This window comes from Ambystoma mexicanum, chromosome 6q, assembly GCF_040938575.1.
Source record: "Ambystoma mexicanum isolate Mex_15411 chromosome 6q, UKY_AmexF1_1, whole genome shotgun sequence".
Classification (NCBI taxonomy): Eukaryota; Metazoa; Chordata; class Amphibia; order Caudata; family Ambystomatidae; genus Ambystoma; species Ambystoma mexicanum.
In genome coordinates this window covers 590,902,562-591,046,740 of record NC_090937.1, presented here as the reverse complement: position 1 = coordinate 591,046,740, position 144,179 = coordinate 590,902,562, and positions in this window count along the sequence as shown.

Below are 144,179 nucleotides of genomic sequence, written 5' to 3'. Positions count from 1 at the left end.
GGGTGCGCGGGAAGTTTCACACGCGATTTCAGCTGGGTACGTGTATTACTGGGGTGCGCGGGAAGTTCCACACGCAATTTCAGCAGGGTACGTGTATTACTGGGGTGCGCGGGAAGTTTCACACGCGATTGGCCCTGTGCGAGCGGAGTACGTGTATTACTGGGGTGCGCGGGAAGTTTCACATGCGATTTCAGAAGGGTACGTGTATTACTGGGGTGCGCGGGAAGTTTCACACACGATTTCAGCAGGGTATGTGTATTTTGAGGGTGCCGGGGAGTCCCACACGTGATTTGGCAGTGTGGGTCCTCCCAGGTGTTCCCTGTACACCCTCCATGGCCCCTGCAGGCAGCCCACACCACAGGGGACTACCCTGCATCCCTGGTCATGTCCCGCAGGCAGCCCACCCAACATGGCCATGCCCCCCAGCAAAGGCACATGTCTCCTTGCACTACTGATCACCAACTCATGTCCCCTTGCACCCCCACCCCCCAGCATTGCGAGGCACCTGCCAGCAGGCCCCCACTCATGTCCCACTCATGTCCCCTTGAACCCCCACCCACCAGCATTGCGAGGCACCTGCCAGCAGGCCCCCACTCATGTCCCACTCATGTCCCCCTGCACCCCCACCCCTCAGCATTGCGAGGCACCTGCCAGCAGGCCCCCATTCATGTCCCACTCATGTCCCCCTGCACCACCACCCCCCAGCATTGCGGGGAACCTGCCAGCAGGCCCCCATTCATGTCCCACTCATGTCCCCCTGCACCCCCACCCCCCAGCATTGCGAGGCACCTGCCAGCAGGCCCCCATTCATGTCCCACTCATCTCCCCCTGCACCCCCACCCCCCAGCATTGCGGGGCACCTGCCAGCAGGCCCCCATTCATGTCCCACTCATGTCCCCCTGCACCCCCACCCTCCAGCATTGCGAGGCACCTGCCAGCAGGCCCCCACTCATGTCCCACTCATGTCCCCCTGCACCCCCACCCCCAGCATTGCGAGGCACCTGCCAGCAGGCCCCCACTCATGTCCCACTCATGTCCCCCTGCACCCCCACCCCCCAGCATTGCGAGGCACCTGCCAGCAGGCCCCCATTCATGTCCCACTCATGTCCCCCTGCACCCCCACCCCCCAGCAATGTGAGGCACCTGCCAGCAGGCCCTGACACATGTCCCCCAGCCAACACATCATCACAATCTAGATCCCTGGCCCTTATGGGCAGCCTCCACATGCCAAACACCCACCCAAGTATTGCATCCACCCACTCAGAAATGCCAATTACATGATACAACCCCAATATTAAGTATGTAAATGAACACATGTCCCTCACATATACACAATGGGTGTAAGTGAATGTCAAAACTCATATCATGATATTCATGAAACCAATGAGATGATACTACACATTGAAGTTTGATGAAAAAAATGTATTAAAAGCAACATAAATGGGTGTAAAAATAAACATACGACAATGGGAATTAAAAACAAAAAGCAGCATGTCTGTAAAATAATGAAAAACCACAAATCATAATCCAAAGGAAAGGTGTCCAAAGTCACAGTTCAAAAAAGTACATCCAAGGGAAAAACAAAACCGAAAACCATTGCTCCATGTGTAAATCCAAAAACCCAAAAAAAACCATAATCCAACAGTCAACCATATACAGAAAAACAATCCAGGGTCCATTATCCCAACTGAAGAAATGAAACCTATCTAAAAATAGTACCCAATAAAAAAACTATACACAAAAATGTGGTCCATTGTCCAAAAGGTCCAAAATCAATAAAAAAGCAAAGGAAACCTAATACTAACTACATAACTATTTACAAGGGCAGCGGGCTAGTCCAACGGCTCACTGGATGTTGTCATGGGCCAGGGCATCATCAAACTCCTGTTCAATGGCTTGGAGGCGGGCATGTTCCCTGGCCCCAAGGTCTTGCAGGGATAATGCAGTGTCCAGCTCCAACTCCCTGCGAATACCCTCGAGGCACTCAGCCCGCCTCAGCGCCCTCCGCATGGAGTTCTCCGCCCTGACCATTGTGAGCCGTTCCTCCTCTGCCCACTGCCGCTCCGCACCTATCTGCTGGCCCAACCGCTCCCACACAGAAGCCACTCCCATTCCAGGGTTCTCCTGCCCTCCAGCCGATGCCTGCACCCCTGATGTTGATGGCCCTGAGCCATGATGCCTCCCACGTCGAGCCTGCCGCTGCCTCCGACGCAACTGCCTGTGCCAGCACGACAGCATCCAGGCTGATGGAATCCACCGACGCCGTCGTGCACGTGCCCTGCCCGATGATGCCGTCACATCCTCCATCTGCTGGGGTCCAGTTGCTGGTGTGTTCACCCCTGCTGGACCTCCGACTCCCGACTGTGGCAGGGATGGGATCCCCACCGAGTTGGCTGCATTGGTCGGGGCAGGTCCACAGGGGGCCCTGGTGGAATCTGGGCTGGAAGACAGCATGGAGAACGACTGGCGCATAGCCTCCACAGAGGAGGAGAGGGTCGCCAGAGTGCCCAAACACATGTACGAAACCCCCGACCACGACCGCTCCCAACTGGGCCACGTTGGCACGGTGCTCTTCGTGATGACGTGCGTGCTCCCCCCGGGAAGCACGCACCTCATCACGAATGACACCCGTGCGCAACGCGACACCAATCAGGACCTTCTCCATACGGCCAGGGGTCCCCTCGTCCGCAGGTGGAGGGGAGTCAGATGACATGGACATCCCCCCTACCTGCGTACGGGCCTGGGATGGGGCATCCCTGCTGGTGCATGGTGGTGCAGTCACAGTGTCAGGGACATTGACATGCACAGGCACCTCCACGGTGACCTGTACTGCCTCCTGCCCCTGCCCCTGGACTGCACCACTTGCACCAGCAGGGATGCCCCCACCAGGCCCCATGTGCGGCTCAGTAGCGGCCTCCTCCTCCTCTGTGGAAACCACCAACCTGGATGGCTCCACCCCATCTTCCGCCGTTGCTAGCCCCTGTGGGGGCTCACCCACCCCTTCCACTGCAGCCGTGGGGGCATCCCCGCCGCTTTGCTCCACAGCGCCGTCTCCAGCCTCTTCTTTACTTTGCGCTGTGTAGAGGGAGACATAGAACACAAGCATCAGGGTTCTGTACAATGGTCCCCTAGACAGGAAGCAATAGCAGATGAGTGCCACTGTCAAAGATCACTTCCATCATGTCCCTCCACAACACATGTGTCAGTGCAGGCAAGACACATGCAGTAACAGGCATGGCGCATGCTATGGACATAAGCAAACATGTCCAAGGGACTCTTGAAACATACAATGTTATTTTTGAACTCACATGCATCATGGGTCATGCCTATCACATTCACACACTTCACCGTACTTTCATCCATCTGGACTCGTACACCCCAGACACAGTGGATGCAAGGATAGCTAGGCTGCATCAGTGAATCTGAACATTGACACAGACATGTGTCATGCATCCATGGCATTCACAAGTCACAGACACGCAGGTCAGACACACAGACATGGACACCATACATGTACATGGCATCATCACCCATCCCTCACCCCCACCCATGTCCAGGAAAAGAGACTGGCATGCTCTCATGTGTCCATTCCGCATAGGGCTCCCCATGTAGCATTTAAACACATACACCAACCGTGTGCTTCACACATTACTGGTCTCACATGCATGACCATGATGTCCCTGCACACACACATGCGTACATGGCCTATGTCACACATACAGGCAAGTATCAGACAACCAGCACACTGCAACATGCCCTGTCTCACACAGCAATGCTTGGCCACTTACCGCTCGACTCCAGACGGGGCTGCCTCTCAAGGACCTGGATGTGGAGCACTGGGGATATGCGTTCTAGGACCCTCATCTGATCTTCCGACAAGTGGCCCCGGCACCTCTTAGCATCCGCTGCCTTCAAGAGGCACCGGGCCTTGTTGAGTATCCTGGACCTGAAGTCCTCCCAGCGCTTCTTGACATGATGGAATAGTCTGACTGCGACCACCTCCATGTTGATGGCAGTCACGATGTCCGTCCAGATCCTGTCCCGTCCTTCCTTGTCGGCACGTGATGATCCGAAGAGGGCATCATAATGCCCCAGGACATGCTCCACCAGGACACCAACTTCCTTCTGACTGAAGCTGGTGGCCCTCTGCCCCTCTGGCTGAGGGTCGCCAGTGGTCTCGGATGGTGTTTGCCCCGACATGGTGACCCCCGAGGCAGGCGTGGGTGGGCAACTGGGTCCTGGGGCTGGGCTGTGGAGCGATGGTATCCCAGTCGGGAGTCTTCTGTTCCAGCAGGGGTGGACACAGCAACTGGACCCCTGCAGATGGCTGATGTGCAGAAACCAAATGGCAGGGCATGGTGGCAGCAGGCAGGCAGGCAGCAGCAGATGGCTCGTGTGAGGCTGCTCGGGGCTCTGGGGGGCAGTAATTTGGCCTTTTGGGCAGGTGCGTGGTATTCCGTGTGCTTACGCGTGGCCAGCTTGATACGGAGTGATTTGGCACTTGAAAATTCTGCACGTCAGCGTGTAATTGGAGGAAAAGCACTTAGCGCGTAAGCGCGTCTGCACGCATACGCGATTTCATTGGACCGAAGGCCCTTCAAGCGCAAGCGCCTCTGTGAAGTGACGCGCGCGGGCATGCAGGGGCGTTTCAGTGCACGTGAAAAACTGCACGTCCGCGTGGGAATGCGTGTAATCCGAGGAAAGGGCCCATGCACGTAAGTGACGTGACGAGCACGGGCGTTTCCCTCAGCACGGGTTAAAGGTGAGCGGGGGCAGCAGTTCACTGTACGTGCCTTTCGTGGAGACCGACGTGTGTTGCTGCTTCTTGTTGTTTCGCGGGCCATCACAACTTCACAGCTATCAAGGACGTATCTCTTCTTTTGGCGGGGTATTGGGTACGTGTGTTTTTCTGCATCACGCTAGTCAGACGGTGAGTCGCACGCGCTATTTTTCCCACTGCGGGCCCCCCTGTGTATCGCACCCATTTTCGAGGTCATAGTAGCCTGCGTGTCCCACGTGTACGCATTATTCGTGTTACTGGGTGCCACCGCGTACTGCGGGAGGTTGATTCCACGCACGTAGGCTGCAGGGTTGCGTGTACGGTTTTACTGCAGTTTTGGGGTGCCTGAGCGTTGCGTGACCTGTCACTACATCACCGGGGTCACATACAGCCTTGCAGGTGCAGGGGGGCTGTTAACATCTTGCTTCCCATCCCCTTCACCCCAATTGCCCAGGTCAATTGTGGTGTACACCTCCCATTGGCACTACTCCATCTGTGCCGGCACTACTACATCTGTGCCATGGTTGGGAGGACACCAAAGGTGAGGGGCGCCTCAGCTGGGCGTACTCCTCGTGGCGGGTGTGGTCGGGGATGTGGCTGTGGTGACATGGGAGTAGGGGGACTCCAGGGTGTCCAGGGCGGCCACAGAGGGGGAAGAGGCAGGGGTGCGCCACTTGAGCACAATGTTGTGCCATGTTTCGGTGCAGTCATGCCACCACCCCCTGTGGTTCCGGGGGATGGAGCTTCTGCATCTGGCACTGGCGCCCGTGTGACCCGGCAGTCCGTTCCATCGACTGCCACGGGCCCAAGGGTAGTGGTAGCTGCAGGTGCAGCTGTGGACACCGGCACCCAGGCTCAGGGTCTGCCAGCGCAGGCTGCGTTGGCACTTGAGGAGCCCTTGGTAGATTTCCAACAGGCCAGCAGGGAAACCACAGGGGCACGCAGGGCTGCTCTGACCAAGACACGTGTCCCTGGGGCAGTTATGTCATCTGCTGCCCCAAACAGCCGGGTGTTGGCAAGTGCAGGGGCAGATGCACCCAACAACACCCCGGTTGTGAGTCTGCCTACCAGGACGGTTGTGGTCAATGACCCTGCCACAGCGGATGTTGCTGCGCAGGGTCCATTAGAGGGCACCCAGATGCCACTGACACAAGTCAGGCCTTTGGTCGTCCCTCCACCTGCCAATCCCTTGGCTCAATTCACCGAACCCACTGGCCATACTGGTCAGGGCGGCAGTAGCCAGCCAGGGTCTGCACCACAATCCAAGAGGAGGAAGGTTGCACCTGCAGCACAGGCTGGGACCCCACACACAGCCACAAACTCCTGCACGTCGAGGAAGAAGCCTTTCTGCAAGCAGGAACTGCACTTCCTCGTGGACTACGTGCGGGGCCACAGCCGTGACATGGTAGTGGGTGCCAATAGTCAGAATACGGCTGCCCACCGTGACACCCACTGGAAGCATGTTGCGGAACATGTCAGTTCATTCGGCCATGAGGTGCGCACGGCACAAGAGTGCAAAAAGCGTTGGAATGACCTCAAATGCAGCCCTAAGGCTAAGCGTGCCTCTAATTACAACTTGACTCTGGTGACTGGCGGTGGGCCTGCACCAGAGGAGGAAGAGCTCACTCTGCATGAGGCACTCGTTGCAGAGTTCATACCACCTGAATTGGTCGAAGGAGTGGGAGAGATGCTGGACTTTGATGCCCAGTCCAGTGAGTGTTGATGCGTGTTTGTTGAGGACGTGTGTGTTTCACTTGTGGGATGTGTTGTGCATGATTGCCACTACATGTGACGTGTACATGGTTCTGATGTGTAAGTAATGCAATGCTTCCATGATGCATGTCTGCTCTGCTGGATGGTGGACATGTGGAGCAGACGGGGACTGTCCGCATCACCACTATTGCACCCTACTGACATGCTGGTTACAAGTATGCCAGAAGTATGCCACTGTACAGAGCCCGCCAAAAGTGGAACAAAGGGCTCGACCTTTGGTTTAGGAGTCACAGAGACGAACACAGACGCCATTTTACAAACTGAGTTCTAGCAGAAAATACCACTCGATAAACTTATTTAAGATAAGTAGATCGGTGGTACGTCAGAGATTAATGAGAAAAAGTATCAATCTTCAACAATGGGACGAATCCCATAGGGTTATGTTCGGGGACGAACATAACAAGTAGTTTCCACTGCCACCAGCCAAAACTCGACGAGGGGGGACGGGACAGTGCCCCCTCGAGTAACAGATCCAGGAGTAAACAAATTACCCCTACTAGTGCGTCCACAATAAGATGGTTTGTACTAGTTCTGTTAGTAAATTTAGTTCTAGTAAAGCCAATGGGGACTTTACATGCCCGGGGAGACAGTAGTCAGTCCCCGGGTATGGAGTCTATGGTGGGGGACCTGCTAGGGTGCCCCCGTGTTACGCCACGTAGGGTGCGGTGTAACACACATAGAAAAACATATGAGACCCTATGGAGTAAAAGACCCCATAGCCCATCGAACACATTGACATTTCAAAAAGGAATTACACACATACATGTCCAAGAGTGGGAGAAAAGAGTCTCACTCTTGGCAGGATGGAAAAAACAAACTCCAGAAATCCAGCAAAGCTGCTGGGGGACTCACTAGGTTAGGAAATTCAGCCTAAACAGAGAATTCTCCCTAACATCTACTTACCCTGTACTGCACTCCTGCACTCCCCCCCTCCCCTTCTGCTTGCACTTTTCCCTTCCCCCTACCCCTGCACTTGCGCAATCTAAATGACACCTGGCCTAGTAGTATCGTTGTTCCCCCCTCCCTGCCTCGTCGCACCTTGAAACACTTCTGTATAGGCACGTTACAAATGCCATATCATGTCATGTCATATGTCATATGTGTGCCTTTTGGTCACACAGGATAGCTTGTGTTTAAGTAGCTAGGGATGCAGACAATGTGGCACTTCCATGGCAACTATCTCAGGGTGGTAAGGTTGTGACAGTTGACTGTCTCTTTGTCATCATCGATTGTCACCTGGTATGTGCCAGGCCTGTGTGCACTCCGCAGGGGTGGGAGTTTAGATGAAAAATGTGGCCACAAGCTGGGTCCAGGCTTCCTCTCCACGTGCCCTGTCCCCTCCCATGGGCAGCACCTGTGCCTGTGGTTGGGGATGTGGGGGCACCATGTCCACCGGTACGCCCTGCCGTGTTGCAACATTGTGCAGGACACATGCTGCCACAAAGATCCTGCACACTACTGGGGGCGCATAGAGTAGCTGCCTGCCAGAGTGGTCAAGGGAGCGGAAACGTGACTTCAGCACTCCGAATGTGCGCTCCACTATGGCCCTGGTTGCAATATGGACGGCGTTGTATCTTACCTGAGGTGGTGTGGTGGGGTTCCGGATTGGTGTCATCATGTGGTTGCTCAGAGGGTAGGCACTGTCCCCTGGGGAGGTGTAAATGATTGTGATTATTGGGGTTTGTGTATTTGTGTGTGTGTGTGTGTGACATGAATGCATGTGCAAGGGCATTTGTACTCCCCTAGGAGCCAGGTGTTGCCATGCTGCCCAGCTTCCAGGGCCCGGCTCAGGGCGGACATTCTGTATATGAAATTGTCATGGGTGGAGCCAGGGTAGTTTGCATAGACAGAGGTGATGATTCCCTTTGCATCGCGTACCACCTGTACATTGATGGAATGCCAGTGCTTGCGGTTTCGGTAGATGTGCTCAGTGGCCCTAGGTGGACGTAGGGCCACATGGGTGCAATCTATGGCACCGAGCACTTTGGGGAAGTGTGCCACCCTGTAAAAATCCAGGACAATGGCCTGCCTTTCTGCGGGGGTTCTGGGCATGTATATGTGCCTGCAGACTGAGGGGCGCGCTGTCATGATTGCCAGTACCTGGTGTAGGCAGCGTGACTGCATGGCCTGAGAGACCCCCCCACTATGGCAGTAGTCGCTGAAATGACTCAGTGGCCAAGAAATGCAAGACATTGAGCACCTTCTCCAAGGGGCTCAATGCTTGGGAGCAAAGGGTGGGGGATGTAAGGTCATCTTTCCACTCCCTGACCAGGTCTAGGATGATATGGGGTGGAAACCTATACCTGACGTAGACCTGGTCGTCAGGCATCGCAAAAAGGCTTGTCCGTGGTGCGAAAATGCGTGCCCTGGATATTCTCCTCCTCCGGTGTCCCATGATCAGTGCTGCGACAAATGGGGCATTCATCGTAGCTGTATATACGTGTTTGTTGTTTGCGCGCACGTTTATACTGTGCGCGGGGACGCTTCCGCCTGCCTTCCTGTGGCGGACGCGTTGACGCCTGTGTGCGTCTTTTGCCGTGCGTGGGTTTCCCGTATTCGAATCCATGAATACAGGTTGTTGGCGTGCGTGTGGGTGTTCCGTGTTGTTCCCTGCAGTACTTCCCCAGTTACGCCTTCTTTTTCACACGTTATTCCCCATTCCGCGTGTTATGCCCACTGTTCCGCCCACTTTGGTTGTGTGCGCCGCGCTATGTGCGCTTTTGCTGTGTGCATAGCGCACGCCGTGTGTGCCCGCGTGCGCCATGGCAGGATTTCGTGCACGGACAGCGGGAAACACGCGCAGCGTCTTCCTTGAATCGCACGCGTGCGCGTGCGCTGGATTTCTCACGCTTGCGCCACCTTGCGCCTGCTTGCGCTGGGATTTTCGGCGCACGTTTGCTCCATGAATCGACCCCTAAATTCCTTAACTACTGGTCTCCCATTTAGCTGAAAGTCAAACCTGAGTGTATTTTTGCATTTAGCTGAAGTCAAACCTGAGTGTATTTTTGCATTTAGCTGAAAGTCAAACCTGAGTGTATTTTTGCATTTAGCTGAAGTCAAACCTGAGTGTATATTTGCATTTAGCTGAAAGTCAAACCTGAGTGTATTTATGCATTTAGCTGAAGTCAAACCTGAGTGTATTTATGCATTTAGCTGAAAGTCAAACCTGAATGTATTTTTTTGCATTTAACTACGGTGCATTTTTTGCATCTAATTTTGCCCATTGATTGTAACCTGCTAGCCCAGTGACTGTTCAATACTGCTTTACTTGTTTACTCTTCCCTCTGCCTCCACTCTTTTTCCCCTCATGGCACTCTCTGTCTCTCCCATCTATTCCAACTGCTTCTCTATCAACTGTCCTTCCCTCTCACTAAGTCTGGAAAAAATAAATTTTAAAAAGGATATCTTGGCCTCCAAACCTGGTCTTCCTATCCCTGATACCTATACCACCGCCTCTTCCAAACAGACGCTCACTGACATCATCTTTGTTGTCCCTTCGCCGGATCCATGGACCCCCCATATGATCTCTGTGCTTTGCCCTGACTCCTCCTCTCCCATTAATGGTGGCTCTCGCTGGGATGTCTGCATGGCTTCTTTCGACTCCTCCAGAGCCATCCTTAATGTCTACCCCAATGGCACTATCATGGTCCAAGGTCCTCAGGCCAATCTCCTCCTCTTCGGTAGGCGCTTCCCTCGCCTCATCAACACCCTCTCATCTCCAGCTGTCCCCTCTTCTCACTCCTTGGCTACCTTGCCTACTTTTTCCTCCTCCTCTGCCACTCTACAGGCTATCTCCACAACTCTGCAGGGTGTACCACTAATTTGTACCCCTCCCGGAAAGTCTTTAAGGCTGGCAACCTTCTTCATCTTGCCACTCTCAACTCTCGCTCTGTTGTCAAACACTCCTTTGACATCTGCCACCTCCATGAAGAACTGGACCTTGATGTCCTCGGTCTTACAGAGACATGGTTCATGGCCAGCTCTGTCAAAAGCTTTGACACTCTACTCCCTGAGGGCTACAAGATCCTCTCTGCATCCAGATCCACTCGACCTGGAGGGGGCATAGCCCTGATATTTCCTGAGTGGATTCCCGCCACTATCATCTGGATTCAGATTTACTCCTATTTTGAATGCTTTGTCTGCAGGCTCTCAATCTCTCCCAGCCACTCACTTAATTTTGCTACTCTATACTGGCCCCCCAGGAAAATCACCTCTTTTCTCTCTGAGTGGGCTGAACTCTCCTCCTCCCTCCTGGCCTCAACCACTCAACTCCTCCTCCTTGGTGACCTCAACATCCACCCCAATTCTCCCTGGCCCCTTATCTCTGCTCTTTCGAAACCTCTGCAATTCCCTCTCCCTCTCTATCCTCCCCTCTGGCCCGACGCTCTCTGCAGGACACACACTTGATGTCTTGATCTCCCCTGGCCTCCCCCTCTCTATCCCTCTGACCACTCCTCTCTCCTGGAGTGACCACTGCCTTCTCTCCTCTCATCTCACACTCTCTTCCCCCCAAGCCAACCCCACCCCAACACTGCCACTTACTTTCTCGGACATCCAACCTATGAACCGTGTGTCAGCTGAGGCTTTCGCTGCCATCTTTTCTCCCCCTCCTCCTCCTCTGGCTGACTCATACCCCTACACAACCCTGACCCGTCTCTGCTCTTCTATTTTTGATAGTCTTGATGCTCTTGCCCCTGTCATGAGGATCCGCTTGAAGCCCAAAGCCAAGTGCAATTCCCGGTATGAGTCCGACCAAGCTACACTTAAATGTAGGTGTAGGGGAGCTGTGAGGAAATGGATGGCTTCTTGTTCATCCTCTGTAAAACTGGCCTGTTGCCTGCTCCAAAGGCAATACCGACTCTCTGTCCGCACTAAGAAGAGAGCTCACATTCAAGCCTGTGTCTCTGTGGGATTCTGTCCACCCTCTCCTCCCCTGCCCCCCATTCCCTCTCAGTCTGTGCTTGCAGACCCCCCTTTAACCACCCCCCACAGTCCTTCTCTTCCTTTCCTATTTTCTCCCCTGATGCGGTCGCTAGACAAGTCCGATCTATCAAAGCCTCATCAAAACATGTTCATCCCTGTTCCTCTAAAACCACCAAGGACCATATTGACTACCTCGCTCCAGCCCTTGACAATTTTTGCAACAACTTCTTTGCCTCAGGATCTTTCCCCTCCTCCCTGAAGCACTCCCTTGTGCATCCTCTTCTCAAGAAACCCACAGCTGATCCTTCCTGTCTGGCTAACTATCGCCCAATTTCCATTACCCCCTTTCTGAGTAAACTTCTGGAAAATCTGGCCATCTCTCAGCTTAACCTTCATTCAGACTCTGTTGGCTGTCTCCACGACCACCACTCTGGCTTCAGAGCAGCCAGAAGCACGGAAACTGCTCTCCTGAATATCCGTGAAGATGTGCTCTCCAACCTGGACTCCAACATTCCCTCTATCCTCATCCTTCTTGATCTCTCTTTTGCCTTTGACATGGTCAACCACACCATCCTGCTCAACCATCTCTACGATAACCTGGGCATCACTGATCAGGCTCTGGCCTGGCTGACCTCTTTCCTCTCTGATCATCCTCCCAGGTCCAACTGGAGTCCTTCCTATCATCTATCTTCCTCTCTATCTGTGGGGTTCCCCAGGGATCTAATCTCTCACCCTGGCTTTTCAACCAATACCTGGCAACTCTCGCTCAATGCATTGCCATTTTCTGCTCAAATTTCCAGTGCTACGCTGATGACACTCAACTCATTTTCCGGCTGCCCTCGGCCACCTCCTCTCCCTTTCTCATCTCTAACTGCCTTACTGCCATCCAAGATTGGAGTGCCGCCAATGGTATTTGTCTGAATGCCAGCAAGACGGAGATCCTCCTCCTCAGCACGCCATCTCCATCCTTCTCCCTCACCCTCTCGCCGGCCTCCCTTGGCCCTCTTCCTACCCCTACCTGCGAGGCTAAGAACCTCTGGGTCATCTTTGACTCCACACTTTCCTTCTCCCCCCATATCTCTGAGGTCTCTAAAAAGTCAAACTTCCTACTGCACCTCCTCAGAGGTACTCTGCCTTTCCTCTCCTTCCCTCAGAAGCTTGCTGTCTCCCAAGCTCTGGTTCTCTCTATGGTGGACTATTTTAACAACCTCTTTCTAAATAAACCTGCCTCTACTCTCCGCCCTCTGCAACTTATCCAGAACAGGACTGCGAGACTTGTCCTTGGCCTCAAGATCTGGTATTGTATCTCTCCAGCCCTGAAATCTCTCCATTGGCTCCCAGTGGATGCAAGGATTAAATTCAAAACCCTCTGCATTGTTCACAAAGCTTGCTGGGGTCTGGGTCCAAAATACCTTCAGCTATCCCTCTGCAAATACCTCCCCTCTCGAGCTCTTCGCTCCTCTACCTCCTACTCCCTCCGGGTCAATCGTTTTTCAAAGAAAAAATCTGGGGTAGATCTTTATATTCGGCTGGGGCCTCCCTCTGGATCAGCTTCCCTGCCAATCTAAAATTTGAGGAAAACCATCTCTGGTTCCGGAAGAACCTCAAGAACTTCCTCTTTGCTTCCGCCTTTGCCCCCCCTCTCCCCTGCTGATCTGCTCTCTCTTGGCACTGTGCGCCTGGCCACCCTCTGTCCCATGGGCCCAGGTACCTACTCACCCTGCCACCCTCCTGCACTGCCTCCCGGCCACTCCTTGCACTGGGGACTGTATATGTACCCTTGCAGCCCCCCCCCCCATTTTTCTTCTTTTTCTGCACTTATCAGACTTGCCCAGTCTGCTGCCTTAAACACAGCACTTGCCACTTGCTGGCTGCACTACCACTGTTTGTGTCCTCCATTTTCTATTTTTATTTTTATTTATTATTATTTATCTGCTCTCCTCTGCTTCACACTTTCCACTCTCCCCCTTCCATGCACTATTTCCCTTTTTCCCATTCCCATGCACTTGTGCGTTCTTAATGTCAATGGGCCTATAAAGATCGTTGTTGTTGTTGTGTTGTGTTCTCACCTGTTCCCCTCCCTTGCGTAGTCGCGCTCTGAAAGACTTGTGTACGAGCATGATACAAATAAAATATCATATCATATCTCCAGGTCCAATCATATCTGGAGATCAATAACCTTCTATGCACCCGACAATCTGGTTTCAGACCTAGACATGGAACCGAGTCGGCCCTTATCGATCTCAAGAACCAATTGGACGACCAAAAAGACAAAGGTGAAATCTCCATTGTCTTGCGTTTAGACCTATCCGCCGCATTTGATTTGGTTGACCATAAAGTCTTATGTAACCACTTCAAATCGGCCACCAACTTCTCCAAAGAGGCCTCTACCTGGATAAAGTCCTTCTTAGAAAGCAGAACTATTAGAGTCTTCTCGCTCTCTTCATCAGCGGACCCAGTACCCATCACATGTGGTGTTCCATAGGGGTCATGTGTCTCCCCCTCTTTCTATAATATAATAGAAAGTTATTTTGATTAGTTTTATGCGACATTGGCCCTCATTACGACCCTGGCGGAAAGTGACTGACCGGACCGCCACAGCGTGAATAGCGTTTCCGCCATTGCACGATGGAGCAAAGTGCGGCCCATTCCGACCCATCGGGCACGAGCACCACGGCATGGCGGAAGTGCAAAGTCCGCGATGGCGGAAATGACCCCAAAACGGCCCACACCGCCGCCGTACGGCGCCCTAGGTGCAATACCGCCACCCATCATAGCGGACACCGCAGTGAGCGCCAACCGGAAAGTACGGTGACCGTAAATATACGGAAACGGAAGTAAAAACATGGGCCCGGAACGGGAAACAACACGCCGTACACCTATAAAACCACAAAATACACACAACCACTAAAAACACCACCCTGAGACACATCCCAACCCGTCATCCACCCTAGTGAAACCAAGAAAAATGGGAAAAGAAGCGAAGAAAGCGTGCGACCGCAAGCGGCAGGTCCACTTCTCCCGTGAGGAACTCACCGTGCTTACAGAGACCCTCCAGGAGAATGCCGCCGCCGTCTTCTCCACGCAAATGACCAGGACGGCACTTGCGAACAAGAAGGCCATATGGGCCCTGGTGGCACAGCGGGTAAGTGCGGTGGGGACCGCACCCCGCAACCCACAGCAATGCAGGAAGCGGTGGGACGACCTGCGGATACGCGTCCGTAGCATACTTTCTGCCAACCGCAACATTGCCACAGCCACCGGGGGAGGATCGGAATCACCCATCAAGTTGACCCCCTGGGAAGAAATCTGTGCCTCCACCATTGGAATGGAGAGCATAGAGGGAGTCGGAGGGATGGAGAAAGGAGTGCAGACATCCGGAGAATCAGGTAGGTGGCCCAAAGAAAACCATGCCAAATCCACAATGTCCAATAATGTGATCCACATGTGTCCACATAGCGCAACAGCAACACATGGCCAGGAGAACGTCCACACACATTGGCCTGATAGCGCACTTTAAAACTCACAATAAATACATAAATAAGTAAAAACCCCAAAAACACCCACTACACGTGCAGCAGGCACACCCTAACTGCAGGCTGCCAAACAACTGCACCCTCACTCCACACACAAATGAAAGCACCTCCAAGGCCCCGACCCAAATCACCCTCAGGTACCACCCCAATGCATGTGATACATTGCCATTCCAATTCCCACAGACCCATGAATAATGCTCGCCCTCCTTTACTCCACCACAGGGTCCGATCCAAACGACGAGCTCCAGGACACCCCTACCAGCACACCTGCAAAGAGGGCCAAGACCGACGGCCAAAGACCCTCCACCTCAGCTGCACGCATCAAGACACGGCAGCAGCACATATCAAGTGGCAGCACACAGGAGGGAACATCAACAGGCACCCCAGCAGCCAGCATGCCCACAACAGCACCACCACAGGTCCCCCCAATGGATGCCACAGAAGGTACTGCCTCTGGTGGCAGCAGCACCATAGGTGACACCCCATTAATGGCAGCATGCTCCGACACAGAAGACGGGGATGTCGAAGTCAGATCCAACCATGACCTGTCCCAATCCCACTGTCTGTTCCATCCCGTACACCATGAGGATACCACGCAGGGGCACCCACAAGACGACGACTGGCCATCCCCCACAAGCCCTGTGGCAGGGCAACATGAGGCGAACAGCCCCTCTGTGACACCACCGCAAATGGCCATGGCACAGCACAGGCAACAGTCCCTCGACCAGTTAATCGTGCAACAGCAGCAACTGGCCACGCTCCTCAAGGACCATGCCGATGGATATGGGGGCACTAAGGCAGACATAGAAACATCAACTGAGACACTTAGGGCACAAATGGAGAGTAGCACCGAGAGCCTGAGAGTCCAAATGGAGAGTAGCACCGAGAGCCTGAGAGTCCAAATGGAGAGAAGCACCGAGAGCCTCAGGGGGGAACTGCATGCGACGTCCAAAGACGTATGTGCCGAACTTTCCGCAGTGCGCCGTGTGCTCACTGAGCTCTCACAAACCCTTAGGGACATGCATGGACGTGAGCAGGCAGAGACATCATCCGTTGCAAGTTCCGTCCAGGGCAGCCCCCAACGTAGATCTGGGAGGAACCTGCGCTCCACAGGCAGGGGTGCCCCTGATACCCGCAGAGGGGGCTTGCAATAGCGACTGCCCACTGACAATGAGCATCTTTGGACACTGGTGTTCGGGGGGGAGGTAGGAGGGTGGAGGGGGTGTGTTGGGCTCACTTGGGTGGCGGGTCGATAGGGTGTTCAACATGATATCACATATGCCATAAACAATGCACGATCAACCAATGAGATGTGTGGACAATGATCTTTGTGTACTAGGCCATCATAGGCGTACAGTCCATATTGTGCATGTACCAGACACACACAGTGCCACGAGTCCCGTGTCCATGTATCAGCCACCAGGCGTGAGTGCTAGAAGCATGCATCTATGAGATGCTGACGAATTTCACAGCCCTCCTGTGCCTCGCAGACTCCTTGAGGTGCTGCCACATCCCCACCCTCATCATGACCATCTTCAGGTGCTTGCAGTTCTGCGTCAGGGGGCATGGGCACATTTCTACATACGCACATGTTGTGTAGCATGACACATGCCATCACCATCTTTGCAACCTTCTCATGGCGGTACAGGAGTGCCCCGCCAGACCTGCGGAGGCACCGGAAACGGGTCTTCAGTAGGCCGAATGCCTGTTCAATGACTACACGGGTACGTGAGTGGGCATGGTTGTAGTCCTCCTCATGCTGGTCCCGTGGGTTCCGGACTGGTGTGAGGAGCCATCTCTTCAGTGGATATCCGGCATCACCTGTATGTGGACGATAAACGAATTATGTGGAATGCCATTGCTAGGTACGCACCCCCCCCCCTTCCTGCCAGGTCATTGCCGCATCACATACCCCACATCATCATGCATGAAATGAGACTCACCGAGTAGCCAGGATCTGTTCCCTGCGTGTCGCTCCATGTAGCGTGGTATTGTTGAGTTCCTCAAGACCATAGAATCATGGGTTGATCCAGGGAATCGGGCACAACAATGTGTAATGATCCTGTTGGAGTCACACACCATTTGTACATTCAGAGAATGAAATTGTTTTCGGTTCCGGTACTGGGCCTCCATGGCATGTGGGACGACCAATTCCACATGGGTGCAGTCGATGGCACCAAGGCAACCCGGTATGCCGCCAAGTGCATGGAATCCCACTTTTGTGTTGGTAATTTCCTGCTCCGAGCGTGGTAGAGAGATGTAGTCGTCTGCGTGCTGCAGGAGGGCATCGAGCACTTGCAATAGTGTCCGTGAGAACAGTGGCTGAGAAATGCCATGCAACTGTCCGACTGTGTGCTGGTAGGTGCCTGTGGCCAGGAAGTGGAGTACAGACACCACCTTCAGTAGGGGTGGGATGGCGGTTGGGCTATCTATCATGCTGACAAGGTCAGCCTGTGTCATGTCCACAATGGCGGCTATGGTGTCCCGGTCCAAACGGTAGAGGGTGTGGATCTGCTCATCAGTGAGGTTGAACGGATGTGCTCGGAGGCGTGGGATTGCGGGCTGCCTGCGTGGTGGTAGTGGCTGTGCTGGCAGCCCTTGCTGGCCCTGCCTTGCCCTCCTCCTCCTCCTGCGTCTCCTCCGTGCGGCCGGTTGTAGTTGGTGTTCGTCTTCTTCTTGGAGTTGGAGTACTTTCAGTGCTATCAGGTCCCCCAGGGCCAACATCGCGAGTCCTGCCGGTAGCATTTCGGAGTGGGTGTGGTTGTGGGAGGAGACTGGGTGTGCAATTTATGTGTTTTCAGGCTGTATGGCCTCCACCTGTGGTGATTCATTCCACCTGTGCAAGCTGCTCTCCCCTTTGGGCGAGCATGTCCCGCACACAACGCTGCAATTCGAGGAATGGCATCTTGCTATTACAATCATGTATTAGTACCCGATGGCCGTGTAACATTGGTTGATATGTTCATTCGGCTATGGTCCCATTGTTTCACATGCATTCTTTGCAGTCGCGAACAGACTTGTGAAGGGTCAGTGGAACGTAGTACTCGAGTAACGGTGGACCCTCATGCATCACTGCACCGAGGTTCAACGACGGGCGGGGCGTCCCATTTGTGAGTGAAGGCAGTTGCCATTTTCACACACAGCCGCACTAGATGGATTAATTTGTGATTTCAAGCGGCCACAGATGCCTTTTCGACGTGATGTTGCAAATGAGGAATTCGAAGGGCGGCGCTTTCGGTCTTCAGCTAGCGGCGAGGAGATGCCCACAGGTCTGACTGCAAATATAACGTTCTATTGTTCAGTGTCCTTGGGACAGGGGCCATGGCGAGGATGCAATGATTGATATGAATAGTTTGGGATGCGCAATAGCGAAGTGGATGATGAGGCCGGACGTTCCCAAATACATGTTACTTCACAACACTGGAATTACGGGCTGGGGCACAGTGGATTTTGCAGGCTGCATAACGCACAGACTCAATGGAATTCTCACATGTTATGTGAGTATGGAAACAGGCGTTGTCATTACGGGATGAGGGAATGATGAATGGATGCATGGACAGATGATTTGATACAGTGTTTGCCATGTACAGGGCTTCTTGGAATCTGTCCGCCTCCCCTGCGCTATGTGATGCAGGGCTGCCATAGTGGGACCATCGTCTATCTGGCCTTGTTGAGCCCTCCCTGTCTCGACGCGCCTTCAGACACTTGTGTCCATGCACGTTACCAATCCCATCTGAAGGATTCTGTTTTCACAGACGCATGCACAGGTACACTCGTTTGTGATGGTGTTTTCACCTCGATATGGATAGTTATGAGTCGCAAGTGGTTTTGGGGTGGTGATGATCCTTTGGAGTGGGCTAGCATGCATATGGCTGTGGATTTAGTGTGATCATTGAAGTGAGTTGTTCGAATGTAGTTCTGATGGCCATTCTATTCTTTTTCTTTTCTTTTGGTTGACAGGTATCTCCTCCCCTTTTGCCACTGCCATCTGTATGCCACTCCTGCAGATGGGTTTTACTCCCGACACCTGCTGCTTCGTGTTAATCAGTGGAGCAGCATTACGATCTTATGGGACGATCGCCAATGGGCCACATGCCCTTACGCAGTACTAGTGGCTCGGAGCAACATTTCGGACTTTCAGCTGGACTAGTGCCTCCCTATTGGGACGGCCCTGCGGTTCTAGGCGCTTCCATGTTGCCTTTTCGTACGAGAATGTAGCCCCTGTGTACCATGAAGGAACAGGGCGTCACACAAGAAGTAGCTGGTCATTTATTGCGGATGCAGCCCACAATGGTGAAATGTGTTTTGGAGTTCATGGCCTAATGGCTGTATGGGCTTGGTGAATTTGTTGTGCATTAAATTTCTATTCTGATATGGGCCGTGTAGCGTTCTTCTTTGCAAGTGATGTGGCATATTCCTATTTGGGGAGCGATGTATTGTGAGGAGATCTGCATTGGGTTCCAGCTTCGGAGTATAGTTGCGTGGTACTGTGCTGGGCGCGTTTGCCTACGAAGCCCAGTGAGGTCAGGGGTGAGGGCTGCCAATATGACTGTTTGAATGATGTCATGCTCAGGGGCGGGGGATTAGGTTTTGTGTAACAGATGCCGGTCAGCCAGGTGGATTGGTGGAATGATGTGATTATCGGAATATTGCTGGTCACAGGTGCCTGTGTTTGCGTGCGTTTCTTGGTGGGAGACTGAGGTCATGTCCATTGGTATAGCTTCTGTATTCGTGCCATCTGTGCCCTGCAGCTCCCATTGGCCCCTCTTGTGATTCTTTTGTTAGTTGGCATGCATGGGTGACTTGTACATTTCACTGGTTGCATTGTGACTTCGTTGCACCTACGGGGAGTTGTACTATGTGGCCAGGGAGCGGTGTACAGGCACTCAGTGGGGCCGTTTACGGTTGATTCGCGATGCCGTACTTCTCACCATGGCGGTATGGTACTTTCCGCCGTGCTTGATGGCGTTAAGTACATGTCCGCTAGGGTCGGAATTCGCGTACCCTTGCGCCATGGTGCTAATTACGGTTTGGCATGGCGCACGCGCGCGTACTTGGTGCAGTTAGCGTTGGCGTTCACTACGGTGTCGCTAATGGCATCGTACTTTACGGTGACGGGTCATAATCGCACCGAGCGCTATTCGATGGCGGTATTGCATTTCCGCCATCGTTTTTCGATTTCCGCCAGGGTCGTAATGAGGGCCATTGTGACTAATGTGACTATTGAGATTAATGCTGTAAATATTTGAAAAGTTACTACATGTAACTAAACCAAATTAAAAAAAAAATATATATATTTACAAAGACTCTCTTTGACATACTTGACAATTTGGTTATCTCATGCACTAATTATGCAGACGACAACCAGATCCTCATCACTACTCAAGGAGACTATGACAAAGATGTATAACTCATCAATAAAATCTACCAAATCATACAAAATTGGATGGCCACCCACGGTCTATGTCTTAATGATGACAATACCGAACTCCTAATCATAGGCTCTCCTAATAGACTGCGTAAACTCCCACACCAATACAATTCCATCATTATCAATGGTATCAAGATTAATGTAGCCAAGGAACCTGGATTTGGCACTCAACAAGCAAGTAAATGCCACAGCCTCTGCAACCAGTTACACATGTAAACTGATCCATGCTTGTAAACCATTTCTGACCACAGACACATGTATTACAATTGCACAAGCACTAATCCTATCAATATTGGATTACTGCAACACACTCTACTTAGGCACTAGTAATCACAATACGAATAAACTCCAAACCCTCCAAATCAATGCTTTAAGAACTGTTTTAGGCATCCAGAGAGGGCAGCATATCTCCAATCATAGACGATCCACCAGCTGGCTACCCATTAAAGACAGAATTAAGCTTAAAACACTAAACCTGACATAGAAATGCCTAAACAACAAGACACCTGCCTATCTGACGGAAAGATACACCAAACACACATCTGAACGGCCCATTAGAAAGACTCTGTCCAACAGTGTTAGAATCCCCAACTTCAAACTTAAAAAAACAGGAGGGTCCAGCTTCCCAGTCCCAGCAGCACAACTCTGTAACTCAATACAAAACTCCTTAAGAGCCTCACCTTCTGTGCCTTCCTTCAAGACCAATGTTAAACAATGGTTGCACGCCAGTGACCACTGATGTCCTTACCTCAAATGTATAACTGTATATTGCTGCACCTGCTCTTCATGCACTTTTATATGCCTGTAATTGTTCTCTGTATATTGTTTATTTCTATTCCTTTATCTCTGATGTACCTGTAACCTAAATTCTTGCAAGTTCCCAGATGTTTGACGGCCCGGTGCGATCTATAAATAAGTAAACAATACAATACAATACAATTAAACGGTAAAGCACCAGAATGACAATTATAAAACACATAGCTGCCAACTGACTCTAGATTTGTGGGTCTGGCCTGCTTCTAAAGTGTGAAATATACAAGATGCAAAGTCTATCAAGAAACATGTGAGGCATTGTTTATAATTGATGACAGCAGCCCACATATAAAATGTTCTTACCCTCTCAAAGGATTGCGTTCAGTCAGGGCATCTTTAAAATAAAAAATGGAGAAAGGTCAGAGGAAGTCTTGAACTCCTGTGGACACACAATCTGGACAATGAAACATCAGCAGTGCAGGTGAAGCACTTGCACCTAAATGGTGATTCTTGGATGGATGAAGTGTTTGTACTGATAAGCATTTCTTATGAATTCCTCCCTTCCCAAACCCTGATTTGCTTGTGGATTTTATCTCAAAGAGGTACAAAGATTATTTGTGCTGTGAAAAATATATATGAGTGAGAAATTAATTTGTTATGGAACATGACACTTTATCTGTTGCTCTCCACATTCAAATCTAGATTCTCTACACCTGAACACATCATATTCAAATTCATATAGTTAATGCACATTTTAAGAAAAATGTAATTCTAAGCAAACAATGGTAATATGTCAATTTTGGAGGTTGACCCATGAAGCTGGAAGGGAGGAGTAGTGGGTTGGGTAACCATGTCACTATGCACATGACTTTTTGCAAGACCATATATGGAATAAAGGCACAATCACCATATACTAATGACACGCCAGTCGTGAGGTTCATTTTCCAAACAAGTCTTGTTTAGTTTCAGAGTATCTCAGTCGGCCGACTGGGTCTCAACACCTCCCAACGTCTGCTCACAAACACTGTGAGAGGAGAGGGAGCGAGCCGTCAATAAAGCAGTAATATATATACGTAACACATCATCATTGTACAACATTATTCGGTCCGCCCATAGACATGACATACAAGCTAGGGTTCAGTAATTGACAATCAGGCACGTAACCTCATTCAGTCTAGACATTCAGGCGGTAATTCATAGAATTCAGCGCACAAGTGGCGCACGCGGCTGGCGCACAGTGTGCGCGTGCGAATCCCTGCGCCAGCCGCGTGCGCTAAAATCCATTTCCGTGCACAGCGTATTCATGGATTCCAGCCACCAAAACCAGCCGTGGCGCACAGTGGCGCAGCGACCCTGTAGCAGCGCCAGTTACACCCCCAAGAACGCCTCTTGCGCAGGGAAAAGCCATCAAAATCCCCAATCCAGCGCAAAGGGCTGCGCTAACCCTGTACCAGCACGGCAAGCGGCTCAGTGCATCACTGGGGTGCGCGGGAAGTTCCACACGCGATTGGCCCCGTGCGAGCAGGATACGCGTATTTCAGGGGTGCGCGGGAAGCTACACACGCGATTTCCGCAGGGCACGTGTATTTCGGGGGTGCGCGGGAAGTTCCACACGCGATTTCAGCAGGGTACGTGTATTTCAGGGGTGCGCGGGAAGTTCCACACACGATTTCATCCGGGTACGTGTATTTCAGGGTGCGGGGGAAGTTTCACACGCAACATCAGCAGGGTACGTGTATTCCAGGGGTGCGCGGGAAGTTCCACACGCGATTTCCGCAGGGTACGTGTATTTCAGGGGTGTGCGGGAAGTTCCACACGCGATTTCAGCAGGGTACGTGTATTTCAGGGGTGCGCAGTAAGTTCCACACACGATTTCATCAGGGTACGTGTATTTCGGGGTGCGGGGGAAGTTCCGCACGCGATTTCCGCAGGGAACGTGTATTTCGGGTGTGCGCGGGAAGTTCCACATGCGATTTCAGCAGGGTACGTGTATTTCAGGGGTGCGCGGGAAGTTCCACACGCGATTTCATCAGGGTACGTGTATTTTGGGGTGCGGGGGAAGTTTCACACGCGACATCAGCAGGGTACGTGTATTTCAGGGGTGCGCGGGAAGTTCCACTCGCGATTTCAGCAGGGTACGTGTATTTCGGGGTGCGGGGGAAGTTTCACACGCGACATCAGGAGGGTACGTGTATTCCAGGGGTGTGCGGGAAGTTCCACACGCGATTAAATCAGGATACGTGTATTACAGGGGTGCGCAGGAAGTTCCACACGCGATTTCATCAGGGTACGTGTATTTCAGGGTACGGGGGAAGTTTCACACGCAACATCAGCAGGGTACGTGTATTCCAGGGGAGCGCGGGAAGTTCCACACGCGATTCCATCAGGGTACGTGTATTACAGGGGTGCGCGGGGAGCACCACACGTGAATTGCACGTGTGGGTCCTCCCAGGTGTTCCCTCTACACCCTCCACGGCCCCTGCAGGTTGCTCACACCACAGGGGCCTACCCTGCACATGTCCTGCAGGCACCCCATCCACCATGGCCATGCCCCCCAGCCAACCCAGATGTCAACTTGCACTACTGCCCACCAATGCATGTCCCCCTGCACCCCCAGCCACCAGGGGCACCCTCCACCAGGCCCCCACCCATGTCTCCCACCACCCCCACCTCCCAGCACTGTGGGGCACCTGCCAGCAGGCCCCCACCCATGTCCAACTCATGTTCCCCACCAACCCCACCCCCCAGCAGTGCAGGGTCACCCTCCACCAGGTCCCCACCCATGTCTCCCACCACCCCCACCCCCCAGCACTGTGGGGCACCTGCCAGCAGGCCCCCACCCATGTCTCCCACAACCCCCACCCCCCAGCAGTGCAGGGTCACCCTCCACCAGGCCCCCACCGATGTCTCCCACCACCCCCACCCCCCAGCAGTGCAGGGTCACCCTCCACCAGGCCCCCACCCATGTCTCCCACCACCCCCACCCCCCAGCACTGTGGGGCACCTGCCAGCAGGCCCCCACCCATGTCTCCCACCCCCCCACACCCCAGCACTGTGGGGTCACCCTCCACCAGGTCCCCACCCATGTCTCCTACCACCCCCACCCCCCAGCACTGTGGGGCACCTGCCAGCAGGCCCCCACCCATGTCCAACTCATGTTCCCCACCACCCCCACCCCCCAGCACTGTGGGGCACCTGCCAGCAGGCCCCCACCCATGTCTCCCACCCCCTCGCCCCCCAGCACAGTGGGGCACCTGCCAGCAGGCCCCCACCCATGTTCCCCACCACCCCCACCCCCCAGCACTGTGGGGTCACCCTCTACCAGGCCCCCACCCATGTCTCGCACCACCCCCACCCGCCAGCACTGTGGGGCACCTGCCAGCAGGCCCCCACCCATGTCCAACTCATGTTCCCCACCACACCCACCCCCCAGCACTGTGGGGCACCTGCCAGAAGGCCCACACCCATGTCTCCCACCACCCCACCCACCAGCACTGTGGGGCACCTGCCAGCAGGCCCCCACCTAGGTCTCCCGCCCCCTCACCCCCCAGCACTGTGGGGCACCTGCCAGCAGGCCCCCACCCATGTTCCCCACCACCCCCACCCCCCAGCACTGTGGGGTCACCCTCCACCAGGCCCCCACCCATGTCTCGCACCACCCCACCCCCCAGCACTGTGGGGCACCTGCCAGCAGGCCCCCACCCATGTCCAACTCATGTTCTCCACCACCCCCACCCCCCAGCAGTGCAGGGTCACCCTTCACCAGGCCCCCACCCATGTCTCCCACCACCCCCATCCCCCAGCACTGTGGGTCACCTGCCAGCAGGCCCCCACCCATGTCTCCCACCACCCCCACCCCCCAGCACTGTGGGGCACCTGCCAGCAGGCCCCCACCCATGTCCAACTCATGTTCCCCACCACCCCCACCCCCCAGCAGTGCAGGGTCACCCTCCACCAGGCCCCCACCCATGTCTCCAACCACCCCCACCCCCCAGCACTGTGGGTCACCTGCCAGCAGGCCCCCACCCATGTCTCCCACCACCCCCACCCCCCAGCAGTGCAGGGTCACCCTCCACCAGGCCCCCACCCATGTCTCCCACCACCCCCACCCCCAAGCAGTGCAGGGTCACCCTCCACCAGGCCCCCACCCATGTCTCCCACCACCCCCACCACCCAGCAGTACAGGGTCACCCTCCAGCAGGCCCCCACCCATGTCCAACTCATGTTCCCCACCACCCCCACCCCCCAGCACTGTGGGGCACCTGCCAGCAGGCCCCCACCCATGTCTCCCACCACCCCCACCCGCCAGCAGTGCAGGGTCACCCTCCACCAGGCCCCCACCCATGTCTCCCACCACCCCCACCCCCCAGCAGTGCAGGGTCACCCTCCACCAGGCCCCCACCCATGTCTCCCACCACCCCCACCCCCAGCAGTGCAGGGTCACCCTCCAGCAGGCCCCCTCCCATGTCCAACTCATGTTCCCCACCACCCCCACCCCCCAGCACTGTGGGGCACCTGCCAGCAGGCCCCCACCCATGTCTCCCACCACCCCCACCCCCCAGCAGTGCAGGGTCACCCTCCACCAGGCCCCTACCCATGTCTCCCACCACCCCAACCCCCCAGCAGTGCAGGCTCACCCTCCACCAGGCCCCCACCCATGTCTCCCACCACCCCCACCCCCAGCACTGTGGGGCAACTGCCAGCAGGCCCCCACCCATGTCTCCCACCACCCCCACCCCCCACCAGTGCAGGGTCACCCTCCACCAGGCCCCCACCCATGTCTCCCACCACCCCCACCCCCCAGCACTGTGGGGCACCTGCCAGCAGGCACCCACCCATGTCCAACTCATGTTCCCCACCACCCCCACCCCACAGCACTGTGGGGCACCTGCCAGCAGGCCCCCACCCATGCCTCCCACCACCCCCACCCCCCAGCACTGTGGGGCACCTGCCAGCAGGCCCCCACCCATGTCCAACTCATGTTCCCCACCACCCCCACCCCCCAGCAGTGCAGGGTCACCCTCCACCAGGCCCCTACCCATGTCTCCCACCACCCCCACCCCCCAGCAGTGCAGGGTCACCCTCCACCAGGCCCCCACCCATGTCTGACACCACCCCCACCCCACAGCACTGTGGGGCACCTGCCAGCAGGCCCCCACCCATGTCTCCAACCACCCCCACCCCCCAGCAGTGCAGGGTCACCCTCCACCAGGCCCCCACCCATGTCTCCCACCAACCCCACCCCCCAGCACTGTGGGGCACCTGCCAGCAGGCACCCACCCATGTCCAACTCATGTTCCCCAGCCAACATGTCATCACAATCTAGATCCCTGGTCCCTATGGTCAGCCTCCAAATGCAAAACACCCACCCGAGTATTGCATCCACCCACTCATAATTGGCAATTACATGACAGAACACCAATTGCAAGTTCCGAAACAAACACATTTCCCTCACATACACCCAATGGGTGTCAGTGAATCTCAAAACCCATATCATGATATGCATGAAACCAATGAGATACTACACATTGAAGTTCGATAAAAAAATATGTATTAAAGGAAACATAAATAGAATCAAAAATAAAGAAACAGAAATGGGAATGTACAAAAATGAAAAGAAGCATGTCCGTGAAAAAAAGCAAAACCAAAAATCATAATCCAAAGTAATGGTGTCCAAAGTCACTGTCCACAAAACAAAATCCAATGGGAAATAAAATTGAAAGCCATTGCTCCATGGTTAAAATGTGAAAGAAAAATACAATCCAACAGTGAACTATGTACATACGAACAAGCCAGGGTCCATTATCCCAACAAAAGAAATGAAACCTATCTAACTACCCTAACTAATAAAATAAACTATATACAAAAATGTGGCCAATGTCCAAAAGGTCCAAAATAAATCCCAAAAAAAAGGAAACCTAACACTACCTACATAACTATGTACAAGGGCAGCGGGCTAGTTTGACAGCTCACTTTTGGATGTCCCGGGCCAGGGCATCATCGAACTCCTGCTCAATGTCCCGGAGGCGGTCCTCCTCCATGGCCCCGAGGGTCCGCAGGGCCGTCAACGTGTCCACCTCCAAACCCCTGCGGATTGCCTCGAGGCACTCGGCCCGCCTCAGGGCCCTCCGCATGGAGTTCTCCGCCCTGACCATTGTGAGCCGTGCCTCTTCCGCCCGCTGCCGCTCCGCATCTATGGCATGGCCCAACCGCTGCCACACGGAAGACACTCTCTGTCCTGGGTCCTCCTGCCCTCCGGCCGATGCCTGCCCCTCCGATGTTGAAGGCCCCGAGCCTTCATGGCTCCCACCACGTTGCTGCTGCTGCTGTGCCTCTGCCCGTGCACTGCCTCCTGCTGCCTGCACATCCTCCGCCAGCTGGGGTGCAGTCGTTGATGTGGCCACCCCTGCTGGACGTCCGACTCCCGACTGTGGCAGGGATGCCTCCTCCACCAGCCTGGCCGCACCGTCAGAGGCAGCTCCACAGGGCACCCAGGTGACTGATGGGTGGGAAGATGGCACGGAGGATGACTGGCGCGTAGGGGGTTCAGTTGAGGAGGGGGTCGTAGCAAACCCCATCATAGGGAGGAATCCGGCCTGGGTGACCTGTCCCAGCAGGCTGACGTGGTCAACGAGCCATTCGAGATGACATGCAGTCTCCTCATGAAAAGACTGCAGGTCACCTCGCATGGCCCGTTGACGCAACGCCACACCAGTCAGGACAGGCTCAACCCGGACCCGGATAGCCAGGTCCGCAGGCAGAGGAAGGCCAGTTGTCGTTTGCTCATCCCCTGCCTGAAAACGGGTCTGGACGTAGGCATCCCTGCTGGTGCAAGATGATGCAGGGACAGGATTAGGGACAGGATTGCACACAGGCACCTCCGCGGCGGCATGTGCTGCCTCCTGTCCCTGGTCCTGCACTGCACCACTAGCACCAGTGGGATCCCCACCTCCAGACCCCGTCTCTGTTGCTTGCATGGCCTCCTCCTCCACCAAACCCCCCACCAACCTGGATGACTCTGTGCCATCTTCCCCCGTTGGGCCCTGTGGGGTCCCAGCTGCCCCTTCTGCTGCCGAGGAGTCCAACTCCAACCTCCGCCTCTTGGACCTCCCCCCGTCAGCTGCGGCCTGGGACGCGGCACCGGACTCCTCACTCCCCGACGAGATGACAACATGGGAGGGGAGCCGGGCCTTGCATCTCCGGCTGGCGGTGGGATCCCCGCTGCTGTGCTCCACAGCACCTTCTCTGCACTTTTCATCAGTTGACACTGCAGACAGGGAGAAATAAAACACAGGCATCAGGGCACTGTACAAAGGACACATACACACATGACAGATGTACATGAGTGGCATTGGCAAACCTCAGACATGCCATCACAATCCCCAACACACATGTCATTTCAACTCGCACACATGAGCCATACCACAGCCATATTGCAACTGCCAGCACCATACATACACATACAACAGCATGAGCAGGCAAAGGTGAGCCAGACATCACATGCAACACAGGAAGTGCACCACACATGTACACACACCACCACACTTGCATGCATGTGTACACCTCTGCCAAGTGTCGCAGTGTTCAGATGGGCATCCATGTCACATCTGCCAATCAGGCTTCCACATACCGCTGTCACATGCATCCATGTTGCATCACTGTTGCACCCTTGTCAAATACACACAGATTCTCATGTACACAGTGCTGATACATGCAGCTGAAAACAACATACATGCGTGACATCACGGACATGTCTACTTACATACACATTCATCCAAACATGTGTGCCCACACAACTGCATTTGGCATGCAAGCCTACACACACAAGCACCATCCATGTCTCACACATTCCAGCCCTTGCATGTGTTAGCCCCACGGCCCTGTACACCCCCACCCATACTCGACCCCATACAAACAGATGTGCAACCTGCACACTACTGAAAAATCACCACACGCACAGCTCACAATCAGGATGCATGTACACTTACTGCTCGACTCTAGACGGGTCTGCCTCTCAAGGACCTGGACGTGGGGCGCTGGGGATATGCGTTCCAGGACCCTCATCTGTTCTTCCGACAAGTGGCCCCGGCGCCCCTTGGCATCCGCTGCCTTCAAGAGGCACCGGGCCTTGTTCAGGGTCCTGGACCTGAAGTCCTCCCAGCGCTTCTTGACATGTTGGAATTCGCGGACTGCCACCCCCTCCGCGTTGATGGCAGTCACGATGTCAGTCCAGATCCGAGTCCGTTCTACCTTGTCGGCGCGTGAACTTCCGAAGAGGGCATCATACTGCCCCAGGACTTGCTCCACCAGGACACCAACTTCGGTGGCACTGAAGCTGGTGGCCCTCTGCCTCTCTGGCCGGGGGTTGTCAGTGGTCTCAGATGGTGTTTGCCCCGACATGACAACCCCAGAGGCAGGAGTGGGTGGGCAACTGGGTCCTGGAGCTGGGCTGTGGAGCGATGGAATCCCAGTCGGGAGTCTTCGGTTCCAGCAGGGGTGGTCACAGCAACAGCACCCCTGGCGATGTGCAGGCAGCAAATGGCAGGGCACGTGGGCAGCAGGCAGTCAGGCAGCAGCAGATGGCAGGTGGGAGAGTGCTTGGGGCTCTGGGGGGCAGTAGTTCGGCCTTCTGGGCAGGAGCGTGGTCTTCCGTGTGCTTACGCGTGGCCAGCTTGATACGGAGTGATTTGGCACGTGAATATTCAGCAAGTCAGCGTGTAATTCGAGGAAAGGCCCTTAGCTCGTAAGCGCGTCTGCACGCATACGCAATTTCATTGGACAGAAGGCCCTTGAAGCGCAAGCGCCCCTGTGACGTGATGCGCACAGGCGTGCATGGGCATTTCAGCGCACGTGAAAAACTGCACGTCTGCGTGGTAATGCGTGTAATCTGAGGAAAGGGCCCATGCGCGTAAGTGATGTGACGCGCGCATGCGTTTCCCTCAGCACGGGTTAAAGGTGAGCGGGCCCAGCAGTTCGCTGTACGTGCCTTTCGTGGAGACCGACGTGTGTTGCTGCTTCCTGTTGCTTCGCGCGCCATCACAACTTCACAGCTATCAAGGACGTATCTCTTCTTTTGGCGGGGGTATTGGCTACGCGTGTTTTTCTGCATCGCGCTAGTCAGACGGTGAGTCGCACACGCTCTTTTTCCCACTGCGGGTGCCCCTGTGTATCGCACCCATTTTCGATGTCATAGTAGCCTGCGTGTCCCACGCGTATGCGTTATTCGTGTTACTGGGTGGCACCGCGTACTGCGGGAGGTTGAATCCACGCACGTAGGCTGCAGGGTTGCGTGCATGGTTTTACTGCAGTTTTGGGGTGCCTGAGCGTTGCGTGACCCGTCACCACATCACCGGGCTCACATACAGCCTTGCAGGTGCAGGGGGCTGTTAACATCTTGCTTCCCACCCCCTTCACCCCAATTGCCCAGGTCAATTGTGGTGTACACCTCCCATTGGCACCACTCCATCTGTGCCAGCACTACTACATCAGTGCCATGGTTGGGAGGCCACCAAAGGTGAGGGGCGCCTCAGCTGGGTGTCCTCCTCGTGGCGGGCGTGGTCGGGGACGTGGCCGTGGTGACCAGGGAGTAGGGGGACTCCAGGGTGTCCAGGGCGGCCACAGAGGGGGAAAAGGCAGGGGTGCGCCACTTGAGCACAATGTTGTGCCATGTGTCGGTGCAGTCATGCCATCATCCCCTGTGGTTCCCGGGGATGCAGCTCCTGCATCTGGCACTGGCACCCGTTTGACCCGGCAGTCCGTTTCATCGACTGCCACAGGCCCAATGGTAGTGGTATCTGCAGGTGCAGCTGTGGACACCGCCACCCAGGCTCAGGGTCTGCCAGCGCAGGCTGCGTTGGCACTTGAAGAGCTCTTGGTAGATCTCCAACAGGCCAGGGGGGAAACCATAGGGGCAGGCTGGGCTGCTCGGACCAAGACACGTGTCCCTGGGGCAGTCATGTCATCTGCTGCCCCGAACAGCTGGTTGTTGGCAAGTGCAGGGGCAGATGCACCCAACAGCACCCCGGTTGTGAGTCTGCCAACCAGGACCATTGCGGTCAATGACCCTGCCACAGCTGATGTTGCTGCGCAGGGTCCATTAGTGGGCACCCAGCTGCCACTGACACAAGTCAGGCCTTTGGTCATCCCTCCACCTGCCACTCCCTTGGCTCAATCCACCGAACCCACTGGCCATACTGGTCAGGGCGGCATTAGCCAGCCAGGGTCTGCGCCACAGTCCAAGAGGAGGAAGGTTGCACCTGCAGCACAGGCTGGGACCCCACACACAGCCACGACCTCCTGCACGTCGAGGAAGAAGCCTTTCTGTAAGCAGGAACTGGACTTCCTCGTGGACTACGTGCGGGGCCACAGCCGTGACATGCTAGTGGGTGCCAATAGTCAGACTACGGCTGCCCAACGTGACACCCACTGGAAGCATGTTGCGGAACATGTCAGTTCATTCGGCCATGAGGTGCGCATGGCGCAAGAGTGCAAAAAGCGTTGGAATGACATCAAGCGCAGCACTAAGGCTCTAATTACAACTTGACTCTGGTGACTGGCGGTGGGCCTGCACCAGAGGAGGAAGAGCTCACTCCGCATGAAGCTCTCGTTGCGGAGTTCATACCAACTGAATTGGTCGAAGGAGTGGGAGAGATGCTGGACTTTGATGTGCAGTCCAGTGAGTGTTGATGCGTGTTTGTTGAGGACGTGTATGTTTCACTTGTGGGATGTGTTGTGACGTGTACATGGTTCTGATGTGTAAGTAATGCAATGCTTCCGTCATGCATGTCTCCTCTGCCTGCATGCGGGACTCCATGTAGGCATGCTCCCTTGCCCCTCCTCCGCCACTCTGCACCCCAGTTCCACCTTTGCACTGGTCTGCTTCAATCTTGCCAATGTGTACTTTCTTGTTCATGTGTCCTGTGTAGATGCTAACTTCCAGCTAGAATCTGCCAGACATATGCCGTTTCTCACTTGTACTGTGCATGGGTCAGATGTCCCGCAGGGACATGAGTGCCCATTCATGCTCCATGTGCATTGCACGCATGCCCCTATGTGTCCTTGACTGGATGATCACTGTAATACAAGTCCTTGGTTACATACATTGCCTGCCATCTCATCAGCCTTCCCATGTCAACTGTGGCTCAGTCCTGCGTTGCACACATGTTTAGGCTCTGACAATCTGTGTGGCTCACAGGCCTTAGCCTGTTCAATGGCAAATGACTCCGTCCAACTCTTGTTGTGTCTTCTTCACACGTGGGCGGCCTCCAGAGTTTTCATCATGTGTCCTGCCTACTGTCCCAGCATCATTTGCAGTGTTGCCACTTGAAACACATTAAGCTGTTGATGCCAGTCAACACTGCCTGTCAATACACAGGTGTATGGTCAGCCTTTTGATACCATGCTAGGCATCCCTGCTTTGGTACTGGGGTGGAGGGGTGCTTGGCTTCTAGATATGGTACACATTGAATGCACAATGCACGTGATGTCTGAATTTGACATTGCACTGCCTTCACATTTCCTGGCACACACCATCGAGTCATTGTACATGTAGGTAGTGAGTGGCGTACACATTTTCTGCACTGCATAGACCCACTTCCATGGAAACTGCCACCTTTCAACAGGTCTGATCACAGAAGCTATTCAAAGTTGACCCAACATGCATGCCATGTTATATGTTGTGTGTCACATGTCTGCCGGATGTGTTTGCTGTCGGTGTGTGTGTGTGTTGTGTGCTTCTGACATGTGTAGTGACCTTTTTTCTCTCTATTTTTCAGGTGATGACGCAATGGAGGCGGAGGATGGTGTTGTCATGCCAGACACAGGGTTGGTACCACCACATCAACCCGGCACTAGTTGGGGTCGTGGGGTGGTAGGCCACGAAAACCCCCAAGTGCTGCAGTCCATCTTGTCTCTGGCTGCCTATGAGTCCAGCCTTGATGACGACTCTGACGTCCATGTTCAGTTGGATGAGCATCAATTCCATGTGTCAGGGGTGAGTGATTCTGATGTGGAAACTCCTCTGTCTGCGACCCCTGCACTGAGGGATCAGACAGTCTTGTTTCCTCCGCCCGTGGTGGATCGGGACGCAGGGTCACCCTCCACACCAGTCACTGATGTGCCTGGGACATCACGTCGACGGGGACATGTAGTCGTGCAGCCGCGGGCGGTGCCAACACAGCGAGGACCCCCGGTCCTTGGGTCCCGCAGGGGTCCAGCCCGGCAACGCGGTCGCCGCGCGCAACCGCAGTATACTGAGTGGGAGCAAGACATGACTGCCAATTCCTAAACGGCAGGGGGCAGCAATGGAGAACATCGCTGAGAGCCTGGAGCGTGTGGCCCGATCTGTGCTCCCCCCTGCTAGGCAGGTGCTTCTCCAGCAGCAGGCGGCACGGTCCATGGCCCGCTCGCTCAGGCTGGGCATGGCGGCCTCAGACAGGGCACGCCAGGCTGAAATGTCGTCTCTGTGTCAAGCAATTGCTGCTCACGCAGAGGCGCACATGGATGCCCTGAGGGAGGAGTATGCTTCCCTCAGATCCACTCTGGGTGTCCTTATGATGCCCCAGAGGCAGCAGGCAGAGGAGAGGTTTGCACAGCTTGAGCGTACTATCTCGGCTGAGCTACAGGCTTGCCGGGAGGTGCAGCGGTTGTCCAGCCAGGCCTTGCAGGAGGAACTCTGTGTTACACGTGCTACCTTGCAAGAGGAAGCACGTGTATCACGTGAGGTTCTGCATGCAGACCTACGTCACATCGCCACACAGAACCAGGCTCACCCGTCCGGCAGACTTGCTGCCGACGAGGGGCAAGCTGCGGCTAGGCGTGGCCAGGCTACTGTGCCACGTCCTCCTTTACAGGATGAGCCAGACTCGGACGACCATCTATCTCCCACATAGGTCGGGCTGTGCAGGCGTTGAGCCCATGGAGGTTTTTTTTTTTGGCTCAGGATCATCGCATGTGGATGTTGAGCAGCACCCTGTACCTCCCCCCTCCTGGGTGCCTCCCCTCCCCCCCGGGTCGTATGTTGCCATTTTTGATTTTTCTTTTAGTTTAGTTAGTTAAGTTTCTGTTTGATAGTTAGTTTAATTAGGTAATGTAGGTTTTCCATTGTTAGTGTAATTAGTTAATAGTTGATTTAGTTTAAAATTGCTAGTCTATTGTGCTTTCATGTGACGGTGCGGTGCTTTGTGGCTTTTGAAGGCATCCACTGTCTGTTCCAGCTGAGCCCTTCAGGATTGTCTTGTGTATGTGTTTGCTGCTTGGTTTCCTTGACTCACATATGTCACTCCTGCCTCCCTTATCCATGGGCTCGCAAGGATGGTTCGGTGTTACAGAATTTTACACAAGGGCTTTGGACTGTCATATCTGTGGCATGTCTGGTGCTGTGTGACTTGTGTTGACACCCCTAGTGGGGATGATTTTGGTGTTATTGTCCACTGTTCAGCTTTTGCTAGATGGGGTGTGTCATGATTAATGTGTACATTAATTGCTATGCATTGTGTAGTATGTTTCATATCTTTACTGTACACGTGCTTGTTGCAATTCATGCTGTAGATAGTGTTCCACACTTTGGATGTGAAAGATGGACTGATGGTGTGATTTGTGATGTGACTCTCTGACATGGTCAAGTAATGAGATGCCTGATGAGACACACACAGATGACTTTGAAGCATTAATCATGTGTTTCATGCCCTTTCTGCAGGGGGATGAGCCTCCAGAGCACCTTTGCCAGCAGACATGGCCCATTGGACGACGGAATTCTGGATACGTTTGTTGGTGCCCACATGCACATGTGTGCACAAGCAGAGGCACAGGGATTGCAGACCCACATCCTAGAACTGCTGACATGTTCCAAGGAACTCCAGGCAAGGTGAGCAGCACAGGGGGGCCACGACACAGCAAAGCTTGCACCAGGTGAGTTGCACATGCAGGCTTAGTCACAGCACTGAGGGTGAGCTTAGACGAATATTGGTGTTGAAGCACACAATGCAGCTCAGATGTGTTGGTGGACTGATGGCTGTTGATTGTAAGGTTGTCTGGGACACATGCAGGGGCAGTGGCACATACCCTCCGGTACACCAAGGTCCATTGAGGCACTTGTATCAACCATGTAGCCTTCCGAGACATGGAAAGGGGCAGCTCACAGGGACATACAGCAAGGGACATACTTGGGTGCAGTGCATATCTTTTCCATGTACTTTATGATAAATGCACTGCCAATTTTGTTTCGGTCATGGTGGTACGCAACTTGCTCAGAAGTCATGGCTTGCTATATGGGTCTGTCTACTTACCCAGGGAACATTGCATGTTGTGTGAATTGAGACACATTGGTGTTCCATTTGCCACGCACCCACCGGCGGCTAACTTACTGCATTGACTGTGTATGACCCGTCACAGGGGTGATGTTATATATGGGTACGAAGCATCTACACCAGATTGTCTGTTTGTAGAGTAGTTTGTTGCTATGGGGCATGTTTGGTGATGTGTTTTTGTGTAATTGGCACGTACAGGTTGTTGACTGTGGCTCTCTTTGCAGCATTGCAGTGCTCCTGTAACCGGACCTAAGAGTGCGCAGGCAGAAGGCCAGCACTCAAAACCAGAGCTAAGTGTCTTGTTGTTTTTCTTTCAAACTGTTCTGCATAGGCTTGCTGGGGAGTGTACTAATGCATGGATGTATGTGTGGTTCAATTTGGTATGTTTTTTCCCCCTAATCACCCATAATCCTATGCAATTTTGAACCCTGTACCCTCTACCCGGTGTTCCTGCTTCCCGTACCTATCCAAGCAACGTTCCCTGACCCTCTTTCCCCGCTGGGGTTGCGGATGCCTGTGTAAGCCCCGAACTTGCAGGCGCCAAAACCCTAGAGGGGGTGGTTGGTTCGTACCACTCCTGAGCCTGGACTACAGAAGGCCATGACAATGATGTCCAAGTTTGTTTGGATTGTGTATGTGTTCATGCAGGTAGTACATGTTCGTGCATTCCCTAGTTTCATGTGTCATTCCTCCTCCCCTCTCCTGCCACTCATTCCAGTCATCCAGTGTGTCAACACCTGTACTGACTGCATATCCCTGAACCTCCTTCCCCACCAGGGTCTCAGGGGCCTGTGTGAGTTTGACCTTGCAGGCACACGGGACATGGTGGGGTGGTTGTTTCGTGACACTCCCGCGCCTGTACAGGGGACCTGTGACAGTACACATCCGTTCATGGTGCATCATCCTATGTCATGTACCACACATGTTTCACATCCTGTTGTGACATTGTTTTACTGTGCTACCTTGGTTGTTGCATCATTGTGGTAGTACTTGGCCTTTGTGAGGTACTGCTACGTCAAGTCATCTACTGGAGGGTGTTCTGGTTCGTTTTTCTGGATTGGATTTTGTGATTTTGGATATGAGTGTGGATTATGAGGGTGCAGGCACCTTTTTACACACAAGGTGGGAGATGGTGACGAAGGGTAAAGGTGATCCTGTGGCCAGGTGGAATTGAGGTTTGAAGGCTCCATGACCCAGGTGCAGTTGTTCAGTGGGTCATGGTCATTTGTGAGGGAGGAGGGGGTTGTTGTTGATAGTTGCCTTGCCCTGCAGTGTGATGGGAACTCTGACATTGTAATGTTGGTTTCCCATGTACATGCTGTGTTCTGCTGATCAATGCCTGTTCATGTGTTGTGTTTACCTTTCAGGTGCGAGGGGATAGTTGTGGTTTGACATGCTGGAGTGTACACATGGTGAATGTTCACATGTGATGTGTAGAGAACACTAATGGTCACTTGAGTGCACATGCATATGTGGAGTGCATGTCCTTGCAGAACCACACACTTGCACTCTGATGCACTACATGCACTCCCACCCTTGCATATCCACGTGTACACTGTTTGCCTTCTGGTGCCCACTGTGTCCCTGCAGCACATGTTCTGTGACCGACTATGGATCCTGTACATGCCTAATTTGCTGTTTGATGTGGTCTGTCACTTAGATGTGATGCTCAGGGTGTGCATCACACACAATGGCTGTTCACTGTGCTGTGCGCTGAGCAGTGTGTTGCAGGAGTAGGACACAGCACACATGAGCTGCAGTGTTGATTTTGTAATGCACAATGAGCATGTAGACAAGCATTCATTGTTATGTTACGTCTACAACTCTTGTAATGCATTTGGAAATGACTTATTTTGGGTGGGAGATTTTGTTTTTCTGTCATTTCATCTGATTCCGGGTCAGGCATCATTGTCTGATGCCACTGTAGATCTAGGACATGGCAATGTGTACCTTATTGTTACTGTGTTGGTGTATGGGTATTGCTTGCCATGTCATGTTGTGGTTTGGGGGGGTTTGAGTGACATGACAGTGATGGCCATGGCCTGTTTTGCAGGTGTGTGTGATGCACACCTTGCATGTCAGGGTCATCCGCTTCTCAGAGCAACTAGCTGGGGGTAGATCTCTCTCCGCGGCAGGGCCCTCCCTCTGGAACAGCCTTCCTGCCTCACTTGAACTTGAGGGGAACCATCTCCAGTTCTGGAAGCACCTCAAGACCTTCCTCTTTGCTTCTGCTTTCTCTCTGCCTCTCCCTTGCGGAATTCTTCAATGGAACTGCACTGGAGCTGCAACTGGGCCACTCTCACCGACTTCGGTCCCTGGCCCAGCCACTCTCCACTTGCACTGCCTCCCTGGCAACCCCTGCACTGCGGTACTGTCTCTCTATCCCAACAGCCCACCCTTCCCAGCACTTGTCTGCACTTACCTTTGCAGTTGCCACCAGCCGACCTATGTATTTGTTTTTTGGTCTACTTCCCCTGTACTGCACTCCCCCCCTTCCCCTTGCACTTTTCCCTTCCCCCTACCCCTGCACAATCTAAATGACACCTGGCCTAGTAGTACCGTAGTCTGTCTTCCTTTGTTCCCCCCTCCCTGCCTCATCACACCTTGAAATACTTGTGTATAGGCCATATCATGTCATATGTCATATGTGTGCCTTTTGGTCACACGGGATAGCTTGTGTTTAAGTAGCTACGGATGCAGACGATGTGGCACTTCCATGGCAACTATCTCAGGGTGGTAGGGTTGTGACAGTTGACTGTCTCTTTGTCATCATCGATTGTCACCTGGTATGTGCCAGGCCTGTGTGCACTCCGCAGGGGTGGGAGTTTAGGTGAAAAATGTGGCCACAAGCTGGGTCCGGGCTTCGTCGCCACGTGCCCTGTCCCCTCCCATGGGCAGCGCCTGTGCCTGTGGTTGGGGATGTGGGGGCACCACCATGTCCACCGGGACGCCCTGCCGTGTTGCAACATTGTGCAGGACACATGCTTCCACAATGATCCTGCATACTACTGGTGGTGCATAGAGTAGTTGCCCGCCAGAGCGGTCAAGGGAGCGGAAACATGACTTGAGCACTCCGAATGTGCGCTCCACTATGGCCCTGGTTGCAATATGGGCGGCGTTGTATCTTACCTGGGGTGGTGTGGTGGGGTTCCGGATTGGCGTCATCATGTGGTTGCTCAGAGGGTAGGCACTGTCCCCTGGGGAGGTGATAATAGTTGAGATTATTAGGGTTTGGGTATTTGTCTGTGTGTGACTTGCATGCATGTGCAAGGGCATTTTTACTGACCTAGGAGCCATGTGTCGCCATGCTGCCCAGCTTCCAGGGCCCGGCTCAGGGCGGACATTCTGTATATGAAACTGTCATGGGTGGAGCCAGGGTAGTTTGCATAGACAGAGGTGATGATTCCCTTTGCATCGCATACCACCTGTACATTGATGGAATGCCAGTGCTTGCGGTTTCGGTAAATGTGCTCAGTGGCCCTAGGTGGACGTAGGGCCACATGGGTGCAATCTATGGCACCGATCACTTTGGGGAAGTGTGCCACCCTGAAAAAATCCAGGACAACGGCCTGCCTTTCTGCGGGTGTTCTGGGCATGTATATGTGCCTGCGGACTGAGGGGCGCGCTGTCATGATTGCCAGTACCTGTTGTAGGCAGCGTGACTGCGTGGCCTGTGAGACCCCCCCCACTATGGCAGTAGTCCGCTGAAATGACCCAGTGGCCAAAAAATGCAGGACATTGAGCAGCTTCTCCAAGGGGCTCAATGCTTGGGAGCAAAGGGTGGGGGATGTAAGGTCATCTTCCCACTCACTGACCAGGTCTAGGATGATATGGGGTGGAAACCTATACCTGCCATAGACCTGGTCGTCAGGCATCCCAAAAAGGCTTGTCCGTGGTGCGAAAATGCGTGCCCTTGCTCTTCTCCTCCTCCTGCGGTGTCCCACGATCAGTGCTGCGACAAATGGGGCATTCATCGTAGCTGTATATACGCGTTTGTTGTTTGCGCGCACTTTTATACTGTGCGCGGGGACGCTTCCGCCTGCCTTCGTGTGGCGGACGCGTTGACGCCTGTGCGCGTCTTTTGCCGTGCACGGGTTTCCCGTATTCGGATCCATGAATATGGGTTGTTCGCGTGCGTGTGGGCGTTCCGTGTAGTTCCCTGCAGTACTTCCCCAGTTACGCCTTCTTTTTCATGCATTGTTCCCCATTCCGCGTGTTACGCCCACTGTTCCGCCCACTTTGGTTGTGTGTGCCGCGCTATGTGCGCTTTTGCTGTGCGCGTAGCGCACACCGTGTATGCCTGCGTGCGCCATGGCTGGATTGGGCGCACGGACAGCGGGAAACACGCGCAGCGTCTTCCTTGAATCGCACACGTGCGAGTGCGCTGCGTTTCTCACGCTTGCGCTCCCTTGCGCCTGCTTGCGCATGGATTTTCGGCGCACGTTTGTTCCATGAATCGGCCCCTCAGTATTTCTATCCGAGGTTTTCAGAGACAGCTTACTGTTTTGGGGAACACGGGGCACTGACATGGGGAAGGATATTGTGTTATGGCAGGGAGCCATTCCAGCAATGTTATCTGGTTGCTGCGCTCATGGGCTAAGGGTCAGACAGTTCTGAAGCAGAGAAAATACCATCATTCATGAAGGAGCACCCATAGTCGCATATTATTCTTATTTAATTGCTCTCTACAATAGCGTTTGCAAGACAGGCTGGCACCTGGGTTATTAGCCACTGCATATATACAGCTTCATGGTTTCACAGACTAAGAAAAACAATGTATTTCTACAGGGTTTTACATTCCTGCCTACGTTTAGCATTCAAATTCAAGTTGTGGCCTCGTACCGTGTGTAGACCTGAAGCACAGAATATATTTGCAAAAGCGTTCAGAAAAAGAAAATAGCGGGCAATCACAAAATGGACTCCAAATGGTCACATTCAAGTTATCATGGTTTGCATAGTTTGTCACATGATGCTATTTGCTTATGGCCAACATACAAAACATACCAGTCGGGCTGTGCGATTGCATTACCGTTTCACACCTTGAGCACCTTTTCAAAAGTTGGCATCTATGAAAGCAACAAATAGCTGATTTACAAAAACAAGGTGGATGTTCATTTAAAAGATGGCCTAAACTGCTACACTTTCTAGCACTTACATTGGGTATTCTCTGCCCTGATTCCCGTGTATAGCCAGGAGATTAACAACATCTCATTATTCAAACATCTGCTGCTCTGGTTAGTTCCGTCAGCTGTGTTATGATGTATTTATGCCCATTTTGAAGACAGTTTGCCAAGCATTTCAAATAAGAAGCTCTGTGACTTCATGTAGATGTTTTACTTCTTTATACATCTTTTCAGCTGTCAATTCCAATGACCTACAAGGACCGTTTCCCAGCTGGGTAAGTCCACATTGCCCTCTGAATATAAATATAAAACAGCTGTTTGCCTTTTTTTCTGCCATCTACTGTTGATGGATACGTGTTTGTTTCTCTTTGATGTGACTCGATATCGTGGATTTGTAATGTGAATAGACCAAGATGCAACAACGGTGTGTTGTACAACTCTTTCAAGACAGTGCAACACTTCTCATGTCACCATCTAATCTTAATCTTGGTGTGTTACTTTGAATGCTTTCAAGCAGTTCATTTATTTTTCATTTCAAATGTATAATAGTTTAAAGCTACTCAAGAATCTATCCACGTCCACGTTCATATACAGCCGCGCACATTGTGTGTCTAGCAGGGCAAAGCTAGCAAAATAAAATAAGCAAAAAGAAAGAGTAGTCTATTCAGGTTCTTCCGCTGCTTTGCATTACCACTTGAAAACCTCATTCAGTACAAATTCCATTCATGACTGCAGGTTCACTAAGGCACACAGTAATAGCCAAGACAGCATTTGTCTTTGACACCAAGCACAAACGATAAGCAATTTATTGTCTTGGTTCTGGAAGGGTAAAACATGCTTTGTGTACCAATATTTGTCTTCATCCTTCCCCGTTATAAAATCAAAAATTTACAAACAGAATACGTTTAACAGCGGCCTGCAGAGGCCATGCATTGTGAATTGTGTTAATGATCAATGGAACAGTCAAATTGTGCATACTAAATTTGTTTCAGAATATATGTCTTATTTTACATTGCAGACTTCTCTTAGAAAATGCTGTCTTGCGTCATCATGTCTTGCCCTAACACTGCAGATAACAAGAAGTGAGGCACCACACTCAACGTTTTCCCCAGATATATTTCACTTATCTCACCATGGCTACTCAGCTGTGCCATTCAACCAGATGAGATGGGTAGACATACTAATGAAATCGTATTCGATAAAAGGGGAAATCGTTATCATGTATCCAACCATCACTTTAGCCGGGAGTTGTACTAGTCTGCAGAGATCACAAAAAAGCATGTGCCAGAATGACGATGAGATTACCAGCTAATGCTGTACCAATGCTCTTCCCACATGAGAATTGAGAAATATGTGTTAAATGGGTCATTGCCATGAAGTCATAAGTGTGCTGCCGCTGGATATATGCTTTGTAAGTCAAAACAGTCTCCTTTCCTTTTTACCAAGGGATTTATTCTGGTTACCAGACATTTCGTCGAAAAAAAATGGTCGACAGGACATTTGGTCGAAACCATTTGGTCGAAAACCAAATGGTCGAAATTTTTATTTTTTTATTTTTCTAAAAAAAACCTTTTTTTCCCTAAACTAAAACGTAAAAAATATATATATATCAATAAAAAAAAAATTCGACCATTTGGTTTTCGACCAAATTCCGTCGACCAAATGTCTTTCGTCGAAATGTCTTTCGCCGAAATGTCCGGACACCATTTATTCTGTGTGCTGTTAGTGCCATTGGGTGTTTTACAGCCAAAACAGAGATCACTGGCATTGTGGTTTCTATGCATAATTGAGTTGTTCTCTTTTGTTTTTAAAGTAGGGTCAGGCAGGTGAGTAATATATGCCTGTATTGGCCCGTTCCATTGTACCACTCTGTGCAATAGTAAGATGTGACAACTGTGCCTTTTGCTCTTGACCCTTCAATTTGTTTTCTGTAGGAGGTGAGACTGGGGGGTGACAGTGTAAGGTCAGTGCCCTCAGGTGTTTCACAGAAAATGCAGGAATGCCTGACATGGTTGTGCAGTTAAATAGCCAAGATGTTTAAAACATTTTTTTTTTAATTGCTAATATCTGAGATGTGATAACCACATTTTTCCCTTCATTCATGTATTTATTTTCCACAGAAGGAGACAGGTCAAGGCATTGGCCTGTCAGTGCTTTCTGATGCCTCCAAGTCAATGTTAGTGTGCCTAGCATAGGTGTGTAGTCGAATAGCTGAGATGTTATTTAGCGCTTGATCTGTGTCTGACATGTCTTTTGTTCAGTATGTTAAATTGTCTTACCAAATTAGGGAATGGCCTCCCAAGCTGAAAACATTAATGTCTCTCTACTGTCATTAGCTACACAAATAATCGTACATGCCATACTCAAATTCAATGCAAATAATGTTCATTTTTGGGGATTCCAATTCTAGCCTGAGAATGGAAGAGGCAGAAAGCCTGGTGTACAAACACCTCATCTGAGTAAATCAAGGGTAAACACTAAGGGACTGTGCTTTCAGTATTAGCATCACTTGTCATGCAAATTATGTTCACGTTACCATTTTTCACCATCACACACTATTATACTTAAAATAATAATTATTTTAGCTCTTTCAAGATTGTTTACAATCAGACACAAGATAATTAAAGTGTTAGGGGGTTTTACCAAAGTGCACCTGTGGTAGGACTCCAGAAGACTCACACTTAGGGGTGCAGAACTCCATCTCCTAGTATAGACCTGAACCAAACAAATATGTTGGTAGCAATGTCTGAGCAGCCAGTCTCATCTTAGGAGGGAGAAGGGATGTAATTGAGTGCAAAGACCTCTGAGCACACTTTTAGTTAAGTAAACACTTACACACAGTAGTTACATAAAAATATCTATATGTATTATATATACTCTGCAATGTTAAATATAAAACAATTCAGATAAGTAAAAACAGTTCACACAGGTAGATATTTACAGTAGATATTTGCTTTAGCAATACTCATTTCAAACAGTAGACCTTTAGATGAAGAGTAGTTTTAGGTTAGCAAATCATACATCAACCAACACTTACTGAACTAGCAAAAGTGGTGATTTAACAACTCTAGGAAAGCGTTATCTTTAAAAGTCCAACCCTATCTGGGGAAAGAGAGGCTCAATAAATTAGATGGCGGCACTGGGAAACAAAGGAAGGCAGACAATGTCAAAGTTGTCAAATGCACAGATTAAGTAAGCAACATCTTTTGATTCAAAGTGTTCAGGGGGCTAAATAGGCCACCTGACAAACTTTAGGCACTAGGATGGGGGTCCTTGGGCACGGGATAACATGGTTGGGTTGTCCACCTCAATGTGACGGAAGGAGCTCAGAGAGAGCAAACAGCAGCACAAAATCTGCCCATGTAAATACCAAGGAGTTAGACAGTACCTTCTATGGTGAAGAGCAATGTCACTGGCGGGTCCCCAAGGTAAGATGACAGCAGCTCTGGTGTTGGGGGGTCTGGCCTTGGTGACTGGATAAAGAACTTTTGGTTGGAGCAGATGGTCACAATCGGTCACAGGGATGCCCAGCAGATAATCTTCATGGCACTTGGTTATGGATGCGTGACATATGCTTTGGAGCAGCAACAGCTGTTGACTGGCAGCCTTTCTTCCTTCTCTCGTTACTCAACTCTTGTAAGTGGATTTCTCAGATTAGGATGGAGTCTATGTAGGCTCAGGAAGACGTCCACAAGTTTTAAGCTGAAACTGCACTCAATGAGACGATGCACCACAACAGTTCCTGAGGTCCCATGGTATTTGGGTTCTACAGGCCTGGAAGGTCACAGCATGTTGTGGGATGGCTCAAACTGCAGATGGTCTTGAAGAATGGCTAGGCCCACCAGTCCAAGGGAGCATGTTTTCTGTTATGGATCTTCCCTGTCACTTAGAAGAACCGTCTGGAGCTGCAGTGGACACTGAGTGGACTTGGCAGTTGCTGGAGGTGGCTGCCAACATACTTCTTTTTCTTTCTTTTTCAGAAAATTTCTTTCAGTGGTTGACTCTGGCTTCAGCATCAAGACCCTCGCCTTTTATGCAGGAATGCAGCCAATCAGCATGCATGCAACCTTCAGACTTTGGGTGGTGGCTGTCCCACTCAACTGGGAGCCCGTCAAAGACAAAGTAGCAAGGCTTCCCGAATCCATGTTAGCAGAGGAAGGCTCAAGAAAGGGCAGGCCATTGTGGGTTGGCAAAAAGAGAAGACAGGCACCATTTTATGTCAATGGCGACCCCTGTGTCCTTTACCACAGCTGCAACATCAGCCTGCATGTAAAATTCACGCAAAGTTGCTAGAAAATATCCACTGCCACCAGAAACTCAGATCGACTTGCCACTGTAACAAGAATGTTACAGGAGAAGTGTGAGAAGGAATACTGTGTATCCTTTTAGCCCGCACATAAACTGGGGCAGGATGATTTCACAAAAGAAAAGCATAGGTAGGATAAATAGTATCCCTCTATCCTGGTAAGATTAAGTTAGCACAGGAAAATAAAATAAAACCTAAGAGAAGCTCAAAGATCTCAAACCAACACTGCACAGAAGTTGCTGTTTTCTGCAATAGTAAAATGCAGATGCTAACGCCAAGTATGGTGGAAAGCAGACTCCATCAAAGTTAACCAAAAAGGGTTTGCAGACTCACAGAAAAAAGAATGAGTGAGTGAGTGAGGCAAAAGATTCCCACTCATTCAGGAGTGTCTGAAGAAAGAAAGAGTGCAGCAAAAGTTCTAGGGGACTATTTAAGTGTGGAAAATGACACACAAGATGGGCATTCTACCTAACAGAAAGTAAGAGGCTCAGACTCACATTGTAATTCACATTGTATAACTTTTCAGAGTGGCTTCAGAAACAGAAGGAAATACAAATACAAGGAACACTACAAATAAGGGATTGAGGTTGTAAAATAACATTTACTTTGCGGAGATTTGATAATTTAATGCAAACAACCATCTGTTAGACTAGTGATGATGCAATGCAATGACCAGCATTTGAATTATGTAAAACAAAAGAGGTGATGGCAGGAAGTTTGGAATTAATCCTAACATCTGGCATTGCTGTGGGCGAGCCTTCAGACTATCATTCTTCAGACTGCCAAGCCATTACAGAAGGGGAACGACCATGTGCAAATCAGGCTTGGTCCCACTCCAACAACTGCCACATTAAACATCACCATGAGGTCACTTAAACCAATAAGTTGTCAGTGAATTGCAAGGGTTTTGTTGCTATGAGTAATTTATTTTAACTATTTTGCAACTAAAGTGTATCAATGACATGTATGTATTTATAAATGAATTAGTTATTAGGAGATCAGGACCTGCTGAATAGCTTACTGCGCTACCAACAATTATGTGACTATGCATTACACGTGCCAAGCAATGTTCTATAGGCCTGCTTTGTAAGTAGCTGTTCAAAATGTGAAATCTATCGAAATGCTATCACATAAATAATATTATCAATTCGTTTTGGTTGCTCAAAACAAGTAGCATCTCAGTTAAACTCTCAACTCTCAATTGAGGAATTTCACCAGCAAATGGATATAAAACATGTTCAGTGCTGGTTTCCGATCTGCCACAGCTGTTGGAGTAAGTATCCTTGTTTTAACCATACAATAGGACACTGCTCGTTAGCAGCTATAAACAGCATTGCTGTCCAAAAAACTAATCAAGATCTTGGCTTAGAGTCTCTTGCAGACAGTCTTATGTTTTGAGTCCAAATTGAACTTTTGGACAGTATAACTAACGGGAACATCACTAAAGGCATGTTGTATATTTGAAATGGAGACCAACATCAGTCTTGCACAGCAGCTGTAATTACCTTATAGTTTGCTGTATAGGCTTGAAGGACATCCATCTCACACACACTAAAGCCACGAATGTCTTCAATAACATGATCATTACATTTTACACACTTCCTAGCATTAGTGTAGTCATCATCACCAACAATATTGTTCATGCCTACAAAGCAATCTGTCAATACTGCCCTCTGTCTCACCTGCTCCTTCCCCTTCATTACGATAACTATTCTAAACAGCTAATCAACTGATCAATGTGTGCTAGTGTCGTCTTAGACTGAAAATGAAGCACATCTTACTGTGGTTCCAGTCTTATTCTACTTCTTTCACAGTATTTAATCTATTTTTAATCCAATCTAATTTCACCTATCATGTGGTGCACAATAAACCTAGATTAAAGAAGGGACGGCTCTGGCTCATTCCTCAGAGGAGAATCAAGAAAACAAAATCCAACATGGCTTGAGGTGGACCACTATAGCAACACCCTCATGCTGATTTCAGTCTAAAGTACACAAATTCGGCTCAACTAAAAGTCCCATCTCCTTTGCGGGCATATTGTTCACTAAGGAGAGGGAATGAAATGTGCTGGATCTGTACTAATGCAATAATACCACATACATGGAGTACCTGGCCACATTTACCAAATGCAAAGGGTAATTGATGCCACATATATGAGGAAATTGGCTACTCACAAGAGCATGTGTGGTAAGGAATGAACTAGCACAGCTTCCATAGCATAAAGGGTAATGTTCTCGTGTTAACACGTCAATTTAATTATGTATATGCAGTTCTAAACAGGAAATACGACACACAGAAGGTAATGTCCTTATATTTTTAATTGAAACTATTTGCTAAACGTGTTATATAAGAACCCCAAATCCTTTTATAGGTAAGAATGCACTTCTTAAATAGGACCATTAATGACGGTATAGCAAAACATCATAGCAATTAAGAATGACACTACATTTGCGTGTTTGGGAACCTCAGCGATTGGGATGCATTTAGACGATTTTTTCGAGAAAACATATGCGTTGGCTTTATTACATACATTATTTGGCAGAGTTAGAGATCCGGGGCAGAGGTGGTTTGGATGATTTTGAAAATACATGGTGCCATCTCTACAGTTATCCTGTCACAGATAAGTAAAATATTGTGATTCTTTTTAATGCCTGGAAAAAGTAATTTATAGTCACTATTAATCGGGAGTATTGCACATTTAACAAATATACAAGTTATATTTTAGGGCACTTTTTAAGTAACTAGGAATGCACTGTTACAATCAGTATAGCTATGCAGATAGCACACGAGTATGTTGCGTTCACTGTATTATGCTCCAGTAAACTTATTTGTGTAAGACTAAACTGGTAAAAAAGCAAAATGTTTGAATACTAGTAGTTTTGATGGAATTAAGCTTTTCGAATTATAGCATACATCGAACATGTGTGCTTCCATGTTGGGATCGATTTTGTTAAGCAGAGGAAGAGGCTCAAACCTGTGAGAGCAGCTGAGGGAAACAGCTGTAGTCGAGGGTTAGACAATTAAAGAAGGCGTTAGCTGAGCAACAGATTGAAACTGAAAACAGAACTCAGTTGAGGTAGAGATAGACAATTAAGGTAGGCTTTAGTTGCGTAAGAGGAATAGAACTTGTGTTCAACATTTGAAATATCAGCCGACACTCAATGCACCATGCCCCGGTACAGGGTCCTCATTCTCCAAAAGAATCTATGTTTATAGTTTTTTTTTTCTCAATGGTGATCGGCCTAAAGAGAAGCAATCATCACCTTTCCACACTCTCCACTGTATGGATATAGACACCAAATGTGCTGCTAATTCGAAAGATTTTGTACTGGTGATAAAGCTCTCTGTGCCCAAGCTTATGTACACTTGCATATTCTCTTTGACAATGGTGTTGGTAGGTATTTGGCTTTCACTTTTGGCTCTGAATAAGGAACAGTCATTGGAGTGAGTGGGGTTAGTATACCATCTCCTCCAAACCTTTGATGAATTGGTCACTGTTTTTACTTGTTTTATCCACTTTCAAACAGTGAACGGCGAGTTGCAGCAATTAGCCCCACTTCTTGGTGGCTTAGGGAATTTGCTGCAGCTAGAGAAAATGATGACTGTAGGCAAAATGATGACTGACAATTGGAAATAAACCCTCCATGTTGCAAAGTGCACATGTTGAGAAATATTGAGGCTCTGCGTCTTCTTCTTAGCTCCTTCTCCCTAAGCAGTGGCCCATTTTGCATAAAAAAAGTTTTTTATTGAAATATCGATAAAAAAAAATGGGTTATGTTTTGGGTTATGGTAACTCTGTTACAACTTGCATTGAAAATCACACTTCTGAATATTCTAACAAAGCCATATATAATAAAGTATGGCGTTGCGTAGTATGTACGCATGTAGCAGCAATCATTGCTTGCTTGCCAGAACAGTTACAGTATCAGAGTTGCTAATAATTTAGCCTATTCATCTCTCAAGCATAACATTTTTTCCTCTGCCTTCAACTTCCTTCACTTCAATTTGACTGTGCACTAGGTATGAATCATCTGTGAATGCACTGGTCTTAGAGGAAATGACAGTGCATCAGTCTTGACACATCTAAATCCCTGCATTGTGTGCGATAATGGCAGCCATACCCACCTTTACCGACTTAGGTTTGTCAATAATGTGATGCCCTAGAGATCCTGTTTGGAATGCATAACAACCAGACATCATGCCTGAGGAACAAAGATAAAGATAAAGCGACAGCACAGAGAAAAAAACAAGGGGTAAAAAGAAGAGTGGCTCTTTTAACAAGCCGCTCTTGTAGTCCTGATGAAGGCCACAGAGAAAAACAACATTGAGGGAAACATGGGACAATGTGCACCCCAAGATGCAAGGCCGAAACATGAATATCAGTTAATAAACCCGTTTTAGATGACATCCGCTGTCGTGGAGATTATCACCTTTGCTACAGTTAATTGAAAATGTACCTGTGGCACAACATTCACACAAACTGAAATTGCCTAGTTAGTTTTCACTATCCATCCAATGCTGTCAAAGTCAGCAAATACATCATTGTCTTAAAAAGGGCCTTTTATCACATAATACATTGTACATTTGGAATATAATGTTACAATGTTGTTTGGCATATGCACATTTGTACTAACCTCCAGGCACTTACTTATAACAGAGGCCATACATTTTTAAATTGCATAACATCTTTTGATTGTTGTAATAAAATCATTGAGATGTGAAATACTAAAGTTATACATTTTGTGATATTTTAATAAATAAGATATTGGGCCTCATTACGAGTAGCCCGGTAAAAGCGGGTTTATTACCGGCATGCCGGAATGAGTGGGTCCGTGCTTGTATGAACCCGCTAATAGCGGGTGATTACGAGTGCGCGAGCATGCGCGTTCCCCATGCCGGAAATGGCAATACCGCCATGTCGCAAAAGGCCCTCCAACCCCCCTATACCGGCATCGTGGGACCTGCCGATAGCGGTACCGCCACACACCAACCCCTAAATACCGGCACGGTAATACCAACATGGTAATACTGTGTTTGCAAAAAATGCACCCGGAAATTATGTCATCGCACAGGAATGGGAAATGGGCCGGCAGCCATCTTTAAAAACACAATCCATTGCCATCCTCCCAAACCACCAGTCGATACTCGTAGAGAACAGTGGAAATCCAAAGAAAATGTCAAAGGCTACCAGGAAGACCACCCCCTGGCTGCGTAAACAGCGTTACTCAGATGCAGAGCTCACCATGTTAGCGGACACTCTTGCTGCACATGCAGACACAATACAATCCCACGACAAGAAGCGGGAGGTGCAGCAACAAAAGAGGCAAATCTGGCAGGAGGTAGCCCACAAGGTATCAGCCTTAGGTACCACCCCACACAGTGTGAGGGACTGCAGGAAGTGGTGGGATGACCTCCGGTTTAAGGTATGCAATATCATGGCCAGCAATCGGAGGGAGGCCATGGCCACAGGCGGGAGTGCCCACCCCCTGCCAAATTGATGTCCTGGGAGGAGACGGCCAGCAGATTAATCAGTCCTGAGTCCATCGAGGGATTATGCGAGATGGAGGCGGGTGCGGCATCAACCGCGGAAGGAGGTGAGTGACCCTGCAGATCCCTGTAGGGGAGACCATGACGTAGTACAAGTGAAGTGGTAGAGAGTCTAGGCAAGGCAATGCATGTCCCAACACTCACATGACCATATCCAAATTCAGATGGTGGGCCAAACGCTACCACACTGAAATTCATGCTGAGTGCCAATTCCCATAACCAACACACAGCCAACACACCTGGAGCTTGCCCATGTGATACATCACACAAACCCAAAATCAACGGCATGCCACCTGCCATGCAGTGAATGCTAACATGCCCCCTCTGAATACCCTGCGTGACACACCTGTAAGACATGAAAGCATGATCAAATGAATAATGAACAGCACCATCTCATGCCTCTGCCATGTCACACCATCACTGATGCCCTGCATCTCTTCTACCCCCCAGGCACTGATGAGGAAGAAGCAACCCAGGAGACAACTGCAAGGGCATCCACCTCACACCCTAAGAAGAGGGCAACCACCACCACCAACTCCGCTGGAGGCAAGCAGGCCACACCCACACCTGTCCAAGGAGAGTCCCTGCACCTGCAGTCACCCACCTGCAGTGAAGCTGATCCCTGCCTCCGTGACTGTGACCTACCCACCTCTGAGGAGTACAGTCCCGAAAATGCCATCCACGTGACTGCACAACCCACCACTCCAGCCCCCTCCAGAACCCTGGAGACACGATTGTCGATGGTGGAGGCCCAACAGGAGGCAATGTTAGACCTACTCTGCCAGTACATAGTGGACGGGGAGGAAACCAGACGGGGTATTGCTACAGCAATTGTGGGGACCAAAGCGGCCATCGAAGCCAACACAGCTGCTGTCAATGCATCAGCTCGGCTAATGGGGGACTGCCTGGGGGCGGTGACAGAGGTGCTGACCTCAATGCTGCTTCATATGCAGCGGCCATGGCTTGCAGGAGGTGTGGAACCTGCAAGTGAATCACCTACTACCTCCACACCAGCTTCATCTGTCCCCACCAGCCCAGTGCGCCACACACGTAGGAGTGCAAGGCATACTGAAATGCCGCCTCTGGACAGGAAGAAGTCCCGGAAGTAGTGTGGGGGGACAATGGTAGTGGGAAACAAGGTTGGGGGTGAAGGGGTGCATCTTGTGGAGTCTATTTGGGGTGTTGGTGTTTGTTGGGGGATGTGGGAGTTTGTTGGGGGGTCTGGGAGTTTGTTGGGGGTCTGGGAGTTTGTTCGGGGGGGTCTGGGAGTTTTTTGGGGGGGTCTAGGAGGGGGAGTGGGCACATTTTTGCTGTTGTAAATAATACACACGTTGTGATTAGAGAAATCTATGGCTGGACATTGTTATGTTTGTGTGCATCCATTTAATGTGTTACGGTGTTCAGTGCCCAACTCCCAACATTCCCTGTGTGCATGTCCACACTAGCCCAGTGTCTGACTGACACATGTCTTTCACAGTCCCTGTGTTTCAGAAGTATTCGTGAATTAGTGCTTGGCGTACAGCATGGCCATCCCGTGCATCACGTACTGGCAGAAGGGGCTACTTCACCTCCGTGTCCATCCTCATCATCCTCACCCGGGCCATGCATGTCAATGTCAGGTGGCAGTGGAACATTTCTCTGGATGCACATGTTGTGCAGCATGACACAGGCCATGGTGATCTTTGCCACCTTCTCGTGCCTATATAGGAGTGCCCCACCAGACCTGCTGAGGCAACAGAACGGCGCCTTCAAAAGGCCAAAGATCTGCTCAATCACAACACGGGTATGGGTGTGCACACGATTGTACTCCTCCACATGGCTGTTCTGCGGGTTCCGCACAGGGGTGATTAGCCATGGCCTCAAGGGATATCCTCCATCACCTGCAAGCAGATACAAATAGGTGTGTGTCACTCTGAACTGCCACCTTCAGGGTGCACAGTCATGGCGGCAGCTATTTGGTGTGGGCATGTACATGTCCCTGTACGCATGCAAAAATGTTACCTAGATGCAATCTATACTATCATGAGGTGTGGTAGTCTGGATGGCGTTCAATAGATGATGCAGGGTGTAATCATGCATGCTGAGGCAGATATGCAGTGCTATTGCAACAATGTTTAACCCCCAATGCATGCTGTTTATTCTCCACTATGCATGGTCACACTGACCACATTGCCACATTTGCCATCCTGTTCATTCATGCATTGCTTGCCATCACCATGGTGGCCTGGTTGTGCCTCTTATGATCATCGATATGCATTATTTGTGATATGTGGCGCAGTGATATGTCATGTTCCGTTTGAATGGTTGAGGTCAGGAGTGTTTAGCTCTGCATGCATTCTCCAATCACCGGCTATTGCCACCCAGGTGCAGTAATCCCCCCCTTTCCCACCCAGGTGCAGTATCCCCCCCTTTCTCACCTAGGTGCAGTATTCCCCCATTTCCCACCAAGGTGCAGTATTCCTGCCCTTTCCCACCCAGGTGCAGTATTCCACCCCTTATGCATCCCCACACATCAGTGCCCCGAAGCACTGCCATGGGACGGTTGTGAAACTCACCAAGCAGCCAGGCACGTGGTCCAGCATGTCGCTCCATGTGATGGGGTAGCGTGGAGTTACGCAGTACCATGGCATCATGTGTTGATCCAGGAAATCGGGCACAGCAATGTGTGATGATCTTGCTGGAGTCACATACCATTTGCACATTGATGGAGTGATATTGCTTGCGATTGCGGTACACCACCTCTATGGCATGGTGGACTACCAATTCCACATGGGTGCAGTCGAGTGCACCGACACAATTGGGCATGCCTGCCAGTGCATGGAAGACTACTTTGGTGTATGCTATCTCCTGGGCAGTCCGTGGTAGGGATATGTGGCTGCTTGCATGCTTCAGGAGGGCATCCAGCACTTGGTTCAACATGCGTGAAAATAGTGGCTGTGAAATGCCATGCAGCTGCCCCACTGTGTGTTGGTGGGTGCCTGTGGCCAGGAAGTGTAGCACAGACACCACCTTTACTAGCGGGGGGATTGCAGTGCGTATTTCAATGAGGCTGGCAATGTTGTTTTGTATCATGTCCACTATGGTGGTGATGGTGTCACGGTCCAACCGGTACAAGGTGTGGATCTGCACAGGGGTTAGGTTGAAAGGGATGGGTCTTGTGCGAGGGATTGGTGGTTGCCTACGAGGCACTGCTGTCTGCGCTGGTGGGAATTGCTGGGCCTGTCTCACCCTCCTTCTCCTCCTGCATCTCCTCTGTGCTGCCTGTTGTTGCTGCTGTAGTTGTTGTTTTTGTTGTTGCTGTTGTTGCTGTAGTTGTAGCAGTATGGGCATGTCCTCCAGCGCCATGATTGCAACAGCTAGTGGTAGCATTTTGGTGTTGGAAGGGATGTGGTGTGTGGGTGTGCTCATTTTATACTGGCCCAGCCTCCATTGACTCCACCTGTGGGGATGGTGTGCACCTGTGGCAGTTGCCTTGTATCCAGATTGCTGTTTGCGGGTGGTCTGCGATGCCTGTATGACCGGCATTGTGCAGCCCGTGATTACCGGCTTCGCGATGCCGGTATTTGCATGTCTGCGTGGGTTGGGATTTCCCCCTATTACCGGCATGCCGGTATTTGCCCATTGAAGGGGCGCGTGTATGGGCCTATGCCGCTATTAGCAGCACCGTTATTTAGGGTGCCGCTAATACCGGGTTTGCGGGTCGGAATACAACAGAGAGAATTCAGAGTTTGTTGTTTGTCATCTATCTGTACAGGTTTTGAGTTATAAAGACATTGCATTGGGGGGAAACCTGAATTTGAGGGAAACCTGGCCCACTAAAAGATAGTAACAATACACAATAATTGGACCACTGGGATAGGGAATAGCCAAATAAACACATTTATCTTTTTACATATACCAATACATGCCACATATTAGATTCCAAAATATTTTATTATCATATCAAAATATAAAATTCAATTACTTAAAACAAATAAACACAAAATAATTATTTTAATATTCATCTCATACTGATTCACTCCTACCAGTCATTCACTCTTAATATCCAAAACAAACAAATCTTTCTGACCCAATTGGTCAGCAAAAAAACAATCTTCTTGCACTTATAAAAAATATTGGCCTCCACCTAATGGTCTGATGGTACTGTCTGTGTACTCCTAGTCACACAGATCCACTAAATGATAGAAAATGGAAACAAATGAGTGGGGGCACACAGTCTCGTAGGAAACTCAATGGAGGTTGTGCAATAATCTATCTTGTCCTTAATATGTTGAGTGCAATCCCCTGTAAAACACACATTCTCAAATATCAGTATGGAGGACCTCAGATTAAATTTACCTTGTGGTCAGACTGAATTTGACTGATACTAACATTCCTGTTAATGTTGAAATGAGAATAAATATGTGAACAGTATGCGTACCATCTCAAATCTGATCACCTGAATTTGCTCATGATTACCTGCTTCTTCAGGGGTAATGGTTCTCAGTAGGTAGTGTGACAAGGGAGCAACTGTGCCCTCCTCCTTTGGAGCTCTAGGGAAGGGGACACATGCTACCATAGAGAGAAACCACGGAAAGTGGATGCAAGCAGGAATGTGAGCTAGTGGGATGCCAACGTACAGTAGACACATTTCCAGTACTGTGGGTTAAAATGCCAAGTGTGCTGCAATCTTTTGGGTAGACATAATGAGAAGTCTAGTGTAGCCACTCTCCTTACAAGATGCATATTGTTCCTTAAAGGTGCAAATGTCTGTTTACGTTTTTTTGCAGTCCCCGGAAAGTCCTTCACTATATGACTGCTATTCATGGGCTAGCTGAACATCAGCTTCGTCATCATGATCCACTCCTTGCACCTCTCCTCTCCACCCTTCCCAGACACAATGGAGTTGTCTGCTGGCTTCTAATGCACTCCTAGCACATCCAATCCAGTGCAGAGATTATAAGCATGTTCGGACTCTTTTTTTTCCCCACCTCCATGCAGTCATTTAACAGCACGTTTTCCAACTCCATTTCATTCACAATCTATATTCATAAATGTGAAAATGGTGGGTTTGTTTGTGGAAGGCGAAGCATTGTTCCTTAAACAATTCCACACTGTTTCACAAATATGCACCAGATTTGCAGTTACTTGTTAGGACCCTCTGGACATTACTTGCTTCATGACATTTGGACACCCCACCTCTCTCCCTGGATAACTTAATTTGTTTGTGGGTTTGTGGCTTGGCAAAGCGTTGCTCCTTCTACAATTCCACTCTGTTTCACTAATCTGCACCAGATTTTGCATAGTTACCTGTTAGGCCCCTCCGGACATTATTGGCTACATACCATTTGAACACCCCACCCTCTTCACTGGATCCAAGCAAAATTCTACATTTCTGGGTTTGTGGTTTAGCGAAGCGTTGTTCCTTATACAATTCCACACTGTTTCACCAATCAGCACATAATTGTACATAGTTACATGTTAGGACTGTACAGAGCTGACTGGCTACATAACATTTGAATACCCCTACCCTTTCCCCGGATCCAGCACTTTCACACATGAGACGGTTGTCTGAAATCGGCGAGACATCAATGTGGTCATAGAAGGAACAATCCTCAACCCTAGAATGCACGGTTTCTGGGACATTTGCACCACAATGCACTGCAATGAACTGCAGCACGACAGGGGGAGGCAACAGGTGGCGAGAGAGCATAGGAGGTCCCAGTATGCAGTAGTCCACAAACTCTCACCTCCCCCCAACGTCTGCTCTGGGGTATGTCAGCCAGCCACACATGCCCATTCTCAGTGCAAGGCACATCAAGCGATAAGCGGATCGAAACAGCAACCTACATGATCATTCATTTTCAACAATTGACGTGAGTGTTGTCAAGTCTGTCCACAGAACCTGTTTGGAGAGTGGGTACATTTTGCTAGTAATATACAGGTTAGTCTGGGCAAATAACCTTCAGAATAGAGGTGTTGTCACTAAAGAAAATAAACATGCATCATCATAATAACATTGGCCTTCACAAATGTGGAAAATGGAGGGGCAGTTGGGAAGCTTTTAGACTGACTTACTAGTTCCAGTATTGATGAACCATGAGACAGATTGCCCTCTTATCACACACTGCACAAATGGACCATCTTGATCATCGGGTATCAGAAGACTTCGATGAGGTTCTGATGAGCTTATCATCTATCCAGCTGTCCTAATGATGGCTATAATTTGGTGCACTGGGTTTCATGAGGCCTGGCATAGAAGGTGGTAGCACCCGTGTTCAGGAAAAGTGATGTATCTAGGAGTGAATGCTGGAAAGTTTGTTGGGGTCTATGGGACATTTGTTTTCCAATGACGCTCCTGTTTGCATCAACTACATGTGGTGACATTTTCCTTGAAATGTCGGTGTTGAGCCCATGCCTCTCTTTCTACCCCCTCTTCGCCATACTTCCTACTGGAAACCCTACCCACTCTTTAGGTCATATTCACTGTGGGATTCTGCAACTGCCATGGAACCTTTTTTTGTGTTGTCTTTCTTCTGCGTCTGCTTGTGACATGCCAGATTGGGATCCATAAACCCAAACAATTCTAAAAAAATGCTTTGTTTGGCACAGTGTACACATTATGTTTAGCTAAGTAGTCAGTTTTGGTAATAACCTCTGAATTAAAGTGTGTTGTCTTCCATATATATGAATGTTTTGTTATTACTACTTCAGACCTGCCCAGATGGACCACGGCACACTTCCCTTTGTTCTACTTGCCGTTAGCTATCTTTCCACTGTGCATTTACTAGAGGGATAACTCTGTAACAGTTGGAAATTAAGTATCTCTTGGCCATTTCATGTCTGAGCGGAGTCTATCCCAGGGTCAGCTGTTAGTCAGCTGTGTTATTGCAGTTCGGGGAGCCACTGTCCAACTTTAGTAATATCACATGCATGAGTTGGTACCATCATCAGCCCATGAGGGGTCATTACACTTAACTACTGATTGAGTTTCCTCTTTATGTTTTTGTTTTTTCTGTAATATTTGCAAAATCTTTTACTAGGTTTCATGATTACACTTGTACGCAATTTTGGAATTCTGATGTCATGTTTCCAGTGCCTCGATCAAAGAGTGTGTGCTGTGCTATACTCACACGATGTGAGTTGAAACATGATAGTTACCTGTTTTTGTCGCATCCCATTTCTTTGCAGCAACCCCCACACGCAGAGATGCATAATTACTTCTATGCATATGCTCATTTTTTGCTAATAGGTATGCTGGTTCATAGGGATCAGAGCATGGCTGACAGGAACCATCTAGTGGAGACCCTCTAATAAGCCCCTTTATGTCTGGTGGACATTTCCTGCCATTTTAAAATGTGTGTCAATGAGCAAATCAGGCTTGTCAAAAAATCCATCCTGACACACTGTCCTGGGAAGTCCAGATCCTTATGCATGCAGCCGTCAACCAAACCACAATACGTAGGCTGCACACCACTGCTAACCATTGCTATTCAGCATCTGGACAACACACATTGGTGCACGCATGCAGAAACGTGTCCCATACAGTCAACATGGCATTCCAAGAAGCAAAAAGAATGCACATGCACTTAGACATATTCAGTACAAATTACTGATGTGTTTACACTAATAGTGATTAGGAGACCAAGGAAGGGACAGGTGCACATAAGAATAATAGCCATAAATAGACATGCGTGACTCAGAGAATGTCTCAGTCAGGAAACTCATGTGTTTACTCCCAACTAGAAAACTGTGGACAGTGACCAGAGAATAATTGAGACATTGATGAAATCACTGCCATAGACTGATGCCTGACCTTGGCCCTGCTCATCCACCCATCCGTGGAAGCTGTACTTATTTCCACGAGTCAGAATATTTCTTTGCACATAGCTGGCAATTCTTCATGAGTGGCCAGCATATTCTTCCATCATCAGCCCATAGGCCCATGACTGAGAGGCCTCAAATGCAATCCCACATAAACGATTCCTTCTGGCACATGGCCACTTGCCATTGCAGAAATTCCTTCTCAAAGGTGGAGGCATGATGTACAAACGTGCCCGTAAATACATTATACACGTGGTGTCAATATCAGTGAGTTGGCCTGTTGATTAGCTGGCAAAGGTGTATGGTTATTGGCTCCCCCAGGACAATCAGTGCCATTTGATCATAATCTAGGGTGCCTGACTCCATGCCCTTATGAGACACGAGATTAGACTCATTCCTGGGTTACGTCGCCTCAAAGGGGTCCAAACACAGACCACAGTGGAGTATATGACACGATTTCCTGCACAACATCCTCATCTTCGGTGTCATGTTGTTCAAGTGTAATATTTGTTTTTTTTTATAACGCACCTAATACCGTACCTGAGTTTGGTTTCTAAGCGAGGATCCAGGATTCGAACCGCTGTTGCTCTGCGTCATTCCGCTTCCAAGACCAGCACCTTGCCCATATGTGCTTCTATTTTCCTTCTGCCAACAAAGAAGCTGGAAATACACTGTTGTACCATTGAGAAGGTTAGCATAGCAAAGTCTATGCACAAGTATTTCTTTAACTGAAGACTCACACATAATATCTGTGTACTCGGGTTACGCACACTAGTGACACTTTTGAATACTAGAGAGTATGAACAGTTAATTCACACATTTCTAGAGTGACAATGTCATCGTCCTGAATTCAGATCACACCTCACTTGTAAGCTATCAGTAGCATTACTGCTAAAGAACGCACATTAGCCAGCAAACGTCACGACGATGGGTGGAGCAAGACAACAGAAAAAAAAAGAAAAACACTTGACATCCACCAACATAGATGCATAAAACATTGAATCAGAAACGTAATCGCCATTCATATCCAATCACAAACTAACCCACCATTCACATACAAACCAATCACTTATCATTTACAAAAAAATAGACACACAGCTAGAAACGCACATGTTGAATTAGGTTCAAGAAAAGTATGTATTCATGCTTCAAATAACCTCTAAGCAATTATACATATTTGTGTTGGCAAACAACGTGTTAAGAATAATGTATCAACATAAAAATGCAGTACCCACCATTTTAGAGGTATACATGGCTTTAGATGGCAATACTGAAATAAAGTGCATAAGGGAGAGGATTGTGTGTGGCGATGGGAGGCAATGGGTGTACATTGATACAAGGTTCGCAAAGAGATGGGCATGCACTGGGCAAACACATAAGCAAACAACACGAGCAGGATGTGTGTCCATCTTCATGGGAAGTCTCCTCTCTTAACTCTTAATCTCATGCCAGTACGTTATGGTGCCACCTAACAGCCAACACTAAACATATTCCCAGTGGAAAGCTCTGCTTATGGGGAACACATTAAGTTGTTAAAAAATCAAAAACACTCATAAATATAAGGATGTTTTAGGATATTCAGGATTACTGCAACATGGTTGCTGAGTAGGGGTGGCTCCATGTGACCCTCATCCCACCAAAGAGGAAGTTACAGAACTAGGGCCATGCAACACATCTTCAGCTGCCAAGGATAGGGAAGACCCTAATGCCGGGTCAGACCTGGCTGCTAGCTATTGAAAATGGCCAACACTGACACTCACACAGACAGCTGGGCCTTGTATGTGCATGCACACAAACATGTGCATCTGCCGCAAGCCAACAGTACTGCATTAACCTAAGTAAGACATTCACAGTGGAACACTTTCATGTTCCTGACAATTTTGCATGGTACCAATTGCCTGAAATTCGTCTTATTTCAGAATATAACTTTAATTAATAAAGCAATAGAACCCGAGGAGGGGAGCTTTACCAGTTGGGGAATGCCCCAAGTTAATGCCCCCCTCCGAGGGTTCTATTTGTATTACTACAACGGCACATTGTATCAAAGCACTAATAGTGTTTTTTCTCGAGTTATGAAATGGTGTGAAATGGAGTTTCTCGATTTGAGATAAAAAAAATGGCCACCATGGATCGGGGCAAATGGACTATATGTAGTCCCTCTCTATGGCATCCTGCCCCTTTCCACGGCAGCCTAGCAAAGAAAGAGCTGGAACTCCAACGGACACGAGCAGCAAACGTTGGTAGGTGAGTCTTTGTAGCGCTTGTAGGGACCCGGCGAGAGCCAATCAGATTGTTTGTAACAATCTGATTGTCCCTCGCTGGGTACTAATATGATATATTTTGGTCACCCACACTTTTACTATAAAAAGGAAAGCAGGGGGAGTATGTTTTAATGTAAAGCTGTTCATCTGTAACTACAAACTACAGGCGTTCGGACACCCTCCAGCTAACAGGAACAGACTCACAGAACGCCTAGTCTACCCAAAGGTTGCAGAGCATAGTCTGTTATTTTTGCCATATGATATGATATGGCATTTATAACGCGCCAATACACACGTGTTTGAAGGCCAGAGAAGGCAAGATATTCTTATAAACTGCCTTTCAAGATCTCCCTGCTTGTAGTCTTTTTTCTCTTTCTGTGAAATTAGTTTTTGTATTCACATCTTAACTACATATTTAAAATACTAAGATGATTTCTCTGTACAGATCCTTCAGCCTCGAATTTCGAGATCATACTTCCGTTATTCAATTGCCACCACTATGTATACATTTGCTTAATGATGAAATCTAAAACTGATCTTCGAAATCGACCCTTCCTTTCTTCCTGTTACTAGACGACACATCCGTTTTTTCCACTTCTTAGCATCTTCAAACCTGAGCTACCCTGTATACAGTTGTATAAAGCATGACCTACCACCAAGAGAAGTATAATGTTACTAGCTTCTTACGTGCTTCTTTCCATTAAAAAATAGCACTAAGGGGTTTGGTCTCTCTTGGTTATAAATAAAAGCTCAGGAATGAATGCCAAAAAGCAGACTTAAGATAAAAAAATGAAGAAAAGGATTAGGTAACAGTGGAAATAACATGTGATACATTGAATGGTGTAGGAATGTGAACGTAGGTTTTTATTGTGAACATGTAAGGGATGCTCTAAATCTTTTTTGATATAATTAGCAGCAATATTAGGAACGTTATCTAAATGTGTGTAATTGTTAAATATTACATTGCTTTTCTACTAATCAAATTGAATAAAGTAATTATATTTGTGTAAATTGTAGTCTGAAAGGTGTCTTTTTTTCTGTTGCGCTATCACAATAGCAGAAGAGTACAATCTTGTTGTTTTTCAATGGGCTGAAAAATATGCTCTGCTGACCCACACTACCAGGAAGTACAAGCTAAACCTGGTTTCATATGTCCTTCCATGATTGCCAAAATAGCGACATACCCACAGGGCTATCAACAAGAATCTGCAGTTATTGCACAAGTGCTGGGAATGGGAACAATGTACTACTAGTACATGGCGCCACAGGAGAGGTATATAGGACGAGAAAAGCAGCTTCAGTTTACTGCGGAGGTGGGGAAACAGCCTATCACATCTGCTTGATGCTCTCCATGCATTTCCATCATCTAGTCGACAGATCCAATGGTGGGTAAATCATTGCCCACCAACTAATCTAGTTTGATTAGTAACTATAATGCCCTTTTCCTTCATTACTCTGAGAATGGATGTTCCATCCATTCCAAGGGTCGAAACTCCTTTGCGGGACTTCTGAAAGATCATCTACAAGACAGGGCTCTTCCAGGACAGCAGGAGATGTTGGTTGCCAGGCCTTCTTCCAATGGGTTCACGGTCTCCTTACATGTTTGGCAGCTGGACAGGATATATGGCTCATTCAGGTTTCTTCCAGTATCTCTCTGCAACATGTGAAGGGGTCCTCTTTTTATCCAAAAACCAGCCAGGAGCAGAAACTCACACTAGCCAATGAAAGAGTTGGCCCACAAAGCAAAAACACCAGCAGTGGTCCAATGAGGACCACTGGTGGCACAGCTCATGTATACCATTCAGACGCACTGAAACCATTTTGTGGAGTGGGACCAGACAGTACCCAACCACTTTCTGGCAGCAAACGCATATTGGCCTGCAGTAGCCCACAAGAAACCTCAGCTTTGCGGGGCACTGGAAGTGCCTATAAGGGCTGTCCTGTCCTCGTAGGCCAAGAAGAAGTGTTAGTGACAAGATGGCCAAGGGACAAATGACAGATCTCATGGCATGGCCACGTCTGGACACTGGCCACAGTAGGTAGCCACACGCTGTAAACGCAGTAAGGATAAGACCAATTATACTTAAAATAGCAAAAAGTTACTGCTGCCACCAACCTGTCCCTTAAGCACCCATACAGTAACCACACATCCTCTGGGTGTTAGTCTAGGGTAAAACAAAACATGTACCCCATTGTGCTGCATTTTAAGATGCATTGTACAATGACAAAATGTTATCAAAAGTGTCAACAATGTAACAAAACTGAGACAAACATTGTTTACCGGTACTGACAGCCTGAAGGACATGTCAATTTTCCCTTGACAAATTTGCAAAAGTCAGTGTAGTAAAGCTAAGGGCTTCACTGCACTGTACAATGTTCAGGTCAGATTCAAAATTAAAAAGCCAAAAGTTTGGGGATCCATGAAAATGGAGGGAAAGCTGCTGTAAAGAGAAATGTTTTCTAACACTTAGCACCAACTACTCCAAAGTCAATGGCACATAAATATAAAGCGCTTTGGATTAAGGTGCTATATAAATAAGACATTATTATCATTATCATTAAGAAATGTGAAGACCGGCACACGTACGGATCGAGAAGAGATTAGTTAGCAAATGTTTCACTTAGAAGATCTGTGAAGGTTAGATGGATTGAGGGTGAGCTATGTGCTGCACCTAAATAGATTTAGGAGTGGACATTTTGGTGACACCTTATTTATTAACTATATTTTATTGTGCATTTATTAGGCGTTTATACAACAAGTACATTGTATTTCAAAGTACCCACATGGCAGCAGGGAGGGAACATGGAATTGAAAACTAAATATACACTGGAGGATAAAGACAAACCTACTAGGCCTTGTGAGTATTCAGAATGTTCAAGTGTAGATAGAGAACAGCGAAAGATGGAGTGGGGGAGATAAGTGCTGAAGTGTCTGTGCTTGTGGGTGAGCAGTAGATGTAAGTGACAAGTATAGTAAACGCTATGGAGCATTGAGCCGCAATAAGTGGGTAAGTGCAGGCCTACAGCGGCGTAGGCCAGTGGGTACTGAGGCAAGTGCTGTGTGTAGGCAGTAGTTGAGGCGATTGGGTGTGAGTGGCCAGGGCTCCGAGGACACACAAGGGCCCTGATCACCAATCAGAGTGACCGTGAAGTTAGCAGAGGAGGGAAGAAGGGAAGAAGGAGGTGAAAAGGAAACTCTTGATGAGCTTCTGGAATTTGAGGTGGTCCGGCTCAAAACGAAGAGGAAGAGGGAGGCTGTTCCACAAGAGGGAGCCAGCTGAGGGAAGAGATCAGGCTGCGGCCCTCAGTTTAGCAAAACGCTTCACACACAGAGAGTTGGTACCTGAGGAACGTAGAGGTCTAGAGGCAAAACATTTAGTGATAGCAAATTACTGATAGCAGGGTCCCCGGTCCCAGACAGCCTTGAGGTTGATGCAGAGGGTCTTTAATTTAATGTATGCAGCAACCAGTAGCCAGTGCAGAATGTTTAGGGCAGGAGAGATGCGGTCCGATGCTTGAGGCCAAGAATAAATCTTGCTGCCCTATTCTGGATTAGCTGGAGGGGTCGTAGTGAGGAAGAGGGTAGATTCAGGAGTAGGCTATTGCAGTAGTCAAGAATAAAAATAACCAGAGCTCTGGTAACATTGAGCTTCTGGGTGAAAGTGAGAAAAGGAGAATTATTTTGAGAATGAACAGTTGAAAGTTAGACTTCTTGGCAAAGTCCTGCATGTGAGAGAGGAAAGAGAGAGAGGAGTCGAAGATGACTCTAAGGTTTCTGGCATCGGATGAAGGAGAAGGGGGAGAGCCCATAAGGGATGACCAGAGTGAGGGAAAGAAAGAGGGAGCAGGGGTCACAATAGGAAGTATCCCAGTTGTGCTGGCATGTAGGCAGGGATCATTGGAAGTGCACCAAGACTAGATGGCAGATAGGCAGTCCAGGATGATGGAAGAAGCAAGAAGGTCAGCAGGAAGTTTGAAGAAGAGTTGAGTGTCATCTGTGTAGCACTGGAAGTTGGGGAGAAGGAGGAAATTATGCTTTCTAGCAGAGCAAGGTAAGTGTTAAAGAGCCAGGGGGAGAGGTTGGATCCCTGGGTGACACCACAGGTGTAGAAGGAGGTAGATGAGGAGAAGGTGCCCAGAAAAATCTGGGATGGACAGTCAGTTAGGAAAGAGGTCAACCAGTCCAGTGCCCACTCTGAGATACCATTTTTTGAGGATGGAGGGGTTGACCATGTCAAAGGCAGAGGAGAGATCAAATAGAATGAGGAGGGCTGGAGAGTTAGAATCTGGTGATGCGAGCAGTTCTTCATGGGTGTTCAGAAGAGCAGTTTCCATGCCTCTTTATGCTCGGATTTGATATTGATGGTCGTGGAGACCATAAACAAGTTCAGTGTGTGGGGTAAGTTGGGGGAAGGCCAGTTTCTCCAGAAGTTTCCCAAGGAAGGGGGTGATAGAAATAGGGCAGTAGTTGCAGGGCAAGTGGGTTCTGCTGAAGGTTTTTTCCGAAGGAGGCACACAATGGAGTGCTTGAGGGAGGAGGGTAAAGATCCAGTAGCAAAAAAGTGGTTGCAGAAATCAGCAAGAGCGGGGCTAAGATTGTCCAATGTTGTCCTTGATGGTTCTGGAGGAGCAAGGGGAAACTTTTTTGGAGGAGACCGTCATAGAGTAGACAACTCTGGGTACCTAATCAGATGTGATAGGGGAGAAGGAGAAGAGAGAGGAAGAAGGATGGTGGGAGGCCATAAGAGGCAAGGGTGTGGGGGAGGCATTGGGGGAGAGGGTAGCAAGCATGTTCAGGATGTCCACAGTTTTACTGGTAAGTGTGTGGCCAGTGCATTGCAGAGGGCCTGGGGAGGAAAAGGGGAGGAGGAGACTGCAGAAGGTTTGGCTTGTTCCCTTCATATTTTAAAGAGTTAATCTGTGCTGATAGCACCATGGTTTACCGCATTCCGTGTAATGAGGCCCAAAGTGTCTCCTTCCCAGTGCGGTATGAAAAGACTGAAGGTGGGTTATCTGTACTCCATATGGCAGAGTAGAAGCACTGAGCACCCCAGCCAATATTCTCTATTGTTGATAGCAATGGACGAACAATCAAGGCTTAGCTCTCAGGAGGTGATGCAGGCTGGTTCTTAAGTACAGTGTAGTCCTCATGCCCCCAAAAGGAATGTCCACACACTGGGCCTCATTACGACCCTAGCACTAATGGGCTAACGGCGCTGTAAAAGGCTGCAGCGCCGTTAACCCATTAGCACCTGATTACGAGGTCCCTTTGCGGGACCCAACCTTAACGGCTGGTCTACACCAGCCGTTAAAGTAGGGACCCGCAAAGGGACTTTGGTGCTAAGTACGGTACCGCAATTTGCAGTACCGTACTTAGCGCCTTCACCATTCCCATTGAGCCCTATGGGGCAAAAATGGGAATGGGGAAGGGCCATGGAGGAAGGGGGAATTACCGCCCCGCCAACCTTGTAATGGGGTGGTAATTCCCCCTTTCTCCATGGCAGAGTCGGTAAGTTAGTGGCATGGACCATGGTGCTATTAGCACCATGGTTTTCCGCCTGGGTCGTAATGAGGCCCACTATGTTAGTGATAACACAGTTCTTTATATAAATAAGGTTCAATTTATATACACACACAATAACACACTTTGTGCTCAGGAAATACTAAAATGATAAATATGTACTATGTGGTGCCACAGTTGACTCTTGACTCCTTTAAAATGTACCAACTGCTGACAGTTGTAAATGACATACAAGTCTAATAACAATGTGAACCAACACTAGACATAGGAGGAAAAACAAGTTGGGGTAAACAATTGGCAGAATACTTTGTCCCGCTACCAAGGCACAGTTCTGTGTGAGGATCCGCCTACCTGGGCAACCTGTAAATAAAGTGCATCAAGAAGCCCACTCCATATAGTGTTTAAGATAGTCTTGGTTCCTTGTAAAAAGGTTCTACTACCCCAATGTACCTGGTGTAGGAGAGTTCTTCGATGGGTCGTCGACGGATCATTCTTGAGTGAACTCCCTTTAAGGCAGGAGCCACAGATCGTTGATATTCCTTGAGGAAGAGGTGAACACTGTCATCAAGGGTGCAGCTTCAACCTTTGCGGTGCTCGTCGTCGGTCAGTCGTGGACTTCCTGTGATGATGATGTGTGTGGTGCACCCTGATGACAAGAATTTGCTGCAGCAAAGCAGATATATGAAGAATGTAGCAAGGGAGCTGGGCCTTCAGCGTTTGGCATTAGTGATCGGGTCAACCACAGCTGGCTTTTGGAGCTTCGCCAGCTTCTTTGTGGACTTCGGGTGGCGGGAAACCCACCAGCTTAGCTTATTCTCCTCAGTTTGTCGGCGACCTTAACTTTCTCGGGCGGGAAAAAGAGGTTGACGATGATGAGCAAGAGAGTCCTTGATTTCAAAGTGTCTTAGGCAATGGAGCGTTGCGACTCCCGTCGACGATGATACAACGGTCCTCCGAATCTCGGTCGACGGTGGTAGTCGTCGATGGCCTTGATGTCCTGGTGCTTCACTTCAGGTTCCTCTGCGGTCCCCGTCTCCAGTCATCAGCCTTTCGAGGACTGACTTCCAGGGAGCCTTGTTGAAGATTAGCTGGTGCACAATGTTCCCTCATGGCTCAGGAAGGGCTATACTAGCCAGGTCCTCTCTTGGATCAGTCTTGAAGACACAACAGCTTTCAGATTGCACCGAAGGAAAGCAGCAGCAGAGCCTTCCTCTCCCAGCTGGGCTTCAAGGTTAAGCATTAAGTTTCAACTTCAGCTTCTGAACAATTCCAGTGAGAGGCCCCAGATATACTGTTCTGTCTCTCATTCACACTGCTGAGCCAAGCTCAAGTAGCCAATCATTCAGAAGGGCATTCAGCAGGCAGTCAGTCAGGCTCACAGTGCATTCAGGCCATTTTTCTCCATCGAGACACTCACAACAAGGAATGTGGATTGGGACAAGCAGCCAGCCATTCTGCACTCCACAATGCATTCATACCAGTTTTGGGTGTGGCTGTCTCATTCATTGTGTCACCCACTAGAAACCAGACACCCATAACATGAAATGTATATTGGTCACACACTCCATTCACCCAGGTCCCACCCCAAGGGTGTACCCATAACATATAGTCATTGGGAAGGCTCCAGCCAGTCTGGCCTGGACTTCCCCACAATACCATATATGGTACTTCCACCCAACAGCAAGTCAGGGGAAGGGACAGAGTGAGGTCTTCACAGGACTTTGGGAAAACAAGGTAACAGAAAGCAAGAGGCCACGGGGCTATCGTGTCTCCCATCAGGAATCAACTGATTCCAAAGGCAAGGCCTGGGTATCCCAAAATGGAGGATGCTCAGACCACCTGTCAAATTCAGCATGGATCTGCCACCAGCCCATACCCAGTTCTGTGGGCCACACACAGGTGCCCAAAAACCTACATTAGGAGTACAGGGTTGTACCCCCACCCATGGGCGCCATAAGGGTATCACAATAGTCTGTTCACCATGACCAAAAAGAGGAAGAGCTGCACTACCAGGAGTTCCACATGGACTCCTGTGCAGAAAATAAAAGAGAACACATGATAAAAGGAGTACAGGACAAGGACGTTGAGGCCCTGTCCCTCGAATGCATTTCCAGCATCACAGGGTGGACGAGACAGGAGCATGGAGAGGGAGGGTGAGGTGAAGAGGTCAAGGAAGAGGGTGGATGCTGTGATAGAAGAGTCTAAATGGATGTTGAAGTTGCCCAAGAGAAGGAGTTTGGAGGTGGTAATGAGGAGAGATGAGCAGAAGTCAGCCCATTCTGAGAGGGACAGGTTGGTTGTGCTGAGGGGCCTTTAGATAGTGGCAAAGGTCAGGAAGAAGGAGGGAGAGATGAACAACTTGCAGACCAGGCTCTCATAGGAAGGATAAGGCTGAGTGGGTGTGATGGCGAAAGAAACCCACTCAGGGAAGATTACGGCAACCACGCCACCAGGACGGTTAGGTCGTGGCTTGGAAATGATCCCGTCCATTGCGCTAGATGGTATATAAAGGTAATCTATCCTTTGCAATTAGAAAATCTATAAGTAAGCCACTGTAACTCATAATGATATATGCAGGTAGCCTTGATACTGCACTAGGAGAGGCCCAATGTTAGCATATTATGGAACTTAGAAGATGTAGAATAGGACTATAAGTGTTGCCTGTCTATTGCACCAGAAAATCCTTGGACTCTAGATCCGATGGCAGCCTGGCTTCCATGCTTCGAAGATGATATGAGATAGCCGGTCTATTTGCACTTAGGGTAGCATGTCCATAGTGCCTTGAATTTACATATGTGAGTAGCTTGTCTTCATCACACAGACAACTGGATCACACAGCGAGATCAAAGGTAAGCTCCACATGAGCTTAAGGTATGTATAAATGCATCACTTTGGTGGACATCTGCCGCAGGCATGGCTATCCATCCACACACTTTAGAATGCAGCTATGAAAACAACAAATTTGGTCTAGCTGGACATGTAACGGTTTTGCCCTTACACCAGACTTGCCTCAACACCTCTGTAATTAGAATACAGCGACAACCTATGACAATTTTCTGTCTAGATGGGGACATATCGATATTCCTGCACTAGCGCTCTGTTGTGAGCTCCATCAGCACACGTCCACATGCCTTACCTCTCAGGTTGTTTACTGGAGCCTAGCCAGCCCACCTAATTCCTAATCCTGGCCAAAGGCACACACACACTTTAAAGGTTTTATTGAGAATGTTCACATACCTGGACTTTCGTCCCTGAGGGTGTTCCTACCACAAAGCACGTTGAGGACATCCAAATGGGAATAAGTTGCTATATAAATGACAACTACAATATAATACAATACATTAATTCATGTAATGTCTGCCAGACCTTCCCAGTCGCATCCAAGTACAATAACATAACTAAAAGCAGCATTGGACCTGCTTCTTCCACCTGCCTTCCCCACCTCCCTCTTTAGCACCTTTTCCTTTGGCAGTAGAAAACCCTCTATTTTCATCAGTTCTGGTTCCACCACCATTGCTTCCTGATGTGGCAGTGGAAATCTCCCATCATCAGCCCCGCTTCCTCTAGACTTCATGAGTTATGCCCCAATATCTAACACAACAGGCAACATATGTGCTGGCTGTGGGTATCTGTGACACACATGGACGATAACCACTCATAAGTGGGATAGGTTCTCTTCATCATCCCCCGGGAGGACTCAGAGGGCAATGTCTTCAGTCAAGGCAGCGAGGGGCCCCAGAGTGACAGCCTGTCTCCGTTTTTAGGTCTTGGCATTGGAGAATAACACTCCAATCCGTATCCACGTAGGTTGGACCGGTATCACTGCAGCTTGAGGCGCAGATCTACTGTTGAGTTCAAGTGCTTCAGGAATTCAGGCACTGTAAGTTCCCCTCGCGGGAAATAGTTCTAGCTACTTTCTGAGCTTATCAAAATTATATCCCAGATATGGAGCCACACTTAGCACTTTTTGTTTATCTTTATAAACTACCAACACAGGAGAGTTTGTATGAGCCCAGATTGCAATTCCTTGTCCTGATGAAGGCTGTCTTACTGACAGCCATCAGAATAGGCTGAAACACATTGTGTCGACTTTTTATCCTGCACAGTGTCTGTTACATGCACCAGGCACTAATTCCTTGTTGTTTAAATCAATACCAATACAATTCTCTCTCAATTATAATGGGATGTACTGATGAGATGCTTTATACTCCAAATGTGTACTAAGTGTCACTATGACTATCCATGTTTATGTTATGTTTATTGTTTGGAATGTTTTGGGTTCACTTACCTGTGATAATCACTGACATGTATTAAATGTAACATGTGTTGTTAATGTTATAATTATAATTAAATCCTATTTGAATCCTTTTGCTTAACCAGACTCGACCTGATCATTTGTTATTAAGAAAAAGCCGATAACCACAAGAGGCACACCATTCTCTTCCAAGATCTCCACCTAGCCATTAACATCCTTATCCGACGGGAAGTCAATTTCTCTACTTCCTCCTCCAGTTCCTGCCCAGTTTCATAATTTAAATTCCGTTTTACAAAGGACTAACATTACACAGTAACAAAAAAAGACAAGTGCCCAACTTGCTCAGATATATGAATTCACACAGAATTCTTAAACACTCAAACAAAGGTGACTGAAATAGGAAGTATTTAGTTACATAAAAATGGAAAGGATTTTTTTTTGTTTCACAAAAGAGCGAGAATAACAAAGAAAATCATGTTTTTTTTGTATGACTAAAGGTCAATGCAAGGGGATATAATGAAACAATTTGCAAAAACCCTATTAGGACAAACACACATTCAAATGGAATTATGTCATACAAAACAGCCAAACAATCTGAAAAGAGCAAAAAATACCTTCAATCTTCAATCCACGACAGAAGCCCCTCCGTCGCTGCGCCTCGCTGGCCAGGTTCTGAGAAAAAACCAGACACCTCAAGCGGAAAACAGAAAGTTGGCTTTGAAATTAAGTGTACCTACTGCTTTGCCAAAATCGCCAATCCAAGTCTGCCACTTTGTCAGAAGTCCCTCAGAAGTCTCACAGACACACTCTCCAGTCACAGTCGAAGACTTTCTACGAGATGAAGCGTCGATGAGCATCACTATCCATTCATCCCCTGAAAGTGGCTGTCCATCTCACACTGAAAAAGGCAACGGGGAAAGATCGCCTACAAACAAAACCTATGTAACATCCCCTAAATCCAAAAAACGCAGGACGAACAGTGAGCAAAAGAACGTTGATTTCAGTCCAAACCAAAGATATCATAGAGGCCCGGACGCCACAAGAACAAATCCATTAAAAAGAAATTACGCAGAACTAAATTCACCAAAAAACACGGACAACAGTCGGAAAGATGGTCTCAATTGGCACAAAAAACCAAGAGAACCCATTGAACAGAAAGGAGAAAGCCACTCAAGAGATAGCAGCCGGAATCAACAAACAGCAAAACAACAAAGGCTCGCTCTTGCGACAGTTCTCAAACTAGAACAGATCCCGGAAAACTTTGAAAAGACAACTTTAAATAGGGGCACAATTTTGAAAATCTTGAAACATATCAAAAATCTCGAAGATTTAAAGAGCACCGACCTGATATTAGTAGAGCCTTACCACAAAGACAAAAAAGCGAAGGCGTATCTACATGTAAGTGCAGAAGCCAAAGGCAGATGGTCTAAAGAAGGAGAAGTAGATCTCCTGAGAAAAGGGTATTTTATCACAGAGATAAAAAGAGGGTCGACTAGAAGGAACTTTGAATTTAAAGAACACTCTCTCCCATCTGAGAAAATTCATTATAGATCAAGATCAGAGCTCAAAGTGCAAAACCGGCCTCTATCCCCAAGGAGAAATTCACCCCAACGACTGGACAAAACAGACAAAACAAAAAATCGATTCTCCCCGAGCAGAAAACCTACAGAAAGAAACTTATACAGAGCAAGAGAAAGGCAAGAAGGAAGATCACCTACCAAGAAAAGAGCTCTGTCTTATTCAGAAAAAAAAAATCCGAACAAAAACTGTCTAACATAAGTCAAAAAACGTCAAGAAATCGGGAATCTCCAGAAGCCAAAACCAATCTGTCAACACTCGCACCGATTACACAGCTCCTAGCATGGCTTCCGAAAACTTCCTCAAGTCAAACAAAGAAATAGCAACAAATACCATCTAGTGCCAAGGCGGATTCCATCAAAGACGGAGCGAGCCTCACAGAGCAAAGACCGAAACAAGATCTTCAACTTCGAACACTAAAAATGATGTCCTGGAACACCAGGGGCTTTGCTCACCTTACAAAACCTGGAGCAGTAAACCTCGGAGAATTCAACATTATTACCCTCCAAGAAACATGGCTCGTCACCCCTCCGACAATTGACGGCTTCGCAGTTGCAGTCTCTCTGGCCAAGAAAGGTCGCTTGGGCCGTCCATCAGCCGGTCTTCTCGTGGCAGTCCGATCCGGCTCAGGCCTCTCAATTCAAAAGAAGCTGGCGGCAACTCAAACCCACTTAGCAGTACTAATAAAGTGGGAACAATTGGACAGGAAGAGCCTTTCTACGACCTTCTCTATGATAACTGTAATTACAACTTACTGGAACCCCCAAGTCATCTCAGACAGACTCTTCCTCGCAACCATCGAAAGCGAGATTGACAACATTATGTCCACCCAAAACAACCCACTAATAATCCTAAGCAGAGATTTATATGCTAAATGCCTGATCAGACCATCAAGAAGTATTCCATTGCGTCCAATAAGTCAGGTGGAATCTCGTGGAAAAAAATGGCAACTACTTATGGACTCTAGAAATCTTCGTAATATTGACCACTCTCTCCCTCAGGCGTTCTATGTCCCGACCTGGGAAAGAGGAGCCCAGAATGGGACCATAGACTACATATACGTTTCAGAAGCTATGTTGACCCTAATTACAGCCTTTGAGGTCATAATGGTAGAGGCAAGTGACCACAATATCCTGAAAATTGCATGTCCAAGTGAAGGTGAGGACAAAATGAAACTGCCAGAAAAAGTGTAACGAAACACCCAAGGAAATCGCCTAAGGCTCACTGCCAAACGAATCGAGGAACTGTCCAGAAACTACAAAACGCATTGCCTGCGGGAAAACAGGGAGTCATTAAAATCTACTGATTATCAGCCCTTGCTGATCCCCTTCATGCTACCCAGGAAACTAAACCAAAAGTCTATTCAGCAACCATTACACACTTATGATAAAGAACTGGTAATGAAACGCTGCATCCTGAGGAAGCTAAAGAAATTGGCAGTATCTTCAGATTCAGAAGGACCGAGACAACTCTATCTGAAGGAACAAAAGCAGTACAAATCGTGGCTACGCTTCCGAAGAATCTTTCTCTACCAGCAGGACTCAGAAGAAATGCTTAGAAAACTGGCAGATAAAACCTCAGGTGCCTTTTGGCAACTAATAAGGAACACTGAAGCAGGGGCGATCACAAATGGTCTAAACAACGTCCCGGAAGAAGCCTGGAAACAACACTTTGCCAAGATTGTTCAACTTCCCAGGCAAATCACAGAAATTCCCAATCCTGAGGCAAGATCTATTACCTGGGAAGATTTTTCAAATGAAGAAGACATTGTACTGGCCATCGAGCATCTGAAATCCTCCAGAGCTCTGGGACCGGATGGAATCACTAATATAGACTTGAAAAACCATCCAGAGGAGTGGGCGAATTTCATTGGGCAGGTATTTGAAAAATGCTGCACCACAAGATCGATTCCAAACTCCTGGCGCACTGCAGTGATCGCCCCAATATACAAAAAAGGAGATAGAACTGACACAAGAAACTACCGTCCAATTGCGCTCTTGGACACAATTGGCAAACTCTACGGATCATTCCTCCTAAAAAGTTTTCAATCTTGGGCAAAAACAGCCCCGTGCCGAGACCCATTCCAAACAGGGTTTATGAAAAATTTGAGTACCACAGCCAACATCATAATGTTAAGTGTCATAAAGGCCATACTTACGTCAAGACCGGGGAAAGTATATGTGGCTTTCATAGATCTCAGCCAAGCTTTTGACCGAATAGATAGAACTTTACTATGGTGAAAACTAGACAAATGGAAGTGACCAAACAACATTCTTGACCCAATAAAGGCCTTTCATGACAAGACATCAATCAGGGTCAAGTTGGACCAGGCAGGCAAGCTCTCTGAAGAAATCTCGACCCTCAGAGGGGTGAAACAGGGCTGTGCCCTGGCCCGGTTCTATTCATCTCCTTCCTTTGCGACCTTAAAGAAAACAGCGAATCGATAACAACTTTTCCTCCGAAAATCGGAGACACACTTGTGACTCGCCTATTATATGCCGACGACATCATTCTCCTCGATCAAACTGAAATTGGACTTCAAAGGCAGCTTGAGAATTTGGCAAAATACATAGCAAACAACAACTTAGAAATAAACAAGGAGAAAACAAAAATATTGATACTCGGTCAGCCGCCAAGAAAGAACTCAAAAATTTACAGATGGCACATCGAAAACTCGTCCATAGAAGTGGTAAAACTCTTCAAATACTTGGGGGTGATTTTGGACAACTCAGAATCTTCGATGCAACAACATCTATGGGACAAGACCCGAAAACTCACCACGCAGGCAAGAATAATCGACAGAAAATATGGCCGTTTTTCGATTCTCCCAGCAATAAAATTCTATAAAGGCAAAGTCATACCGAGCTTGACTTATGGATGTGAGGCAATGCCAGTGATCCTGCCCGCAATTTGGCCAAAGCTGGAAGCATATTTTTGGTGCAAAGACCTTCAGCTTCCAAGTTCCACCGCCATCTCGATCATCAGAAGAGAATTGGGAACTCTGTCCTTGAAAGCAACAATCGAAGCAGGGGAAATGGCGCTTTTCAGGAAAATATTAATGCAGGACTCACCACTGTTATACAATATAATCAAATCTGAAATAGCTGAAGGAAGGAGCAAGCCTCTTACCATCTGGGCTGCCAAGCAGCGAGCAGTCCTGGCCAACAGTGGATGCAGCGAAGATGAATTAATCCAAAACCCCACGAAAATCAAACGCAAAATGGACCAACTGGACTGGATAGAGACTCTTACATTAGCAGGAAAGAACAAACTCCTCACTCACTTGAACTTTCAACCAAAAAAATTACATTCGCCGAATGAAGTCCTAAAAAGATTCCCGGACAAGGTTTTAAGATCTACCTTCCTGCAATCTCGCTTAAATCAAAAACAAATCTCTGTCGCCTATGCAAAATGGAACATGAACCTGAAACAATAAAGCACCTCCTGTTACATTGTCCCAAAACGATAAAATGGAGAAAAGCGTACCTGAGACCGCTGATCGATCCCAATTTCCAGTACGAAGAAGAAGTTTGGTGGAATTGATTGATGTGCGGATCTAGGACAACTTGGGCATTAGCAACTGCCAAAATATTAAGGAATGCCCTAGAGGCTTGCTCCCTTAAATCTGATGAGCACCCAGGCAACAACCATTTAAAGGTCTAACTGAATTGGAAACCTGAATCCAAAACTCAGAGTGCAAGATGGGAAACTTCAATCTTAAAGCTGTTTCAGGCTTGGAAAAAAAAAGAAAAAGAAACACTGACACAATTGCTCTTAGTCTTTGCAAAATCATTGAATTGATAGAAGCAAATAATAAAAAATAAAAAAAAAGAAAGGGATATTTTGTAAAAAAATGTGTGGCATGACATAATGGAGAAAAGGAAGAGGAGAAAGAACAGGGAACATCATTTGGGGTACAGTCTATAAGGGAAATAAACATGTAGACCAATCGGGGAAAATAGGGACTGAAACCACACACAACGTATGCTTTCAGGAAAGACCACTAAACATCTCCATAGCCACCAAATCTACTCTAAAACAAATGCTGTAGCCATGACTGATGCACTCCTGCCTTAAAACCTAATAAGAGCAACAAAGACACCTCAGAGTGACCTTGTCCTTTTATTTTCCAACCGAATGTTCCAGACACCATCAATTGTTTTGGTAGATTCAGTGGGATTTGTTTGGAAGTCATTATTGGCTGCTGGTGAGCCCTGCCAAATCCTGTGACAACAACAAACAGCAAGGAACATCTTCAGAGCATATTTTAATTAATCGCTAGCAAAGACAATGCATAAACTAACCCTGCCCCAGTCTTCACACAAGTTGTAAAGTGCAATGAGGCAAAGATACAGGGTCACGGCAAAGGTGGATTGGATTTACCTCTGACAATGTTGTGCAGGTCCAGTAGCTTTCAGCTAAAATTGGTGTTTCTATTGTTATTTCTGCTCCGATTAGCCTGACAATATCATGAATAGGAAATAGGCAAAGGTATTTATTCAGAAATCAAAGTAACATATTGTATACAATATAAGATTAAAACATTATTCTTCGTGATTGGAAATAATCAATACATGAGGCAATGGGCCTCATTACACGTAGTGTGGTAAGGGTTTACCGGTACCGGTAACGGCACCGGTACCGTTAATCCCTTACCGCCTTACTACGAGGTCCCTTTGCGGGTTGGTACTTTAACGCCTGCTTTTTAGTATTATGTATGTATTATGTTGAACAAACACCTCCTGTCAATACATATTGCAGTTAGGCAATTTTGCCACATCTTTATCAAGCCTCTTATTAATGTTCTGATTCGCTAAGCCTCTTGTTTGTGCAGTCTCCTTCTTGTAACCCAACAAAAAATTGTTGACATCAACTACACTTTGCAATAGCCCAATAATATTAGTGTACTTTAGTGAAGATAGCTATTATTCTCAGAGTGAAATCCTGTGCTTTTGTTTGTTGGAGCCATTCCATAAAGCACTCATCTAAATGGGGAGTCCAATTTGCTCTTATTGGTTCACAATGTCATTGGATACCGTATCTGCTTTTTTTTAATGTATTGTTTTTAAATTTCAAAATATTCTCTCCTTTTAAGGGATAATGCATTGCGATCACTTTCAATTCTGCTACAGATTTCAAACATTTGCTCAGTGTACCACTCTTCTAGACTGACTAGGTTATAAAGAGCTACAACATTTTTGCCTCTGGTGCTGTTTGTGGGATTTGCCAGAGGCTTGGGGAGATACAAACTTTAATGTTATGTAGTATTTGCACATTGTAACCATCGTAGCAGCGAATCAATGGCTCAGAACACAAATGTCACAAGCTAACCTCCTCTCTCATATGTTATCATGCATGTCTTGCCATTCTCCATTCTTGCATTGAGATCTCACATACAATAACTCATAGTTTTGCATTCTCTTAACGTTGAGCTCTGACTGCTATTCTTGCCAGCTGTTGGAGATTGTGCAGTGTGCCTGAGTTCTGCCGCATGGCATTAATATGTATCATTCTCAACATACTGCCATTTAGACGGAAAGCAACCACAGCCATTAGTTCATTTGAAGAAATGAATAATCCCTGTGCCTCTCTACACATTTCTACCCTACAAGAAATATGCAGGACCTGAGAGTATCTATACATAACACCAGGCCGGGAGGCGCTGTTAACCTTCAGGTGGCTTCCTATTTCTCAGGTGGCCATGATCTATGTTTCCTATAAATCTTAATAATTCACATTTAATAGTTAGGAACACAACACGGTCTGGGTTTAGCATCTTTTGATGCATTGTCTCATGTTTGTGTGTGTGTGACTAGCATATTCAAATAGACTCTGCATCATTAGAAGCAAGCTGCATGACAAGCAGCTGGCTTTGGTACTTGTCGAGCTCTAAGGATCTAATAGTATTTTACCTCTTCCTACAATAGCATACCTGCTCAGAGAATACTCATTTCTGGAGTGATTTATATGTTTGCTGATTTTGTTTTATCTGAGATACGTGATGATGAATTTTCTGTGTTAGCATGCAATGATTACTGGGTTTAAAAACAGATCCCTTCAACTATTGAAAGTATACCATTAAATCAAATAAAGTATAGATGGATTCATTGTGGAAATGTTATCATAAATCGCATCTGTCACCAGCAACATTCTGCAAAATATGTGATCCATTATCAACTTTGGAATTGCAGAGTTTCTAAAAGTTGCCTCTGCCTGTGTGTGGCTCATTGCTCATTGCACCTGTTTTGTTGCAAAAAGAAAATACCAAGCACATTGCTTCTGTTTGATAGCACGTCGTTCTAAACAGTTCACTGAATGTAATGTGTGCAGGCTTCTAGAACTATTAATCGCATATGACAGGTCAGCTGTTTCCAAACATTCTCCTGAATTATCTTGGGAAGTTGACATTTGTGTTGTTCTTCTTCATTTAAAGTTTAAAGATCATATATGTAATCTCCACATGCAATGCTGAGTGGTTTCAATGTATAAATAGCTATCCATGTAGGGTCTCTTCTATCTGTGAGGAACAGAGTCATTCAGAGTAGTGGTGTGTGTCAGAAGCTGAGCATATCACTGAAACAGTGGCAGAAATCGAGATCCACTTCTCATCTAAGTGTAGTGCGCACAGCATCACGGTATATAAAAAACAATCACAACAACTAAAAATACCTTCCTACGATTTCGGTTCAACTCACCTATCAACAAGCCTGCCAAGCTTTCTCAATTGTTAATACATTTCTCAATCCTCCGAGGTCCTCTGAAAAACGGTTTCCATCGGCTTTGCTTGCTAATGATTTCAATAATAGTTTGCAAAAAAGATCCATCCTCCCCTTACATTTTCCTGAACTTTCTCAGGATTCAGTCTCTTCATTAATAAGCACACATTTTAACATTCCCATGTTCCCATTCTACCACAAGCCGTGATTGTCATTTTTCTGTGGTGGGCTCTCACCTTTGCAATAATCTCCCATCCCACCTCTAATACTCCAATTCTCTCATAATCGTCCACAGTTATTTGAAAATGTTCCTCTTTATCTAAATCCTTTTTCTTTATCTCTGCACAATGCTCCGCTTGTGTTAAATATGCGACTAGCTGCAGTGAATTCTTGCTCATTGATTCACACGTTACAAACCTCAAAATCAAATCAAATTAAGAACAAAAGCAGAGCTGACATGATGTCGGTTTTAGTATATAAGCCACCCGTATAGTTTGGAATATGATTTACGCTCCTCTCATAAGTTTGAAGACTACTTGGGCATGGTCCCGGATTTTCAAAGACTCCACATGATCAAAGATTAGGCTACATATGCAGGCCTTGAGAATTTTAGACAGATGCACTATTTCAGAAATGGGGTGGTTTGTAGGGCCTTATGGATTTTTGTTGATTTTTTTGAGTGGTGTGATTTGTCAAGGGCAGCTTTGAAGTCTCAGAGTATAACTCCATGAGCCTATGTTTAGATCAAAAGTGTATGGTAGAGGGTAGGCCTTATTTCTTTGGTGACACTGTCCTTAAAAATGCTTGTAGTTCAGGGTCTATTAGCAAGCCTGCTTTCTTGCCTTCACTAAGTGTGTGAATTCCCGGTCTGTGACGGTTTAATATTACTGAAAAAGGGTGGGGCTGCTGTAGGTGTATTGCTTTCAGCCATTGGTTTACATTTGCGGTCTGTTCAATCCTTCAATGGTCTGTTTGATCATCTCCACTTTTTAAATGACTTGCAATGTTGTTGCGCAGCTCCTGTGATGGTGTTTTGGTGGGGGTGTATTCACATATCTTTGTGTTTTTCAATTCATTTATGACTTTCAATGTCTCTGCGCATGTGTTGCCCATCTGACAACTCTGTGAAGTGCAGCTACTTTGCCTTTAGTATAGCTATTTCTTTTGTGTTGTATCTTTCATTGATATGATGCCAAACCTTGTTTATTGAACATTTTCTTGAAGACTTGTTCCAGTTTCCTGTTGATGTTCTCGAGTGTTCACAGAGCAGGGGTGAACTATCTATTCAATTTTTTTTTTTTTGTCTGAAGCAGCAAACTGTTTCAGGGGAGCTAATGTACCCATTGCTTCTGTGATCAATTAAGGTAGAAACTCATTTCATCATCGTGCTCCTGACTCTTTTGCTATCTCCCTACTCACTACCAACGTGAACATATCCATTCATCAAGCAGTAACTGGCACACTGCACCTCTCTATTTATTTGTGTGCATGCTCTGTGGCCTTCGAACAAGCAAAAACATTATTCAAAATGAAACACTTGTGTACGAGCGCGATGCAAATACAATATCATATCATATCATATCATGTGAAGACACTCTAATTATCAATCACTAAAACTGCTTTCATGTTACTTTAAACTGCCCTTTTCTCCCTGTGGACACCAGCCCGCATAGTTAGAATCCTTGCTCTCAACATTTTCATGTCCCAAACCCGTCACATTTCAGGGAGGAAAAGCTCTAATTGTGTATTCCTTGGCGATCAATATTCGACCCTAACTATTAAGCCATACCCACATTGACAGGTGGTGAGTCATTCCAACTAGCAGAATCCAGCACTGAAATTGCTACATTCAGACTCACTCATCAAAATAGAGCTGCAGGGTAGCTGACCAATCTTCACTGCCCATGTTTACTTTGGGCCCTTCTTTTCCGTTGAACTGGAGAGCACCAAATCCCACTCTTTGGGCCTGATTTACAAGCCCTTTTCAATGGGATTGTGCCACTGTAAAACACTTGTGAAATCAGGCCATATGTCTCTGCAGACACAGCTCCTTTGACTCTTCTTACTTCCGCACTCAAAGACAACACTTTTGCAAATTAGCACCTGTCCCCAAAAATAGCATCCCACTTACAGGTGTCCTAATTGGTTATGGATTGAGCTGTGAGAAGTATTGTGACTTCTGTTCACACACTTCTTGAAGTTTGCCACAAAACTTTGCAACTTCTAGAAGACGTAACCATTTTTCCAGGATCCATCAAATGGCCACCAATGGAGTTTTTTCAGGCGTTTCAGTATGCATACGTGGTTATGCCGGTAAGGTAGTTTAGTGGGTTGAGCACTCACTTCTATGATCTGTGTGTGATCAGTATGCATACGTGGTTATGCCGGTAAGGTAGTTTAGTGGGTTGAGCACTCACTTCTATGATCTGTGTGTGATCTGCAGGTCAGAGGTTCTAATTCCAGCCTTTCATCCTTCCACGGTTGATAAATGAATACCTACTTCAGTTGGGTTATAATATTTGCATGTAAAATGTTCTGTGTAAAACACTTTATTCAAAGTACAATATAAATAACAAATTATGCATATCACTATACATTGTGCTTTTATTTACCATTGCAAACAAGTGTAACCGGCAATCAATTTCCGGTAACCTTTAACTGATGGAAGTGGCTGCAGAGAAACACTGTTTGCTGAAATTATTTTGCGCAAATCACTTACAGTTTTAGAAATAGATCATAGAATTGAGCATGCCCTGCCCTGCAGACAGCTGGGCGCAGAGTATATCACTTCCAATTGCGGTTTTCTCTCATGACTTCCCTGGGAATGATGTTTGACAGTATCCTCATGACCGGAAGGATCTGGATGCATCCTGTGGTCTGCTATGTGATAATCACATTTGTATCATACTAAAACACATGTAATTAATATTTGGCGAAGTTTTTTAAAGTATATTTTGGAAGGAATCTAAATGTGAAAATGGGATTCAAATTGCGTTATGTGGGCTTTTTTTCCCCCTAAATGTACTTTAGCTTGTAATAAACTTCACACATGGAGCTATGCTTCTCTGAACGACTGCATATGTTTGTGAAGTTCATGAACATTAACTAAATGCATATGTGTTTGTGTAATTATTGTGTTGCACAACGAAAACTGTCTGGAAATGTGATCTGTGAAATGGAAGGTGCAATCAAAAAACGTGACTTGATACGTGTTCAGAATTTCACATAGTTATGTTGGTGGGGAAATAAATCAGACACACCTACTACTAACAAGTCTCACAGTAATCTTAAGCAGCAACCATCGATTATTGAACAATACTAGCTTAACTATGGGTTAATTCATTCTCCCCAAGTCATTTCAACCTGATCATAATTTATCATGGGTTTCATTTAAAGCATAATATGCCTTCCACAAAACCAATGACATCTACAATAGAGTACTACATCTTTGCATCTGCTAGCCAACACAGAAAAAGACATATTTGTAAGCCCTATTGTTATTAAATGTGCTTTGCTCTTGACAGTGGGCTGCATTTAATTTCGATTGGGCACCTGCCGCTTCATCTCCCACCATGCTAGCTCAAGGGAGACCTTGAAATTCCCCCGAGCTGGTGTGGCGAGGGGCTATTGGCGCCCCGGACGGTCGCCCGGCTGGCCCAGCCCTAATGCCGGCCCTAACTGCAGATGTAAATGTATATGCACATGTACGTTCACAGTTGTGAGGCACACCAGCTGCAGGCCTCTTTCCTCTTCAATATGTCGCCCCTTTCGGAAATGGAGCTTGAACATTTCTTTATTGTTTTACCTATTCTACCTGTGAAATGTTCAAATAGTATTTGCTGTGACGTGTTCTTTAAAGCCCATCTCTGAAATATCCTACAAAGGAACGTGGTAGACTCCAGACCCCCATCCACGTGGGATCAGTCAGCCAATGCACATCTAGGGGTTTGGCCGGCACTGTGGTATAGGCGGGAGGGCAGGCTGTAGCGCACTTGCACATGCAACACGTCCTTCTCAGTCCTCTCATGCTTCTTCTGTAAATCAGATGCCTGCAAGGAGAGTCCTATGGGAACCAGTGACCATTTCATTGGCCTGCTGTTCTGCTCAAACTTTGAATTCATGAACGGGGCCTTTGGAGAGAAAAGTGTTCATATCCAAATTCTATTTCATGGATTGCTCGAGACACAATGGGCCTGATTTGCAAATCATGTTTCACTGGGATTGTGCCATTATAAAACGTTTTAGTAAATCAGGCCCACTATGTGACGACTGTTTTGTTTTACACACGTTCACCTTGGAAAATGATTTTTCAAATGTGCACATCGACACCATGTACTGACAAAATCTCTCCATAACGGCAACTCATTGCAAATAACTGCATTCAAATGTCCTTTGATATAGTTCAAGGACTTCAAAGACAAAAACCTTTAAATACACTTATCTAAAGAATACAATATTGCTCGTGACTGTTTCTCCAGGCATGTGATACTATCCGCTTTCGACATTGATCACCTAAGTAAACAGGAAACTCAGCACTGAAGCCCTGAAATCAATTTTGTGTAATAGTGTCCATCTTGAAATGCACCTCCTGGCATATGGCAGGCACAGGGGATGAGCACTACAGTTCAGGAAGAATTGGATGTCTTATGAATACGATGATTTGTGGTTTCTGAATCATTTAGGATACCTTGCCGGCTCAGCAAAATAAATATTAAATGCGAATTCATCAGATTTAATAATTGGTAGCTGCACGCAATAGATTTATTCTAACAATGGTAAATGCTGCACATTATCTCAAGGGATTCCAAGGTCCAGAAGTATGACCTCCTATTAAGAAATGAATAATTCATTCTGGTAATGACAATGCTTGCTCATCTGTCTTATGACGATCACCGACTTCTCGAACAGAAGACAGCTCGAAATATCATATGTCACATTTTTCATCAGGCCATGGTACAGGAAGAGTCAAACTGTGTGCATTTAAAATGAACGCTTTACAAAGAAGCTAGATGATATGAAACGTGCGAGTGTTATGTTGAATTTGAAGTGCCAAATCATTCTGTACATATAGTTCAAATATACTGTTCTTTGAAATCCAATGTCCTAAGTGTTTTACAATGTTGTCATACCAATGTATCAATTGCTCACACAGTTGTATATTGTTGTTACAAATTATGTTTTGCATTAGACTGTTGTTCTTGTACATATAGCATAGAGAAATAAAGCATTTGCTGTGTTTTTTTACGGACATTTGTTTGTCACGGTTTATTTAGCATTACTGCATAACCTCTAGCATATTTTGTAATGAGTATTGATAACAATAGTGTTAGTTATGAGACGGTTCTTTGTAAACGTTTTGTATATAGGGCTTCATGCAATCCTCCTCTTGTCTGTAAAAGTAGCAAAGTTGATGTTACTATTGCACAATCACATTTCTTTTTTTTTGTTTTATTTGGTTTAGCTGAAAATCCACCTTTCAAATGTAATAAAAGTTCAAAAAATAATATAACAAAATACATCTATTTCCATTCGTTCTCTTCAATTCCTATTTACAACAGCTCCTATTATATCAATGCAACAGCATCACATATTCACATCATATCATTCATGGTCTTTAGCATGTTGGTTCTACCATATTAGGGCAAAAGAAAAAGAATCAATACATACAGAGGGTAAAAAGTCATAGAGCTTAATTAATTTATACTCCAAAACGTACTCCTTATCAAAAAAGGGTTAAAATATGTTTTCATTACTTGAAACTATTGCTTGTGCAAATTATTATCGATCAACTAGCTTTGTTTTTTTTTTACATCTAATGTTATTCCAGAGTGTAAATAGAATATAACATCAGAGGTCATTTCCATACAGGACATACAGGTAAAATGAATCAATTGCGCTGCTCCAACAAATTAAGAGATTGGACGAAATTTATCATGGCTACACTCACTGTAAAGTTGGAGCTATTATATAGTAATTTCCAGAGCATATCTGCGTCCAGCATTCCATATTCTGGTAGTATATATTTAAAAAATGTCACTCTCATTGACAATAATACCGGACATTCAGCAATCGGGTGCTCCAGGGTTTCTATTTTTGTGACCTCAGAGCAGAAACGACAATAATTGCCATCACTCATATTTCTAAAACACAGGATCTCTCTAGTATGCCACAAATTAAATCTTAATCTCATATACAGTGTTCTTAATATAGGGTCTGGGAATTTGAACGCATATTGCTCGGCATCATTTAATTGTTTCACAGCAAAAGGCTGCACCTTGAATAATTTGAGAAGCTGACATCTCTCCCTTGTCCTAATCCAATCCTGTAACCAAAGTTTGCTCTTAACCTTATTTGGGTTGGCACTAAAAGTGTTTACAGACATCCCTAATTGGTCTAAGATCTTCCTGGCACTCTCTATCCATGCCACCATTTTAACATAATGTGTAGCTAGCACATATTTAGCCAAGGCGGGTAAGGTTGTAGGTGAATGTGTGGCCATTAAGTACTTCCTAGAAAGGGTAACCACATTCCAGCAATATGCTGCATACAGAGAAGTCATGCCCATTTCATGTTGAATTGAACAAATAGAAACTCTCTGCGGCAAACCCAGGATAGCCCTCCAAAAACAAGCTTCTAACTTCTGCCAGGAGGATTTGGTTAGGCAATCTCCTGTCTCAGAACAATAGGTAAGAATTGACGTTACCTTTTGTTTAAAAAAGGTAATCGCAGGCACAAGTGAAAATTTGCCATACCGGCCCTGGATAACATGAGCTTGAGCAATACCTGTCTTCAATTTTCAGTCCAGGTCATGGTAAGGGAGATCCCTAGGGTGGCTACTCATGATTATTCCCAGATATTTGGATTCCCGAACCACTTCTAAATTGTTGTTTTGCAAGAGCAAAGAGAAAGCCTTCCGTGCCCCTCTACGATTTACATCTCAGATCATGGCTTTACACTTAGACTGATTTATTGTCAATAGGTTGTTTTCAACATAAATTCCCAATTGTGTAAGAAGGGCATTCAGCCCCCTGGGAGACTTCGCCAGCAACACCAGTTCATTGTCGTAAAACAACCAGGGGACCGAAACCCCCGCAATGTCGGGGAATCAGAAACAAGTCCTATAAATTCCTGAGGCCTATCGAAAACAAAGAAGTTAAACAAGGTGCATGCCAACAGGCAACCCTGTTTTAATCCTCTACAAGTTAGCATAGGTTCCGATAGATTGCCATCTAATGAAAGCCTAATCTGGAATGAGGTCTGGGAGTGTAGCTCTCTGATCCAATAAAGAAGATAGTCTGGATAGGCCACCTTATGCAGTTTGTTAAACAATTAGACTGTACATACTGAGTCAAACGCGGTCTGAAAATCAATAAAGGCCAAATAGACCAGCTGCTTTTTATTCAATTCATTACCTTTTATCGCCTGTAAAGTATGCAAATGTATTGCTGTACTCACAGCAGGCAAGAAGCCGGTCTTGTTGGGATCCCATCGTTGAGAGCTACACAGCCATAAATTTAGATCTTGCAAAATAATTGTCGCAAAGAGCTTGCCCGGAGTGTCCAGAAGAGTAATTGATCTATAGTTCGAAGGGCTAGCTCTATTTCCTCTTGTAGATCAGTATGAAAATTGACTTTCTCCAAGAGGGGGGTAGCATGCCAGTCCTGACTGTTTGGATAAAGATGGTCAACAATATATGGGCCAAAGCCATAAGATTTTGCTTGATCATATAATTGGATAGCTCATCGGGGCCCTGGGCTTTAGAAGATGACAACTTAGAAATGAAAAAAAGAAGGTAATCTAGGTCAAAACATAATTGGTCACACTGCAAGGTATAATGCATAACAGAGGCATTATCCAACGTGGTCATGGCATACATTGTTTTAGAAAAAACTGGCCCATGTTTCTTCTGGGACCATATTTACTTGTGCATCCATCTGCAAACCAACATAGGCGGTATACAAAAGTGTCCAGATTCTAGCCGACTTCTTATTAGCGAAAGCCTCTAACATTAATTCTGCATCGTGCTGAAAGAGTAGAGCTTTCCCAGCCTTCAACCAGTTCTTGTACTGAGATTTGAGAGTTCTTAATCATGATATCCTACTCGGACCAGAGAGTAGGCTTGCAGCTCTTTTATTAGCTCTATAAAGAGATTTACGGGCTGCCAGTTCCGATTCATACACATGGAAATGTGTTTTCCCTGATTTAATAGATAGCTTTCTCTCTATTGCGAATGTTTGCATAATATCTACATATAGGGAGCAGCCTACCCCACCCATGGATGGGTTAGCCTGTATTGCCAGTTTACCGCTAACATTTTGCAGGGAAGCAGGAGTCCAACGAAGCTTATTATTTAACTTCATCCCTGTGGCTAATGACAGATTTGTTACCCTTGGCGGATTAAACCACAACAAACTAACCTCCAGAATATCATGATCGCTAAAGGTTTGTTTGACAACATGCAACTCGCGTACACAGTTAAACAGACTACTACCCATAAAAATATGTCAATTAGGGCCACCTGCTTCCCTCTACACCAGGTATAAATAGCAGGGATGTCCCCCTTTACACATCCATTGAGCCTATCCATATGCCGCCCCTGCATTAGTGAAATGCTATCATGGTTCCAGCAGGAATTGATTACCGCAGTTACAGAATCCTAACCATTTGAAGAAAACTATTCAGGGAAGCCCATGGTTCAAGTGTTAAATTGGAGGAGGATTTAACCACCACCATTAGTCCAGCCATAGGGCGACCTCGAATTGGGGGTATGGCAGGTATTAGGGCAACTGTGTGAGAATCCCAAAGAGGTAGCTTATAAAGCCAAATCTCTTGGGTGGCTACAATATCCTATTCCTCCAAGAGGTTATTCGCAATATTAGTTACAAGTTTAAAACTTCTAGTGTTCCAAGAGGCCAGCACATTTTGTCTCCAGGTTAGGGAGGTAACGTTGCTTCTGTTTAACATCCAGGATTTTCACATATAGTCGGGTAATAGCTATAGATAAGGGGGGGGGGAGGTATTTTATCCCACCCTGTGACTCACTGCTGCTCTAAAGTAGGGGGATTAAGCAGCAGGAAACCCAGATGATAAAGTTCATGACAGGCCTGCCATAAGGTGTTTCTCACCAGGGCTGATCTATAGCTCAACAACAGTAAGGTCATAATCATGCAGAAATTCAATTTGGTCAATATCACTCGAGACCACATCTTCTAGGGCCGGAATTTCCACCAAGATATTCATTACCGACTGTCGATTAAGATCATAATTTGGATAAGGCTGCTGCCGGCTTACAGAATTAACTGTGTCATCATATGTTTAGGATGCCTGGTTCATGCCTTATGATAAAAGACGCTGCAAGGTTTTATCAATTTCCTCCCTCCAGGTCTCCAGCTTTGCTCTGGTATTGTCTCGCTTCAAGAGCAAGCCTTTAGGCTCCAAAGATCCATTATTGTCACATGTGTGGGAAACCAATACACAATTGTGCATGGCTACACTGGGCACATAGACTACATCGGGCTGCTGTATTTCAGTACTGAATTTAATAGCAGTCTCCACCTTTCTCTCCATCACCATTTTAATGAGAGAGTCCAATGGTTCATAAGCTAGATCTGTAGTTTGAGTTTGGGGTTTCAATGGTTGGACTAATCTCTGAGATGCTTTATGTCGGTATTTATTAGCTATGGCTGCACGCGCCACAGAAGCCCCAATTTTAGGTAAGGTTAATTTGACAATGAATCTTTGGACACCCGTAGGCTTGTTCACTGCACTAGATTTAATATTTTTGGTCTTAATTTTTAATGCCTCGGGGCCACCTTAACCTTTTTAGCATCAAAAATTGTACAATTTTGGGCAGCAGTATTTTCATTTCTCAACTTTTCCTGGAAAGACCCATCATCAGTTTCCGCCAAGATGATACTGAGGGTACTACTATCTACACATGCAATAGTCCTAACTTTAGCCTTTCTTTTTCTTTTGGCAAGGCTGCCCTACTTGGCAAAGTGTACCATCCTGATTGCTTGAAGTACAAGCAATGGAGGCCTTTGTTAAATCATTCGTACAGGTTGTTAGATTAGGCAGTTCCAGAGGCTTGGGGTGGGATCTTTCTCTTGGGTTTGCAGCAGTTGAAATTGCTGACAATGGGAGCAATCAATAAGTAAAACATCTTGTGCATAAGCAGGCCGCTACAACTGTGACACCGGTTCAGCCACTAGATATTTAGTCTACACCGGATGGGCTTTGCAGTGCATACAATGGGCTTGTATCTGCCCCTGGCAACTATTAAGTTGAGCCAGTAAAAAGTGATGGGCATTCAATTTTGTGTCCAGGGACTCGTACAGTTTAGTTAACAAAAATAAGGCCGCATTCATTGATTGCAAGGTAATTTCTAAACCCACGGAAAAAGTGCCATTGGCAGGTCTACAGGGGGCCCCTGGAGTAGCAGACATCCGTCTAGGGGTCAGCTGGAGGAAAGACAAAGACAAAACTGATGACTCGAGGCTGTTGGTGAAAACATCATAGGAGATTGAGAAAGATCACAATTTGCAGGCATCTTCGGGGAGGGAGACTGCAACTTGCTGTGTCTTTCGAAGGTGGCTCAATAATTGTAATTCGTTTTGCAATAGGTGTAGTTATGATATTATCATTAGTATCTGCCTGGCATTCAGGTGGTTCACTTGTTATTAGTTTCGTCGGACCTTGATCTTGCAGTATATCCGACTTATTAGATGCCGGGGGAGGGTGTAGGGTAGACAAATATGGGACCATGTCCGCTTGTAGTGCCGGAAGCATCAGGGCACCCGCACTTACAAGGGAGTCGGTTGGTGTACTCACACAAGCCGGCTGGTCGCTTCTCATTCCAACCACCTCCACGATGGCACTGACAATTTCAACCGATGGAATATGTATGTCAACTGGGGGTAATTGCACCGGCATAAGAGTTTCCAAAACCCCGGGGCACAAAAGGATCTGATGTCAGCCAAAGAGGAGCAGGAATGAAGGTCTTTAAGAGACCTCTTTATCCCCAATAATTGAATACTCCAAGTCGATGACTTAGGAGTAACCAAAGCTGGGGCCAAAGGGTTAGCTATATAATTTCTATCCAGCATACCAGGGACTAATGTATAGTGCATGTATTTGATACAGCAATCCCCAATGAGCAGAGTCCAGCCGCAAATCGAGATCTAAGATATGTCAGATAAAGGAAGGACTAGTTCAATATAACTAAAAACAAAACAAATCAAGATATAATTACAGGAATATTAAAATGCCCACTCCCCTTTTCCATTATGAATACTACAGTGAGGAGAAAGGTTCTTAGTTCGCCAATTACTTCTCGAAACGTTACTGGACTACAAAGAATTCTTACCATAAGTAGCGTAATGCTATATCTCAGTATATTAAGTAGCAAAAGCCAAAAGCTAACAGCTAACAGCAAACAGCACACTTGTAAGCACTTTCAGGTGCGCATGCGGGTGCGCGTGCACCTGGGGTTTTCAAGGCTTGCTGAGAGCAGGGGGCGGGCTAAACACGTCACACACAGCTCTGCACAGAGAAAAAAAAATAAGCACAAAACCGTGCATGAGCACAAAGGAGCAGGGAAGTGTCCAAAGCACAAAGTCCAGATAATAAAGTGACTCGATAAGAATCTCGCTATTAAATTATACTTATAATTACTTGTCCCCAGCAGTCCAAAATACTCGCCGAGTTTTGCCATCTGCCACTCAAGCAAAGAGCACTTGCTCTTGCCGACTATGGATTCCAAACTGCAACGTAGAAAAGGCAATCCAACCGAGGTTCATACTCAGTCCTCCACAGCAAACAGCACACTTGTTACCACTTTGCACAATCAAATCACAAATATATGCATAACAGCATATTCTTATTTCTCAGTTATGGGAGCCTGAACATTCAAGAATGTTTATTAACATTTCCCCTTCAAATATAACATGATACTCTTTTCAGTATACTAATATTGAATTTAATCAGGTTCCATGTACTCTGTATAGCGTACACTGCATGACAGTCTCACAAATAACACGGATGACTCTATTGCAAAAGTTATCAGCAGAAGAATACGAAAATGCAATGGTAGCAAGCTACATCACAGATGAATGACATGTCTGCAGTTGAGACCACAGGGTGACCCTTAGATCCATCTTTTATATATTGAATACAATGGCCCAGAGGTGGCTAAATGTACACAACATGTTAAATGCTAACTGGATGATTCTGTTTTGAATGAAGATTAAGCCATTTTGTAACATTACTGTCGCCGCCCAGGTGTGTGAGGAGTTCATGCAATGTACAATGAGGGATTACTGTGAGAAAACCCTGAATCAGAGTGTCCTGCTTGGTTTACCACACCATTTCGGAAATGCGCAACCCTATTTGCAGGATATAAATGATCAAATGCCAATGCAATGTAGAGTCTTCATCCCTGTGGATGATTTGTTATTGTTTTTTTTACCACTAGAAAGCATTTGCAATGGCAGTCACAATGCCAGGCATTTGCACATGATAGCAATTGTTGTACTGAGAATGTCTAGTGGGTTTTGGAGCCATATAAAGCCCTGTAAGCCCTATAATGCCAGCGACACTGGCGTGGTAAAAGAACATGATCAACACAAACAGAATGTGAACGTATGAACCCAGCCGTTGCCGCAACTCACCCATAGACAGATCCCACAATGGTGGTGTCTCCAAATAAAGGCCTTTTCTACTTGCCTACCATGTTCCACTCTCCTCCTTCCTGATGCAGTCTCAACAGTTTGGTGATGAGGATGCCACAGAAGGGCACAAGAGGTGAGGGCAGTTAATATCACTATGTTCCTGTTGGTCTACTGCAGGACACAAGGAGCAGGGGTGCAGCAGAAAACAGGACCCTGCAACATGGCCATGCAAAGGCCTCTTCCTGGAGGGTGCCATTTTCATGTGCCCCATTCTATGGCCCTGGTGAAAACACAATTTGATGTCACAAAGGTCATGGAAATGACATTATATTAGCCTCTGAAATCACAAACATGTGACAACAACTCCACCGGAATACCCTTCCATCAAAGGGACTTATTATGACACAATATCCCATAGCTGAGCAAAGTACAAAGAATTTCCCAGTCAAACTAACATTTCTAAAGGTAACATGTGAATCCACATAACAAGACTTTACCACAGTGCATCGTTCAGCTGCCATCTCTGTAAAGATACCAACCCAATTATAAGCCTACAGGTGAACACAACCCACCATGTCTGTCCCCACACTGGTAGTAAACACAATCTCCTGGATGACTTTGCAATATTCCCTGAAACCTTGGATCCAACTTGGACTTAAGATAATGCAGAAGTCTCTGCCCCCGACCCCAGTCTTGTGAACCCCTGCCGACAAGCTAATCCCATGGGAGCGGGGATAGATAGATTCCAAGTGTACCAGTGAGCCACCAGGGGTTCCAAATTCAATGATGACCTGTAGTGAAGCAGCACTATTCAAGTGCATAGGTGCAGATGTGCTAAGACGATTCCAAAGCCTAGCTCACCAGAGGTCTCAGAAGAAGGAGGAGACACAGCTACAAATAGCAACAAGAGAAGATTTGACTCAGTTTGAAAAAAATAAAAATAGAAAAAACTCTTTGGGAATAAAACAAGCGTGGACCAAGAAAGGTATCATGACTTTCTGTGCTAGCAATGCAAAAGTGAATTGGTAGAGAGTACATTGCAGACTTATGAGGTTTGATCACCACCTAAAAGTTCACTAGCTATCTGGATTACTACATTAGAGAACAAATCATTATTCATACAGCAGATCCAACACTGAGCAAAAGCTGTGGCAAGCCAAGGGCCCCATTCTCAACCAAGCCATAGATATTGCTATTACCATGGTGCTTTTTTCCAAATGCATTAAAGCAAACAAAACAATTAAATATATACTATATAAATAAAAGCAATGCTACATCCCACCATTTTACTGGAAGAAGACATCACTGCGGTCACCGAAGGGGCACAAATACCCCAGACCAGAAACACAAATCCAAAAAAACATGTACTTGCACATGGACGGACTGAACAAGGAAATGCTCAGTCACCAGGATGTAAATGATGCAGAAGAAATACACACCTAAACGGGGACAAAGACTGTACTTCTGTGGTGGCATAATACATCAAATGTGGTACCATCTGCCACTATGATCGAGTATGTTGCAATTATAGAGAAAAAACAACAATGGTCACATTGAATCTTTTGAAGGAAAGTGATAATCCTGATTACTTGTTAATTGTGTCTACTAAAACAAAGAGTGAACTATGGTACCATCTTCAGATTGACAACACCATGTTGGACATGTTAACAGGCTCAGGATCACAAGATACAATGGAAAAGGCCCACACTTTACAATGGAAGAGGCCCACACTTTTTTTAGCATGAACCAGAAGTAGACCTACAATCCCTACTCCCCATGAGACTCATGCCTACAACATATAGCAAAATCCCCATAAAAGTAATATCCTGCAAATGCATGAAAATGATGGTCTATAGCAGGGCCACATTCTACAAGCTGTGTGTCACAAGTAAAGTTTCACCAGCAGTTTGCTGGGATTTGCAAACTGCTCTTTGGGTCAAACTCCATACAGGCGAGTCACGCCCCATTCTCAGAGTTTCATCAGACAATCTAAACATGGTAGACTACCCAGATGTGTTCAACAATGAGAATGACATTCTCAAAGGGTTCAAAAACAAATTATTTTTCAACCAAGAGGCAACACTTGTCATACACCAAATCAGGCCCGTACCAACCAGAACAAGGAATGAACTCAAAACAGAATTAGAAAGGATTTACAAATACACATCAACAAACCAGTTGAATCATCTGAGTGGTTGTCACCCATAGTAATTGGGTAGAAAATGAATAACACCATAAGTAGTTGTGTTGATCTCTATTGCCTAAATGCAAACGTTTGGTTACACTACAACCTACCAAATGCAAACCAACTATTATCCACCATTGTACCATCAAATGTTTTAAAAATTCTAGATGTCTCATCAGCCTACAATCAGATAGAATTATCCAATGTATGTAGACTGCTCACTTCATTTGTGAGACCACTTGGAGGATATGGATATCGGTGTGTGCCTTTCAATATTGCCTCAGCCACAGCCGTATTCCAAAAACCAATGCAACATCTCTTTCAATTCCTCAAAATAGTATTTTCCTTCCAAGATAATATCCTCATCACTGGGAAAAAGAAAGAAGGTCATCTCTACAGACTGCTAAACATATTTATGAAGAAAGTGCTAACCCTGAAGCTGGAAAAGTGCTAGATTGATGTCCCTGATGTCAGATACGTCGGGCACATCAGCAGCCAAGAAGGTATTAAACCCCAAAAAACCTAATCAACACCATTGTGGAAGTACCACCACCAAATGAATCCAATGTCACCTGAGAACATTACTTGGAATGGCAGACTACTATTTGAAGTGCATCAATGGATTTTCAGACAAGACCTAATTGGAAATTTCAGATCAATGCCAGAAGGAGTTAGGGAATGTAAAAATTGACACGAACAAGCCCTCTGTACTCAAAATATTCCTTTCCCTACACAATGATAATAATCAATGTGAACAGTGAAAGCCGAAGGGAGTGATTTAAGTGAAATTCAAGATGTGATGGAGGTGAGCATTGTATTTGCCTCCAAGACACTTAGATTATCTGAACTGAGGATTGCTCAGGAGCAACAAATTCATGTTACGAACAAGACAGCAGCCATCAGCATTGGTTAAATAACCTGTTAGAGGCCGGAATCAGACATGACATGCAATTTAAAAGCAATTTAATTGTTTTTATCTTTTTTTTGTTATAGAAAGAGTGCCTGAGTAGATGCTGGGCCTTAAAACATGTTAAGACTTTAACATGGGGTCCAAATTGCCATCAATACATACCAAAACCCCCATATTTACATTTTCACCATGAAAAGACTATCAGCTGCATATGTGAGGATGCGCCATGGATGGTGAAAATGAATCTATATAAAACATAGATATTACATGGCCTTTTAGAAATAAAATATGATATTATGTTAAAACCTGTGCTATATTGGCTACACATATGGAATTCAGAAGTGCTCACACTTTACAGGGAAGGCCTTGTCCAGGTACTACATCGGTCTTGCAGAAAGTCACTGCTGTGGTTCAAACATGTCAAAACTATGCTAGTAAACATTGGTCTTGAAGATGTATGGTTATAGCCACCAAGTTTGGACCCCTATTTAAAACCAATATCAAGAATCACTTTACTGAATGGGTGCTGAAAAACACTCTGGACACCTGTAATGCATGAAAATTGGCAGCCAAATAGATTTTAGCCATTTTAATCAAATTCTGGTTATGCTTTCTTCCGATTACCCAGTTTATAGAGAAATGGGTCAAGGAATCCTCTCTTTTATGCCCTGTTTGTGTCACCACTGTTGAAGATGACCTGCATTTTATATTCTGGTGTTCTCTGTTCAACTTTGAGAGATGTAAATGGCTCAAACCTATGTGGACCTAGGTGTGCATAAGAACAATAAGTACCACTCTTGCTGCAATGAAATGAGGTCTTACTTATGCAGATTACTACTCCTTTTTAAGCCTTACTTTTAAAATGGAAATTTGTTTTTAAATTAAATTGAATATGCACATGTACAACATGTATTTTATATTTGCTTGTACATAAAACACCAGTCATTCTTGGATTGTATGCATTAGACATGGGTTGTACGAACATTTAAACCACGTATTTACCCCTCATTCAATTATTGTAAAGGGGTCTTTGTGTTTTAACTTCTTAACTGTATAAATTGTATTCTTTTATGGTCATTTCCCCCCAAAATAAGAACTAAAGAAAGAAAGGAAAACATAGTTGCAGTTTGACTGTCCTGGTTCCCAGGGGATAACCTCTCAGATTATCCAAATCCTCCAGAATTTCCAGACACTAGATAACATTCCATTATAGTTTCCATCCTGCCTGGGATCAATAAAACAGATTGACAAAAAGCTGAGAAAGCGGACCCAGATGCGACTGAGCTTTGAATTTTGAGACAGGGGGAGCTCCATCACCTGAGGACTACCTGAGTATCCGCAAAGGATACAATAACTCAGATTGCATCCTAGGTGGTGACCAGCTCATTCACTAGACACTTTGTACCACCAAAGAAGTCAGTATCTAACTTGCCCCTGAAAGTCAATTAGGTGGAAACAGGACTAGGTCCTGCATTAGATGGCAATATTGGTGGCCCGCTATACTACCCGAAGAAGAGGACATTGTAAGCAAATGCCAACCATGTGAGATAAGAGACAAAGCAAATAAGACCCAATCAACCCTCCTTCCTCGAAGTGCATCACAGAAACTTGCAATGGACATTGTGGACCCTTTCTAAACCCTAGAAGCACAAGCAATATAAACCTTGGTTTTGATGACTACACCTGAACATGAGTAATCAAGGACGAGAAAGGTACGCTGTCTGCTGCCATCGGTACACACAAAGGTGTGAAACAAGGCTGCCTGTTGGCAGCAAGCATCTTTAACCTTTTCATTTCAGACATAAAGCAAGCATTTAATGGTGTAGTCACGTTTCCTCCAAAACTTCAAGGGTATCCAATTGACTATTTGGTTTACGCAGATGACCTTATCTTGGTAGACTTGTCCCCTATTGGGCTCCAGCGAAAACTGAACTGTCTTAACCGCTAGGCAACAGACAATGGACTCAAAATTAACAAAGAAAAAAGTGAAATATTGGTCTTTGAGAAATTACAGGGAGGCAGGGGCCAAAAACAGAAGATTCGCTGGCGGCTTGCAAACGAGGGTCTACAAACTGTAAAGAGTTCTACCTACTTAGGCATGAAGATCAGTGCCAGCAGAAGTGATGAGCCGTGGTCGGTCGCCGTGAAACGCAAATGCCGGCAGCTGGCGTGCCAAGCTCAATTAATTAACAAAAGATTTGGCAAATTCTCGTTAAAACCTATTATTCTGTTTTTTTAGCAAAAAGCGGTACCGGCGCTAATATATGGTGAGGAAAACGCGTTTGGCTGTGCAGAGACCCTGTGGAACTCTTTAGAAAATATTTTTTGGACTCGCATCCTGCAGCTTCCTAAGGGTACCTCTACGACATGTCTACGGTACGAGCTTGGGCTCATATCAATCAAAGCAAGAGTTACCTGGAACCTATTGAGCTTGTTCAGAAAAACGATGGCTAAATATCTGGTGCCTCAATTTCAAGTGCTACACAAACCAAACAACGACAAAGTATACACTACACTATTTGAATGGAATCTACTTTGCCAGGCTCCTTTAAAGGAGTACGACATCAGCCTTCCAACGTTACTGGAGAATCCAGACTCGGTAAAAAGGAAAATCTGGAGAACTGATTGGACAAAAACTTGTGATTTAAGAGCAAAAACAAAACTATTGTGTGAGGTACCGGGAGAAGCAAAAGCTTATAGCCAGTGACACTCATATTTAACATCTTTTCCAGACCAGTACTCAAGAGCACTGTATATGCGCTTTAGAATGAACTTGCTTCTAACAAAAGAGCGTCTGGCTACTTGGGCGAAATTTGCAAACATCGACCTTGTGTGCAGATTCTGCAAAAAGAGTAATGAGACCCTTAAACATCGAGTAAAGGTATGCTCGGCGTTTGAGCAACAAAGAGAGAGAAACTTTGGACAAATGATCAATGAGCATCAATTTATGAGTGCAGAAGACTGGTGGATAGCACTTTTTGAGGGGAATAACAGAGCAGTTTCATTTGCTCTAATACATTTTCTGCGAATGTTAAAAAGTAGCCTAGATACTGAGAACGAAAGCTGGGTGTAGGCAATCCGGAGATTCCTGCTGGAGGTGGCACACGTGTTGCACGAGTGTAAACAAACTTTGACGATTTTTGAGTACTAAAAGAAAAAGGGAAAGATAAATGGAGGGAGGAAGTGATTGTACTGTGTGTACTGTTTGTTTGTTTTTTAAAGGTTTGAATAAACCAATAAAAATAAAAATAAATTTAAAAAGTAATCAAGTTTCTCTATGCAATGTTTGACCACTAAGACAAACCTGAAGATGTTATCAATGACATTGGGGTACAATTTGTAATGGAGGAGATGCAAACTAGTCTAATGGATCCTGGCTTAAGATCATCTTTGCACAGCTCCCTACCACCTTACTTTAAAGCTGGTGTTCAAATAATGAACCACTTCATAAAAGGAAGTATGCATCTAGTTGCCTTATGTGAAGGAAATTATTGAAAGAGAAATTCAATGAATACAGGCTGATCACACAAGCAACCAATGGAGTGGAACTACTCATGGGAGTCAGAGCAGCATGCATTCAACTCAGACCCCAAACCTAACAACATTGACATTGAAGCAATACTACAAATTCTCAGATTCAAGCGAGTGACCAACAAACAGTACTATGACCACAGAAAAGCTGCTTGGCAATTCCGTTTAACAGCAGGCGAATGGGTGAGAACAAAGGAGTTCAACCGAAAAACAAAAGAGACTCTCACATTGCAGAGTGCAACATATGGCCTCATCACGACCCTGGCGGTAAGTTACCGCCAGGGCCGTGACTTTACCGCCATGGCGCTAACTACGTTTACGTCATGGCGGTAAGGGGATTTACCGCCCCATTCCGACCTTGGCGGGGCGGTAAATCCCCAATCCCCATTTACCCTTCCCCATTCCCATTTTTGCCCCATAGGGCATAATGGGAGTGGGGAAGGCGTTAATTACGCCACCGTAAATTACGGTGGCGTAATTAACACCAAGTTCCTTACCGCCATGGTTTTTTACACCCGCTAAAAGCAGGTGTAAAAACCGCCATGGCGGAAAGGGAACTCGTAATTGGCGGAAAGGGGTTGGCGCAGCTAACGCTGCCGCAAACCCCTTTCCGCCAGGGTCGTAATGAGGCCAATAGTGTTTACTGCAACCTCATAGTCATAGAAGGCAGTGATAAATGGTCCCTGAATGATCAGCCCCTTGTATGAGTCAAGACTCCCCAATGTTCTGGGGACAATGACCAACTGGCTCCCGACTGGCTCCCGACTTCAGACCTGGAGCAAGGCCAAGCGAGGCCAGGTAGGTAGATCATTCTTTCAACTGTTTCAAAAAAGCTCCTACTTTTGAAATGAGCCAGAGCATTGTCTCAGCCAGAGCCAAGTGTATTATGTCCTGATCGGATGATACTGCCAATTCTCAATGACTTTGTCTATTATTCAATGTTCCTCCTCCCTGCACTGCCCTCCCAGCTGTCGCTATTCTCCCCTGAGAGAGCGCTGACACTGGTACTGCCTCCCAATAAAGGCCTGTTTTACTTAACTCTCAGGTTCCATTCTCCTTCTTCCTTAGGCAGTCTCAACAGATTCACTGAATGAAGTTGTAACAGACATTGGTAAAATGGATCCGTCTAGATTCTCAGGCTTGACAACGATTCAACCAGAGAATCAGGAGAATCCACTTGACTGGCTCTTTCTGTCCAATTTTCTGGCTATGTAGAACTGAGTCCTTTGTGTGCACTGACCAAAACATATTACCAAGTATGCTATTTGAAGGACATCGTAAAACTCTTGCAGCAAAAAAAATAGGTAGCAAGAAAAAATAGGTACATTTGCAAAAGCATGCTGTCAAGATCCTGGCAGAATGTCCGAAGAATCGTTCAATAGACATATTCTTTGAAGGAACAATTAGAAAAAAGATAGGTGTCAAAGCAGGGGTGCGTTTGCAGTATATAAACCCATACTTTTCATTAAACAATCTGAAACAATTCTTAAATACTGTCCTCTGCACCATCATCATGTTCAATGATACACTTGCATACTGATCCTCCATTAGCAATGGCAACCATCAAACTGTACTTTCCCTTCAATTTTAGGCTTCCTCTGGTTCCAATCTTAACACACTAACATTAATCAATATGTCCTGATGGGCTAATGCAGATTCTAATGATGTAGAAACACCAGGAGAGGACCACAAATTTCCACATTCTCTCTTTTTCATGTACTGAGTATTATATTCTGTTCTCAACATTAGAATCCAACTGTAAGTGCATTAGACCCAGCTCTAGCTTAAGGTTAACAGTAAAATGACATTCTCAAACTGAAGCACTGCCTCTCACAAGCATTGATGTCAAACACCAATCTGGAAATAGTCCCTTTTGAAACAGTTTACACAGTAGTCACCCCCAAACACTCCAAACACATGTCCTGGGCTGTCTTAGAGAGAGGGAAATTAATTATTTACCCTATAACACTCCCTAATTTCTAAGACTGCTGTAATCACCATCTACTGTGACCTCTCGCTGAAAGCTCATATCAGAGAAAAGACAGATTGTGCATGATAGAATCATTCACTCCTCGGCATCATCAAATGCTACATTCTGATCTCAGACTTCAGAAGCACAGCTGAAGCTCTGGTGCTCTTCCACAGGAATAGAGGTACAGCCAAATATCTGGACCTTGCACCTCTTTTGTGGCTCAATGTAAAGCCTTCCACATTCTGCAGTCCTCCTCAGAAATGAGACCACATCACTGACATACTCAAGGAACTTCACTCACACGATGAAATAATTGAGGGGTTACCACCCCTCAATTATTTCATTACCTTCAAACTTAAGATGTTGAAGAGACAATTTTATCTGGAGAAGAAATGTACTTTCTAAAGAAGCCAGCACAACTACAGAAGCCAATATGTCATCAGAATACAATCGAAGAAATGCAAGAAGGAGAAAACCAAAAATCAGACACTCTCCTGCTATGCACCCTTGCTTTAAAACACATCCTAACTAACATCACGTTGTTCCCCTCCATATTGCTCTTCATATTTAGACATTAACACACCTTCCTATTCTTTATCACAGTACGAATTTAGAAATCCTATCTGAACTCCTACATCCCTCTTCCTCATCCCAGTACTTAATAGTAATCTTACATATACCCCACATCTTTCTTCCTCGCCCAATACCCAATAGTAATCTTGTATATACCCCCTCAATCCATCTTCCTCTTCCCAGTACCCAATAATAATCTCACCTTTACCCCCACAACACTCTTCCTCATCCCATGACCCAATAGTAATCCATGTCATTACCCTCACATCCTTCTTCCTCCTCCCAGTACCCAATGGTAATCTTCCCTGAACTCTGATAAAGTGTATTGGAGACTTGAGGGAACCAACCTGCAAGGGCAACCCCTCAAACGTCACGCCATATTTTTCACTATAATGTGCCCTTGGGTTCTAGCACTAGACTGCACTGCAATCCGATCATTTACTGGATTATCTTTTGCATTCAGTGTGAAATTTTAAATATCGATATTATTAGATAGTATCAAAAAAATATTTGTTAATTAATTTAGTTGTGGAAACCATAAATATCACATGCAACAATGCTACAAAATGAACAGTGGTTAGCTTCTGTAGTTTCTCAAGTGTAAGCAATTCATTGTGCTCCTAAAATACATGAACACATGGACCACATACTCTGGCCAAACATTGTATAACTGACGTTCATTGCTCACACCTCTCTAGCACTATGTTTTTCAGTCCACTTCTCACTATTAAAAACCATTGCAACAGGAAATTCATCAGGGGTAAGCCGACTCATTTATCAGGATTTTTTGTACTGTAGTGCTTGTTTTGCTGTTCTCTTGGAATATTTCTTCTTGCAATTTCATATTTATTTTTGCAGTTGTGCGCCACCAACAAGTCTAACCCTTAAGCTTTTGCTTGCATCACTTCTTTTTCTTTGTGATGCTTTGTTCTCTTACGGCCCTCCTCTGCCCTGAGAGTCTACGATCTGCAGCATGCACCCATTTTCTGAAGTCAAAAGTGGCTGCATTTGTCCACACGGGCGTTTGTTCCCCTGCTTCTAATTCCATATCGCTTCTTTGTGGTTCCCGTGAGCCTAGCAGGATAACTTCCTTCTCACAGGTCTTTTTCTTTGGAGTGTCTATCCTGATTCTAGATCTCTGTTACTCGCTTTTGTGAGAGCGCTGCTCTTTTCCGTAGTTCGTACATCTTTTATATCCTTTTGTTTGAGCGTATCCTGCGCTTATCTTTGGAAGCTTACATGGATTCCAGGGGGTTTGTTGCATTATATCTGATCACCTTAACTCTCCCTTAACCAAGATTTTTTTCACTGAATTTCAAAGGTTCTGTTGCTATGCATTTTTCTTGTTAAATGTGAAAACATTAGCTCTATCCTCACAAAGGTCTTTTTAGATAGAAACTTGAATTAACCACTGAACCTATAAGGGAGCACATTAATTTCAGTTAGTTAAGCAAAACATCCATGAAGGAGGAGGGTATTTGGAGTTTAAGCGAATTCAATCATTAAAAACTGAAAGTGCTGAGAATAGTATCTTAACAAAGAAACTAATTAGTCAAGATGAGAAAACATGAAGGAATTGATGATAGATGTTGTGACTTGTAAATTAATGAGACACCTGGGCTCGGGAGAAGGGTTACAGAAATGAAATCATTACACACAGGGGACAAACCAAATGTGTCATGAGGAGGAGGTAGAAGGATCAAAGGAAGCAACATTCTTGTGATCAAGATGACTGAGGAAATGGTTGTGTTGAAAGAAGCTAACAGAGGATGTAGACAGTAATCAAACTGTGTGTAAAGCTTTGCATCGGTCCTAAATGAAAATATCTTTTTTGAAAGATCTTTTCAGTAAAAGACAGATTTGGAAAGACTGCTCCGTGACCACACAGAGCGGTCTTTCTAAATCGAACCGGCACACCCCTGTTACACATGAGTTCGCAAAGGGGCTGACAGGCAGGTCGGGACCCGAAAGCACAGCACCAGGAGAACAGGAAAGTGTGTGGCTGTGTGTGTGTTGGTGGGTGTGTGTTGTGTCTATGTATGTCTTTTGGTTTGGGGTAATGGGAAGCAGGGGGTGGCGGATGATGGAGTGTGGGGGCAGGGTGGAACAATGGGGTGCTTGGTGGGTGAAACCCCCTAAATATTTTTAAAATAAAGGAAACAGCATTTTAAAGATCTCAAGTGAAAAAGACCTTCACAATGCCTGTTTTCCAATCAAAACAAAATTGGTCAATCTAAATCGTTTTTTTTGCTCTTGAGACCTTTACTAAGAGGTATTTTCACATAGAGGCTTTGCATGTCCTTCAATTTGAATTCAGAAAGCATTGAAATATATTATATGTGGAGTCCCAACCTTGGCAAAACCTGTGTGCTGTTGCGAAAACATTTTTTTACGATTTGACCAGACAAGCTGGATATAAATAAATCAAAAACAAAATAATAATAGATTGTGAAAGGATGCCATCTGTGTGCGAAGTTTATCCTGTGATTAGCTTTATCTTTGCTTAAATGAGGCTGGTAATGTGACCCAAAAAAGTGATCTCTGCTTATCAGTACTCACTTTCTTAAATGCTCAATGGTAAAACGGTATAGTGCAAGCAGGTAACTCTGCTGGGACTATCAACTGACAGCTTAATTAAAAGCTGTTCAGAACTCAATAATTAATTACAATAAATATTTCAAAATAAAAATATATACTTTTCAAATACTCAGAACATTGTTTACAAATACACCCATACTAAAACCGATAGCACAAAAACTATATGATAAAAGATGCATACAGAAATATACAACATATATTACGTTTTATTCATTTTTATTAGTGTGTTTTAGTTTAATCAATTGTTCACACATTTGTACAAAAACAATTGCAAGCATATAATACACATGGTTTATGGTCATAATACCGAACTTATAAATCTCGAAAAAAAAATCTCGAAAAAAAATGCCGAAAAAATAATATCGAATTTTTTTTATGACATTTTTTTTTCGAAATGGGGGGTTCCCCCCAAACCCCCTTTTTTTCTATTTTTTTTATTTTAACCCCTTTTTTTACTTACCTGACCCAAAAAATACATATATAAAAAAAAATAATAAATTCGATATTTTTTTTTCTGTCTTTTTTTTCGGAGATTTTTGTTGTTTGAGATTTTTTTTTCGCCCTTTTGACCGACCACCAATACATATATGTAAACTGCATTAAAGTACATTCAGACGACTACTTATTGCTATGATTAAATCCATTCTTATGAAAAGGCTTTCAGATGGCAGATTCTTATTACAATGACCTCCTTGACGTCCTTCATTTACATATTTCATACATGATTTTTTTTAACTTCCATCCATTGAGGAAGCAAGATTTCAAAATTTGATGCTATTTGGGTTCTACTTATCATACTAAACCCATTTTTTAGTTTGCCTCCTTGATGTTATATCTGCAAATAGCACAGTTGTATTTCATTTCTTTTCAACAACTTGCCATAACCTAATTGTGGCAAGCTTGAGTGGCAATTGATAACCCGATAAGCATCTAAACCATAATTCATCCCTCCTGATTTCACTCAATTCATTAACAAAATGTTCCATGTAAAGTGTATTTTGTCAATCATCGACTCGCATTCAGTCAGAACTTGCCTTGCACTTTGCAACTTGTATTTCTGTTTACACAATCAACAGTATCGTTTATTATACCAACACCAACACACAAACCTCGCTCTCAGTTTATTCAACCTAAGTTGGAGAACAATTCTCCAATAGACTGTGCATGGGAATTGCCATAAATATCCCTGCGGTCTCAGATAGAAAAATGGCATTTTACCAAAAGTACTTCAACTTTTTAGTTTTCATTATTCATACACCAATCGCAAAATTCAACAATCCAACATGCTTCTTTTGATCCTGCATGAGTACACTACGCCCCTCATCCCAATTTGGAATCCACACTATTGTTCTAAGGAATGCCTCATTAAAGTTTTAAAGTTATTAAAATCTATTAAGGCTTTAATGTATAAATTACCTCTATTAAGTTTAATTCTACAGGACAATGAGGTCAGGCCCAGTTCTAACCTAATCACCTCTATAGGCATCCCTTAAGATAAGACCAACACTCTATGCCACACCTCCCCTTCAAGTTTATTAATCCAATCATCCTGATTGTCAATACCAACCTCAAGTGCATACACCACTCGAAGAGCATTTCTGTGTATATGCCTGAATGACTCCCAGTAAGCTATAACCTGAAGTCGTTTGAGCCAATAGTTTGATCAAAGCCATCAACTAAATCAGTACCTCTAGCTTTAGCAGTGATATCAAATCCCAGGTATACATCGTTTGTGACACTCTCTATAGCACCTTCAGTTGTCTACATTGTGGTTAGTTTTGGGTTACACCGGCCAAAACACATACATTTCATTTTTTTCCTTCATATTAATCACAAGATCATTGGACTGCAGCAAAGCCAGTGGGGAACCCAGAGAGTTTCAGTGACTGTGACAGTGACAATTCTAACATTACACAATTGCCAAGACAGAAACAATAAGAAGATTGTTTCAAAGACGGCAGAGCACAGGCCCAAACACCAATAATACATGAAATGCAAGTGTGGGGAAAAACTTGAACGAACATTGAAACAGACAGATATACCAAACCAAGAACCGTACATACAATTCTGGATATAAAGAGGAACTGTAACACATAATAAGTCCTGGCAAGAGCAGGATACCAGGCGGTTTAATCACATAAATCCTGCCAGGGAAGTATGCCAGGCAGCTGGAAGCAATTCATTTTTTTATTGAGCATTTGTTAGGTGCTTATACAACAGTATCGTGTGTTGTGGTGCAAAAAAAAGTGGGGAGGGAACAGGCAAGTAATAACAATGGGAAAACAGTAAATATACAATTATGGTCCTACTAGGCCTTGTGACATTCAACGTGCAAGTGCAATCGATATAAAAGAAGTTCTGGCTGAAAGTGCAGAAAGAGTCCTGGCACGGGAGGATACTAGGCAAATTGCAAACCTACAAGAAATGTTAAAGAAGGACAGTGTTTGTTAGACAAAGAAAGATCTTGTGTTAAAGAAAGATCACTATAGAACGCTATACCGTACACAATTGTTGGGGGTCAAGGATAGAAACAAATAACTGTTAGAATAAGAGATATTGCCATTCCATTGAAGAAACCAGGGGAAAGGAACCACCCTCTGGATCCAAGGTATTTTCATCTTATAGAACATTTATGTTGGAGCCATTCTATATTTTCCTTTACGACCACTTTTTGACAATACCAGGTTTTGACACAGGGATGGCTGTTGATTTCTGACATCCTGACAAAGACAGATCCCATAGCTTTTGCATTTTAGATAGGGAGACTCCTCTTTAGTGCAAGGTTAGGAGGCATGTTCCCAACCCATGTAAGTTGAATACAGGTTTGTAACCAAAAACATGACAATTTTGTGTCCGGCTTTCATTTCTGTCCCTTCAAATTGCCTACTAATTTTGGTTAGATTACGCTCATTACATCCTAAATGATTTTTTCCTGCATACATTTTAACTTCCACCACTTTTTTATACTTAAGTCCATTGTCTACCATCCTCAATATTAGCATGCATAGCATGGTCGTTAAAATTATTAAACAATTCACATACAACAATTATTTATAGTATAAATAACCAAGTGTCAATGACTTGTCGCCTACTCTCTATGCAACTGAACCCGATTTTTATCCCCTGCTACTCACCCATTTACCATTACAACGTTTAAATCTGTAAGAAATTATGTCTAGCAATAACCTTGTCTGTTAATGTCTGTTCAACTCATTCAAATTCGTCACAGGAGGATAGCTCAGGGGCAATGTGCTTGCCTTGGAAGCAAGACAACATGGACGCAACACAGGTTCAATCCCCGCGTCTGCGCTTAGAAACCCCTAGGTATTAAGCGCGTTACAAATAACCTATCATATCATTTCAATATACCCTGCCAAGGTCTTTATTCTGCTGCCCACCTATGTGAGCAACACAATGTGCAATGAAGGCAAGTCCCTTTTCATGCTCACAACAGAATGAATGCAAGAGATAGCTTGCAAGGATAACAAGGTTTAATTGTGCAGAATACAAAATATCAGCAACATCATCTGCTGCTCGAGAACATTCAGACTCCAGAAAGATTGTTAGTGCCTTTTGAGAGAGGCCACAGCTTCACTGATGACATCACATATAGGGTCTGAACCTGCACAGATGATTGGTAAGACATTATATATGATCCTGCTCCATAGGGGATGCTAGGCTACAATTGGTGCATTTCTTCAGCCGTCTGTCGATTCACACGTGGGTCAGCTGGGCTCATCTCTCCCTGGAGTGAAGGTCAGGCCTCTCATAAGTTACATTGAGAAAACTATAATAATACGCTAAGCCTACTACTACATCACAGTGGCATGCGCCTGGGAGGCCTGGGGAATGGTTCCACCCTCGTTTTGATCTATAATTTATTCCTTCCTATACCTCACGTTATAAAGGATATATTTGATGCTGAGGGGTGAACCAGATGTGCATGCTTTGATCTTTCATGGTCACTTGGTTTTTGCTAGGGGCTGGGGGTCGCTCGCTATCATGAAATGCAGGGGTGTGGGGGTCGGGTGAGTGGAGTGGGCTCTGGTTCTGGGTTGGCTGAGTGGGTCTTAAGCGCCTGCTGGCAGCTTGGTTGTAATGAATGGAGCCTGGTGTTGTCTCACACTCTTGTAGGGTGCATTCCTCCCAATGGTACTAAGTATGTGTGACAGGGGCAAGGGGGAAGAGAGCTTCTGTGAGAACCTGTGGTGCAGACTTGTTCTGCCTTAATGATCTGGGCCTAGTCAAATCCTTTAATGGAACTAGACTGGTGCAGCACAGACATGCAAACCTGTGCCTCTGCCCTATTTACAACGTGGCATTTCATTCTATGCACCTTCTAAGGTTATGCGTCTATTATTCGTGTTATATTATATCTGCTCCAAGTTTCATAGTGCGGTTCTCTCCCCCTTGTTCACTACACAATCTCATATGGGATTTGCCTCACCTTAAAGCGTCTAGGGGGATGGGATAGACTCATTTCCATCCCAAAATTCCCCCCTTTTGTTACTTCTACAGTAACACATTTGTATGCATATTCACTCTCATTTTCTTGTCTCACTGCTTCTTCATATGTGGTTGTTCCCTTTATCGGGATCAAGGCCCTACACACATGTCTCAAACTTTCTCCTGCTTACGCATACTCCTTATGTGTACGTTATGTAAATGAAATCCCCTTCCCCAGCAACCCTTACATCCTTTTAATTTTCAGGGTCAGGCGGAGGGACAATGGTTGTGTAATACAATTGGTCCACTATGTCTACAACAGGGATTGGGACCATGTGGTGAACAGGGTGGTCAGTTTGCACTTCTATTTCCTTTGTATAACAAGGTACTTTAGGACCACCACTAGAAACCATCATCTTTGCACTATTATGGATGGGACTGCTTTGGCACAACACCGGCGACCCAATTTGCACGTGAAGAAGGTTACCAAGATGAACACGATGATGGGCACCAGCATTTTCACCAATGTTCCGAGCCATGATCAGGTACAGCTGAAGGCCAGTGAGAACCAATCTGCTTCTTTTTTTCATTTTCTCACCCAGTTCATGCACTGCTTTGATGACGTGTGACAGTGTCCTATTTTCAGCATCTTCGGAAGGTAAGAATGTGCAACATGAACTCCTGATCTTGTTGCAAACACCTCCTTCCATGGATGTCAGTAGATCCAGCACATACCTATTCTGCAGTGTCATCAATCTAAGGGCCCTCACTTCCACTCTTATTATGTTGAACGCCTAGTTTTACAAAGGTAGCGGGCGCCCCTCTCTCGCAAGAACAGACATGATAACCTGTTCAGTGGTTATTAACCACTTGAGAGTTCGCAGCCACTGCTTTTACTCACTGTGCCTTTCACAGATGGGAAATATCCATTTGCATATCAGTCTCTGTCCTGCCCAGGGGCAGTCCAGCACCGAAATACAATGGCAATTCCAATCTGAACGAGAGTACCACCAGCAACCCCATACACGTGTTTCACCCTTGTTGGGGATCATCAGTGAGGTGAAGCTGATGCCTCTCTAAGCACAGTGAGAGGGAGACCACGTCTGGTTGCCCCCAGGAGACCTAGGGTTACCAATCCCAGGTTCCTTAACAAATAGTTTTACAAAGGTAGCGGGCGCCCCTCTCTCGCAAGAACAGACATGATAACCTGTTCAGTGGTTATTAACCACTTGAGAGTTCGCAGCCACTGCTTTTACTCACTGTGCCTTTCACAGATGGGAAATATCCATTTGCATATCAGTCTTTGCCCTGCCCAGGGGCAGTCCAGCACCGAAATACAATGGCAATTCCAATCTGAACGAGAGTACCACCAGCAACCCCATACACGCTACCTTTGTAAAACTATTATGTTGAACGCCTGTTTGGTGTGGTTAGCCAACTGAATCCACTTCCATCTGATGACTTATAGCCATTTTGCATTTGCGCTCGTCTGTATGCTGGGTATTAAAGATGCAAAAAATGCCTCTGCAGAATTATAAAGCTTGAACTCATCAGGTATTTGCGTGAGCAGTTTGGATGAGTCTGTAGATATGTAGTTGGATGATCTTTTCTCTTCACAGTTGATCATACTTCTCTTTCTCAGGAAGGATGTGAATGTCTAGTTGTGACAACGTGTGCTGTGCTTCTATTGTGCTGCTATTGTGCTGCTATTGTTGGGGGTACTTTTCCTTACACAGAACAGGCTGGTGGTGATAAGAAACAAGCAAAAGTGCAAGTAGTCCAGGATTGGGACATTACTAACAATGAGACTCAGGTGAGGGTGTTCTTTAGTGGCATTGGGTGGTACCAGTCATTTGTCAAAGGGGAACCATTGCCCTTCCCTTGAATTATTTGATTTTCAATTGTCCAAAAAGATGCCAAAGAATGTCAGTAGGATTCATGCCTTTTAAACAGCTTTTTAGAACCAGACATATGGCTTGCACAGACCTTCAGTTCTGCTGATTGTAGGCATGTATAGCTGCTGGCAGTGTCTACTAACACCCTAGGCAACTTCCCTTTGCATTCCTGCAAACAGCCAGCTGGAACCCAAATTCTGAACACACGTGGACTCTCCTTAAACTTTGATCCAAATTATATATACCTGTAAATGAAGCCCTGGTTGCAGTTTACAAAAATAACTAGAAACCAAATAGCTCCCCAAACAAAGTTTGAGGTGAAATCCTTCTTCTGAAGTTCAGAGATGATTCAACAGAAGAGATGGTCTCAACCCCTTAAGTGGGCAATCTGCCACTATCGATGTGTCCACGTCTAGTCTTCTTTAAGGGTTACAGACCTGGCTGCTGTGTTTTGAGTATTTTGTCTGGGAATGCCAATCCCAGAGTATTTTATCTGAAGGAAATGGGGAGGGGGCACTGGAAGTGTCAGAGGCCCTGTTGAATCCTAGATGGTGAGATACTTCAGTGGAATGGTTATTCTCTCCTGACTCCCCTAACTATGCCTCGCCTCTATCTGCAGTGCATCAAAAGGTAATGGTAAATATAACTGTAAGGATATTTGGCGTGTTACAGTACAGAGTACAGCAATACTGCACAAGTAGCACAATTTTTTTGCAGCACCACCACAAGGGTGCGGTGCATTGCTATATGGGTTGCCAGATTAACAAGGAAAGACAGGCTATTCAGTCAAAAACGATTTTAACATATAAGATGCAAATCTATTTTTACAGTTAAAAGCACACGTGCTCATTTAAAAATGCACACTATTTTTCACCTGAAATGCCTATATTGCTAGAGACACATTTGAAAATTAACAGCTAACCTATTAACAATTAACCTGACTAATAAAACCTTATTTAACATAACCCACTAATAAAATGTGTTCTCCACTGCAGAATTAGGCATACTCTGAAAACCATTTAAATGCGTGTGCAGATTTTTTTTTCTTCTCTTCTCTGCCTGATTCTCCGTGTTTTTGTGCACAGTAACTGCAGGAAGAAGCAAGTCAGATTTGCAACAATTGCAAATGTATAAGCGAAGCTATTGTTGAAGAGTAGGAGGATGAGAGATGATGGATTTCATTGGGACACGTCATACAGAGGGCTGAGAGGAAAGTTTTAGTGGGCAGTATCAGGGAAAAAGACAGGCAGACATCTTTCTGCACTATTGGGGAGAAGACCTGGCTGTGGGGCTCCTGACTGAATGCAGATTCCTGTGTCCTGCTGCAGTCGAGATTGGGGAGAGCTGAAAGAAGGACCTTTCCACTGGCTGAGGCATTCCTATCTGCAAAAGCTGAGAATTCCAGGCAATGACCCCGGTTTGAGAAGGCAAGCGTTCCTTTTTGCTGGAGTTAATCCAAGAGAGCCACATTCACAAAGAGAACAACTAAAAAGATAAGGTAATGAGAAGTGTGGGAGCTGAGTGTGTACGGTAATATGCAGTCAGTGTAGGATTCCTGTGCGTGTCTTAATCAAGTGCTAATGTTGCAATTTGAGTTCTGTTCTCCGCCACTATCTTTGCAGAGTGTCACAGACAATGCTTTGACTGTACCATTTTATTTCTGTAAAGAATGAGATCGTTTTTAAATACAACTTTTATAATACAGAAAAATATTTGAAAACAGACGGGTGATGTTTATTGTTTACCATTACAATGCTGATGATGTGGGGAGATTTTTAAACAGTGCAATGGTCATTTTAAGACAGATGTGTGCATGTCAAAATCAGTATGAATAATTGTGAGTGACTGTAGCATAGCTTGTTGGATGTACATGAGCCAACGGGAAGAGAGACTCTCTGAACATAGCTCCCTACCGTATATAAGGTAGTGGAAATTACCACAAGACTACCACATATAGCTCTCTGTCGTAAATAAGTCAGTGAGTTCGCCCATGGTGGCACACCAACACTATCACTGGAAAATGTGGTATTCCTAGAATGCAGGTCTGAGGTCTCTCTAGTGATCACACGAAAAATCTAAGCAAAGATAAGGGATTCTGGACATTGGGGCCACAAATAAAACAAGGGAATTATGCTCACCAAAATACCACCAACCACGTATACCAAATATGCAGGTCTGGGTGCTGAAATAATGCATGTCCATTGTATTATTGTTGCACATGGCCAAATCTGAATACAAAGAGTGATTATTGCTAAGTTATTTTTCGGCGGTAATAAAATACCGTCAGGCCCCAAATCTCCACAAAATACCCTACATATTTATGGTGCGTTGCAGGCCGGGAAAGTGATCATAGAGTACCTACTGGGCGTGGCAAGCGTGTCTCACACTGCCATTTGCACATTAAAGGGAACCCATTTTATAATAGCAGTGTGCCACTAAAAACGAATTTCAGAATGTCACAAAGGGAAACCACATTCTCAGATCTAGTGCAATATTTAGAGGCAAAGTTATTTGCACATGGGAATTGGTCTTCGAATAGCACGTTAGAATGGAGTAACCGCATTCAGGGTGAGGTGCAGAAAGAAAAACTAGACAATATTTTTGCAGAAGGCAGCATAATTCAGGTCTGCCTTACAAGATTATTGAATGCAGCCGATAAAAGTGCAGAGAAAGACTGTTTAATACGGCTATGCGGCAAAATATGGTTTATTTTAAACAAGTCCCTGCGAATGCAAGAGAATGATACTCAGCTAATTAACAGGTTAAAGACTGAATTAGATGGGGCAAGTAAAAATCAGGAAATGTTGAGAGCAGAATTGGATGTATGCCAAAAAGACATGCAATTAAAATGCAGAGACTTTGATACTCAGTTATCCAAAAGCAAGAAACAATTTGAAGATAGTGAGCAAGAATTGACACACTTAAAAGCCTTAGTGGATCACATTAGGCAGGATAAAGATGAGGTTGTTTCAGAAATGCAGATTTTACAAAAAGAACATTGTGAAAAAGAAGGTGATCTCCAGAGTGCAGAACAAGAAATGATTAAAATGATTCAAGAAAGAGACAAAAGAAATAAAGAGTTCAATGAATGCCAAATGCAAATGTGCGACATGCAGGAGGCGATTAATAAAATGAGCGATGAAAATAATTATTTGCAGAATGAAGCAACCAGACTCCTTAAAAAGTGTAAGGACGTAGAACAGCAAATGTGCATTCCCAGGTCCCAAGAGAGGCGGCAGGGTACCACATTCAATGGAGTGGAGGTGAATTCTAGCTCTGCCCAAAGAGCTAGTGCCCCAGTGACTGGGCCGGTGACTGAACTTGGTTGCAGCGCCCTTGGGGGATTTGATACTCCCATTGGGGGCAGCCACCAATCTCATACACCTGAAAACAGGATTGAATCACAAAATAGTGCAATTGCATGCATTGCAACAAGTAGCCTCATAAAAATAATGAAATCCGTTAAAGCCCTGATCAAACCATTTAAAAAGGGAGGTGAATGCTGCATTGAGGATCACTTAGAAGCGGTGCATGACATTTTTAAAGCACTCCAGATACCTAGGGAACAGTACAGACAATATTTCCATTTAACTTTAGATGCCCCGACGGCCAGCATCATAAGGGGATTAAATGAACAGCAGAATATGACATGGCTGGAGTTTGAAAAAGAAATTAGGCGTCATTTTTCCCCTTTTCAGTCATTGCAGGAGGCAAAGAAAGTCGCGTACACAATTACTGCTGGACCTAATACATCCCCCCGCCAATTTTTACAAGACTTAAAAAGAGCATTCTCTCGCTTTGATGTATCTTTTGACTCAAATTCCAATGAGTTTAAAACTGCATACTTCTATGGGCTACAGAAAGACATCATATCCCAATTGGTCCGTGAATTTGACCGTGACAAGTCCCTTGAATAGATTGTACATCAAAGCACAAAGCTATATGAGGTACTCTATTGTCAGGGTAGAGAAAGTGATAAAATGAAAGATACCAGGCATAAATCTAAAGAACCCTCAGCCACAGTAATGGAAATCAGGTCAGCCAAAATGTCCCTTGAGTCTGCTCAAAGTCAAGGTAAAAATAATGTGACACCTGAACAAAGGGGTAATCAACAAAGATCGCCATTTCCTGTACCAATGTTCCAAACACATGATCCTAGTAATAGAGAGAGCTACATCAGCCCTAGGTACTTAGGGGATAGACCCCGGGTAAGATACCGGTCTGATATGGCAGGTATGAACAATAACCAGAGACAAAATCAAGATCAAAGAAATGATGGTCCCTACCAGTCATTGGGGACACAGAGCAGATTTGATCCCAGCACCATGATATATGGCAATCAGGATAGGCCCCGATATGTGGATCGATTTACTGATAATGGAAATCAACTTAGGGGCCAGTACCCACAATCTGAGAGACAGGACATGAGGCAAAACGTGAACTACAGTCCACGCCAGTACAATGATTCCCCACCAGGGGACTATAATCAAAGGATGGGTGCAACCCGCTCCCCTCCACAAATGAATCAAGAGTTCAGAAACCATCCCAACCGACATCAATCACCTGAGAGGTATCAAAATAGATCCAATCAGGGGGAAAACAACCAATATCGACCTAGGCCACAGAAAGAGGATCCTAGAGAGATGGAAAGGTTCCAGTGCCTTGAGGCCCAAGTGAAAATGTTAGCTGAGCAAATAGGAAAGCTCTATACAGCGCAAAAACAACCTTCCAAAGAGGGGGCTGATGGCCATAGCAATGACCGGGGGGCTTCCGAAAAGTGACTAAGTACTCATGATAATCGCAGTGCCAAAATGACAGATTGCTCTGATATAATTTTGCATAACAACTCTGAGGTGACTAATGGATTAAAAATGAAAGTACCAGTAAATGAAATTGTGATAGAAAGTGCAAATACTTCTAAAAAAGAGGTACGGTTTAACTTAGAGCTAAATAAAACAGTAAAGATTTGCACAAATGAAAAAGAAACATTAGGAATTCCAAAAGAACAAAGGGACAGATTTAAGAAAAATGACTCATGCATGGGGAATACCAGTGAACAGGGAGTAAGTGGGGATGCCATAGCTCCTTCCCTGGGCAAGCAAAACAATGACTAAACACGGACAGAAAAAGGAAATACTCACAAGGAGGGTACAAGTCAATCACCTGAAAAATTCTTTGAGCCACATATTTTTGAAGAGGCTGAAAGGGCTGGTATTACACTAAATGATCACAAATGCACAGAATTAAAAAATGACAAATTGCTGAATGATGTTGTTACACATGTTCAGTTGGAAGGTTGTAATGTGGTCTCTGATGTTACCCAGATGGATGGGCGAACAGTGGCCACACTCCAAAAAACTTCTGATCATGGAGAAATGAATAAAATATCTCGCACAGAAATGGGTAAAAAGGAGGGAAAAATGTCTTTTCATTTACCAATGTGCTTAGCCAAAAGTGAAAAAGACCTGAGAAAGTGAGCCCTGAAATCAGTAAGAATTCACATTTCTTATGTGTATTAGAGGAAGTTGAGGACAGATATTATGCACCCATCACTGTAGAAGAAAAATGCCACACCTTCGCTATGATTGACACTGGCGCACAGGCCACAATTATGTCCAAGGAGCTGGTAAAGAGTATCAATGAAGGGAGGCCTCCACAGAGTCAGATCACAGTGAAGGCAAATCAAGGCCCAGTGCATAACTTTAATGGGGAGGAGGTGCCCATCATAGGTGTAACTGAGGTTGACATAAAAATAGGAAAGCACAGAATGAAACAAGAGGTATTGATCACATCTATTTGTGAAATTCCATTTCTGATGGGGACAGATTGCCTGAAAAGATTGTCTCCTCTCATAGATGGGGTGAATGGAGTGCTGTGGTCCTTAACCAAAAAACCATTGAGGCCTAAGAAACTAAAATCACAAAACAGCAATATAAATGAATGTCACACCGTTGCCAAAACAAATGATGCTGTGGAGGTATATCTCCAGAATAGCTGCATACCTAGTGTCACTGTTATATTAATGTGTCAAGACAAAGATCAGAGCGACAATGAAAAACTACCTGTACAAATATACTTGGACCCAAGGAAAGATTGGCAGACTGGTATAGATGAGCACACATTACGTTTCTATTTAAAAGAGAATACATGCAAACAGAATACTGTTCCTAAAACAGATTCAGAAAAACACATCACCACTCTGGCAGAAATACACATGGAAGATGAGCAACCATGGGTTCACGTTGGTATAAATGATTATCTTAAAACAATAAAAGCCACTTTAGCGCTTGAACATGAAAGGAGTTTCATTAATGAGAAATTGTTGCAAAAAATTATGGAGAGGGAAGAAATCCCGAAATTTAGGATTAAAAACCAATTTGTTTCTGGGTTGGACAGTCCAGACTTTGAAAACCGAATTGCAGGCAGATGCATGCTTAAAATTAGCATTGGGCAGAAAACAATTTACCATAATGTATGGATAGTGAATGGAGCACAAAATGAATTTTACATGGGCAATGACATCATGCACAGAATGTGTATGGTATTAGATTTCCTTAATCAAAAAATATGGTCACGCCTAGGTGGTCCGGCACCTGAATTTGAAGACAAAAGAAGGGCTTATCATTGTGCACAACTGGTTCCTTATGCCATCGAATTACAAATAAGGAAAGATACTATTATTCCTGCATTTACAAAACAGTTTGCAATAACACTGAAATGCAAAAATGGGCAGCAGATGAAAGGCTCTGATGCAATTGTATGCCTGAATGAATCCATAAAACAGCAAGGCCTGGATTATGAATACATTCCATTGGTAGACATTGGTGAGGGATCTGTAAAAATCATGGTAAATAATAAAGGTTGTCAGGATATTCCTTTAGAGGAAAACTCCCCATTAGGAATGGCCATACAAAAATCACATTATACGGCAGATTTAAATAACATGGTGATTGGGAATATTCCTGAAAAATATGTAGATGCCAAGGGCGAGTTGCCAGAACACCTGGACTCTCAGCCCAAAGGAATATTTAAAATTCATTCTGTGTATCCTTATGATTCAAATGAGACAGTGTGCTGCCATCAAGAGGATTGCATAATATTTAATTTAAATGAAAATGAAACAGGAAATCAGCCCATTGAAGTGGAAGCTGATATGCCAAAATATTTAAAAGTGGCAGCTCTACAAAAAGACACAGCCACACAGTTAGAGGAAAGCGCTGAGATTCCTTTACCAGAAGAGTTTCCAGAATTTTCCAGAATGGTAGAAGAGCAGATCTCCTTAGCGGATGCATGTGACAGCGATGGGGATCGAAACGACCTGAGGGAAATATTTATGGAGTTTAAGGATGTATTTGAAAAAGATGCTTATGATTGTGGTTTAACTGATTTACATGTGGCCACACTACCAGAAGGTTGTAGCAGAAATCCAGTGTTTGTACGCCAGTATAGACTACCGCTGGCATGTTTAGAATCATTGGCAGAGATTATTAAAAATTTGGAATCACGGGGAATAATTAGGCCCATTCATAGCACATCCAATACGCCTATTTTAGGTGTGTTAAAGCCAAATGGTCAATGGCGGCTGTGTGCAGACTTAAGAGAGTTAAATAAAAGAGTACCAGTATCTAGATGGCCACTACCATTCATTGATCAGGGCCTAGCTCAGATACATGGTTCAAATGTATTTACCACGTTAGATCTCACCTCTGGATATTGGTGTGTGCCATTGGCAGAGGAGATACAACACTTATTTTCCTTTACATTTGACAGGACTCAATATGCCTGGCTTAGAGCTCCGTTCGGGTACATCAATAGTGGGAGTGAATTTGGCATATTTTTGAGAAAGGCCATGCCGGATGCAGCGGAAAGAGGAACAATAGTTTATGTGGATGATGTCCTGATAAAAAATGAAAACCTTAAAAGCCATTTTGATGAAATAAGACATGTGCTTGGCCAATTGCAGAAAGCAGGCGCCAAAGTATCTTTGCAAAAAGCACAATGGTGCAAGAAAAAAGTGAACTTTCTAGGGCATGAAGTGACTGAACATGGGCTAAATCCACAAAGGAAGAAAATAGAGGCCATACAAAGATTAAAAGATCCTAAAAATGTGAAAGGAGTAAAAAGTTTATTAGGGATGACAGGCTATAACAGAAAGTTCATTGAGAATTATGCAGAAATCACTCAACCATTGACTAAACTGCTTAAACTAAATACTCCCTGGAGATGGGAAAGAGAGCAGTCTGATGCAGTGGCTAGATTGAAGGAATGTCTTGTAAAGGCACCATGTTTAGCATACCCCATAAAGGACAGGGATTTCTTTATAGAAAGAGGCTTTTCTGAACATTGTATGTCAGCAGTGTTATCACAAAAACACGATTTGAATCACAAAACCATTGCATATGCAAGTAAGGCATTTTCCCAAGTTGAAATGAAATTTAATGAATGTGAGAAGGCCCTATTAACCACTGTGTGGGCGCTACAACATTTTCGCCCCATTGTTCAGGGAGAAAAGGTGATTATTGAAACAAATCATCAACCTTTGCAATTTTTAGAGAGTAAAAGAATTAGATCAGGCAATCTAGCGCAATCCAGAATCACTTCATGGACGCTGGCATTACAAGGTTTTCCCGTAGAAGTAAGATATGGACAAAATAAAAAGAGCCCAATTGCTCAAGGGTTAGCTGACTTACATGACTGTGCAGCTGAACAAATACCAAATGAAATGGAAGTGGAAGCTAGTTTACAGGAATTTGAACAATCACCACACAAAGCTTTTGATGAAAAAACATGCAAGGATTTGCCAACTGTATATGTGGATGGTTGTGCTTTTCACATTGAAAATGACAGTAATAAACAATTAGTGGCAGGAATAGGAAATGTCTGGTTGAAATGTGAAGGCGTTCCTAGTATAGGGATGAGGATTGGAGATAGGAGCAGTCAGGTGGCGGAATTGGCAGCCATCTATAAAGCAATTGCTACTGCAGTTGATAAAAAGTTCAGTGAAATTGTCCTGGTGACTGATTCTGACTATGCACGGAATAGCTTTGTGGAGTATTTGCCTGGTTGTAAAGCAAGAGGCATGGTTACATACAACAAAAAACCACTTAAACATGGAAAAATGATACAAGCCATAGACAAATTGGTGTCAGAAAATAATTTAACAATATACTGGAGAAAAATTTGTGGGCATTTAAAAACACCAGGAGAGGATAAGGAGGGAAATGATAAGGCAGACCATCTGGCTAAGATTGGGGCTGTGATGGGAGAATTGCTACCTATTGATTATTTAATGGGTGAAATACAAATTGATGCAGTCACACGTTCTAAAGCACCAAAGGAGGTAGATCAACCGGTGGTGCAGTGGAGTCATGACACGCCAGACCAAGATTTGATTGAGGCACAAAAGAATGATCAAATTTTGGGAATCTATTATAATCATTTGATAGATCCTGAACAAAATCCTTTAACAGAAAATGATTGTATGGGAAAAGAAGAGTTGAGGGTGTTATTAAAGAACAAAACGCGAATTAGATTACAGGATGGACTCATGATTAGAGAGTCCATAACAGGGCAAATACAGTGGGTAGTACCCCTTTCATTCAGAGGACTAATGCTACACCATGCACACGATGCCATAACTGCAGGCCATAGAGGTTCACAAAAAACATTAGAAATACTAAAAGATTATGCTTACTGGCCACATATGTCCCAAGATGTGGAATTATATACTAGAGGATGTCTAGTATGCGCCCAATTTAAACCTGCTTCACCAATGCATAGAGCACCATTGATGAAAAGAGGCATAACTCTCCCATGGTCAGATTTGCAAATAGACTATGTAGGTCCTTTAAAAAGGTCGAGCAGGGGACACCGTTATATTTTGAGTGTGGTATGTTTGATGTCAAAGTGGATTGAATGCGTTCCTGCACCAGATTGTAGTGCGCAAACAGCAGCCACATTGCTGGTGAACCATGTGTTCTCAAGGTTTGGGTTGCCACAAAGAATTGAGTCAGACAGAGGAAGTAATTTCACAAGTACTCTAATGAGTAAGGTATGGCAAATACTAGGTGTGAAAAGGAAACTACATATCGCATATCGAGCGGCGTCTTCAGGTACAGTTGAAAGAAGCAATAGGTCTGTTGTGGATATTTTAAAGAAATTTGTGGCAGAAGCAGGTTCCAGCTGGGATTTACGTTTACCGTTGGTTCTGATGGCAATCAGGTCGACTCCTGCCAAAGCAACAGGTGTTAGCCCCCATGAGGTCTTGACAGGTAGGAAAATGGTGTTACCACAACACCTACTATACAGAACACATGAGCAAACTCTAGTGAGTGCATCCACGGTTCATGAATATATTGATGAACTGAGGAGGCATTTGCAACATGCATTTGCTTTTGTGCAGAGAAATCTGGAAAGGGCTGCTGACAGTGCTAAGTCATATTATGACAAAAAGACATCAGTAAAGGAATACAATGTAGGGGATCAGGTGTACAAGTTTCATTTTGGAAAAAGTAAACAGAAAAATTCTAAATTTCTAGCAGCCTGGCAGGGGCCATTTCGAATTATAGATAAGGTTTCTCCTGTAGTGTATAAAATTTTGAAAAATGAAGGTGAAACAGCAATAGAGCAGTTTGTCCATGTAAATCAAATTAAACCATGCCATCCCAGACATGAGATCAGGCAGCTTGAGCATGTAGAGACAGATAAAGTCCCTTGAGAAAATAAATGGGTACAATCAGGAGGCAGTGACAAAGAAGTTAAAAAAAAGTTGATTGTTATGATGGCACATAAACACTGTAATATATGTAAAAATATATAATATAAATAAATAAATAAATAAATAAATAAATAAATAAATAAATAAATGCACACATAACGGAAGCTCGTGGTTGGTGTGCAGAGAGAAAGTGTATTAAATATTGAATGCTGTTTTATATATGCTTGTTTTCTTTTAACTTGTATTTGATTTCAGAAAAAAAAAAACAGAAAAAAATATAAACGAAATATTTTTATCAAGCATGTTTTATTTTTGGCAAAAGGATGAAGTTAGTATTGTGCTATGTACTTAATCTGTTTATTTTCTATTTTGATTTAGACAATTAACATTATTTGGTCGGAGGTTCCGGGATCAGAGGCCACGGGAGACGATGGAGTCCTGGAGTCCCCTGGATGAAGACCAAAAGATGCCTGCCTCCAGGTGGAGGTGAAGACAAAATAACCGGAATGCCAAAAGAGATGACTACTGTGGATTCAAGATTGCCAAGATGAAAGAATACTCGAATGAACCGAATAACATCGCTGGTCGGGACATACCAAAAGAGACAAAACAAAAGTTCCGGCATATGAAGTTCCACGTATTTATTATTTTAATTATTTATTTTAACTTGTTATATTACTTATTTGTTTTAGTTAGTTGTTTTATTTCATTGTTTTTAATTGACTTGGAAAATTTAAACTTAAAGTAATGCCACTTCCACTGAGAAGGCAAATGTGGAACATTTTATGAACTGATGGACTCAGATGAAATGTTGATTGCAAATTTTCATTGATGCACATGAATATTCATTTTGTTGGATTGCTATATTGTAAAAAAAAATAGAACAAGTTGTTTTTAGGAATTGGCTTGGATTATAGCCAAGTTCTAAAAACAAAAGGAGGGTATATGTAAGGATATTTGGCGTGTTACAGTACAGAGTACAGCAATACTGCACAAGTAGCACAATTTTTTTGCAGCACCACCACAAGGGTGCGGTGCATTGCTATATGGGTTGCCAGATTAACAAGGAAAGACAGGCTATTCAGTCAAGAACGATTTTAACATATAAGATGCAAATCTATTTTTACAGTTAAAAGCACACGTGCTCATTTAAAAATGCACACTATTTTTCACCTGAAATGCCTATATTGCTAGAGACACATTTGAAAATTAACAGCTAACCTATTAACAATTAACCTGACTAATAAAACCTTATTTAACATAACCCACTAATAAAATGTGTTCTCCACTGCAGAATTAGGCATACTCTGAAAACCATTTAAATGCGTGTGCAGATTTTTTTTTCTTCTCTTCTCTGCCTGATTCTCCGTGTTTTTGTGCACAGTAACTGCAGGAAGAAGGAAGTCAGATTTGCAACAATTGCAAATGTATAAGCGAAGCTATTGTTGAAGAGTAGGAGGATGAGAGATGATGGATTTCATTGGGACACGTCATACAGAGGGCTGAGAGGAAAGTTTTAGTGGGCAGTATCAGGGAAAAAGACAGGCAGACATCTTTCTGCACTATTGGGGAGAAGACCTGGCTGTGGGGCTCCTGACTGAATGCAGATTCCTGTGTCCTGCTGCAGTCGAGATTGGGGAGAGCTGGAAGAAGGACCTTTCCACTGGCTGAGGCATTCCTATCTGCAAAAGCTGAGAATTCCAGGCAATGACCCCGGTTTGAGAAGGCAAGCGTTCCTTTTTGCTGGAGTTAATCCAAGAGAGCCACATTCACAAAGAGAACAACTAAAAAGATAAGGTAATGAGAAGTGTGGGAGCTGAGTGTGTACGGTAATATGCAGTCAGTGTAGGATTCCTGTGCGTGTCTTAATCAAGTGCTAATGTTGCAATTTGAGTTCTGTTCTCCGCCACTATCTTTGCAGAGTGTCACAGACAATGCTTTGACTGTACCATTTTATTTCTGTAAAGAATGAGATCGTTTTTAAATACAACTTTTATAATACAGAAAAATATTTGAAAACAGACGGGTGATGTTTATTGTTTACCATTACAATGCTGATGATGTGGGGAGATTTTTAAACAGTGCAATGGTCATTTTAAGACAGATGTGTGCATGTCAAAATCAGTATGAATAATTGTGAGTGACTGTAGCATAGCTTGTTGGAGGTACATGAGCCAACGGGAAGAGAGACTCTCTGAACATAGCTCCCTACCGTATATAAGGTAGTGGAAATTACCACAAGACTACCACATATAGCTCTCTGTCGTAAATAAGTCAGTGAGTTCGCCCATGGTGGCACACCAACACTATCACTGGAAAATGTGGTATTCCTAGAATGCAGGTCTGAGGTCTCTCTAGTGATCACACGAAAAATCTAAGCAAAGATAAGGGATTCTGGACATTGGGGCCACAAATAAAACAAGGGAATTATGCTCACCAAAATACCACCAACCACGTATACCAAATATGCAGGTCTGGGTGCTGAAATAATGCATGTCCATTGTATTATTGTTGCACATGGCCAAATCTGAATACAAAGAGTGATTATTGCTAAGTTATTTTTCGGCGGTAATAAAATACCGTCAGGCCCCAAATCTCCACAAAATACCCTACATAACCCTGGCGTGAGCACTCAATTGTCCTGTTTGGGCTTGCATTTGAAAGAATAGTTCCCAGCTAACACCCTGGGATTGGGGGGTGGGGGATATCCTGTCCTTTGTTGATGGTGGAAAGCCTTCCCAGAGAAATCAAAAGGTGTGATATTTGGGTCTGGGCCCAAATGGGTGTTTTAGGAGAAACACATTCCTAAATGCAAACACACATATGTAACTTAAATGAGATACTAGAAATTGTGCTGTCAATTTTCTGACACCAAAAGGTTTCAGGTAGCATAAGTGTAGGTTCCACAATGTAAAAACTAAAGATTAGAGTTTAATCTGGCCCTAGCTCTGGTATCACACCGTTATATAATTATGGATCATCTCTGTAACTCATTAAGGGCAAACCCTGGCTGCTTGAACTTTGGGTTGCATCAGGCTGTTGATAGGAATGCAAAGATTCAAATAGACAGCTTAGCAGAGGTACATATGTACACTGTACTTTTCAGCATGAATCATTATGAAAGTGGGGTCTGATTACGTGAGGTATTGCCATCTGGCAAGTGTAGAAGCCCTGACTTAGTGATTTGTACGAAATACTAAAATGATGCAAGCAATTCTACATCGGAAATGGTGCTCTGCCAACCAGAACCCCCTTTAATTCTATTCTATGGCAAAAGCATCATTTAAAAGGTCGCCCACCTTTTCTTTGGTTCACTTTTGGACCATCCAGCACTTAAAACAGAATTCATTTGGAACCCTTTTGGGAGAGTTGATTTTTCTGCAGCTCTCAGCTGTTGAGGTGAAAGAGGACTGCTCAGGGAAGTGGCAGGCTCTGCTCCTAATTCAATCACTTGGCATATTGGGGGTGACTCTTGCTGCAACACAAGTTCTGCCACTCTATTGTATACCTCCATGGGCTGGGAGAGCAGAGAATGAGAAAGGCTCACCTTGTCCTAGAACTCCCTGCAGTGGGTCTCACAGCATTGCATAAGCTAGAACAGCCAGTATCCCTGTTTTAATTGCAACAAACCTTTCAAAGCACAGTCGAGCTGTCTTAGCCAAACTCGAACCATGGCGACCTGCTGATGCAACTTTTGCATCTTTCTCGTAATTTTAACAACTTATGTTTTGCATAAAACAAACTGGCTCACTGACTCATCGTGTTAAGCTGAGCATGTCACCTGTCCAGCTAATGCAACCAGGTTGCAGTTGTGGATGACTTCAAACCGCTACCTCTTCGAACATTGTGTTACCAGACCTTCAATCATACCGCTGGAGCATCTCACCACTCATTGACTGGAACCAGAAATTGCCAACATCTCTGACCAGCTCGACCTTCAAACTGACCCTGGTGAGTCATCCTCACTGATTCGCTTGAATGCTGCATCTGAACTGCACCAAGTGCCAACTTCAAACCAACTCGACCTCAGCTTGCCGCTTTACCCAGTATGACTCTGCACACACACACACATGGTTCAATCTACATAATTTCAAAGCCTTGTTTGACACTGTCGAACAGCCTTACATTGGAATCAGGTACTCTCTAGACATCCTGCCTCCCTGTTCCACCTTTGGATCACTAGAGACTGGTAAAGACACTTGTTCAAATTTTTCAATCAAGACATATGCTTTTGAAAACATTGTTGCATGTATTTCCTATTTTCCCAGAGTCCTTATACATTTCTTTTCTGCATTTTGTGTCTTCTTTTACAGGGGTGGGTTTTTATAGAGTTTTCAATAGTTAAGTGTATCATTGATTGGTTTAATTAAAGTACATGTTTTTATAGAACCTTGATTTGAAATTCTTTTATTTATTTTGGAACGCTGAACTATTGTTGTTTGGGTTGCTACTGACTCATATACATATCCCTTATGATAGTATGCCTTCCTTCGGCCCACATTACCACAACAAATGAATGAGGTATATCGTTTAGCTGTATTGGTTTGTTGATGTGTGAGGGCTTTGTAGGCTGTTTAGTTACTACTAAATCCTTGTACTCCGGCTAAATAAGTCATTCAGTCACAGATTAATAGTCCTCAATTTCAGAGACAGTTTTTCCCGTATCATATTATGTTAAAAATGAAAGAAGCTCAAGTTATTCCTCACTCACAGGTGGCATCCAGCCACTGTGATCAATATCTTTTGAAAATATGTCTTTGAACTTGAACATTGCTGTGGAAACTAGTGCCTGTCTACCCCTTCTCTTCAACCCCAGGGTGGCCTTTTCACCTCAAAGTGTGCTTATATGTATTTTTCCTTATTGGTGGGTGGGGGTTATTGGGGTTATTGGTGATTTAGAAATATGTTTGCATGTTTTGTTTAATTAGTGTCTCATTTTGTACATAACCTTAAATGGAAATTTCCTTTATTTTGGTACAAAAGTACAATTGTTTTTAATACTTCTTTGCAAGCTCACATCCCTCTTGAAGTGAATAGCTTGACCTCTGCCCACGTTACTGGGGAAGGAGGTACACCTATCGGGCTGTGCCTGTTCCACCTTTATGGCTGAGATTGTGCGGGTTAAGTAGTAGTGTGCGGCTGAGTAGGTGATTAGAAACCACTACCCATCCTTATACTCCTACAGAACAGTATCCGTTCCGATAGAAAATGATGCACACTCTTTTATTAATATTTTCTGATGAGTGCGTAATAGTTTCTACGGAAACGTGCACTCAAAATAGAAATCAGGCAACGTTGTTGTATGAGTGGGGATGAGCAATGTCATGTCTACTATAGATTTTGGGCACATGTTAAAACCAGCAGTGAAATCATATTCAGTATTCGACTAAGTTTAAACGTAACTCAGACAGAATAAAAACGTGATAACAAGGAAGAATGCCGAAATTAAACTGTGTTTATGTGAAACTTGATTTCATGAATTCCCAAGTGTACTAATACCAAAATAAAACGTCCATTGAATCCAGCGCCCCTAGCTCCGTAACCTGCTAATGTTTCAAGGATGGCACACACCATCAAGGCATAGGATACTTTTGGGATCTAGTTCATTTGAATGGGAGTGACCTGAGCGATGAACAACTAATCACGATGGTGCCCTGGAGCGCAATATGCTCGCGCTGCCCATTCAGCAAAAAATAATAAAACATCTTCAAAAGTCAAAGTCTAAACCTGTATGCATTACCCGTATACATACATATGAGCCTTCCTAAACAAGCGCCTCTTTTCCCACGCTCATATTAACAGACACAGAGAAACAGCCAGGGAGGAAGGGATGGCGGCTGCAAGCTAATTGCGCCTCCACCGAGACGTCGCCTGTCCTGAAATGTGCAAAAAGCATCTGACACAATAACACCTCTAATGCAGCTTGGACTAATAATACAACATGGAGGTCGGAGATCCAGTCCCTCTGGAGCACAGTGCGTAGCAACGTTCTTCTCATAACCTTGAAAGAATGGCATGCGTGAGCACCGTAAGATCCTTCCTTTCTGCAAGACTTTGCAAACAACCTTGACACGTGATAACATGGCATTCGGACACATGCACGTGCCTGTGTGAATGTGCGCCTGATTACCTAGTTTGTGTCTATAAATGAAGTCGATCTGAACCACTGTGTGCTTCCTTTGAACGTAAAGGTAATTGTAGTACTGGCAGAAGAAGAGTCCAGCACTGTGATGCCCACATTTACATTGAGTGCGGCCAGAAGGTGGCCGGGAAAGTCCAGCTGCTGCCTGGAGAGCGATGTGAATTTACCATCTGGTTCACTAGGATCTTGCTGGGCAGGGACACTTACGTCCGCTCGGAGGAGTGAAGTGCTGGGGCCCCATCTCTCCTATGGGTTCTTGGCAGGACCTTTCAAACCCGAGTAGGAATGGGCTTCTGCAGCTGGATTGGTGTCTGCGCATTGCCAAGGCGCTTTCTCTAGAGCATGGGCCGCGGGCCCTTATACCCATCAGGGGCAAGTCGGGAAAACAACTACGACGAGCTTAGCAGAAGAGAACTTCGAGCTCTCCGTTTGAAGTGAGACACTCGAATTCTCTTCACCAGTGCTACTTTTTTTTTTTTACCACGAATCCCGCATGCAGTAGTCACCATCATATGCCATATCCTCATGATTATGTTTTTTACCACCCTTCCCGCGTTAATGCATGCTGATGCACGGAAAAATATGTGCATTTCCGAAAAATCTGCAGGTAAGTTTATTTAGGTGTTTTCAAATCCAGCGGCAGCCCTCTTTGGTGGATAGGAATGGATGTGTCGTGGTAGCGAATCATACTGTTACTGTACCATGGGAAGTAATGCCTAGACGAGGCAGTATGGAGTTTAAAAAATAAACAACAACCTGAATCCATGAGACTGATTTTGTGTCGAGACTGTTCTGACTCATTTCAGTCAGTCAAGATTATTTTGGAGCTATGTTATAAACGACATACCCAATTAATGTGCTTAATATATATATTTTTAGATTTATTTATTTTATTGGTTCGTTATAATCCACTTAATTCCCGAGTTTGGTTTCTAAGCACTGATCTGAGATGTGTACCTGTGTTGCTCTGCACAGTTTTGTTTCCAAGACCAGCGCGTTGCCACTTTGCTTTCCTTTGATGGATAATAGCCACGGGTTATCACTGAACAGGCACAGTGCAGGAAAGCAAACACGCTAAAGGAGCAAGCACACTGTGGCTATTTTTTCTGGCCCTGTTCATGTGGGCTTCCTTATAATCAGGGCCAGGGAAATCAGGGCTTAGGCTTCACAGCAGGCTCAGCCCTCAAGCCTCTTTTGTTTGGCCCTGTTAATGTTGTGCCTTTTGTTTTATTGAGTACCTGGGAAAATGGGACTGTATTTGGTCACTGGTCAGGCCCCGGCTTCTCTTTTCCTTGGCGCTGTAGCTGCTCATCAGTTCTTTATAATCAGGGCAAGTAATAAGCTGATCCGAGGAAGGCTGTGGACCCTCCTATCCGTGGCCCTGTTGGTGTGATGTGTCCTCTGAACTATCATTTTAAAAGTAGGTCTGCGCCTTGGAAGATACCTTGCATGAGTAGGTTCTTCTTTTGGAATGATGAATCATGTTCGTTGTACATTTAGAATCTCTCAGCTCTGTGTTTCGCCGCACTGATTACCAGAACATGCGTGACGTTCTTGGATGGATGGCTTACCTTTTTATGGCAAGGATGATGCAGTGATTGTTGCTTGTGAGTGGAGCAAAGGTCAGGCCTTGTGCATTTGGCCCTCTTTTTCAAGGCTCCTTTGAACCATCCAAGAAGCAGATGTGAGGCTGGTGAAGGGGAATGACCATGCGCTGATTGGTGTGTTGTGTGCCTTTTCTAGGCTCCGTGTTACCTGTAACATAACTAGTAAAGAGAGCATGTGTGAGGTTCTTCGATGGAGGGCTCACTTTTCCTAATGTTTTTTTAATGGTGTTATATCCTGCTTTAGTAATGAAGAAATGCAGAGACGCCTTTAATCAAATCAAGCATTGATTTGTCAGTGTGTGAAAACATTGATCTTTTCCACATATCCACATGTCTTTCAGTAATTCTGAATAAGATAGATACATTTTTTGGAGGAAGAGCCACTAGATCACCAAATGGCAAATATCTAAACATGTGCACAGACTGAACATGCTGGGACTGTATGCACATCACTATGCTCTGAGACAGTGGTAACACCTGGTTCCACTTCCTATTGCAACATCTAACTACACCACCACCTCAATATAAAACCAAGGGCTTGTAAGGTACCGAGCTGCTTTACATACACGCCCATGCAATGAACCTGCAATTCTCCAATCACCCACAAATAATAATGACAATAGTAATAATAACAATAATAATAATAATAATAATAATAACAACAAAGGCTTCTTGTTCATGTCCTTGATTTTAGCAATGCACAGAATGAAATTAATCACTTGATTCTTTTTTCATTTTAAGTTGAACTCACCATCCAGCAACTGAACACGAGTGTTCTTGAGCATGACCGTCGCCTTTCACTGGCGAGTGTGTAAAACACTTAGCAGAGTGCCCGGATGGCATGTGCTTGCAAAATGTCTGCAAACAGCAATGTTTATCTGCAGAAATTGGGTGGGGGGCATATAGGAAAACTTCCCTGTCTACCCATATATCTCTCACACTCTCTCATTGACTGCTTTCAAGGGGCTACAAAGGGATCTACCCATCAGACCCTCCATCTAAGCTTCTCATATCAGCTCAAGAACACAGATGTATCCTTTCGCTTTGAGAGTGTATGTGTGCAGTGAATCAGAGGCTGCTGTATCACAAACTGCTTTTGCAAACTTGTAAGGCTTTACTCTTCCAAGATGTGCAGTCATCACATCCAAGAAGACATTTTGCAGGTATCTTTTAGTAAACTATTGTGAAAAATTATCAAGAATATAAAAGAATATATTAGATAGTAGATGCATGAAAAATGTATAACATACTAGCACTGTAGATTTTTACTGCATGCAAAAGTAATCCTTTGCAAATCATAACATGAGAATTCCAATACAAGAGTATCTTTAAACTTGAAATAAAAGTGATCTGGGACATAAGTAATATTTGCTACTGCATTTAGAACAACTTCTGCTATCACCATTTTCATATAATGCAGAGTAAACTGAAATGCCTGTATGAAAGCCTGTAAATAATTCTCTTGTTACAGGTGTCTTGTGACATCACTGCTGAAGCAACAGAACGAGAGGAGGGATATTACTTATCTGGCAATGCCCTAGGGCGATACAAGCCCAAGCGAATAGACTGGTAATGCCCTCCACCCCCCTCTGAGTGTTCTATTTCTATTAGTACCTCAGCACGTCTTACTGGGTTACTAATAGCATTTATGTCTCGAGCTGAGAAAGGGCGTTGAAATCGTTTCTCAACATGAAAAAAAAATTATAATAATAAATAGCCACCAGGGTCACGAAGAAGGGACTACACGTAGCCCCCTCTCGCTTTCCATGGCAGCCATTAAAAAAAAGAAAACAGTAAACAAACAAAATGGTGGCTATTTAGTCCCTTCTCCCTTCCATGGCAGCCCAGGGGGAAAGAAAAAGAACTCTGCGGGACTCCGTGCTCTGAACGGAGCACCTCAGGTGAGTTTTTCCTGGACTAATGACCTGTCAAAGTAACAATCTGATGTTTCCTTGCTGGGTCATAATGACCTGTAATAATAAAATTACATCAGTACTTCTGTGTAATCATGTTTTATGCTTCAGTCAGTGATGTCACAATGGCTACTGCCTGAGCCAATGTAAATCAGAATTTCAACTGCAATTGCAATAGCCAATTAAGGAGCCGATTCATGGAATTAATGTGCACTGAAATTTTCAGCGCAAGCGTGCGAATCGCAGTGCCAGTGCGAAAAATCGCAGCGAAACCCGCGCACAGCGATTCATGGAAGTCTGTGTGCGAGGAAATTCCAGGATGTGCGCCAAAATTCTGCGTGGCGCACGCTGGCACACACGTCTCCAAACAGCGTGCACTAAGCGCACAGCGAAATCGCACATAGCGCGGCGCAAACAACAAAAGTAGGAGGAACAGGAGGCGTGACACGCGGAATGGGGAACAACTCGTGAAAATGTGGGTGTCACGGGGGAAGTACAGGAGGCAAGTGCACGGAACACCCACACGCTCGCCTACAGCACGTATTCATGGAATCGAATAGGGCAAACCAGCGCACGGGCAAAGACGCACACAGGCCTAAACACGTCCGCCACACGAAGGTAGGCGGTAGCATCCCTGCGCATGAAAAAAATGTGCGCTAACAAAAATCACGTACATACAGCTATGATGCATGTCCCATACTGTGTCCCTCTAGGACAAATGACGTGCAAAGGGGTACGCGACAAACACGGACACCCGCTGTGTGAAAAATAGCGTGTGCATTTATTTCGGGGGTGCGCGGGAAGTTTCACATGCGATAGGCCTTGGGCGAGTGGGGTACGTGTATAATTGGGGTTCGCGTTGAGTTTCATACGCGATTGGATCCGGGTACCTGTATGTCTGGGGTGCGCGGGAAGTTTCACGCGTGAAAAGGCCTGTGCGAGTGGGGTATGTGTATTTCTGGGGTGCGCAGGAAGTTTCACAGGCGAAAGGGCCTGTGCGAGTGGGGTACGTGTATTTCTGTGGTACGCGTGGAGTTACACACGCGATAGGCCCTGTGCGAGTGGGGTAGGTGTATTCCTGGGGTCTGGGGAAGTCTCACACGCGATTTCAGCAGGGTACGTGTATTTCGGGGGTGCCGGGGAGTCCTACACGTGAATTGGCATTGTGGGTCCTCCCAGGTGTTCCCTCTACACCCTCCATCGCCCCTGCAGGCAGCCCACACCACAGGGGACTACCATGCACCCCTGGTCATGTCCCGCAGGCAGCCCATCCACCACGGGCATGCCACCCAGCCAAGCCACATGTCACCTTGCACTACTGATCACCAAGCATGACCCCCTGCACCCCCACCCCCCAGCAGTCAGGGGCACCTGCCAGCAGGCCCCCACTCATGTCCCACACATGTCCCCCTGCACCCCCACCCCCACCAGTCAGGGGCACCTGCCAACAGGCCCCCACTCATGTCCCACACATGTCCCCCTGCACCCCCACCCCCCAGCAGTCAGGGGCACCTGCCAGCAGGCCCCCACACATGTCCTCCTGCACCCCCACCCCCCAGCAGTCAGGGGCACCTGCCAGAAGGCCCCTACACATGTCCCCCAGCACCCCAACCCCCCAGCAGTCAGGGGCACCTGCCAGCAGGCCCCCACACATGTCCCACACATGTCCCCCAGCAGTCAGGGGCACCTGCCAGCAGGCCCCACACATGTCCCACTCATGTCCCCCTGCACCCCCACCCCCCAGCAGTCAGGGGCACCTGCCAGCAGGCCCCCACTCATGTCCCACTCATGTCCCCCTGCACTCCCACCCCCAGCAGTCAGGGGCACCTGCCAGCAGGCACCCACTCATGTCCCACTCAGGTCCCCCTGCACCCCCACCCACCAGCAGTCAGGGGCACCTGCCAGCAGGCCCCCACTCATGTCCCACACATGCCCCCCTGCACCCCCACCCCCCAGCAGTCAGGGGCACCTGCCAGCAGGTCCCCACTCATATCCCCCTGCACCGCCACCCCCAGCAGTCAGGGGCACCTGTCAGCAGCCCCCCACACATGTCCCCAGCACCCCCACCGCCCAGAAGTCAGGGGCACCTGCCAGCAGGCCCCCACACATGTCACACTCATGTCCCCCAGCACCAACACCCCCCAGCAGTCAGGGGCACCTGCCAGCAGGCCCCCACTCATGTCCCACTCATGTCCCCCTGCACCCCCACCCCCAGAAGTCAGGGGCACCTGCCAGCAGGCTCCCACTCATGTCCCACACATGTCCCCCTGCACCCCCACCCCCCAGCAGTCAGGGGCACCTGCCAGCAGGCCCCCACACATGTCCCCGAGCACCCCCACCCCCCAGCAGTCAGGGGCACCTGCCAGCAGGCCCCCACACATGTCCCACACATGTCCCCCAGCAGTCAGGGGCACCTGCCAGCAGGCCCCACACATGTCCCACTCATGTCCCCCTGCACCCCCACCCCCCAGCAGTCAGGGGCACCTGCCAGCAGGCCCCCACTCATGTCCCACTCATGTCCCCCTGCACCCCCACCCCCCAGCAGTCAGGGGCACCTACCAGCAGGCCCCCACTCATGTCCCACTCAGGTCCCCCAGCACCCCCACCCCCCAGCAGTCAGGGGCACCTGCCAGCAGGCCCCCACTCATGTTCCACTCATGTCCCCCTGCACACCCACCACCCAGCAGTCAGGGGCACCTGCCAGCAGGCCCCCACTCATATCCCCCTGCACCCCCACCCCCCAGCAGTCGGGGCACCTGCCAGCAGGCCCCCACTCATGTCCCACACATGTCCCCCTGCGCCCCCACCCCCCAGCAGTCAGGGGCACCTGCCAGCAGGCCCTCACTCATGTCCCACACATGTCCCCCTGCACCCCCACCCCCAGCAGTCAGGGGTACCTGCCAGCAGGACCCCACTCATGTTCCACTCAGGTCCCCCTGCACCCCCACCCCCCAGCAGTCAGGGACACCTGCCAGCAGGCCCCCCTCATGTCCCACACATGTCCCCCTACACCCCCACCCCCCCAGCAGTCAGGGGCACTTGCCAGCAGGACCCCACTCATGTCCCACACATGTCCCCCTGCACCCCCACCCCCAGCAGTCAGGGGCACCTGCCAGAAGGCCCCCACACATGTCCCCCTGCACCCCCACCCCCCAGCAGTCAGGGGCACCTGCCAGCAGGCCCCCACACATGTCCCACACATGTCCCACACATGTCCCACCCCCCAGCAGTGCAGGGCACCTACCAGCAGGCCCCCACACATGTCCCCCAGCACCCCACCCCCAGCAGTCAGGGGCACCTGCCAGCAGGCCCCCACACATGTCCCACTCATGCCCCCCAGCACCCCCACCCCCCCAGCAGTCAGGGGCACCTGCCAGCAGGCCCCACACATGTCCCACACATGTCCCTCTGCACCCCCACCCCCAGCAGTCAGGAGCACCTGCCAGCAGGCCCCCACACATGTCCCCCTGCACCCCCACCCCCCAGCAGTCAGGGGCACCTGCCAGCAGGCCCCCACACATGTCCCACTCATGTCCCCCTGAACCCCCACCCCCCAGCAGTCAGGGACACCTGCCAGCAGGCCCCCACACATGTCCCCGAGCACCCCCACCCCCCAGCAGTCAGGGGCACCAGCCAGCAGGCCCCCACACATGTCCCCCGTGACAGGTCATCACACTCCAGACCCATGCCCCTCATGGCCACCCAAATCCCACCCCAGTCCAAACACCCCACATTGAATTCCCAAAGTCATGATAGAAAATACATAACCAGCATGGCCATGAATCAATGTCCCTCAGACCCACGCAATGGTCACACATGACTGTGAAAAGATCAACATTGTGACATACACAAAACAAATGAGATAAGACCACATCAGTAAAGTATATAATAAATGTGTATTCGATAATTAATCAAATGAATAAAAAAAATCACACAATAATGGAAAAAATGAAGAAAAAGCTGCATGTCCAAAATATTCAAAAAAAAATGTGTGAAACCAGAATCCAAATCAATCCAAAAGCAAATGGGTCCAAAGAGTGTCCGTCCAACCAAATCCAAAGTGTAAAAATAAGACACATCCATTGATCCATGGTAAAAAAGAAACTTAAATGAAGTGAAATCCAGTGTAGAACTATATACAAAGTACAAATCCAGGGTCCATGAGCCCAACCATTGAAAGGAAACCTACAAAAACCCTACCTGATGAACAACTATATACAAAAAGGTGGGGCATTGTCCAAGCGCCCCAAATGAAATGAAAACCAAAAGTAAACCTAACACTAATTAACTATATACAATGGCAGCGGCCAAGTCCGACGGCTCACTTCCTGTTTTCCCGGGCCAGGGCATCATCGAACTCCTGCTCGATGTCCCGGATGCGGTCCTCTTCTAAGGCCCCGAGGGTTCCCAGGGACGATGACATCCGTACCTCCAGGTCCCTGCGAATTGCCTCGAGGCACTCGGCCGGCCTCAAAGCCCTTTGCATGGAGTTCTCCGCCCTGACCATCGTGAGCCGTGCCTCTTCCACCCGCTGCCGCTCCGCATCTATAGCATGGCCTAACCGCTGCCACACAGAAGACACTTCCCGTCCTGGGTCCTCCTGCCCTCCGGCTGATGCCTGCCCCTCCGATGTCGAAGGCCCCGAGCCATCATGGCTCCCACCTTGTTGCTGCTGCTGCTGTGCCTGTGCCCGTGCCCTTGCTCCTGCTGCCTGCACATCCTCCTCCGGCTAGGGTGCAGTTGTTGAGGTGGCCACCCCTGCGGGAAGTCCGACTTCTGACTGTGGCAGGGATGTGTCCTCCACCAGCCTGGCTGCACGGTCAGAGGCAGCTCCACAGGGTACCCGGTTGATACATGGGTGGGAAGATGGCACGGAGGATGACTGGTGCATAGGGGGTTCAGGTGAGGAGGGGGTCGAAGCAAGGTTCAGCAAACGGAGGAATCCGGCCTGGGTGACCTGTCCCAGTAGGCTGACATGGTCAACGAGCCATTCGAGATGACGTGCAGTCTCCCCATGAAAAGACTGCAGGTCACCTCGCATGTCCCTTTGACACAACGCCACCCCACCCAGGACAGGCTCAACCTGGTCCCGTATAGCCACGTCCACAGGGAGAGGAAGGCCAGTTGTTGTAAGCGGATCCCCACCCTGAAAACGGGTCTGGATGTAGGCATCCCTGCTGGTGCGGGATGATGCAGTCACAGGATCGGGGACAGGATTACACACAGGCACCTCCGCGGCGGCCTGTGCTGCCTCCTGTCCCTGCCCCTGCACTGCACCACTGGCACCAGTGGAATCCCCACCTCCAGACCCCGTCTCTGTCCCTTGTGCGGCCTCCTCCTCCACCAAACCCCCCACCAACCTGGATGACTCTGTGCCATCTTCCTTCGTCGGACCCTGTGGGGTCTCAGCTGCCCCTTCTGCTGCCGAGGAGTCCAATTTCAACCTCCGCCTCTTGGACTTACCCTCGGCAGCTGCGGCCTGTGACGTGGCTCCGGACTCCTCACTCCCTTATGAGATCACAACCTGGGAGGGGAGCCGGGCCTTGCGTCACCGGCTGGTGGTGTGATCCCCGCCGCTGTGCTCCACAGCACCCTCTCCGCCCTCTTCATCAGTTGAAGCTGCAGACAGGGAGAGAAAGGAGACAGGCATCAGGACACTGTACAATGGACTGATACACACATGCCAGTTGCACATGAGTGGCAGTGTCAAACTTCAGACATGGCATCACAATCCCCAACACACATGGCATGTCAACTCACACACCTGAGCAATTCCACAGCCATATGGCAACAGCCAGCACCATCCATACACAACAACAGCATGAGCAGCCAAAGGTGAGCCAGACATCACATGAAACACAGGTAGTGCACTAGACATGCACACACGCCACCACACTTCCATGCATGTGTACACCTCCAGCAACTGTCGCAGTGATGAGATCGGCATCCATGTCACATCTGGCAATCAGTCTTCTACATATCAGTGTCCAAAGCATCCATGTTGCATCACTGTTGCACCCTTGTGAAATACACACACATGCACGTGTACACGGTGCAGATAAATGCAGCTGGAGCCGACATCCATGTGTGACACTACAACCATGCCAACTTACATACACAGTCATTCAAGCATGTGTGCTCACACATCTGCATTTGGCATGCAAGTTTACACACACATGCACCATCCATGTGTCTCACACATGAGAGGACTCGCATGTGTTAGCCTCACGGCCCTGTACATACACATCCATACATGGCCCTACAAAACCACATGTGCAACCTGCACACTACTGGCACACCACCACACGCACAGCTTACAATCAGTATGCATGTACACTTACCGCTCGACTCCAGATGGGTCTGCCTCTCAAGGACCTGGACGTGGAGCGCTGGGGATATGTGTCCCAGGATCCTCATTTGTTGTTTCGACAGGTGGCCCCGGCGCCCCTAAGCATCCGCTGCCTTCAAGAGGCACTGGGCCTTGTTGAGGGTCCTGGACCTGAAGTCCTCCCACCGCTTCTTGACATGTTGGATTCTTCGGACTGCCACCCCCTCCACGTTGATGGCAGTCACGATGTCCGTCCAGATCCTGGTCCGTCCTTCTTTGTCGGCGCGCAAACATCCAAAGAGGGCATCATACTGCCCCAGGACATGCTCCACCAGGACACCAACTTTGGTGGCAGTGAAGCTGGTGGCCCTCTGCCTCTCTGGCTGGGGGTTGCCAGTGGTCTCAGATGGTGGTGTGCCCGACATGGTAACCCCAGAGGCAGGTGTGGGTGGGCAACTGGGTCCTGGGGCTGGGCTGTGGAGCGATGGTATCCCAGTCGGGAGTCTTCAGTTCCAGTAGGGGTGATTACAGTAACTGCACCCCTGCAAATGGCTGATGTGCAGGCAGCAAATAGCAGGGCACGTGGGCAGCAGGCAGGCAGGCAGCAGCAGATGGCAGGTGGGAGCGTGCTTGGGGCTCTTGGGGGCAGGAAAATGGCCTTCAGGGCATGAGCGTGGTGTTCCATGTGTTTTCGCGTGGCCAGCTTGAAACGGAGTGATTTGGCACGTGAAAAAATTGCACGTCAGCGTGTAATTCGAGGAAAGGGCCTTAGCGCGTGAGCGCCTCAGCACACGCACGCGATTCCATTGGACCAAAGGCCATGGTTGGTACATGTGTTACAATGCAACATTCAGAGCAGCATGGGGAATGCACATATTAATGCATGCCTGTCTCTGTTATTGGACATGGATGGGGTGTGAGAGATGGGTGCTGCTGTCATGGACATGTATGGTGCCCATGTCTGTGTGTCTGACTTGCATGTCTGTGACTTGGAAATGCCATGGATGCATGACACATGTCTGTGACAATGTTCAGATTCACTGATGCAGCCTACTCATCCTTGTATCCACTGTGTCTGGGGTGTACGAGGCCAGATGGATGAAACTGGGGTGAAGTGTGTGCATGTGATAGGCATGACCCATGATGCATGTGAGTTTCAAACCAGCATTGTATGTTTCAAGAGTCCCTTGGACATGTATGCTAATGTTCATAGCATGCGCCATGCCTGTTACTGCATGTGTTTTGCCTGCACTGAACCATGTGTTGTGGAGGGACATGATGGAAGTGATGTTTGACAGTGCCACTCATCTGCTCTTGCTTCCTGTCTAGGGGACAATTGTACAGTACCCTGATGCTTGTGTTCTATGTCTCCCTTTACACAGCGGCAAGTGATGAAGAGGGTGGAGACGGCGCTGTGGAGCAAAGCGGTGGGGATGCCCCCACCGCTGGAGACGCAAGGCCCAGTCACTCTCCCAGAATTTACCATCGTCTGGGAGTGAGGGGACTGGGGCTGCGTCTGCCACTATGGCTGCAGCGGAAGGGGTGGGTTAGCCCCCACAGGGGCATGCAATGGTGGAAGACGGTGTGGAGCCATTCAGGTTGGTGGTTTCCACAGAAGAGGAGGAGGCCGCTACTGAGCTGCACATGGGGCCTGGTGGGGGTGGTACCACTGGTGCAAGTGGTGCAGTCCACGACCAGGGGAAGGAGGCAGCACAGGTCGCCGTGGAGGGGCCTGTGCAGGTCACTGTCCCTGACCCTGTGACTGCACCACCATGCACCAGCAGGGATGCCCCATCCCAGGCCCATCCGCAGGTAGGGGGGATGTCCATGTTATCTGACACTCCTCTACCTGCGGATGAGGGGACCCCTGGCCGTATGGAGAAGGTCGTGATTGGTGTTGCATTGTGCATGGGTCACATTCGTGATGACGTGCGTGCTTCCCGCGGGGAGCATGCACGTCATCACGAAGAACAGCGTGCCAACGTGGCCCAGTTGGGAGTGTCCATGGTCGGGGGTTTTGTACATGTGTCGGCCACTCTGCCGGCCCTCTCCTCCTCGGTGGAGACTATGCGCCAGTCGTTCTCCATGCCGTCTTCTGGCCCAGATGCCACCAGGGCCCCCTGTGGACCTGCCCTGACCAACGCAGCCAGCTCGGTGGGGATCCCAGTCCCTGCCACAGTCGGGAGTCGGAGGTCCAGCAGGGGTGGACACCACAGCAACTGGACCCCAGCAGATGGAGGATGTGCCGGCATCATCGAGCAGGGCACGTGCACGACAGCGTCGATGGATTCCATCAGCCTGGATGACGTTGTGCTGGCAGAGGCAGTTGCGTTGGAGGCAGCGGCAGGCTCAACGTGGGAGGCATCATGGCTCGGGGCAATCTACATCAGAGGGGCAGGCATCGGCCGCAGGGCAGGAGGACCCTGGAATGGGAGTGTCTTTCGTGTGGCAGCGGTTGGGCCAGCAAATAGGTGCGGAGTGGCAGGCACGGCTCACGATGGTCAGGGCGGAGAACTCCATGCGCAGGGTGCTGAGGCGGGCTGAGTGCCTCGAGGGAATTCGCAGGGAGTTCGAGGTGGACATGACGTTATCCCTGCGAGACCTCGCGGCCAGAGAACAGGCCCACGTCCAAGACATTGAACAGGAGTTCGATGATGCCCTGGCCCATGACATCAACAAGTGAGCCGTTGGACTTGCCCGCCACCATTGTATATAGTTCATTAGTGTTAAGTTTCATTTCTTTCTTCTTTCATTTGGGGCGCATGGACTATGCCCCACATTTTTGTATAAAGTTAGTAATTAGGTAGGTTTCATTGTAGGTTTCATTCATGTCATTGGGCTCATGGACCCTGGATTTGCTATTTGTACATAGTTTTACAGTGGATTTTTCTCCTTCATCTTTATTTTTCTTCACCATGGAGCAATGGATATTACGCTTTTCTTTCCCTTTGGATTTGCTTTGTTGGACGATGACTTTGGACACATTTTCATTTGGATTCATTTGGATTCTCATTTTTTTTATTTATCATTTTTTGGGACATGCTGCATTTTCATTCCCTTCATTTTGACTTGATTACATTTTTGTTTCTTACTTCAATGTGTGGTCTTCTCTCATTGGTTTCATAAATGTCACAATGTGGGTTTTCTCAGTCATGTGTTGCCATTGTGTGGGTCGCACAGACTTGGACTCATGCGCATACTGCTTATTTGTGATCTATCATGTAATGGGGATTTCAATTTGGAGTGGATGCAAAGCTTGGTTGCGTGTTTGGACTGGGGTGCTGTGGGGTGGGATTTGTGTGGCCATAAGAGCCAGGGATCTGGATTGTGATGACGTGTTGGCTGGGGGACAGCTGTCAGGGCCTCCTGGCAGGTGCCTGTCAATGATGGGGGGTGGGGGTGCAGGGGGACATGTGTGGGACATGAGTGGGGACCTGCTGGCAGGTGCCTCTGAATGCTGGGGTGTAGGGGTGCAGGGGGACATGTGTGGGACATGAGTGGGGGCCTGCTGGCAGGTGCCCCTGACTGCTGGGGGGTGGGGGTACAGGGGGACATGTGTGGGGGCCTGCTGGCAGGTGCCCCTGACTGCTGGGGGTTGGGGGTGCAGGGGGACATGTGTGGGACATGAGTGGGGGCCTGCTGGCAAGTGCCCCTGACTGCTGGGGGGTGGGGGTGCAGGGGGACATGTGTGGGACATGAGTGGGGGCCTGCTGACAGGTGCCCCTGACTGCTGGGGGTGGGGGTGCTGGAGAACATGTGTGGGGGCCTGCTGGCAGGTGCCCCTGACTGCTGGGGGCTGGGGGTGCAGGGGGACATGTGTGGGGACCTGCTGGCAGGTGCCCCTGACTGCTGGGGGATGGGGGTGCAGGGGGAAATGTGTGGGGGCCTGCTGGCAGGTGCCCCTGACTGCTGGGAGGTGGGGGTGCAGGGGGACATGTGTGGGGGCCTGCTGCAGGTGCCCCTGAATGCTGGGGGGTGGGGGTGCTGGGGGACATGAGTTGGTGATCATATTGCAACGTGACATGTGACTTGGCTGGGGGGCATGCCCATGCTGGGTGGGCTGCCTGAGGGACATGACCAGGGGTGCAGGGTAGTCCACTGTGGTGTGGGCTGCCTGCAGGGGCCATGGCGGGGGTAGAGGGGACACCTGGGAGGACCCACACTGCCAATTCACATGTAGGACGCACCCCCATAATACACGTACCCCACTCGCACAGGCCCTTTCGCGTGTGAAAGTTCCTGCGAACCCTGTAATAGACGTACCCTGCTGAAATCGCGTGTGAAACTTCCCGCGAACCCCAGTAATACACGTACCCCACTCGCACTTGGCGTTTGCTGTTTCGCAGCCCTGTAAACTGGTCCAGGGTTAGCGCAGCCCTTTGCGTTGAATTGGGAATTTTGATGCGCGAGGGCGTTCTTGGGGGTGTAACTGGTGCTGCTGCAGGGTCGCTGCGCCACTCTGCACCACGGCTGGTTTTGGAGGCTAAAATCCATGAATACGCTGTGCGCGGAAATCGATTTTAGCGCACGCGGCTGGCGCAGAGATTCGCACGCGCCACTGTGCGCCAGCCGAGTGCGCCACTTTTGTGCGAAATTCTATGAATTACCCTATAAAGCTGTAACAAGCTTTTTAAATTCCATACTTTTAAAATAGCTCTGTGATTAAAATGTTTTAGATACTTTTTAATAAAGTACTTGAACTATTTTCTGAAACACATTAGAGCACCAATGTAAGCTTTCTTCGATAATTTAAACAGATTAAAATTGATTATATGCATCAGCAAATGTACAATGGTTTGACATTTTTGGTAGCTGGGACCTTTTTTGCTGCTGTTTCAAGCATACCAGCACCTGGCTGGAATGACAGAAACAGCTAGCAAGATTGTCTTCTACTCTCCAGGCTAACTGGCAGTTTTGGAGTAGATCGATGTGACATTCAGTTTGTGTGTTCAAGAATGTGTATAAATAAGTATTATGACACATCTAGAAGATGTGTACAGGATAATGGATTATGCATAATGGACAAAAAGTTAAAGTTTACATGTCGTGATGAAGTTAGATTGGTGGCAGTATTAGACCACAGTTCTTAGTGCAAGTGTTGAAATGTGCTACCTCAATAAAAAGGAACTGTACAAGAAAACAGATTATTTCATAGAATTCAGAGAGATTGTTTGTAAAGGAGATTCCCAAAGAAAATGGTTACTAGATCATTACACAATGTGGATCTCTGATAGGAAATAACTTCTAATTGCAAAAAATATTACAGAGAAAAAGCAAAGTAAGATAACATGCGGAACAACTTTTAATACGTTTAGTCCCAAGATTAGATCAACCATTTTGAAAAAACTGGCACATTTTGCAAGGCTTTCTGTGTTTTAAAAGACAATCTGAGGAAAGAACAAGTGTACAATGCGTTAACAGACTTGAATAAAAATGATTTATAGCACACTTTTACCATCAAATTGTATTCCTTTTGAATTGCTTGAAACTTCTGAATCACATTTTTAGGCCAACATTTTAAACAACATTTTGGCACAAAAAACACACATATTGCCATATTGCCATGTCAACGGTTTTGAGTTGTGTTTCGTTTCAATGTTAGAAGTAGTTCCAAGAGAATGTATGTGTGTATATATTACATGGCCACGGTAGTGGCCATGTAGTTAGGGTTAAGTTGCTGTTTCCATAGTAAGAGCACTTTTTGGGCGGCTTATAACTTTGCTCCCCCTGGAAGAATCCTTACCAAACTTAGCAAAAAAAGTATATGGCCTACTCTGAATTGCAAAGTTTGGTGAGGTTTGGTCCAGGGTGGGCAAAGTTATAGGGGGGGTCCCAAAACTTTTTTTTTTCCCATAGAGATAATGGGAAAAAACTTTGCTCACGCCTACAGCCCAAACCACTGGACTGATTTACATCAAATTTGCAGCAGGAGCGGCGGCTTGGTCCCGAAAGTGTGTTTTTTTTTTTAATTTGGTGTAAATCCATCCAGTAGTTTTTCAAAAAAAGACAAAAATGTAAGTGAAAAAAATGTGTGACATCTGTGTCCGCTTCGCGGACACACTTCCCTGTTCGCTCCGCGGACAGGACAGGGATTGGACAAGCGACTTGCGTGATGTCCGCGGACATCTGGCGTGCTCTCCCATTGGCTGTAGTAAAGCGTGCAGTGCGTCTTATTTTCAGAGACGCCCGCCATCTTAGTTTATTGTTCGTATATTGGCATTTGTGGCAAGCTGTGTGGTGACTTCAGACTTCACAAGTGAATATCACAACGTAACAAGCTCTGTGTGACTTCAGACTTCACAAGTGATTATCACAATGTAACAAGCGAAAATTTCGATGCAATAAGATCAGAGGACAGTGGGGCCTCCAATGGGGCTGTGTGAGGCTCATATGGATTACACTTCCTGAATGTCCCAGGCTGCTCCTGTACCCCCCACCAACCCCTGCTCATTACCTGTGTCTCCCTCCTGTACCCCCACACCCCCCGATCATGCACAGTGTCTCCCTCCTGTACCCCGCACGCATTACCCTTGTCTCCCTCCTGTACCCCCACCTCCGCTCATGCCCGTTTCTCCCTCGTGTTCCCCCCATCCCCCGCTCATTACCCGTGTCTCTCTCTTGTTTCCCACCACCCTCCGCTCATTAATGTGTCTTTCTCCTGTACCCCCCACCCCTGCTCATGCCCGTGTCTCTCTCTTGTTTCCCCCCACCCCCGCTCATGCCCTCTGTCTCCCTCCCATTTCCCCCCACCCCCCGCTCATGCCCCTTGTCTCCCCTATTCCCCCAACCCCCCGCTCATGCCCCGTGTCTCACTCCTGGTCCCCCCAACCCCTGCTCATGCCCCGTGTCTCCCCTGTTCCCCCGCACCCCCTGCTCATGCCCCGTGTCTCCCTCCTGTTCCCCCCACCCCCTGCTCATGCCCCATGTCTCCCTCCTGTTGCTCCCCAGCCCCTGCGAATGCCCTGGGTCTCTCTCCTGTTACCCCCCACTCCCCGTTCATGCCCCATGTCTCCCTCCTGTTCCCCTCCACCCCCCGCTCATGCCCCGTGTCTCCCTCCTGTTGCCCCCCAACCCCCGCTCATGCCCCGTGTCTCTCTCCTGTTACCCCCACCCCCTGCTCATGCCCTGTGTCTCCCTCTTGTTGCCCCTCATGCCCCGTGTCTCCCTCGTGTTCCCCCCAATGCTTGCTCATGCCCCGTGTCTCCCTCGTGTTCCCCCACCCCCTGCTCAAGCCCCGTTTCTCCCTGATGTTGCCCCCCACCCCTCGCTCATGCCCCGTGTCCCCCTCCTGTTGCCCCCCACCCCCGGTAATGCCCCGTGTCTCCCTCCTGTTGCCCCCCGCTCATGCCCCGTGTCTCTCTCCTGTTGCCCCCCCACCCCCCGCTCATGCCCCGTGTCTCCCTCGTGTTCCCCCCCACCCCCCGCTCATGCCCTGTGTCTCCCTGATGTTGCCCCCCACCCCTCGCTCATGCCCCGTGTCTCGCTCCTGTTGCCCCCACCCCCCGCTCATGCCCCGTGTCTCCCTTATGGTCCCCCCACCCCCGCTCATGCCCCGTGTCTCCCTGCTGTTGACCCCCACCCCCCGCTCATGCCCAGTGTCTCCCTGCTGTTGCCCCCCGCGTCTCTCTCCTGTTACCCCCACCCCCCACTCATGCCCCGTGTCTCCCTCGTGTTTCCCCCAACCCCCCGCTAATGCCCCGTGTCTCCCTGCTGCCCCGCCCCCACTCATGCCCCATGTCTCCCTGCTGTTGCCCCCCCACCTCCTGGTCATGCCCTGTGACTCCCTGCTGTAGACCCCACCCCCCGCTCATGCCCCGTGTCTCTCTCCTGTTACCCCCACCCCCTGCTCATGCACCTTGTCTCTCTCCTGTTACCCCCACCCCCTGCTCATGCCCCGTGTCTCCCTCATGTTCCCCCCACCCACCGCTCATGCCCCGTGTCTCTCTCCTGTTGCCCGCACCCCCGCTCATGCCCCGTGTCTCCCTGCTGTAGACCCCACCCCCCGCTCATGCCTCGTGTCTCTCTCCTGTTACCCCCACCCCCTGCTCATGCCCCGTGTCTCTCTCCTATTACCCCCACCCC